The following is a 113,213-nucleotide window of genomic DNA, read 5'->3' as shown; positions in this document are numbered from 1 at the left end:
CTCCTGAATCCGTGTGCTGAAAAGAACACCTGCTGCTGGGTCTCTCTGAGCTGGTAGCCAAGACTCCACGGGCACGTACCTGAACCGACGTACCCGTGCCGCAGTAGCACGCTGAAGATCAAACAGACGAGGATCCGAAACTAGAGGACGGACCTCAGTCTCATCACGCTCCCGGAAGCGAGGTGGAGGGACAGGAGGAGCTGAAGCGGGAGCGGGAGCAGGGGAAGCAGTGGAAGCTAGCGTAGAGGAGGTAGTGGGTATGGCTGTGGAGGTGGATGGAGCAATAGGAGTGACGGGAGCAGGCAGAGTGGGTGGCGGAGTGGAAGCGGAGGTGTGAGAGGAGGAGCGAGACCGGGAGGTGAGACGACGAGCACGGAATGCAATCTGATCGGATGGAACATGCGGCTGATCTCCAAGTGCGGCCTGCGCAGCGGCTGCTGCAGCTGCTGCCGCTGCACGAGCCTCTCTGTCCGTACGCCGCTTCTTGCGGCCTTCTTGCTGCTCCAAATAGACAGTCTTGCCCTTCACCTGCCTGAAGGGGCGACGAGGATCCTCATCGTCGCCACCCCCTGGCGCCGACGCATTCTTCGTGCGCGGCATCCTGATCTGATGTCTGCAAATTAGAGAGAGTGACTAAGCACAGAGCAAAAGAGACCGATAGATTTAGCAAAGAATGAGATGTCTACCTGGAAGGCTCACACGAGAGGTGACGATCCAGGCAGGACGGGAGACGGCACACGGTCAAACAAGGTCACTGAAATGACAGAAGAGGTGAGCACGTATTAGTCACATAGTCATAAGCATATGAAATGTGAATAAATACATACACAGAGAGAGATATGGCACGAGACGGGACGTTCAAGAAGTCAAAAAGACGTGAAAACGACGTTTGACAGATAAATAGACACATAGCAGGTTTGGAATTCGAAATGAGGCACGAAATGATATGGAATTGAGCCAATACTTCACGAATAGGTTTATATAGGTGAATATGAGTGAAGTGTGTGCTTGGTTTGAATTTAGGCGAAGAAGAAGAGATTTGGTCACTCGGATCGGAAACGATCGCTCAAAACGGGAAATTTGGTGAAATTTAAGCCTGGGATCTCGGATTGGCGTGAAATTTGGCAAGTGGGTTACTGGAAGTGTTGTGAAGGTGCCTGAAAAATTTGGGTTCAATTGGAGCAAGTTTGACTGGTTTGGACATTTCACCGAGCACGTGGCGTGCGGAGTTCTAGGGTTTTGGTGAAAAGCGTATTTTGGGTAGGAAAACCCTCCCGAAGGAGCTAGGAACCTGCAAGGATGTTTAAGGCACACATAGGAACACAAATGGCCACAAGGTTTCACTGGATTTCACAGAGATTCAAGATTGGCGCAAGAGGAGAGAAAAAGGGGCTCCACTGCCTTTCAGTCAGAGAACAAGAGAGAAAGGGAGAGGAGAGTGGGGTGCAGCTCACCGAGAGAGGGAGAGGATGAGCGCAGGCACAGGGTTGCCGGAGAGTCGCCGCCGGTGAGGGGAGATCGCCGGGAGGGGAGAAATCGCCAAGAACAGAGAGCAGCTGGCGGCTGGCTGGGAAATAAAAGAAGCCTCTGGCTCGGTCGGGCTGGAGGCCTTTTTTTTTTAAAAACACGAGATGGGCGCACCGGACAGTCTACAGTGCCTGTCCGGTGCACACCGGACAGCGTACAGTTTCTGTCTGGTGAACCACCGGACAGCGCACAGGAAAATTGGATTTGAGCGCGCGGCTGCCGGTGCACCGGACATTGCACAGTGCAGTGTCCGGTGCACACCGGACTGTCCGGTGAGCCCAGACAGAGGAGAGTTTGGAAAATTTTGAATTTTTCTATCTAACTCCCAACCAAACCAAATCCCAACTTATAATCACACAAAATAACACTTGTTGGGACAGGTATTGGCACCCTCATATATTTTTCAAAATATTTCGCCATAGGCTAGATAATTTTTAGAGAAAATAGGCAAATGGTGAATTTTGCATTTTGGTTTGCACTAGGGGTTTTCATGAATGATTTGAGTTTTGAATACTCCCCCTAAGTGCAGTACCTCATGCATATTTCAAGAACCAATAATTGCATAAAAAGTAAGAATTTAAGTGCTAAAAGCTTAAAACTAAGACTTGTCAGGTTTGACCCGAGTTAAGCTTTTTCACTCGCTTTGTTGGCGGTTATCTCAACTAGGTTAGACAAGTCCTAGATGCAACACAAGGAATTTAAATATGCAATGCAAGTGACAACACCATTTGACATTTTACATAAAATTTCTGAGATCAAGAATATTTAGTTCATTTCTCAACATGCAAAAGCGGGTCTTATCAAGTGGCTTAGTGAAAATATCCGCTAATTGATCTTCCGACCTTACTCCTTCTAAAAAGATATCTCCTTTAGCAACATGATCTCTAAGGAAGTGATGACGGATATCAATATGCTTGGTGCGAGAGTGTTGTACAGGATTATTAGCAATTTTAACATCACTCTCATTATCACACAACAAAGGTACTTTTTCTAGAACTACGCCATAGTCTAGAAGAGTTTGTTTCATATATAAAATCTGTGTGCAACAAGCACCTGCGGCAATGTATTCCGCTTCGGCAGTTGACAAGGCAACACTATTTTGCTTTTTGGATGTCCATGAAACTAGTGATCTACCAAGCAGATGGCATCCCCCAGAAGTACTCTTCCTATCAATTTTGCACCCGGCATAATCCGAATCGGAATAGCCAATTAAATCAAAAGTAGCTCCTTTGGGATACCACAGACCAACGCTTGTGGTGTGCCTGAGATACCTAAGAATTCTCTTAACAGCGCGAAGGTGAGCTTTCTTAGGATTAGATTGAAATCTAGCACACATGCAGACACTAAATGTAATATCGGGCCTAGATGCTGTAAGGTATAATAAACTACCAATCATAGAACGGTAGAGAGTTTGATTAACCGGGTTACCTCCCTCATCTAAGTCGAGATGTCCATTTGTAGGCATGGGGGTCTTGATTGGTTTGCACTTCTCCATGTTGAATCTTTTCAACAAGTCTTTGGTATACTTCTCTTGAGAGAGAAAGTTACCATCTTTCATTTGCTTGACTTGAAAGCCGAGGAAGTATGTCAGCTCACCAATCATTGACATCTCGAACTCCTTCGACATCAACTCACCAAATTCCTTGCAATGATAGTCATTTGTCGAGCCAAAGATTATATCATCAACATATACTTGACAAATGAAAATATCACCGTTATGTTTCTTTGTGAAGAGAGTTGTGTCGACGGTCCCGATTTTGAAGCCCTTTTCGATGAGGAAGTCGCGAAGACGCTCATACCAAGCCCTTGGAGCTTGCTTTAGCCCATAAAGCGCCTTGGACAACCTGTAAGCATGGTTAGGATATCTAGGGTCTTCAAATCCAGGCGGTTGCTCAACATATACAAGTTCATTTATGAAGCCATTTAAAAATGCACTTTTTACATCCATTTGATAAAGTTTTATATCATAGCATGATGCATATGCAAGTAGGATACGAATGGCTTCCAGTCGAGCAACCGGTGCAAAGGTCTCTCCAAAATCCAAGCCTTCAACTTGAGAAAATCCCTTTGCGACAAGTCTTGCCTTGTTTCTTACAATCACACCTTGATCATCTTGTTTGTTTCTGAACACCCACTTTGTTCCAATGATTCTTGCATCTTGTGGGGGCTTCTGCAGGGTCCAAACTTCGTTACGGGTGAAGTTGTTAAGTTCTTCATGCATGGCATTCACCCAGTCTGGATCCTGTAGCGCCTCATCTATACAAGTAGGCTCAACACAAGAAACAAAAGAGTGATGTTCAATAAAATTAGCATGTCTATGTGATCGAGTAATAACCCCTTGTGAAGGACTCCCGATGATTTGGTTTTGAGGATGAGCTTGAAGTAGTGATGAGTTTCTCCTGTCAACCACTTGGGAAGAAGATCCTGGAGCATCAACATCTTCGGCTTGTACCCTTGCTTGTTCATGAAAGACAAATGTATCTTCATTTGCATGCCTCTCATCTTTTTCATCATCTTGTGGTACATTTGATGAAGAAGGCCTGTCAATGATTTGCACCTCTTCTTCATCTTCTTTTGGTTTGATAGCTCCAATAGGCATGTTCTTCATTGCTTCCCTAAGTGGCTCATCACCTACATCATCAAGATTTTCAAGTGCTCCTTGGGAGCCATTAGTCTCATCAAATTCCACATCATATGTTTCTTCTACCACGCCAGTGGCATGGTTGAATACTCGATATGCTTTGGACTTTAATGAATAACCCAAAAGAAAACCAATATCACAACGTCTTTGAAACTTCCCTAGGTGATGGCGTTTCTTGTAGATGTAGCATTTGCACCCAAATACCCGGAAGAAAGAGACGTCTGGCTTTTTCCCATTTAGCAGTTCATAAGGAGTCTTCGCAAGTAGCCGGTGAGGAAATAGCCTGTTTGATGCATAACAAGCAGTGTTGACAGCTTCGGCCCAAAACCTCTCCGGTGTGTTATACTCATCAATCATTGTTCTTGCAAGGGTGATCAAGGTCCTATTTTTTCCTTTCAACAACTCCATTTTGTTGAGGTGTATATGTGGCAGATACTTCATGCTTGATCCCAATTTCATCACAGTACTCATGAATGTTGGTGTTGTCAAATTCTTTGCCATTGTCACTTCTAATCTTCTTGATCTTGCAATCAAATTCATTTTGTGCTTTCTTGGCAAACTTCTTGAATATAGATGCAACTTCAGATTTGTCATGGAGAAAGAACACCCAAGTGTATCTTGAGAAGTCATCAACAATCACTAGACAGTAGAGGTTGCCACCGGCACTGACATAATTTGTAGGTCCAAATAAATCCATATGAAGTAGTTCCAGTGGCCTTGATGTTGACATGAAAGCTTTAGTGGGATGTGTATTAGCAACTTGCTTTCCAGCTTGACATGCACTGCATGGCTTGTCTTTTTCAAACACCACATCCTTTAATCCTCTAACCATATCTTTCTTCAATACCTTCTTGAGTGTGCTCATTCCAACATGTGCAAGCCTCCTATGCCAAAGCCATCCAAGAGAAGCTTTGGTGAAGAGGCAAGTTCTTAAGTCTGCATCTTCTGAAGTGAAATCCACTAAGTAGAGGTTGTTGTATCTAAATCCCTTGAATACCATTGATTCATCATCTATTTTTGTTACAATAACCTTTGATGGAGTGAATAAGCATTGAAGTCCAAGATCACAGAGTTGTCCCACTGATAATAAATTGAAGCTCAAGGGTGCAACTAAGAGAACATTTGATATTGATAAGTCATTTGAGATTGCCACCTTGCCAAGTCCTTGCACTTTTCCTTTTGAATTGTCTCCAAATGTGATTTTATCTTGATCATCAACATTCTCATCGAGTGAGGTGAACATCCGTGGGTTGCCTGTCATATGTTGTGTGCATCCACTATCAATAACCCAATGGCTCCCACCGGTCTTGTAGTTCACCTACATTCACAGACAATTCAAGCTTGAGTTTTGAGGGCCCTATATTGCATAGGACCAGTGACTCTCTCAATTAAGGACTTTGCCACCCAGATTTGTCTAGGTCTACTCTTATTTGGTGGACCTAGGAATGTAACCTTAATCTTTCCATTTGCAACCTTTCTTAGAACATAGTGAGCATTGAAAGCAAATGGTCTTGAGTGCTTAGGCAAGGGAGTTGGTGGTTTAGCTTTGCAGTTGTGGGCAAAATGACCTTCATTTCCACACTCAAAGCATTTGATAGGCTTGTGAGTCTGCTTTGGCTTGAATTGAGTGATAGCTTTCTTTTGCACAAAAGCATTGTATCCAATACCACTCTTGTTATTTTTCATAACAGTGTTCATAAGCAGCTCATTTTGGAGGTATTGACCCTTGTTGAACTTTTGCACACTTGTTGCAAGATGTTCATTTTCACTTTTTAGTTTCTTGACCTCATTCTTAAGCCTTTGGTTATCCACTGCCAACTCATTGTTGAAACCATTGTTCTCAATAGCAACTTTTCCTCTAGTAGTTGCATCAGTCAAGTAATTCTTCAATTTTTGGTTGTCTAAAGTCAGGACTTCAACTTTTTCAGTCAATTCAGCATGTAGACTAGTTTGCTCTTCTTGAATCAAATCATCACATGAGGTTGCTACATCAAGCTTAACAACAGGGTTAATAGCCTCATGTGTTTTGCAAGATAAAAGTTCATTTTCAACAAGAAGATTGTCATGATCAAATTTAATTTGAGTATAGTCTTCCTTGATCTTTACTAGTCTAGTTTGCAACTCCCTATTAGCTTCATTTAATTTGTCATATTTTTCCTTAGCATCTTTTAGGGAGTTTGTGAGCTCATTTACAGTTGATGACATAGTTTTATTTTCTTCTTTTATTTCATCACTAGCCTTTATAACTATGTCATACTTGGCATTTAAAGATTCATTTTCATTTTTTAACCTATCACATTTAGCTTTTGACTTTCTAATGATTTGAGTATATTCTTTAAGTAAGTCAGCTAACTCATCATATGAAGGTGAAGCAAATTCTTCATCACTATCACTATCACTATCATCATCAATATTAATATCATTTTGTACCTTTCGTTCACCCCTAGCCATGAGGCATAGGTGAGAAGTGGATGATGGCGATGGTGGTGGTGAAGAGAAGTCCCCGACGATGGCCGCAACTTTTTCATCATTCTCTTCTTCACTTGAAGAAGACCCACTTGATGATTCGATGTCGGTGAGCCAGTCGCCAACAATATATGCCTTTCCATTCTTCTTCTTGTGGAACCTCTTTTGCTTCCCATCCTTCCTCTTGAAGAATTTCTTTTCCTTCTTTTCATCATCGCTGTCATCTTCCTTCTTGCCCTTGAACTTGTTCTTCTTGGGCTTGTTGCATTGATGAGCAAGATGACCAAGCTCACCATAGTTGTAGCAGTCCATCTCAGAAATGGGCTTTCTTTTGTTGGAAAAGAACTTCTTCTTTCTTGAATCAAATTTGATGCCTTCTCTATTTAGCTTCTTCAACATCTTGGTGGTCTTCCTTACCATCAAGGCAATGTTTGCATCAAGGTCATCATCACTTGAGGATTCTTCCTCAACTTGTATTTTTGCTTTTCCTTTTCTTTCATGATTTGCTTTGAGAGCCAAATCCTTTCTTTTGGAAGATGATTCTTCTTTGTCGTTGATGTGCATGTACATTTCATGGGCATTGATCTTTCCCAAAATTTGTGTAGGTGTGGTAACTGAAAGATCCATTTGATGTAGCACAGTGACAATGTGTCCATATTTGTCTATTGGGAGGACACTGAGAATCTTCCTCACAACATCCGGTTGTGAGATTTGAGTAAGCCCCAATCCATTGACTTCCTCTACAAGAATATTAAGTCGTGAGTACATAGCATTTGCATTTTCATTAGTAAGCATTTCAAAGGAATTTAACTTTCGCATGGCTATGTGATATCTTTCCTCACGTTCACTTCTAGTTCCTTCATGTAGAGCACAAATGTCCATCCACAAATCATGAGCATTTTTATGATTCCTTACTCTATTGAACACATCTTTGCAAAGGCCTCTAAAAAGGGTGTTTTTGGCCTTAGCATTCCATTTCTCATAATTGAACTCATCACCTACAAGATTTGTGGGATCTCTAGGTTCGGGGAACCCTTGTGTGGCGGCTTTATAGACACCAATGTCTATAGCCTCTAAGTATGCTTCCATACGAATTTTCCAATAAGGAAAATCGTCACCATAAAAAACGGGAGGAGGTCCATCCCCACCGGACATCGTAACTCTAGCGGTTAAGCTAATCTATGAGCAACAAGGCTCCGATACCAATTGAAAGGATCACGATGCCCAAGAGGGGGGGTGAATTGGGCTTTTCTCAAAAACAACACTAATTAAAACCTAAGCAAGAGCTAAACAAGAGCCCAACTTCACCCCAACAACTAGCGCTAAGAATATAATACTAGAAATGTAACAAAGCTAAGATAATACTTCAAATACTTGCTAAACAAATACACAATGTAAAGTGCTTGAATTAAGTGCGGAATGTAAAGCAAAGTTTAGAAGACTCCTCCAATTTTTCCCGAGGTATCGAAGAGTCGGCACTCTCCACTAGTCCTCGTTGGAGCACCCGCGCAAGGGTATCGCTCCCCCTTGGTCCTCGCAAGAACCAAGTGCTCAATACGAGATGATCCTTTGCCACTCCGGCGCGGTGGATCCCTCGAGACCGCTTACAAACTTGAGTCGGGTCACCAACAAGATCTTCACGGTGATCACCGAGCTCCCAACGCCACCAAGCCGTCTAGGTGATGCCGATCACCAAGAGTAACAAGCCGTAGACTTTCGCTTGACCAAGAGAAGCCTAATGCAAGTGGTGTGTGCTCTAGGTGGCTCTCACTAGCGCTAATGAGGAACAAGCGTGGATTATGATTCTCTAATCTCCTCACTAGCCTTTTGGTGCTTGCAATGCTCTACCAATGTGCTGGAATAAATGTGGAGTGCAAGACATTGAATATGGTGGGTGGAGGGGGTATAAATAGCCCTCACCCACCAACTAGCCGTTACAGGCAATTCACTGCGCGATGGCGCACCGGACAGTCCGGTGCGCCACCGGTGCGCCAACGGTGCGCCAACGGTGCGCCACCGGTGCGCCAACGGTCACTTCCAACGGCTAGTTCTGACAGAGAGCCGTTGGGCTCATGGCGCACCGGACAGTGAACAGTCCACTGTCCGGTGCACACCGGACAGTCCGGTGCGGTGTCCGGTGTGCCACTAAAATTCAACTCTGAAAGCTGCGCTCTCGGGTTTCTGCGGAGGGGAGGGTCTCTGCCGTGGACCAGCCTGGCCCCACCTGGCAGAGGGTGCACCGGACAGTCCTGTGCACACCGGACAGTCCGGTGCTCCAAAGCCAGAAACTCTAACTCTTGTTTTTCAGCTGATTTTCAAATCGGTTTTCGCTCTAACTTGTGTGTGAGTTCTAGAGTGACACCTAGCACTGTATATGAGTGTGATTGTGCACCAACACTACACTAGAACTCTCTTGGTCAAACTACTCATTGACAACCCCTCTTTATAGTACGGCTAAAAGAGAATAAAAGACCTAACTAAATCGCGAGTGTCCACATCTCCTTGACACTCGGACTCCGTAGACCTTCACCTTTTGTTCCGTCGTTTTAGCCGTCGCTTCGAGTTCTTATCTCAGGGATTGTTTTCACCTTTGTAGTACTTCTACCTGTCATGCGACCTAACTTACCATTTGTCTCTGCAAAACACACGTTAGTCACATATAATATTACGTTGTCATTAATCACTAAAACCAACCAGGGGCCTAGATGCTTTCAGAAGCCAATGCCATCCTTTAATGCCAGGGCGTCTCCCATTATAGAGCATACTTCTAGCAAATTTAAACTTTTCATTTTCTAAGTTATGCTCGGCAATTTTAGCATCTGATATTGCTATATGATCATTTTGTTGTTTAATTAAAGCCATGTGATCATGAATAGCATTAACATCAATATCTCTACATCTAGTACAAATAGAAACGTGCTCAACATTAGATGTAGAGGGTTTGCAAGATTTTAATTCAACAACCTTAGCATGTAATATATCATTCTCACTTCTAAGGTTGGAAATATTAACATTGGAAACATCAAAATCCTTAGTCTTAGCAATCAAATTTTCATTTTCTACTCTAAGGCTAGCAAGAGAATCATTCAATTCCTTAATCTTAGTAAGCAAATCATCATTATCATTTCTAAGATTGGGAATTGAAGCATCACAAACATGAGAATCAACCTTAGCAATTAATCTAGCATTTTCATTTCTAAGGTTGTCTATAGTCTCATGGCAAGCGCTTAGCTCACTAGACAATTTTTCACATTTTTCAACTTGTTGAGCATAAGCATTTTTAACCTTAACATGCTTTTTATTTTCCTTGATTAGGAAGTCCTCTTGGGAGTCCAAGAGATCATCCTTCTCATGGATGGCACTAATTAATTCATTTAATTTTTCTTTTTGTTGCATGTTAAGATCGGCAAAAAGGGTACGCAAATTATTCTCCTCATCACTAGCATTATCATCACTAGAGGATTCATATTTAGTGGAGGATTTAGATTTAACCTTCTTCCTTTTGCCGTCCTTTGCCATGAGGCACTTGTGGCCGACGTTGGGGAAGAGGAGTCCCTTGGTGACGGCGACGTTGGCGGCATCCTCGTCGGAGGAGGACTCGGTGGAGCTCTCGTCGGAGTCCCACTCCCGGCAAACATGGGCATCGCCGCCCTTCTTCTCGTAGTACTTCTTCTTTTCTCTCCTCTTTCCCTTATTGTCGTCGCCCCTGTCACTGTCACTAGACATAGGACATTTTGCAATAAAATGACCGGGCTTACCACATTTGTAGCACACTTTCTTGGAGCGGGGTTTGTAGTCCTTCCCCCTCCGTTGCTTGAGGATTTGGCGAAAGCTTTTGATGATTAAAGCCATCTCCTCATTGTCGAGCTTGGAGGCGTCAATTGGTTGTCTACTCGATGTAGACTCCTCCTTCTCCTCCGTCGCCTTGAATGCCACAGGTTGTGCTTCGGACGTGGAGGGTTCATCAAGCTCGTTGATCTTCTTTGAGCCCTTGATCATACATTCAAAGCTCACAAAATTCCCGATTACTTCCTCGGGAGTCATTAGTGTGTATCTAGGATTACCACGAATTAATTGAACTTGAGTAGGGTTAAGGAAAATAAGTGATCTCAAAATAACCTTAACCACTTCGTGGTCATCCCATTTCTTGCTCCCGAGGTTGCGCACTTGGTTCACCAAAGTTTTGAGCTGGTTGTACATATCTTGTGGCTCCTCCCCTTGGCGAAGACGAAAACGATCGAGCTCCCCCTCGATCGTTTCCCGCTTGGTGATCTTGGTGAGTTCATCACTGAGAGCACCTAGAGGGGGGGGGTGAATAGGTGATCCTGTAAAAACTTAAACTTATAGCCACAAAACTTGATTAGGTGTTAGCACAGTTTATGCCAAGTGGCTAGAGAGGAGTCAAAACACAATAACCACAAGAATCCAATCACAGAGATGACACAGTGGTTATCCCATGGTTCGGCCAAGTACAAAACTTGCCTACTCCACGTTGTGGCGTCCCAACGGACGAGAGTTGCACTCAACTCCTCTCAAGTGATCCAATGATCAACTTGAATACCACGGTGTTCTTGCTTTTCTTTTCTCAATCCCGTTTGCGAGGAATCTCCACAACTTGGAGCCTCTCGCCCTTACAAAAGATGTTCACAGAGAATCACAGAGCAAGGGAGGGATTAGCAACTCACACACGACACAAAAATCACAGCGAATACGCACACACAAGACCCAGACTTGAGCTCAAAAGACTAGCACACTAGAACGGAGCTCAAATCACTAGAATGTCGAACAAGTGCGCGAGATTGATGTGTGAGTGATCAAGAGTGCTCAAGGAATGCTTGGTGTTCTCCTCCATGCGACAAGGGGTCCCTTTTATAGCCCCAAGGCAGCTAGGAGCCGTTGGGAACAAATCTGGAAGGCCATCTTTGCCTTCTGTCTCGTGGCGCACCGGACAGTCCGGTGCACACCGGACACTGTCCGGTGCCCGATTTGTTTCCTTAAATGGCGAAGCCGACCGTTGCCGACCGTTGCAGATCTGGCGCACCGGACAGTCCGGTGCACACCGGACAGTCCGGTGCTTCCTTCCGACCGTTGGCTCGGCCACGTGTCGCGCGCCGATCGCGCGGCCGACCGTTGGCCCGGCCGACCGTTGGCTCACCGGACAGTCCGGTGCACACCGGACAGTCCGGTGAATTTTAGCCGAAGTCGCCGGAGAAAAACCCGAGAGCGGCCTCTTCGGCCGAGGCAGCCTGGCGCACCGGACACTGTCCGGTGCACCACCGGACAGTCCGGTGCCCCAGACCGAAGCAGCCCCTTGGCTGTACACAGCCAAGTCTTCTCTTCTCTTCTTCTATCTGTTTCTAACACTTAGACAAATATATTAGTACACAAAACCAATGTACTAAGGCTTAGAAACATACCTTAACTTGTGATTTGCACTTTGATCATCCTTGGGCATATTTTCACATTTAAGCACTTGTGTTTGCACTCAATCACCAAAATACTTAGAAATGGCCCAAAGGCACATTTCCCTTTCAATCTCCCCCTTTTTGGTGATTTATGCCAACACAATATAAAGCAACTAGAACAAGTGCAAAATCACTTTAAATAAAAACTCAAATTGGTTTTATTCAATTTTGGCATATATGGATCATCCTTTGCCACCACTTGGTTTGTTTTTGCAAATCAAACTCAAATCTCTATCTCTAAGTCAAACACACATGTTGAAGTATAAAGAGAGTCATTCCAAAAGAGATTGATCAAAGATTTCAAAAACTCCCCCTATTTCCCATAATCAATACTTCTCCCCACAAGAAGCCAACTTTTGACAAGAGAGACAATAAAAGCTTTTGACACAACAAAAACTCTATTCTACTATTTTCAAAATCTCTCAAGTGAAGTGGTAGCTGATCCATTTATCGCTTTGGCCTTTATTTTCTCCCCCTTTGGCATCAAGCACCAAAACGGGATCAATCTTGGCCTTTTAACCTCATTGCCTCACCAAAGTCTTCAATTAAGAGCAAATGGCAATAAGATTTCATGAGATGAACTTGGAATTAGTTACCCTCTCATCGGAGTGCAGTGGAAGTCTTTCATGGTCCAAGTCCACCTTTTCCCTTTCAATCCTCCTTCGAGACTAAATTATCAAACTCAAGCACAAGGTTAGTCTCAAAGGGTCAAGTTGTAACACATCTCCCCCTAAACATGTGCATCACTTTGCAACGGACTTGTGAGGTCCAGGGAGTGTTTGTACAACTTGAGCACCATAATAAGCAACATAATGCAAAAAAGGAACATGATCAAAAGCATAACTACATGTATGCTACAATTCAATCCAGGTTCCGCGAATCTAAGACATTTAGCTCACTACGCAACCTGCAAAAGGTCTTCTCATCTAGAGGCTTAGTGAAGATATCGGCTAGCTGGTTCTCGGTGCTAACATGAAACACTTCGATATCTCCCTTTTGCTGGTGGTCTCTCAAAAAGTGATGTCGGATGTCTATGTGCTTTGTGCGGCTGTGTTCAACAGGATTTTCCGCCATGCGGATAGCACTCTCATTGTCACATAGGAGTGGGACTTTGCTCAGATTGTAGCCAAAGTCCCTGAGGGTTTGCCTCATCCAAAGTAGTTGCGCGCAACACTGTCCTGCGGCAACATACTCGGCCTCAGCGGTGGATAGGGCAACGGAGGTTTGTTTCTTAGAGTTCCATGACACCAGGGACCTTCCTAAGAATTGGCACGTCCCCGATGTACTCTTCCTATCGACCTTACATCCAGCATAGTCGGAGTCTGAGTATCCAACTAAGTCAAAGGTAGACCCCTTTGGATACCAGAGTCCGAAGCAAGGCGTAGCAACTAAATATCTAAGAATTCGCTTCACCGCCACTAAGTGACATTCCTTAGGATCGGATTGAAATCTAGCACACATGCATACGCTAAGCATAATATCCGGTCTACTAGCACATAAGTAAAGCAAAGAACCTATCATTGACCGGTATGCTTTTTGATCAACGGAATTACCTCCTTTGTTGAGGTCGGTGTGTCCGTCGGTCCCCATCGGAGTCTTTGCGGGCTTGGCGTCCTTCATCCCAAACCGCTTTAGCAGATCTTGCGTGTACTTCGTTTGGGAGATGAAGGTGCCGTCCTTGAGTTGCTTCACTTGGAACCCAAGGAAGTAGTTCAACTCGCCCATCATCGACATCTCGAATTTCTGCGTCATCACCCTGCTAAACTCTTCACAAGACTTTTGGTTAGTAGAACCAAATATTATGTCATCGACATAAATTTGGCACACAAACAAATCACCATCACATGTCTTTGTAAAAAGAGTTGGATCGGCCTTCCCAACCTTGAAAGCATTAGCAAGTAAAAAGTCTCTAAGGCATTCATACCATGCTCTTGGGGCTTGCTTAAGTCCATAGAGCGCCTTAGAGAGCTTACATACGTGGTCGGGGTACCGTTCATCCTCGAAGCCAGGGGGTTGCTCCACGTACACCTCCTCCTTGATTGGCCCGTTGAGGAAAGCGCTCTTCACATCCATTTGGTACAACCTGAAAGAATGGTGAGCGGCATATGCTAGCAAAATACGAATGGACTCTAGCCTAGCCACAGGAGCAAAGGTCTCCTCAAAGTCCAAACCTGCGACTTGGGCATAACCTTTTGCCACAAGTCGAGCCTTGTTCCTCGTCACCACCCCGTGCTCGTCCTGTTTGTTGCGGAACACCCACTTGGTTCCCACAACATTTTGCTTCGGACGAGGCACCAGTGTCCAAACTTCATTGCGCTTGAAGTTGTTTAACTCCTCTTGCATGGCCAACACCCAGTCTGGATCTAGCAAGGCCTCTTCTACCCTGAAAGGCTCAATAGAAGAGACAAAGGAGTAATGCTCACAAAAATTAACTAATCGAGATCGAGTAGTTACTCCCTTGCTAATGTCACCCAGAATTTGGTCGACGGGATGATCCCTTTGAATCATCGCTCGAACTTGGGTTGGAGGTGCCGGTTGCACTTCTTCCTCCATCACTTGATTATCTTGTGCTCCCCCTTGATCAAGCGCCTCCACTTGAGGTACCTGTTCGTCATCTTTGGTTGGGGGATGCACCATAGTTGAGGAAGAAGGTTGATCTCGTTCATCTTGTTCCTGTGGCCGTACTTCTCCAATCGCCATGGTCCGTATAGCGGCCGTCGGAACATCTTCTTCATCTACATCATCACAATCAACAACTTGCTCTCTTGGAGAGCCATTAGTCTCATCAAATACAACGTCGCTAGAGACTTCAACCAAACCCGATGATTTGTTGAAGACTCTATACGCCTTTGTATTTGAGTCATAACCTAACAAAAACCCTTCTACAGCTTTGGGAGCAAACTTAGAATTTCTACCTTTCTTCACTAGAATGTAGCACTTGCTCCCAAATACACGAAAGTAAGATACATTGGGTTTGTTACCGGTTAGAAGCTCATATGACGTCTTCTTGAGGAGGCGATGAAGGTAGACCCTGTTGATGGCATGGCAAGCAGTGTTCACGGCTTCCGTCCAAAAGCACTCGGGGGTCTTGAATTCTCCTAGCATCGTCCTCGCCATGTCAATGAGCGTCCTGTTCTTCCTCTCTACCACACCATTTTGCTGTGGTGTGTAGGGAGCGGAGAACTCGTGCTTGATCCCTTCTTCTTCAAGGAACTCCTCCACTTGAAGGTTCTTGAATTCGGACCCGTTGTCGCTCCTTATCTTCTTCACTTTGAGCTCAAACTCATTTTGAGCCTTCCTGAGGAAGCGCTTGAGGGTCCCTTGGGTTTCAGACTTATCCTGCAAAAAGAACACCCAAGTGAAGCGGGAAAAGTCATCAACAATAACTAGACCATACTTACTTCCCCCTATGCTTAGATAGGCGACGGGTCCGAAGAGGTCCATATGCAGCAGCTCCAAGGGTCTTGAAGTGGTCATCACATTCTTGCTGTGATGCGCTCCTCCCACCTGTTTCCCTGCTTGACAAGCTGCACAAGGTCTATCTTTTTCGAATTGAACATTGGTTAGACCTATCACGTGTTCTCCCTTTAGAAGCTTGTGAAGGTTCTTCATCCCCACATGTGCTAAGCGGCGATGCCACAGCCAGCCCATGCAAGTCTTAGCCATTAAGCATGCATCTAGACCGGCCTCTTCTTTTGCAAAATCAACTAAATAAAGTTTGCCGTCTAATACACCCTTAAAAGCTAGTGAACCATCACTTCTTCTAAAGACAGACACATCTATATTTGTAAACAGACAGTTATATCCCATATTGCACAATTGACTAACAGATAGTAAATTATATCCTAGTGACTCTACTAAAAACACATTAGAGATAGAGTGCTCATTAGAAATTGCAATTTTACCTAACCCTTTTACCTTGCCTTGATTCCCATCACCGAATATGATTGAATCTTGGGAATCCTTATTCTTGACGTAGGAGGTGAACATCTTCTTCTCCCCCGTCATATGGTTTGTGCATCCGCTATCAATAATCCAGCTTGAACCCCCGGATGCATAAACCTGCAAGGCAAATTTAGGCTTGGGTCTTAGGTACCCAACTCATGTTGGGTCCTACAAGGTTAGTGCAAATATCCTTAGGGACCCAAATGCAAGTTTTGTCTCCCTTGCATTTTGCCCCTAACTTCCTAGCAACAATTTTCTTATCCTTTCTACAAATAGCAAAGGAAGCATTTAAAGCATAATAAATTGTGGAAGGTTCATTCACTACTTTCCTAGGAGCATGAATAGCATTCTTTCTAGACACATGATGAATAGTATTTCTCTTAGGAACAACATTTCTCCTAGTAACATTTCTATCATACACATAAGAGGAACTAGGAGCAAACATGGCATGAGAGTCAAAATCATCAAAAGCATTATAACTCCTATAAGCATTTCCAGTTTGTCTCCTATCATAATACATAAAAGCATGGTTCTTTTGCACATTACTAGCCATAGGGGCCTTCCCTTTCTCCTTGGCGGGAATGGGAGCCTTATGGCTTGTTAAGTCCTTAGCTTCTCTCTTGAAGCCAAGTCCATCCTTAATTGAGGGGTGTCTACCAATTGTATAGGCATCCCTTGCAAATTTTAGCTTATCGAAATCATTTTTGCTAGTCTTAAGTTGAGCATTAAGACTAGCCAGTTCATCATTAAGCTTGGAAATTGAAACTAGGTGTTCACTACAAGCATTAATGTCAAAATCTTTACACCTAGTACAAATTTCAACATGTTCTACACAAGAATTGGATTTATTTGCTACTTCTAATTTAGCATTTAAATCATTGTTGACACCTTTCAAAGTAGAAATGGTTTCATGACAAGTAGATAGTTCAAAAGAAAGCATTTCATTTCTTTTAACTTCTAAAGCATAGGATTTTTGTGCCTCAACAAATTTATCATGCTCTTCATACAACAAATCCTCTTGCTTTTCTAAAAGTATATTCTTTTCATTCAAGGCATCAATTAACTCATTAATTTTGTCTATCTTAGATCTATCTAAGCCCTTGAACAAACATGAATAATCTACTTCATCCTCATCACTAGATTCTTCCTCACTTGAAGAAGCATAGGTAGAGTTGCGAGTACATACCTTCTTCTCCCTTGCCATAAGGCATGTGTGACGCTCGTTGGGGAAGAGGGTTGATTTGTTGAAGGCGGTGGCGGCGAGTCCCTCATTGTCGGAGTCGGACGAGGAGCAATCCGAGTCCCACTCTTTGCCTAGATGCGCCTCGCCCTTTGCCTTCTTATAATGCTTCTTCTTTTCCCTCTTGTTTCCCTTTTCCTGGTCACTTTCATTATCAGGACAGTTAGCAATAAAATGACCAAGCTTACCGCATTTGAAGCATGATCGCTTCCCCTTGGTCTTAGTCTTGCTTGGCTGTCCATTGCGACCCTTTAGCACCGTCTTGAAGCGCTTAATGATGAGAGCCATTTCTTCATCATTAAGCCCGGCCGCCTCAATTTGCACCACCTTGCTTGGTAGTGCCTCCTTGCTCCTCGATGCCTTGAGAGCAATGGGTTGAGGCTCGTGGATTGGACCGTTCAACGCGTCATCGACGTACCTTGCCTCCTTGATCATCATCCGCCCGCTTACAAATTTTCCAAGAATTTCTTCGGGCGACATTTTGGTGTACCTGGGATTCTCACGAATATTATTCACCAAATGAGGATCAAGAACAGTAAAGGACCTTAGCATTAGGCGGACGACGTCGTGGTCCGTCCATCGCGTGCTTCCATAGCTCCTTATCTTGTTGACAAGGGTCTTGAGCCGGTTGTATGTTTGAGTTGGCTCCTCGCCCCTTATCATCGCGAACCGTCCAAGCTCGCCCTCCACCAACTCCATTTTGGTGAGCAAGGTAGCGTCATTTCCCTCATGAGAGATCTTGAGGGTATCCCAGATTTGCTTGGCGTTATCCAAGCCACTCACTTTATTATATTCATCCCTGCACAATGAGGCTAGAAGAACAGTAGTAGCTTGTGCATTCTTATGGATTTGCTCATTAATGAATATAGGACTATCCGAACTATTAAAGTGCATTCCACTATCTACAATCTCCCATATGCTAGGATGGAGAGAGAATAGGTGACTACGCATTTTGTGGCTCCAAAATCCGTAGTCCTCCCCATCAAAGTGTGGGGGCTTGCCGAGTGGAATAGAAAGCAAATGTGAATTTGAACTTTGCGGAATACGAGAGTAGTCAAAAGAAAAGTTAGAATTAACCGGTTTCCTTTGTCTGTCGTGGTCGTCGTCCTTTTGGGAAGAAGAGGACTCATCGCTGTCGTAGTAGACGATCTCCTTGATGCGTCTTGTCTTCTTCTTCTTCCCATCTCTTCGCTTGTGGCCCGAGCCCGAGTCATTGGACTTGTCATCCCTTGGCTCGTTGACGAAGGACTCCTTCTCCTTGTCGTTGATCACAATTCCCTTCCCCTTAGGATCCATCTCTTCGGGCGGTTAGTCCCTTTCTTGAAGAGAACGGCTCTGATACCAATTGAGAGCACCTAGAGGGGGGGGTGAATAGGTGATCCTGTAAAAACTTAAACTTATAGCCACAAAACTTGATTAGGTGTTAGCACAGTTTATGCCAAGTGGCTAGAGAGGAGTCAAAACACAATAACCACAAGAATCCAATCACAGAGATGACACAGTGGTTATCCCGTGGTTCGGCCAAGTACAAAACTTGCCTACTCCACGTTGTGGCGTCCCAACGGACGAGAGTTGCACTCAACTCCTCTCAAGTGATCCAATGATCAACTTGAATACCACGGTGTTCTTGCTTTTCTTTTCTCAATCCCGTTTGCGAGGAATCTCCACAACTTGGAGCCTCTCGCCCTTACAAAAGATGTTCACAGAGAATCACAGAGCAAGGGAGGGATTAGCAACTCACACACGACACAAAAATCACAGCGAATACGCACACACAAGACCCAGACTTGAGCTCAAAAGACTAGCACACTAGAACGGAGCTCAAATCACTAGAATGTCGAACAAGTGCGCGAGATTGATGTGTGAGTGATCAAGAGTGCTCAAGGAATGCTTGGTGTTCTCCTCCATGCGCCAAGGGGTCCCTTTTATAGCCCCAAGGCAGCTAGGAGCCGTTGGGAACAAATCTGGAAGGCCATCTTTGCCTTCTGTCTCGTGGCGCACCGGACAGTCCGGTGCACACCGGACACTGTCCGGTGCCCGATTTGTTTCCTTAAATGGCGAAGCCGACCGTTGCCGACCGTTGCAGATCTGGCGCACCGGACAGTCCGGTGCACACCGGACAGTCCGGTGCTTCCTTCCGACCGTTGGCTCGGCCACGTGTCGCGCGCCGATCGCGCGGCCGACCGTTGGCCCGGCCGACCGTTGGCTCACCGGACAGTCCGGTGCACACCGGACAGTCCGGTGAATTTTAGCCGAAGTCGCCGGAGAAAAACCCGAGAGCGGCCTCTTCGGCCGAGGCAGCCTGGCGCACCGGACACTGTCCGGTGCACCACCGGACACTGTCCGGTGCACCACCGGACAGTCCGGTGCCCCAGACCGAAGCAGCCCCTTGGCTGTACACAGCCAAGTCTTCTCTTCTCTTCTTCTATCTGTTTCTAACACTTAGACAAATATATTAGTACACAAAACCAATGTACTAAGGCTTAGAAACATACCTTAACTTGTGATTTGCACTTTGATCATCCTTGGGCATATTTTCACATTTAAGCACTTGTGTTTGCACTCAATCACCAAAATACTTAGAAATGGCCCAAAGGCACATTTCCCTTTCAATCACCCTCGTGCGCGATCTTGAGAAGGTCCCAAATTTCCTTTGCATTCTTCAACCCTTGCACCTTGTTGTATTCCTCCTTGCTTAGAGAGGCGAGGAGTATGGTTGTAGCTTGGGAGTTGAAGTGCTCGATTTGGGCCACTTCGTCCGTATCATAATCCTCATCCCCTATGGATGGTACCTGTGCTCCAAACTCAACAACATTCCATATACTTTTGTGGAGTGAGGTTAGATGAAATTTCATTAAATCACTCCACCTAGCATAATCTTCGCCATCAAAAGTTGGCGGTTTGCCTAATGGAACGAAAAGTAATGGAGTATGTCTAGGTGTACGAGGATAGTGTAAGGGGATCTTACTAAACTTCTTGCGCTCTTGGCGCTTAGAAGTTACGGACGGCGCATCGGAGTCGGAGGTCGATGTTGATGAAGTGTCGGTCTCGTAGTAGACCACCTTCCTCATCCTCTTGTGCTTGTCACCTTTCCGATGCGACTTGTGCGAAGAAGATTTTTCCTTCTTCTCTTTGTGGTGTGAGGAAGAAGATCTTTTCTCCTTCCGTTTGGAGGAGTCCTTCTTCTTCTCCTTCCTCTTGGTGCGGGACTCTTCCGATGAAGTGCTCCCTTGGCTCGTAGTGGGCTTGTCGCCGGTCTCCATCTCCCTCTTGGTGTGATCTCCCGACATCACTTCGAGCGGTTAGGCTCTAATGAAGCACCGGGCTCTGATACCAATTGAAAGTCGCCTAGAGGGGGGGTGAATAGGGCGAAACTGAAATTCTCAAAAATAATCACAACTACAAGCCGGGTTAGCGTTAGAAATATAATAGAGTCCACGAGAGAGGGCGCAAAACAAATCGCAAGCGAATAATGAAGTGAGACACGCGGATTTGTTTTACCGAGGTTCGGTTCTCTCAAACCTACTCCCCGTTGAGGAGGCCACAAAGGCCGGGTCTCTTTCAACCCTTACCCTCTCTCAAACGGTCCCTCGGACCGAGTGAACTTTCTCTTCTCAATCACTTGGAACACAAAGTTCCCACAAGGACCACCACAAGATTGGTGTCTCTTGCCTCAATTACAAGTGAGTTTTGATCGCAAGAAAGAATCAAGAAAGAAGAAAGCAATCCAAGCGCAAGAGCTCGAAAGAACACAAGCAAATCTCTCTCTCTAATCACTAGGGCGTTGTGTGGAATTTGGAGAGGATTTGATCTCTTTGGTGTGTCTAGAATTGAATGCTAGAGCTCTTGTAAGTAGTTGGGAAGTGGAAAACTTGGATGCAATGAATGGTGGGTGGTTGGGGGTATTTATAGCCCCAACCACCAAACTAGCCGTTTGGAGAGGCTGTCTGTTCGATGGCGCACCGGACAGTCCGGTGCACACCGGACATGTCCGGTGCGACAGCCACGTCACCAAAGTTGTTGGGTTCCGACCGTTGGAGCTCTGACTTCTGGGCCCGCCTGGATGTCCGGTGGCGCACCGGACATGCACTGTAGATTGTCCGGTGCGCCAGTATGGGCGTGCCTGACCTCTACGCGCGCAGCGCGCGCATTTAATGCGTCGCAGGTAGCCGTTGGCGCCGAAATAGTCGTTGTCCCGCTGTTACACCGGACAGTCCGGTGTACACCGGACAGTCCGGTGAATTTTAGCGGAGCAGCTGAAATGAATTCCCGAGGCTGTCGAGTTCCGGAGGCCGCTCTTCCTTGGAGCACCGGACATGTCCGGTGTGCACCGGACAGTCCGGTGAATTATAGCGGAGTTGCCTCTGGAATTTCCCGAAGGTGACGAGTTTGGTAGTTGGAGTCCTCTGGTGCACCGGACATGTCCGGTGGCACACCGGACAGTCCGGTGCGCCAGACCAGAGATGCCTTCGGTTGTACCTTGCTCCTTTGTTTGAACCCAATACTTGGTCTTTTTATTGGCTAAGTGTGAACCTTTGGCACCTGTATAACTTATACACTAGAGCAAACTAGTTAGTCCAAATATTTGTGTTGGGCAATTCAACCACCAAAATTAATTAGGGACTAGGTGTAAGCCTAATTCCCTTTCACTTTCATTGCTGATATGCTCAGTGGCAAGACATGGTTTTTTTGTCTGCGTCATCGATACACAACCGACACTACCGAAAAACGGGTCTTTACCGAGTATTTTTTTCGGACACTCGGCAAATAGTTTCTTTACTGAGTCTTTTTTGACACTCGGCAAAAAACTTATTAGTCAATTGTTTTTTACACTTTTTTTACACTAGTCAAAGACAATTTTCAAATCACATTTTGGAGCAGTAAATTAATTTAAATGGAAAAGTAACTATAAAGTTGTATAACCTATCAAGATGTACATTTTTATATTGGTCATTTCTTCATATAATAAAGTAAAAATGAATCTATTCACAAAACTCCTGTAGAGATGTATAAGATTTGTGAATAATGTTAGAACCAGCAATGTTGAATGAGCAAATGATCAAACAACTAAAATATACTTTATAGATCTTGAGAAGTTATAGAGTTTTGTAGTTTCCAATAAAGTCATCATGTCAACAAAAACTATGTCTTGATTAAAAAAATTTAAAATTTGAATTTTTGAAACGACCTCGAATGGAAAAACCACCAAAATAATAGTTGTAGCTCTTGAAAAGTGATGAAACTTTGTAGTTCATAACCTTTTAATTTAAAATTATCTTGCCATACAAAACTATGTTTAAATTACAAATTTTGAATTTTTCAAACAACCTCAGATGCAAAAACCACCAAAACGAAAGTTGTAGTTCCAAAAAAAATTAACTTTATAGTTGATCTCCTTTTGATTTGAAATCATACTATAACAGGAAAATACATTTAAAGTTTTCAAATTTGAAATTCATTTTTGGCAAACAACCTTGGATGAAGAAACTGACAAAATAAAAGTTGTAGATCTCAAAAAGTTATACAACTTTGTAGTTGATAACGTTTTTATTTAAATTTATTTAGTGCCTCAAACAATCAATTTACTTTTGGTTTGTTATAATATGCGAGGAAGAAAAATATAATATAAACATAATTGGCATAGTGGTGTAGCGCTAGAGGTTGTTACATGAGTCGAACATGTTGTGTAGGTTCGAATCCTGTCGATTACGAAGCAATGAATTTACCCCAAAATGATAAAAAAATTTTGCAAAACAAAAAGATGGCGTTGGAATGTGGGTGCTTCCCTAATTAAAAAACATTTTACTTTTACAAGTTTTTTTTTTGATTTTTATTTTGTCGAGTGTTTTTGACACTTGACAAAGAATTCTTTGTCGATATTTTTTTACCGAGTGTTGTTTGGCGAGTATAACATTCGGCAAATGCTTTACCGAGTGAAAAATGTCTTTGTCGAGTGTTTGCGTAGCGACACTAGGCAAAAAAGGCGAGTCCGGTAGTACGAAGAGGTTTGTGGGTATCTTGGCAGGACTCTTGCATGCAAGTGTTGTGTTTACTGCTCCGAAGTCGATGTTCTATGAGTTTCCTATATATGCAATTCTTGCATTATTAATATATGAATATATATATATATATATGTTTTCATGTGTTTATCTTTCTATAGAATTGATCATGAAATGGGTCAATAGGAAGCAGTCGCGTTCCTGAGATTTTGGGGGCCAAAAATAGAGGCCTTTCTAATTCTTTTATATATAAATATTACCAATATAAATGCTTAAGATACATATAAAAATATTTATATCAAGCAATAAGTAAATAAAAAGATACATATTACAACATTACCTTAAAAGTTTCTTCTAACCTATTTAGGTAGGATCAAAATATGAACACATGGTAACCATAAACTCTTTGATACTTTATTGCTAAACTATTATGTCATAAACTGATAGTCTAACTAATAAATTTATATCTAGGATCAGGGCCCTATGGATCTGGGGGCCAGGACGGTGGCCCCTCTCCCCACTCCTAGGGCCATCGCTGATAGGAAGTGGAAGTAAGACCGTTTTCAGTAGTTCACCCAAAACACTGTATACTATATTATTCGTAGAGTAGAGTTTTTGAATATAGAGTGGGGATGGCTAAGCTAATGGAGATAGCCTAAAGTTTTTTCATACCTATATTTTCAGTAACGGACACCTTAGTATTGACCTTCTCTCTTTTGTTCTAGTAGAGATATGAAAGCTTAGTTTTCTTTTGCTCTTGAGGTGGCATATACTAAATTCTAAATTTGGTTCTACTTGAGATACTTGTTTCAGTAAATACACTGATTATTTTTAAAGCAACATACTAAATATTCATCTCGTTTAAATAGTCTATAGTTACTTACAGATACTGACAATGACATTTTTCTTTTTATATATAGTTACATCTTTGAAGATAAGGGAGTCGAGTCGTGCATGAAGTAGCTCTAGTCTTCATAAAGAATGTCTTCTTTGTTTATATTTGCCTAAGTGTCATTTTAATTAGTTTATGTATTGGAGGTCATGCACATCACATGTAGACGCTAGAGATCTTTACTATTTGGTCTGAAAAAAAACGCCAACAGATAGCTTGGTCAAGTATTATTTGCCTCTGATCAAAGGTAGAGGATAGACCACACAGCTTTCACGCTTTATTCCTATCATTTTGGTCCAAAAAAATATACATAGTGCATTGCCACTTCGTGAGCTGCTCACTGCGAAAAATCCGAGGTGCCGCATCGCGCAGCAGCCGATGACGTACTAATGTACGTATTACAAGCCGTCAAGCCGCCGGTCCCTAGCCTCCTGCTAAATGCTAATCTCTACTAACTATTAAGGGTTGATTGTAGACCGCCCCCGCCCCCTGAAATCACGCACCCGCCTCCGCCCGCCTTCGCGTGCCCGCACGCCGGAAACCGCGGAGGCTGCACCGCGCGAACCGCCAAACAAACGCAAGCACGCCGCAATCCCGCGACGGTCTATGCAGCTGCCGCGACCTCCGCGAACCCCCCACGCGGCAATCCCGTCGCAGCTGCTAAAGCTGCAACCTCCGCGAACGCCGCAATCCCGCCGCGGCCTCTGTAGCCGCCGCGACCTCCACGAACCGCCGCCGCGAACCGCCCCCGCAAACCTCCTCGAGCAACCCTCCGCGCTCGCGCAATCCCCATTTATGTTTAATCTGTACATGGATGACGACGACGTGTCTCCCGACGCCCGCGACGTCTACGTCGCCAACGCCACCGTATCCTCCTACTTCGCCGCCTCCGACGTCGCCTCCACCGACCGTCTCTTTGCGGAGGTCTCCACCGACGTCGCCGATGTCGTCACCTGGACCACCATGGTCGTCGGCCACGCCAGTTCCGGCGGCCTGGGCCGGGCGAGGCACTTCTTCGACGCCATGCCCGAGAGAAACGTCGTATCCTGGAACGCGATGCTGCGTGCGTACGCCTGCGCCGGGATGCTCACCGAGGCGCGGGACCTGTTCGACGCAATGCCTACCAGGAACGCCGCCACCTGGAGCTGCATGATCAGTGACCTCGTGCTGTCGGGACGCTGCTGGGAGGCGCTGCATGATCAGGGGCTCTTCGGTGACATGGTCCGCAGCAGCGGCATCGTGCTGAATGAGCCCGCGCTGGTGAGCGTGGTCTCGGCGTGCGCCCAGCTGTGGTCACTGGAACACGGCGCGTGGGTGCACAGGAGCTGCATGGGGCGATGAGTGTTGTCCTCGCCTCCGCTATCGTCAACATGTACGGGAAATGTGGGGGTATCCACAGTGCCATCAGGGTGTGTTGCTGCCATGCCCATGAGGAACATCTACTCCTGGAACGCGATGATTGCTGGGCTCGCGATGAATGGTGGCGAACGACAGGCCCTGTCGCTCTGGTCGTGTCATGGAGGCCTTGTATTTCGTCAAGAGCATGCTCGTGGAGCCACACCCTGGCTTATGGGGCGCACTAGCTAGCGCCTGCAAGATGCATGGCAAGGTTGAGCTTGGTGAGGAGGTTGCCAAGAAGCTCATTGAACTGGAGCCTCGCCATGGCAGCCGATACATCCTGCTGTCAAACTTGTATGGCTCTGTGAATAGATGGGATGACATGACCTCTGTGCGTAAGATCCTCAAAAGGAGCAAGGTGCCCAAAGGCACTGGCAATGCAGTGGTTGGGATGACATCGGCATCCTGTGTGTCGAATGGTTGAATGCACTCTCAATAGTGATATGTACAAATTTGGGACTACTTTTCATTGATAGGGGCATTAAGATTTTTGCAACGGTTGGAACCGCGGCCAATGAGAATTATGAGATCGATGAAGCCTAGAGGAGAATGGGGCTGACAAAAAAAACTTCTCAAATATAGATGTTTGGTTGATATGTCATCATATGCCACCTAATTGTTTGAACAAAACACAGTAATTGCATTTACTGGGAGTGCAAGAAACTAGCAAGAAGTGTAGACTGGTGCGTGAATACTGATCAAAGGGGGATGGAACTCGAGAACAATGAGTGGTGTAGTATGATCAGTTCAGAGTTAGGCAATTCAGTTAGTGCAAGGATATTTCAAATTGGGCCACACACGGTCCCGGCCCACGTGGTCGCACTGTCAAACTGATTTCCTTATGGTATCCTGATAAAAAGCGTGCTAATTTTTAGAAAATAAATGTTAACTGGTCTGATAGGTCCTAGGATGATTTTAGGTGAAAGGAACTAATCAAAACACCAAGAGAAATAAATACGTGGATGGCAGCTCTTGTTTTAATCTTGTAACAGTGTTTTTGCTAGACTCAACTATTTTTGATTAGGTGTGTTCCTTGGCAAAAAAACAAGCTTACCCTATGTTGCTTATTACTTAACTTATCTTCATACTTCGATCTTTGCAGGGTGGTGCAGTTTCACTAAAAGAAGCTACAGTTCCTGCCCCACGGTTGATCAGCTCCCAAGAACTCGAGTAATTTTTTCCTTACTTCTGAAAGCTTCCTTGTCCTACATCCATTAAAGTTCTATTTGATAATGTTTGTCACATGGATTCTGTATATTATAGTGAATAGATGGTGAGAGACTATATACAAGGCATGCAAATTAACAAGACTCATACATGCGTGGAACAGTATACTGATGAGGCACAAGGGAACACATGCTCAGGTATTAACATGTTTGGCTTCCGAGCAAACTTTCTCCAGACCCTCAAGAAAATATAAGATCTGATCAGATATGTGTTGATGCTCATCCTAGCGTACTCCCGTTGCAACGCACGGGCACACACCTAGTAAGTACAAGAAGGCTCCTCATGCGTTCCGATAAATACAAGCAGGTCGATAAACATGCTAATGCACACGCAGCGGCTGATCTTTAGTTGCTCGCTCCGAGAGGAACTTGGTTGGATCCATTAGCTTAGTTATTTATCTAATACGTAGATCACAATTAATACTAGTAAAACCATGTATCAACTAGTAAATTAGTTATTGTAGGGCATGCACAAGCTTGAGATGATGGTTCGGTTTTATATGTACAATACTATAGACCATAAATACAGTTAAGAGAATATGTATGAAGAATTGTGTAGAGACGGGCTAGCGTTGTTCCACAATGATAACATAATTATTACTATACGTGATTTTTACTGGAAGATGTATTTATATTGGTGGTTCATAATTATGATCACAGTTTTAAATTTATTTCTACCAATGATCTGAACCGTCAATTTTTTAAAAAAATACTAGCAGCCATAAAAAGATCAATTCTTCTATATGTGAATATTTAAATGAAATGGTAAACGTTAAAAAAAATACGGCGCGCGCCTTGCATTGAACGCTGGGTCATGACTGCAAATTAAAGACAAACGACTGTGCTCCTTGCTCCAATAAGCTTTGCAAGTACGTCACGGTAAAACCTTGAACACCCATCACAAAAGAACACTGTCTATCCAAAAGTTCCAAGTTCGCATAGGAACTCCCGCTATACCGGCCAACGAGATAGACCGTAAGCATGCGTGCTGTGTGAATGTCATGTGCCATGCTATGCATCGCGGTAACTTATTCTAATGCCGTCCATTCTTTCGTGGAAGTTAACAAAGAAATGCATGTAGATAGTTTTCATAATAGTTGTGGACCTTAAACTCATCTATGAACTATATATAATAATTATGCCGCTATTAACTACACTAATGTACTACTAGCGCATGTGCATGCAGTTCTTGTTGAGCCCGAAGTGATAGGCTAGTTACGCTCCGGCGGGCGTGAAAATTCGATGTCATCCCTAATCCCAAATTTACATCGTATCCTCCGGAATCGACCACAACCAAAGTAAAGTACACGTGGCACTGAAAGGTGAAACCGTCATGTTTTAACCTGTACTGTACTGTACTGGTGGTGGGAGAGGTGATATGCATGGAGGACTTCGTCAACTCGAGACAAACTCCTTTCCAATACCTCTGCTTCTGCACCGGCTAGAGATGTCAATGGGGAATTACCCACCGGGTTATAGCATCTCATACTCATCCTCATCATGTTTGATATATCCTCATACTCATCCTCATACCCATCATGGGTGCAAAACTCATCTCATACCCATCCCCATTCGGGTTTCGGGTCCCGATTGGGTCCCCATCCCCAATTAAGAGATAACTAGGTACTAACAGGTAGCACAAATAATCTAGATTTCAAATATCACCACATCAGCAAGCACTCATCCATGAACCATTATCCATTTATTCATCCATCAGAAAAGAAATAAGTACTTCGGGACCGATAGAAGAAATGGAGAAATGGAGTTTGCTCACCTTCCTTGGTCACCATCTGAGTCCGTTGCCGCCTGAGAATCCATGGTTGTCATCGTCGTCTGGGCAGGGCGTAGCATATGACTGGTTATTTTAGAGTTTTGTTTTTTGCTAGTCTGCTAGTTGTCTTGCCGTGTTGCCTTATTGGGCTAGGACATGGGGCCTGGTGCGTTGTCGTGCTGGGCTTGGTGGTCGGCTCGGTCTCAACTCATTCATACAAACACGACAGGTGTACACGTATGAAATACCATGGGTAATCGGGTTCGGATTATTGCTTCTCAAACCCATACCCGTTTACCCAATGGGTAGAGATTTTGTCCCATATCCATACTCATGGGTACAATTTTTGTCCCATACCCGTACCCTAATAGGGGAATTTCCCACGGGTTGGCAGGTATCGGGTCCCCATTGACATCTCTAGCACCGGCCGAGCCTGACCGGCGCGCCTAGTGTTAAACGACGGCGGCGCCCTATTTTACCTTGGATCACTCTCGTTTAACTATTTAATCATATATATCTCGCGCACTTCCTTGTACTGCCGAAGGACTACAAGTCAGGCAAATCTTGGTTGCAAGTACTAATACGTGCTCCAATTGGCCGCAACGGAATGTACAACGGATGGACCAACCAATCGTTCTAACCGAGAAGACCACGAAAGTGAATCTATTATAAAATACGGAGTATTTCACACTACTCTCATGCGTCGCCACGTCCACGCATGCATCTATCGGCTCGGGGGAGGAAACGCAACGCAGCTATAAATACGTCCAGCCGCCGAGAGCCTGAGCGCCAGGCACGGACGGTCCATCATTCTGACGGCGGCCGGCATGGACGACGCCACGTACAACGCCATCCTGCTGGCGCTCCTGGCCGTGTCCATCCTGACGCTGCTACGGCCGGGGGGCTCCCGGCGGCGGCCGCCGGGGCCGCGCACGCTGCCGGTGATCGGGAGCGTGCACCACGTGGTGAACACGCTGGTGCACCGCAGGCTGCGGGACCTGGCGGCGGTGCACGGGCCCATCATGATGCTCAAGATCGGGCCCATGCCGCTGGTGGTGGTCACGTCGCGGGAGCTGGCGCGCGAGGTGCTCAAGGTGCAGGACCCCAACTTCGCCAACCGGCCCCGGCTGCTGGTGGGCGGCATCTGCGGCTACGGCTGGGCCGACATCATCTTCGCGCCCACCACCGACTACTGGCGCAAGATCCGCAAGCTCTGCATCCAGGAGGTGCTCAGCCCCAAGCGCATCCTCTCCTTCCAGACCATCCGCGAGGAGGAGGTGCGCCTGCAGGTGGAGGCCATCCGGGCCGCCGCCGGCGCGCCGGTCAACCTCACCAGGATGCTGTACGACATCAGCAGCCGCACCATCTCCAGGTCCTCGTTCGGGGAGGTGCGCCCGGACATGCCCGTCTTCCAGGACGCCATCAAGCGCGTCATCGGCCTGTCCAGCGGCTTCAACGTGCCCGACCTGTTCCCCAGGCTCAGGGACGTGCTCGGCGAGCTCAGCGGGATGAAGCGCAAGCTCCGGGAGATACACCGGACCTTCGACGCCATACTCGTCGACATCATCGACAAGAGGCGCAGGGAGCGCGCCCAGATGCTGGCCGCCGGTAAGGAGGTCGTCGACGAGAACGTCGTCGACGTCATGCTCACGCTGCAGAAGAGCGACGACGCCTGGGGCTTCCCACTCACGGACAACACCATCAAAGCTGTCGTCTTGGTATCTATATATGACGAGTTATTTACAATCATTCATAGCACTCCCAACAACTCTACGCGGCCTTCGAATCTTTCAGAAATAAAACCCAGACAAATATATAGATGACTACTACATATATATCTACTGCATCTTCCTCCTTTCTTTATTCTTTATTATTACTTCTGCATCACTGCATGCAACACACCGTACGCACGTTCTGACGCCACAGCAGCCACCAAGTATCTAAAATATATATATACACACACAGGACATGTTCGCCGGCGGCACGGGCACGTCCGGCTCGTCGACGGAGTGGGCCATGTCGGAGATCGTGCGCAACCCGCGCGTGATGAAGAAGCTGCAGGAGGAGATCCGGCGCGCGTTCCGCGGGAAGGAGACCATCACCGAGACGGACCTCCGCAGAAGCGACCTCAGGTACCTGAAGCTCGTGATGAAGGAGGCGATCCGGCTGCACCCGGCGGCGCCGCTGCTGGTGCCGAGGGAGAGCATCGGCACGGCCGAGCTGGGCGGCTACGTGGTGCCTGGAGGCTCGCGGATCGTGGTCAACGCGTGGGCCATCTCGCGGGACCCGCGCTACTGGAAGGACCCCGAGGAGTTCAGGCCGGAGCGGTTCGCCGACGACGGCGCCGTCGACTTCTACGGCCTCCACTTCGAGTTCACGCCCTTCGGGGCCGGCCGCCGGATGTGCCCCGGATACAACTACGGGCTGGCGAGCATGGAGCTGGCGCTGCTGCAGCTCATGTACCACTTCGACTGGAGGCTTCCCCCCGGCGTGGACGAGCTCGACATGGAGGAGGCCATGGGCCTCGGCGTGCGGAGGAAGAACCCTCTCATGCTCTGTGCGACTCCCTACGTCCCTGAACCGGCGATGCCCGTGGGCTAGTTAATTAATAAAGAAAAAATATGACCTCGACGACTTTGGCATATGCATGCGTCCTTGGAACAAGATCAGTGTACACACCTTGCATGGAATGCATTCACGTACGTGTTTGGCGTTTATGTACATATATCTCGCCGTATCTAGGGCGAAACTGCATATAAGCCCCTTTCACTTTGGTTTACATATACACTAGCCAATAGCGCGCGCCAGCGCGCGCATTGAAATTATAGTGTGCTATAGGAAGATAATAGTGATTATTATGTAATATGGTTATTATAGGAAGATAATAGTGATCATTACGTAATATGGCCATCATAGAATGTATCAACGTACGTACAAACAACATGTCTTCAACAACGTTAAGTCTACGATGCATAGACAAAATATATTTGGATACTGTTTTCCAAATAAAGCATAAACATTTGTGTTAGACAAAAGTTGGTGCGCATAATGACTAAGATTAGAAACACCAGCCTCATCATTTTCTTTCCTTGGACAATAGATCCTACAGGAAAAAAAAACTTGGTCAATTCATGTAAAATGAATGTTTTTGTGTTGGAGAAAAAAATGAAGGTTACCAACAACAGTCACGTATTTTAAAAAAAAATAGCGAAGATCAGAATATGGGGGTGTTTGGTTTGCCCCTGCTAAAATTTAGCCCCTATCACATCGAATGTTTGAACCTCCGTTCGGGGTATTAAATGTAGTCGGATTATAAAACTAATTTCTCAGCCGAAGATTAAAAAGTGAGACGAATCTAGTACAGTTGGTTGGGTCTATATTTCATACTCCTATTTGAAAGTCAAACGCTTGATGTGACCCGAGCTAAACTTTAGTCCACATAACCAAACACCCCCTATATATATATATATATATATATATATATATATATATATATATATATATATATATATATATATATATATATATATCATGTTTTTCCTGTTAGAGATTGCTGAACCAGTGTATGGTTAGATGACTGATGAAGTAGGTGCTCTTCGAGTTGCTAGTATAACTATTTGCTTGATTCATTAGTGCATCATTTTTTGTTTAACGTAGAGTAACAATAATTAGCTGATGTTTAACGTAGAGTAACTATTCCGCGTTGGTCGCTCTCGAGAGCGTCGTCTCTTCCACTCCTGACACCGGCAAGGAAGAGTGTGGAGAGTTCTTTCACTTTTTTTAATCGAAGGCGGTGGTACAGATGTGGCCAAGTTTTTTTTATTGTAGCCTTGGCTTTTGGATGTGCGGTCACACATAGAAGCATCACTGTGCTTTAGAACGGGCACTGTGCTTTAGAACGGGAGTGGAGGCTAGATTGACACAGGACACGTGGACGGCTTTGATATTTTAAATAAACGGCGGTGATATTTGGAACGACGTGGATATATTGATTGGCCTCGAAGCCGCAGCGGCTTAATAAGAAGAAATCGCTATGAGGCTATATGGATTATTTTGCTGCAGTATTTCGGTATGTTTGGATTTCTGTTCTTGAAACGCTAATGCAACCGAGAGTACGACAGTTCGGGGCCAACCACGAGGTTCTTGTAGCACAAGCACAACAGGAAGGCCCCAATGTCCTCCTCCTAACAATCAGTAGCTAATAAGTTTTGGATTCTAAGAAAAAAAAATATTTGCTCCTCGCCGATCTTATGGAGTATCTGAAAATTGCGAGATGTTCTTTGTTTTCAGGATGACTCAGCTAGCAAGCAAGATGTGACGATGGTGACAGGGTTGGCGATAAAGTTGATAAGATGGCGATCATTGTACAAGGAATAAGATTGGAACGGGTGATAAGACAAATGTAGGAAAAGGTAAGGAAACCGCTTGCTTAGAGGGAGGGGGCGGATGGATAGCAGAGTAGCAGACTCCAAAGCTGCTGAAGGAAGGTCAAATGACACAGAGATGTTTGGGACTAGAATGCTGCTGAACTTAGGAGATGCTACAATATCTGATAGCATGGGCAAATTAATTCATAGAGAGGGGTGAAAATGCACCCTACAAAAAAAAAGGTCAAAACATTTGAGCTTCACCATTGTCGTCATATAACGACAAAAACCTTTCATTGTTTGACCAAGACAATATTAATGGGCACGCCTCCAATACGTCGACACGGGACTTTTTTGCTCGTAGGGTCAATAATCACCTCATCTGCTCACGATGTACTGAAGCCTAGCTTTAAATCCATTTTAGGTTGTCCTAATCGAGAACTCACTTGCTCACGAAAGGTATACCGAGCCTTATTCATTTAAGAGCATCTCCAAGAGCTCCACAGAAAATGACTCTTCAAAATAAGTTTTAAGAGACATCTAAATAATTAGTAAGGATATATTTTTATCCTTTCTCCAACATATCCTTTAAATTTTAAATGAGCAGATTGTTTCTGGTGAGCCCAAAAAACCAGTTTTAAGGGTTATGAAAAAGTTAGAAGCGCTTTAAGAGAACCTGGAGACACGTTTTTGTGTTTTTCTCAAAAAACTGGATTTAGAGAACCGTTGGAGACACGTTTTTGTGTTTTTCTCAAAAAACTGGATTTAGAGAACCGTTGGAGACATGTTTTTGTATTTTTTTTTTTGTTTTGACACGTTTTTTGTGTTTTTCTAAAAAAAACTGGATTTAGAGAACCGTTGGAGACATGTTTTTGTGTTTTTCTTAAAAAAACTGGATTTAAGGGAGACTGAGAGAGCCCTGATCTGATCAACTGGCGGCCCTGTTTTAAGCGCCCGTGTTCGAACCCAGGCAAATGCACGCTACATTATTATTGTTCGAGATACGAAGGTTGTAAGCCACTGTTACACTGTCGCCTCCACTCCATGACCGCCCACCAAGAAAGTTATGGAAGATGTAGATTAACCCAGAAACACTGCCAGGTCAAACGTCGAATGCTCTTGATAGCAGAAGAAAAGGACCTATGTATATTCATTCCACAGTTAGGTGCCAATCTACCAAAAAGTAGAACATCCACATCCTAGACAATCTTGTGGAAACAAATTATCTCCCTCGCGGCAAAACCGCCTCCATCTAATACCTAGCATGCCCCCTCATTTGCTGTCAGTAAAATCTGCGTCAATCACATCGCCTCCGTCACCTGGCTTCTCAGAAGTGCCCGCTGAACCAGCAGAAGAAGCATCAGCTGCACCAGGTCCTGCGCCTGGGGCACCCTGCTGGCTGTAGAGGGCCTGCCCGATCTGCATGACTTCCTGGTTCAACGCACTCATGGCGTCCTTCATCGTCTGCGTGGAGCCACCAGCAACAGCATCCTTGAGCTCTTGCAGCTTCGACTCGACTTTCCCCTTGACGTCACCTGGGACCTTGTCCCCTAGTTCCTTCAGTTGCTTCTCGGTCTGGTAGATGACCGACTCGGCTTGGTTCTTGGTGTCAATGGCGTCTCGCTTCTCCTTGTCCTCCTTTGCAAACTTCTCAGCTTCGCCAACCATCCTCTCCACCTAGACGGTTTTTGATTGATACAAAAAGTCGAATTCATCAGATCAGAAACGTACCTCGCTTAAAACATGACAGTACATCGCTTGCTAGAGACATACCTCGTCCTTTGGCAGAGTGCTAGCACCAGTAATTGTGATATCCTGCTTCTTCCCTGTACCCTTGTCCACAGCACTGACAGAGAGGATACCGTTAGCATCAATATCAAACTTGACTTCGATCTGTGGTACACCACGTGGGGCAGGAGGGATTCCATCAAGCCGGAAGCTACCAATAGACTTGTTGTCTCTCACAAACTCTCTTTCTCCTTGGAGAACATTGATCTCCACACTAGTCTGGCCATCAGCTGCTGTTGAGAAAACTTCCGACTTTGAGGTAGGCAAGGTTGTATTCCGTGGGATAATCTTGGTCATGACACCACCCAGTGTCTCCAAACCTAGGGACAAGGGGGTCACATCAAGAAGTACAATGTCGCTAACATCACCAGACAGAACTCCAGCCTGTAGTAAAAAAAAAAAACTTGTCACTCAGAAAAAACATTCCATAATGCAATGTAGGAGTAACTGCAAGCTACAACATTCATTAGGACCTTGCTAATCTCCCAAACATGTCACAAGGACAGTGCAATGTTCTCATTTCTATGGTTTGGACAATTTTTTGCAGGAATGCCACTCTCAAATAGTGTTGTGACATGTTTGTAGCATAGTTCCAGACATAAGTTAGTTTGCCAAACAAGAGTTCCTTGTGAACTGACCTGCACAGCTGCTCCAAGTGCAACAACCTCATCAGGGTTGACTGTCACATTGGGGTCCTTTCCTGTCATTTTCTTGACAAGCTCCTGAACAGCTGGTATTCTAGTTGAGCCACCAACAAGAATAACCTCATCAATATCTTTGAATTGCAACTTTGCATCTCTAAGGGCATTGTCCACAGGGGTCCTCAGCCTGAATGGCAATTTGACAAAAAGATATATATCAGCAACAAGTTCTATCTTCAATCCAATCGACCATATTTAACCAAATGCTAGTAGCTGTCAGAAGCATGCAAAATTATGTATGTCTAGTCTTTGATCTGACAATGCTATCATGGGCCATAATTATGTACCTGTCAAGGAGATCTGAGCATAGCTCTTCAAATTTAGCCCTGGTAAGAGTAGTCTCAATATGCTTGGGACCATCTGCAGTAGCTGTAATAAAAGGCAAGCTGAAAGAACAAATATAAAATTAGAACTGAACAAGCAAAAAAAACACACTTTAACGACGTTAATGCTGAGAAGAAAAGAACCTCATGTTTGTTTGGGTCAAAGATGACAGTTCCATCTTTGCCTTCTCAGCTGCTTCTGTCAATCGCTGCAGTGCTTGCTTATCTTTTAGCAAATCAATACCCTCATCATTCTTGAAGTTCCCAGCGAGCCAATCTACAATTCTCTGAAAGCATATATGGCATATAAAGACACACATTTTGCAGAAACTTTGAGTTATCACATCCACAACCACTTACTATAACACTTATGATTACAGTTCTACAGGAAATAGAACTACGAAATCAAGTTCGAAGTATACTAGCACAATCCCAGAACATGTAGTCTTGCTTACCTCTTTGACCCCACTAAATTTAACATATTCTACAAATAGTGGATTCTAAAAATCATAAAACGTGTATATAACCTCATTGAGAAGGAAGAGCATAAAATACTTGGTGCATAACTTGTACGTTGGCACATGGCATGGGTAAGTGCTGATGGTACTGTTAACTGTGAGCTCTGAGCTCCCAAAAGAACTAACACAGCTAACATACACAATACCAACAAACCAAGAACACAACTAACTGAAACGACTTGGCTTTAATTTGAAATGGCTTCTATTGTTTCTACAGTGTTTTGTCTCTATGAATTACAGCTCCATCAGTCCGAACAGCTGGCTTTAATCCGAAGCGAACAGGCTATGCACAATACCAACAAATCAAGAACACAGTGTCAACTATGCATCAGTGTAACTAAATTACTCAATCCAAAAACTACATTTGTTGTCTTGATCCTGTCAATCACAAATAGCTACTTTGTGTGTATGGTTGAAGAACATATAAAAAATGGATATTGCATACGTTGTTAGCTGTCCAGTTCTCTAAGGTTCATGTCATACATACGACATCTGAAGGTTCACCGTTCTCGTCATACATATGACATCTTATAACAGGTAGTCCATATTTTTTTAATGAGAAAACATCAAACAGTGCAAATACCCTATTGATGGATAGCCATAGACATGAGATTACACAACAAAGTAAGATTTTTTTGTGCCAAGAGATAGAGGAAGAGGAAGAAAAATGAAGAAACCTTTAGAATTGCAGTAAAAAGAACATGCATTTGCTGTTGAAAAAACATACCAATGACTAACCTTGTCAAAGTCATCACCACCAAGGTGAGTGTCACCTGATGTAGACAGCACCTCGAAAACACCATCACCGACTTCAAGAACTGAAATATCAAGGGAAATATATGATCCAAGAGGAACCAACAATTTCATTTAAAATATCTCTCAACAAGACAGGGGAATTACAAACACTTTAAAGTGTGGAACATGATAATGTGATCTAATTTTCATGATACTTGACACCTTCGAGTTTTAGGGTTTGCTAGGGATTTGCTTAGGATCTTATTTGAGATTCTTTGTCTATCAAGATTCAAGATTCTCATAGTACTATTCTTCATGTCCACAGGATTCGACCCCCACCATTTTCATAAAACTCAGCGTTCCCCATGTTCCAAATGCAACTAAACGGATACATATACGCATAATATAATAATATAAATTGGCTCCCAACTTGCTGGGTTTGCATATCATTCACTATTTCCCAGTATTTCATGTTGCTTCAAATGGCAGCTTCAGTCCCAAATCGCTTGCCGTTGCATTTTAAAATTTCAGTTTTCTATGGACCTATAAGCTGTATTTTAAGCAAGTCATGTGTAAATCATTCACTAGACAAAAGCAGGATATCCTGCCTTAACTTGCAGTCAAGATAGTTTTAGAACCATGATTTCAGACACATTACAACTATAGGTGCCAAAAAAGATTGTAACCCAAATCTTTCCAGACAAAAGGTTAGAGTATCTGTTAAACCTCCTATAGGGGTAAGCATTGCACCGAAAATCACGAGTATGTATTCACAGAAACACCAAACAGGACAGATACCTGAAACATCGAAGGTGCCACCTCCGAGGTCAAAAACCAGAATTGTTTCATTGTTCTTTTTCTCAAAACCATATGCTAGTGATGCGGCGGTAGGCTCATTTATAATACGCAGAACCTCCAGCCCAGCAATGCGGCCAGCATCTTTGGTTGCTGTCCTTTGTGAATCGTTGAAGTAAGCAGGGACTGTGATCACTGCCTTTGTGACCTTGTCATTCAAAAACTTTGATGCATCATCCACCAGCTTTCTCAGCACCTACAAGAATAAAATATACAGCAGCCTGTATCAGAAATAGTATGAACAATCATATCTGTTTCAATTCTTATTATCAACATAATACCAAAACAGCTATAGGTGACATGCAGAGCAAAACATATATGAATATTATGTCACAGAAACAGAAATGCACAATACCATGTGAGAGAACTGTGAGATTCAACACTTGCATGACGAAACAACCATCATGGTATTAACCATGCTTTGATGAATTTGAGGCACATACAGAAAAGCTTAATCAAAGTATTGGATTCCCGTCGAGCAATCAACATGAAGGGAACTAATGAACCATGACAACAATTTTGATAAACAATTTAATTTCCATGATAATTATGGCTAACAGATGGTCGTTGAACTAGCAGCGCCTATTTTCAAAAAGCAAATAATGCAGAAAATAATTCTAATATCATAAAAGTCAGCTAAGTTATAAGACAAATTATACACTGGTAGACACATAAGTGTGGCACAGTATAATAAATGCACCAAATCTGTTGAGATAATTGATTAACTGAGACACTGTCATAATCCATGAAACAGAGTAAAAAGTAACCAACAGAAGTACTGCAGATTACATTCGAAATTAATGTTAAACCTGTGCGGAGATCTCCTCAGCTGCGAACTGCTTGCCAATCGCCGGGCAATCGAGCTTGACGTTGCCGTTGTCGTCCCTGATGACGAGATACGAGACCTGCTTGGACTCCTCGTCGACCTCGTTCATCTTGCGGCCGATGAAGCGCTTGACGGAGAAGAAGGTGTTCTCCGGGTTGACCACGGCCTGGCGCTTGGCGATCTGGCCAACGAGGCGGTCGCCGGACTTGGTGTACGCCACCACCGAGGGCGTGGTCCGCGCCCCCTCTGCGTTGGTAACAATCGTGGGCTTGCCGCCCTCCATAGCGGCCACCGCGGAGTTGGTGGTGCCCAGGTCGATGCCTACCACCTTCTCGCACGCCACCCGCAGCGGGCGCCATCGGCGGCCGCGGGCGTAGACCGCGGCGGAGATGGAGGGTCGGCTCCGGCGGGGACCGTGGTGGGCCGCGAAGAATGGGGTCGAGGTGGGGAAGGTCGTGGTCGCCATGGGCCGACGGCGGTGCGGTGAGAGGTCGACTGACCAAGTAGGAAGGGAGAGGAATGAACAAGGGTGGATTGGAGTGTGTGGGCGATGGGATTTTCGTTTGGTTTTGGGGGCTGTTCAGGCTGGGAAATGGCGTGAGGTTGAGGAAGAGATAAGGGAGAGGAGGATTTTATATGGCTCGCTAGTGGGGAGCCCGTGAACGTGAAGCTGTGGCTGGAGCATCGCATCTCGAAGGTTGTATGAGGTTCTGGAAGCGGCGGGACGGGGGCGCTCGCAGGATGTTGAGGACAGAAGAATCAGAAACGGGCTGACTGGGTTGTCTGTTCCATACGAGTACAGGAGGGACTGGGTCCATATCTCTATACACAGTGACACAGACGTGATGTGCTCTATATACTCTGTCAAATTTGTGTCTTGACGATCAGAGCAGAGGGCTTGAGAACTGTAACCTTGTAGTGTCAGGAGCACTGTAGCAGTTCTCACCATTCAGTTTCATTTTAATTTATAGAAAAGTAACGGCATTCTGTTCATCTAAAATGATTATGTTCATACTCTACAACTCAGGGAAGATAGACCCAGACAATCAGCATTTGTCCACAAGCGAGCTCTGTTTTAGCCAAAGTATCCTGTCAGGGCATGTTCGGTTTCATCAAAATTCTCATATGGACTGAAAAAGATTGGATGAGTTTCAATCCATTCCAAGTCAAAATCTTTCATATTTTCTTTTCCAATCCATGATGTATAGGAACAACCGAACAAGGACTTACATGGTTCAAGATATTGTTCAGCAGCACCCATAAGAAAATTCAGTCACGAAACTAATGGACCGCCAAGCAGCTTCGGAGGTAAACATGAGGCCCCAACATAACCTCTCATAAAACAGTCAGTTTTCCCTACAGCAATTTCACACCAACACCTCTTAGAGAATCTATCACGGCCTTGACCTTGCCATGGTACTTCTGGTCTCTTGACATGGAGACAGATACTGCAGGGATACCCTTGAACAGCAAGCGCTCTCCAAGCAACTTCCCAATCTTTGCAGCCGCAGCAACATCCCGTGTCGACTCCATGCTTGGCCTCAGGAGTTTCTCCTGAGAGCTTGCAGAGCATGCGACCGTGGCTGTCGGTGTGTGGATGACCTGAGCGCTCACAAAACTGTTTGTGAAATGCATCTTCAAAATATACGGCTTGAGGAACTTGGTGATTGCAGGAGCCCTAGCTGGTGGAGGGATAACCATATTGCCTAATCAAGCTGACCTGAACAAGCCCAGAAATAAGACAAAATAATTAATCAATAACGCTGACATAGCATGCAAAAACTTAAACATGGACAAGGATAATCTTGTGAAATAGAAATCCAGGACCGGATGCAAATATCATATGGTGATATAGCATGAAGGGACTGAAAGGTGAAGAGATAATTGTATTATAGTGTAGTGTCTTCACAGGGTTACAAAGCCTAACCCCGATGGTCCTCTTGGGCTGAGCTCTATGCCCAAGTCAACCCAAATCACATAACAATCTAACACCCCGCGATCAAAACTCTAGCGATCAAAACTCTAGCTACGACAAATGTTGGGACTGGATCAAAACTCCAAAAACATAGAGCGTAGGCCCTTGGTGAAGATGTCGACGAGTTGAGTCGCCAAAACATGGACTCGAACATCCCTTATGGTGACACGCCCACGAATAAAGTGGAGATCATGCTTCGTGCCCTGGTGCTGGACAAGGTTGATAGAGAGGTAGACAAGGTACTCTTGGTCAGGGGACTATGGAGCTCCTTCAAGAGCTGGTGGAACCAGAACGCCTCAACCACACCATTCGCCAGCGCCCAACATTTCAGCCTCAGCGCTCGAGTGAGAGACCACATGTTGCCGCTTCGACAACCAAGAGACGTGATTGCTCCAAAGAACGCTGTAGCCAGAGGTGGCCCTACATGTGTTCGTGTTACGGCTGCGTTGTGGTGGAAGGGGTAGAGGTGAGGGTGCATGACCCCTACTGCGCAGGAGTAGCGATCGCCGACGAGTTGCCGTCGATCAATGGTGTCAAGCAGGAGGGAGACTAGACAGAGGAGGTAGGGAATAATAGATTGATTTCTGTTGGAGTGGGAAACCCTAACCCTAACTAGGTTGGGAGTGCATATATATAAGATGAGTAATTGGACCAAGCCCATTACACTGAGGGTATGCAAGTAATTACACAGGGACTAGCCCTGAAACCAAAACAATACTCTAACACCCCCCGCAGTCTCAACTCGACGGTAGCCCCTTGGTGAAGATATCGGCGAACTACAGCGTGGTGGGACGCTGAGAACCCGAACGTCACCAGCGATGAGCCGCTTGCGGACAAAGTGCAGGTCGATCTCCATGTGCTTCGTGCGCTGATGCTACACGGGATTGGTGGAGAGGTAGACCACGCTTGTAAGTAGAGGGACTCTAACTCTCATCAGAGGATGACACTATGAGTTGGGGCAATTTTCTGTTTATTTCCTCAAACACTACACAATGTCATACCTATCTAAGGGTTGGAGACCCATATTTATAGCCCTAGAGGCTGCACTACCACACCTTCTCACACACACTACACAACAGGATTGTCCTCTAGATGCTAAAGAGACTACAGAGGACAGTCAAAAGCGACTGTTGTCCTCTAGATGCTAAAGTGACTACAGAGGACAGTCAAAAAGCGACTGTTGTCCTCTAGATGCTAAAGAGACTACAAAGGACAGTCAAGCTGTCCTCTAGATGCTAAGGACTACAGAGGACAGTCAAAAGCGACTGCTGTCCTCTAGATGCTCAAGACTTATTCCATCATTCTCCCCCTAAGTCTTGGGCGTCGTCTTGTGAGAAAGTTGGGCCATCCCGGACCTGGAGCGAAGCTCAACAAACTTGATCTTCCCAAGGGGCTTGGTGAGCAGGTCTGCAAGCTGATCCTTGGTGTTGATGTAACGCGCCTTGATGCTCCCTTCTGCCAAGCAGTCTCGGATGAAGTGGTATCTCAGCCGAATGTGCTTGCTCCGTTCGGGGTTCTTGGCCAATGCCAGAGCGGACTGGCTGTCCACCCTGAGTTCCACCGCTCCAGTGTCTCTCCCGAGGAGATCACCGAGCAGTCGAGCCAGCCAGAGCGCCTGAGTCGAAGCAGTGGACGCCGCTATGTACTCGGCCTCGCAGCTGGACATGGCCACCACCTGCTGCTTGACCGACTGCCAGCTAATGAGGCACTTGCCGAGGAAGAAGAGGATCCCGCTTGTGCTCTTGCTAGTGTCGATGTCGCCGGCGTGGTCGCTGTCGCTGTACCCGACAAGGTGTGCCTCCCCAGGGCACCTCGGGTAGTAGAGACCGTGGTCGAGAGTCCCCGCAACATAGCGGATGATCCTCTTCACAGCCTGCTCATGCTCCGTCGTCGGTCGCTGCAAGAACCGACTAACATAGCCGACGGAGTATGCCAAGTCAGGTCGTGTGTGGACGAGGTAGCGAAGGCTCCCCACAAGACGTCGGTACTGAGTAGCATCCACCTCCTCCGTCGTGCTGTCGCGACTCAGCTTCAGCCTCTCCTCCATCGGAGTGAGAGCTGGGTTGCAGTCGGTGAGCCCAGCCAGCTCAACAATACGTTTGGCGTAGGCGGTCTGGCGAAGTGTGATCCCGGAGTCTCCCTGGTGCACCTCAATCCCCAGGTAGAAGGAGAGATGCCCCAGGTCACTCATTTGGAAGGTGGCCTTCATCTCTTCCTTGAACGCTGCCACCTCTGCATCCTTGACGCCGGTGATCACCAAGTCGTCGACGTAGACACCCACCAGCAGGGCATTTTCTCCATTGCCCCGCCGATAGATGGCCGCCTCGTGCGGGCTTGGCATGAAGCCCATCCTCTTGAGCGTGGAATCCAGCTTGGCATTCCACGCCCTTGGTGCCTGTCGCAAGCCGTAGAGGGCCTTGCGCAGGCGCAACACCTTGCCTTCCTTGCCAGGGATCGCAAAACCTGGCGGCTGGTGTACGTAGACCTCCTCCTTTAAGTCGCCGTTAAGAAACGCCGACTTGACATCCATGTGATGAACATGCCAGCCCACCAGGGCTGCCAGCGCGAGGAGTCGCACGGATTCCATCCGTGCTACAGGGGCGAAGGCATCGTCGAAGTCGATCCCCTCCTGCTGCAAGAAACCGCGTGCCACCAAGCGAGCCTTATGCTTGAGCTTGACGATGGCGCCGGCTTCATCCCTCTTCAGTTTGAACACCCATTTAAGGGTGATCGCGCGATGACCATGAGGGAGATCAGCGAGCTCCCAGGTGCGGTTCGTCTCAACCGCGTCCATCTCCGACTGCATCGCGGCACGCCAAGCCGCATGTTTCTCGGCCTCCGCGAAAGACCGAGGCTCACCATCGTCGCATGCAAGATGCAACTCTCCTGCCAGAATGCGAGATGCAGGGCCTGGCACCGACGGGTCGATGAGAAGGCCCTCCACCCTTCGATACCGCAACGGCTCGCCGTCGTAGCACGCGTCGACGCGCTCCTCGTCGTGGGACAGAGGGGTCACGAGCTCCACTGGGTCGTGCTCGACACGAGCTGGTGTCGGAGAGGACGTTCCCGGAGAGGGTACCGTCGGTGCTGGAGTACGTGGTGGCGAAGAGCTCGCTGTAGCCGGAGTCGTGGTTGGAGTGCGTGGTGGTGAAGAGCTCGTTGTAGCAGGAGCTGGAGAGTGTGGCGCTGGAGTCGGTGGAGACTTGGGGGCTGGGGTAGACCTGCTCGGAGAAGAGTTGCCTACTCCCCCCCCAGCTCCCTCAAAGTGGACGTACTCGATGGTGAAGTCGTACGTCGGAGTCGTGCCGTCGTCCACCGCCTTGTCCCACACCCAACCTCGCCCTTCGTCGAACACTACGTCGCGCACCGTGCGCACACGCTGTGTTCTTGGGTCAAGGATGCGGTAGGCCTTCGAGCCCTCCGCGTAGCCAATGAACACCCCCGGGGTGCTCCTATCGTCGAGCTTGCTGATGTGGCCAAGCTCCTTGGTGAACGCGAGGCAGCCGAAGACCCGTAGGTGAGAGACCACCGGCTTGCGCCCATGCCAAGCCTCGTACGGTGTCATCCCGTTGAGAGCCTTGGTGGGCGAGCGGTTGAGGATGTAAACCGCTGTCACCACCGCCTCTCCCCAGAAGACAGCTGGCATTCCTCTCTGCTTGAGGAGAGCCTGAGCCATCCCTACAACCGTCTGGTTGCGCCGCTCGACGACGCCGTTCTGCTGCGGGCTGTACGGCGCGGAGCAGTGGCGCTGAACGCCCTCATCCGCGCAGTACGACGCGAACTCAGCTGCCGTGAATTCGCCGCCGTTGTCGGTGCGCAGCACGCGCAGCTTGCGGCCGCACTCCGCCTCCGCAGCGACCTGCACACGCCTGATGGCGTTCGCAGCCTCTCCCTTGCTGACAAGGATCATCACCCACATGTAGCGGGAGAGATCGTCGACGAGCAGCAAGAAGTAGCGTCGTCCTCCTGGTGTGGCTGGTGTCACCGGGCCACACAAGTCCCCATGCACGAGCTCGAGCCTCTCCTTGGCTCGGAAGCTCGACTGCTGGGGGAAGGGGAGCCGTCTCTGCTTTGTCAACACGCAGACATCGCAGAATTGCTCCACATGGTCAAGGCACGGCAGGCCTCGTACCATCTCCTTGACGCTGAGCCGCTTCAGGGCTTCGAAGTTAAGGTGCCCGAAGCGCTCGTGCCACTGCCATGCCCCGTCGTCTCGACGAGCAGCAAGGCAGCAAGGTTGTGCCACCTTCACATTGAGGATGTAAAGCCGATTTGCACTCCTGCGTACCTTGGCAAGAAGGCGACGAGAGGGATCCCAGATCCTCATGACTCTGTGCTCGACCTCCACGCGTGAACCATTCTCATCCAGCTGTCCCAAGCTGATGATTTTCTCAACGCGGGGATGTAGTAGACTCCGGTGAGCAGCCTGTGCTCATCAGACGTGGCGGTGAAGACGACTGAGCCGGCGCCCTTGATCTCTACACCGGAGGCGTCCCCAAACTTGACGGAGCCTCGGACGCTAGAGTCAAGCTCGGTGAAGAACTCCCGTCGGCCGGTCATGTGATGAGTGGCGCCGGTGTCGAGGCACCATCCTTCGATCATGTCCTTGTTGGAGCCGTCGCCAAGGAAAGCGCGTGCTTTCGACTCATCAAGGTGGAGGAGTGCCGCTGCGGTCGGTGCCGCTGGAGATGGCTCGATGCTTGCATGTGCCAGGAGCAGGGCCTCCTCCTCCGCCTCCGCCTGTGCGACGTTGGCCTGGCCACGTCGTGGCTGCCGACAATCCCTGGCCCAGTGGCCAAGCTTGCCGCAGTTGTGGCAGCCGTCGTCTCGTGCCGGCTTCTTGTTGCCGACGGCGCCGCCTTGGGCACCTCCACGTGCACCACCCTCAGCATGTCCTCGCGCCCCGGCCTGGGCGCCTCCACGCGCCTTGCGCGGCTTGCCGCGTTTGCGGCCTCGTGTCGAGGAGGACTCCCCCTTCTTCTTGTCACCCTGGCAGGCCTCCCACTGCTCTCGAGTGAGATGTAGCTTCCCGCCGATAGTGATAGGCCCAGAGAGAGCCCGTGGTTCGTCGCCGTCGACCACCTTGAGGCGACCAATCGCCTCTTCGATCGTCATCGTGGAGAGGTCTAGCAGAGACTCGATCGAGCGAGCAATCTGCCTGTACTTCTCGGGGATGCAACGGAAGAGCTTCTCAACAGCTCTCTCCTCATTGTAGGTGTCGTCGTCGAACTGCACCATCTTCTGCAACAGAGTGTTGAGGAGGAGAGCAAAGTCATCAACATCCTCACCTGGCTTGAAGGCCAGGTTCTCCCACTCCTTGCGAAGTGCCTGCAGTGTGGTCTTGCGGGCACGATCGCTGCCGATGCGGGTCGCAGCGATGGCGTCCCAGGCCTCCTTGGCAGTCCGCTTCTGGGAAAGCGAAAACTGCATCTCGGGCGGGACTGCAGCAATGAGGGCATCCAGCGCCCGCCGATCCTCGTGGTAGTCGACGTCGTCGTAACGAACTGCTTCCCACATGTGGCGAACCTGGAGCCGTACCCTCATCACCGCGACCCACTCGACGTAGTTGGTCTTGGTGAGGGTAGGCCACCCACCGCCGGGACCGATGTCCCTGACAATGGCCTGGGCCATGCGGCGACCATGGTACCGATCCGGGGAGGGAGAACTGCGCCGCCTGTAGAGGCCGCGATCTCCGTCGACTCGGTCGCCGCCGCCGGGAGCACCGCCGGCGCGTCTACGCCCGTCTGGGCTGCCGCCGCGTGCGCCCCCGCCTGGAGCGCCGTCGGCGCGTCGGCGCCTATCCGGGCTGCCGCCACGCGCGCCCCCATGGGGATGCGCGGCTGCCCACTGTGCCGCCTGCTCTCGCGCTGCTTCCCTCGCCAGCCTGAGCTCTTCGTCGGTGTTGTCGTCGACAGAAGCAGAGTTGCCAACTCTACTGCCGCGCAGAACCTCGAGCTCTGTTGCCGCCGCACGTGCAGCATCCGCCGCCTCCGCTGCTTCTACTTCTGCTCTCGCCGCTGCCAGTTCCGCCGCCGCCAACCGTGTTGCCCTCGCCGTTGTCGCTGCAGCCGCTGCTGCTGCTCGCTCGCGTTCTTGTGCCGCGGCGACCTCGGCCTCCTGCTGGCGCCGCGCACTCGAAGTGGCCGAGCGTAGGGACATGGTGGGCTAGTGAGGGGTTGCTGCGTGTGGAAGAGGCTGTCTCAGACGAAAGGCTGCTCGTCTGAGCAGGGGAGGAAGGAACAGTTGGAGCTCTTGCTGCCGACTGAGTGTGGGGAGAGACGCGGGAAGGAGATGAGCACGAGATGTTTAGGCTGCAGGATAGTTTGGCTCTGATACCAATTGTAAGTAGAGGGACTCTAACTCTCATCAGAGGATGACACTATGAGTTGGGGCAATTTTCTGTTTATTTCCTCAAACACTACACAATGCCATACCTATCTAAGGGTTGGAGACCCATATTTATAGCCCTAGAGGCTGCACTACCACACCTTCTCACACACACTACACAACAGGATTGTCCTCTAGATGCTAAAGAGACTACAGAGGACAGTCAAAAGCGACTGTTGTCCTCTAGATGCTAAAGCGACTGCAGAGGACAGTCAAAAAGTGACTGCTGTCCTCTAGATGCTAAAGAGACTACAAAGGACAGTCAAGTTGTCCTCTAGATGCTAAGGACTACAGAGGACAGTCAAAAGCGACTGCTGTCCTCTAGATGCTCAAGACTTATTCCATCAACGCTGACGTTGTCGCAGTAGACGAGGCTGGCGCGCTGGAGGGGGTTGTGGAGCTCTTGGAGAAGTTGGCGTAGCCAGGAGGCCACTGCCATGCCGTTGGCCACAGCACGGTACTCAGCCTCTGCACTGGAGCGGGAGACGACGGGTTGCCGCTCGGCAGCCTAGGAGACGAGGTTGGCGCCCAAGAACACGGCATAACCGGAAGTGGACCGGCGCGTGTCGAGACAGCTAGCCCAGTATCGGTGTAGACCACGAGCTCCGACTGTGGGGAGGGTCAGAGTAGAAGGCCGTAGTCGAGGGAGCCGCAGAGGTAGCGCAAGATCCGCTTGAGAGCAGTGAGATGGGGCTCCCGCAGGTGTACATGTGCAGGCACATTGCTGGACGGCGTAGGCGATGTCGGGCCTGGAGAAGGTCAGGTACTAGAGGGCACCGGTCAGGCTCCAATAGGACGTCGCATCGACAACCGGGGGCCTGTCGTCCTTAGAGAGCTTCGCCTGAGTGTCGACAGACGTGGACTAGGGCTTGCAGTCGGACATGCCAGCCCGCTCCAGGATGTCGATGGCGTACTTTCGTTGGTGGAGGAAGAGACCCTAAGGCCAGCGCTCGGCGGTGATGCCGAGGAAGTGGTGAAGGGGCCCCAGATCCTTCATCGTGAACTCCCGCTAAAGGGCGACAATCGTGCGATGTACAAGGTCAGCGGTGGACGTCGTGAGCACAATGTCGTCGGCGTAGAGCAAGAGGTAGACGGTGTCGTCACCGCGCCGGTAGATGATGAGGGGTGTGTCCGACTTGACCTCGACGAAGCCGATGGAAGCAAAGTAGGAGGCGAATCGACTGTACCAGGCCCTCGTCGCCTGCTTGAGGCCGTACAAGGAGCGGTTCAGCCAATAGACCAGATCCGAGCGAGCGGCATCGATGAAGCCGGTGGGCTGGCTGTAGTAGACAGTCTCCGTCAGAGTGACGTGGAGGAAGGCATTCTTGACGTCGAGTTGATGGATCGCCCAGTCCCGATAGAGAGCGAGGGAGAGGACGGCTCGAACGGTGGCAAACTTGACGACGGGACTGATGGTCTCGTCGTAGTCCACTCCGGGGCGCTGGGTGAAGTCCCGAAGGACCCAACGGGCCTTGTAGCGGTCGAGGGAGCCATTTGAGGTCAGTTTGTGGCGAAAGAGCCACTTACCAGTGACCACGTTGGTGCTTGGTGGACGCAACACCAGGCCCTAGGTATGGTTGGCCAGGAGGGCCGCGTACTCCTCCATAGCACGACGCCAGTGGGGTCGGCGAGGGCATCATGAACGGAGGAGGGGACCGGGGAGGCGTTCGGAGGAGTGGCAGCCGTGTCGGCTGCCAGGATCAGCCGGTCGATAGGACGGAGAACACCAGCTACGCGGCGAGTCACCATCGGGTGGACGTGTCCAGGGTCGCGGTGGATGGCGACCGGGTGGTACACGGGAGGCCCGGTGCGGGTCGACGGGGCGTCGGGAGCCAATGGAGTGGCCCGCTCGCGGCGGTGGTAGATGAGAGTGGGGTCGGCAAAGCGAGTCGCTCTCGTCGATGGGGCCAGGTCAGTAGGAGCTGAGGGAGTGGCCCACTCGCGGCGGTGGCAGACGAGGGCAGGGTCGGCGAAGCAGGCTGCGCTCGTTGATGGAGCCGCCCATGGAGCAGGAGGGGTCGACAGAGCCGCGCGTGGCACAGGGGTGGTCGGCGGGGCCGCACGAGGCATGAGAGGAGGCGCGAGTGAAGGTGTAGAGGTCGCGTGTGGCGTGAGTAGAGGCGCGAGCGGAGGCATTGAAGCCTCGCGTGGCGCGGTTAACGGCGCAAGGCGGGGAGCCTGGGGTGGAGGGGGAACTGGATCAGACTCAAGGAGAGAGTCGAGATCGGTGGGTGGGGAGGAGCCAGCAAGGGGAAACATATCTTCGTCGAAAACAACGTGACGAGAGATGAGTATGCGGTGGGAGACGAGGTCAAGACAATGATACCACTTGTGGTTAGGGGAGTAACCGAGGAATAGGCAGCGAGTGGAGCGGGGAGATAGCTTGTGGGGAGCGGTGGCAGAAGTGTTGGGATAGCAGGCACAACTGAACACACTAAAGATCAAGATATCATCGAAGAAGACCAACACGAAACGACGCAAGAAGACTCGCAGGACCTCATTCATCAGCGCCTGGAATGTGGCCGGGGCGTTCGTCAGTCCGAACGGTATGACCAAGAATTTGTAGAGACCGTCATGTGTACGGAACGTCGCCTTGTGTATGTCGTTGGGAAAGATTCGGACTTGATGATAGCCTGAACAAAGATCAAACTTGGTGAAGAAGCGGGCTTTATGCAGCTCGTCCAAGAGTTCGTCAACAACGGGGATCGGGAACGTGTCGCTGACGGTCTGAGCATTGAGCACCCTGTAGTCGACGCAGAACCTACAGGAACCATCATTCTTCTTGACCAGCAACACCGAGGAAGAGAATGCCGACGTGCTGCGGCGAATTATCTCGTGGTCCAGCATGTTGTGGCATTGTCTTTCCAGCTCGTCCTTGTGTATGGCGGAGTAGCGATAGGGGCGGACGGCAACGGGGCCGATGCAGGCCAGCAGGTGGATGTGGTGGTCGCAAGTAGACGAGGTGGAGGTAGTTTGTGGGGCTCAGTGAAGAGGTCGTCGAATTCTGTCAGCAGGGCGTCGAGGAGGGAGTCTGATGCAGTTGTTAAGAGCAATGGTGGACCGCCACCGCAAAGGCCACGCTATCAGACCTTGTGGTCCCGGAGCCAAAACTGCATGGTGAGATGGCCAAAATCCCATAGGATTGGTCCCAGGGAGGCTAGCCACTAGGTGTCGAGGACGACATCATAGCCGGCGAGAGGAAATACAAAGAAATTTGCCTGGAACGGCTCACCGTGGATGGAGAACGCGGCATATTGGAAAGCGCCGAGGCACGGAACACATTCGCCATTTGCGACCGTGACCCATAAACCGCTCTGCTGCTGGAAGATTGTCTTCGTGCTGGTGGCCGATGTAGCTGACACGAAGTTGTGGGAGGAGCCCGAGTCGAGGAGAGCGTGCAGGGTCGCCGACCCCCAACGCAGTGGGACCTGCATGGTCTGGCTCGTCCGGTCCCTCGAGATGGCGTGCAACGAGATTGTTGGTGCTGGTTCGTTGCAGTCCAGAGTCGTGTCCTCGTCCCTGCTCTCGCTGTCGTTCGCCAATTCCATGACGAAGAGCTGTTTGCAGGACCTGTTGTGGCCCCGAACGCACTTCTCGTCGCAGTTCAAGCACAACCCTTGACGTCGACACTCATCCATCTCCTCCGGCGTGAGGTGTCGGGACTGTCGGCCTAGACCACTGACAAGACATGTGGAAGTGGAGGCGATCGCCAAATCCGAACGTGGAGGTGGTAGCAGGTCCAACTTCTGTGGCGTGGGAAGAAGGCCGTGATGGCTGGATGTGGATGCCTTTGCAACGACCAGCTCTCGGCATTCGTAAGCCCGAGCCAGACTCATGGAGATCTCCAGAGACATCGAGTTCTGCCGTTGGACATCGATGCTTAGGGGCTCATGGAGACCTTGAGTGAAAAGTTGCACTTGCTGGGACTCCGAGAGGGGACCGGCCCGAGCAAGAAGCTCCAGGAACCGCTCCCCGTATTGAAATGGAAATGTGCCCTTGGGCCATTTCTATAAATGTTTTGGTGATTAGATGCCCAACACATATTGGTTTGTTTGATATAAGCTAAGTGTCAAAGGGATGCAAATGAAAAAGCAAGGTATGATTCTAGCCTTAGTAAATTGTTTTTGGTACTAACATTATCCTACTAAGTGCTCGGAACCTTGTCAAATCGAGAGAAATCGGATTGGAGAAGTTTGGCTATGTCCAGCCAAACTTGCACCAGCCTGCGGTGCACCGGACTGTCCGGAGGCTAGCGCCCCGGCGAACAGACCGCTCTCGGGAAAACGATGAGGGCTCCACGGCTATAATTCACCAGACTATCTGGTGTGCACCGGACTGTCCGGTGTGCCAGCCGCGCGCCCAGCCAACAGTCGACCACGCGATAAGCGGGTGACATGTGGCCCAGCCAACGGTCAGAAGGTCGCACCGGACTGTCCGGTGTGCCACGTGGCCCGTGGCTGGCAACGGTCGGCTTCGCCAGAAAAGGAAGGAAATCGTGCACTGTTCGCTGTCTGGTGGTGCACCGGACTGTCCGGTGCACCCACGGACAAAAGGCAACCAGGGCCTTCCAAATGGAGCTCCAACGGCTCCTAGCTCGCTTGGGGCTATAAAAGGGACCCCTAGGCGCATGGAGCAGTACACGAAGCACCCATTGAACATTCTACAACGCCAAGACTTTGCAAACACACATTTGGTTCATCGTGATAGAAATTCGAGCACTTCTTTGAGTTGTAACTCTGTTGTGCTGTTTCTTGTGCTCGTTCTTGTCTTGTGTGCGTGATGTTGCTGCAACTCTCGATCTTGTGTGTGTTGCTATTCCCCCTTACTCTTGTGTTCATTTGAGATCATTTGTGTAAGGTGTGAGAGACTCCAAATTGTGGAGATTCCTCACAACGGGATATTGTTGAGATAAAGAGAACTGTGATATTCAAGTTGATCTTTGGATCACTTGAAAGGGGTTGAGTGCAACCCCCGTCCACTGGGACGCCACAACGTGGAGTAGGCATGTATTCTACTTGACCGAACCACGGGATAAAAATCGTTGTGTCACGTGTCGTTATTCCTGTGCGATTCTCTCTCTATCTCCATTCACTTCACTTGCATAATTGCTCTAAGTTTAATACTCATCTTGTGATGAGCAATTAAGTGAAGAAGTTTACTCCGCTAGTACTCATCACTCGAACTTGGCCTTAGCCTTCACTAATCCAATATTAGTCCAAATTTATTTTGTTGAGCTGTTTTTACAGGATCACTTATTCACCCCCTCTAAGTGCTCTCACATATTCCGCAACGCATCCTGTGCGGCGTAGGGACGCCAGTTCGCCAAAGGGGTTGGCGTGGAACGGTGCCCAAATCGGATGTTGAGCAGCTCCGCGAACCTGCGCCAAGGTGGAGTGCCCTCCGCTTGTTGGACCATGTACCACTCTGCGCTGAGCCGTCGAGGTTGGAGGATGCCATCCAGACCTTTTCTTCCTCCATGATATGCTGCTGGAATAAGTACGATTCGCATTTGTTGATGAACAACACCGGACCGGTCTTCCCGTCGAATGTGGGAAAATCCATCTTGTGGGGACGGCGTGGACGGTCATCATGGTCACTGTAGGGAGGGGGCGGAGGTGGTCGACCTCGATGATGGTCGGACATACGGGCCACCTCGCGGTTCTGCTGGTCCAGTCGATCAATAGATGCTTGTTGAGCAACCTACTGGTGTTCCAACTGCTGGAGGGTGGCTGCCATGGTTGGCAGCTGTTGGGTGATGGCGGCCAGGGCTTTGGAAATCTCATCGAGGTTGGTTGGATCGGTCATGGCTGTGGAAGTGGAAGAGGGATCGCCGACTCCAAATACCAAGATGTTACGGCTGCGTTGATGTGGAAGGGGTAGAGGTGAGGGCGCAGGACCTCTGCTGCGCAGGGAGTAGCGATCGACGGCGAGTTGTCGTCGATCAATGGTGTCAAGCAGGAAGGAGACTAGACAGAGGATGTAGGAATAATAGATTGATTTCATTGCCTGCTTTCTTGATTACAAAATCCTAAATATATAGGCCTAAGGCCAGCCGACTCTTCCCCCAATAATAGGAGATAAAAATATGCTAAGACTTATCCCCAAAAGGAGATCAGTTGCTAAGACTTATCCAAATGACATCTAGCTGCTACGACATATCCACTCTAACAAACTTAATCAAAACTTATTCTACTCCCCTGATTCTCCTCTAACTGCTTCCTAGATCTCCTCTGGTATTGACGGCCCTACGTAACACCAGGCAACCTGGCCAGTCATTGTAGACGACGAGATCGATCGGCGAAGAACATCAGAAGAAGATCGTAGTCAAGAGTGCCTCGAAGATACCAAAGCATCCACTTCATAGCAATAAAATATGGTTCCCACAGATCATGCATGTGGAGGCACACCCGCTGAACAACATAAGAGATGTCTGACCTTGTGAATATACAACATAAGAGATGTCTGACCTTGTGAATATGAGATACTGAAGGGCTCCCGCAAGGCTCAAATAGGCAGTAGGGTCACTAACGGGAGCACCAACACCTGAGGAAATATTTGCCTAAGCATCCACTAGAGTGGCACATAGCTTATAGTCCACCATGCCAGCGCGCTCAAGTATGTCCAAAGTATAATGTCACTGCTGAAGGAACAATGCATCGGGGCGGTGTTCAACTGCAATACCCAAGAAAAGGTGAAGCTAGCCTAGATTCTTCATAGCGAACTCTTGCTGCAATGCTAAAATAGTGTGTTGCAAAACGATCATACACTCATACTACAAGATGTGAGTACAATATCGTTAACATACATGAGGAGGTGCACAGTGTCATTGCTACTTCGATGAATGAACATGAGGTGTCCAACTTAGGCACTTAGCGTTGATAAAACCCAACGAGATCAAGGAAGTAAACTAGCTATACCAGAAAACATATCGCATGAGGAGGTGCACAGTGTCACTGCTACTTCGATGAATGAACTGAGTGGAAGCCTAAGCGACGAAGTGAAAAAGGGTAGTAAACATATCGGACTTCAAGCACGAAGGAAAATTTCATGAGTAATGGGAGCAATCATTATGAACCAGTGAACCACGGAGTAATACTAATATCTAAAACACTGACATGAGAGGTGCACAAATCACAGTGAATGAGACCAGAAATATCTGCAACCTGAAAGGAGGAGCTAGGGAAGAGAAGTCTAATATGATGACCTCTAGCTGACAAGCATGACACAGATGCTCATGAGTGCCCCTAATACAAGAGATGACTAAACTACGAGATAGTTTGGACAACATCAAGACTAGGACGATTGAGGCAACGATGCCAAGTGTTGGATGGAGCTATAGTGGCATGCCGCATCGACGAAGATGAAGTAGTGAAAGCAGGAATCCACATAGTGTACATGGGCCCAAAGCTATCAGATCGAGCAAGAAGACTCTAGGTGACAAGATCCTTCACGGACAAGCCAAAAAGGTCAAACTCCATAGAACAAGAATTGCCAGTTGTAAACTAACAAATAGTTAATACATTTTGGATGATGTTGGGGGCACGCCCGAGGAGACGCGTCAGCATGGTGGCTGCAATAGCAAGGCCCCTAGTAGAGGCTCGGGATACCATGAAAGGTGAAGAGAGAATTGTAATATACTATATTGTGAAGATAGGGTTACATAGCCTAATCCCTCTTGGACTATGCTCTAAGCCCAAGTCAGCCCAAGTCACATAATAGTCTAGCACAAACCACCAATACTCAATGGCTTGTGTTGCACACGACTCTCCGAAAAGCATATGATAATATACATCATACAGAAAACTTCATTGATGCACTTACTTTGTTTAGTATGTATTCTTGAACTTACTGCATTTACCATCTGTACCATGTAATTGCACTAATGCTACATGATACATATGCACAAAGCAATAATATGATTGCCATATGTATCAAATGCCATTCATGAGTCTAAGTCTACAAAAGAATAAATGTCCATATTTTAGCTTTATCATCTTATAACTCTCAATCAACCAATCAGGCCTTATCATAAACTATTTGAAGAAGTTGGCATACTTCAAAGATTGAGCCTCTGAAGAACTAATGACTCAGGTGAAAAACACTAGACATCAAAATTGACATAATTACAAACTCAAAAGGCATATTAGGATGGAAAGCCAAATCCATTCTATGTGGTTGCTAACAACAGAGTGCTTGTCTAGTTGTCTTCTCATGTGAGCCTTAGTACAATATTTTTAGCATGTAAGAACAAATTTACTTTCAGAAAGATTGATCTATGTGGGCATCTTAAATTTTAAATTGTACCTTCACTTACACAATAAAAGTAGTTTTTTGAAGGGCAGGACTGGTGTAGTGGTGAGAGCTATTTCACTGAGTCACCAGATCGTGGGTTTGAAGCGGCCTCTCCGCAATGTGGAGGAAAGGCTTGCCTCAGTTTATCACATTCACACAGGCCAGGACATAGTTATTAAGGCGTCGCTAAAGCGACACTTAAGCAGTAAGGCGAGCTTGACACGCAAGGCATCCCGTCGCCTTGCCAGCTAGAGTAAGGCGCGGAAACACAAGAGGGGGCGCGCAGGGCGTAGGCGACACGCAGGGCTCCGACCATCGTAGGAGGGAGAGCTGCGGTGGAGGGATCGAGGGAGAGAGAGGAGAGCTGCTGGGGGAGGGGGAGAGAGGAAGTCTGGTGCTGGCGGCTGCTGCCTGCTAGGTTGTTAGCGGCTATTGGTGAGTTTTAACTTAAAATGTGTTGGGCCGAGTTGGGATGGGCTGACTCATTGTGAGCTTCTTTCTTTTTCTTTTTTCCTGCTTCTAGGCTGAAATTGGGCCTACTAGGCCTTATAAAAGTGCTAGCTTGCTTATTAACTTTGAATTAATGATATATAAATAACATTTTATCTAAATTTTAATGTTTATAGATATAATTAAGGTGTTGCCTCGCCTTATGCTTTATCACCTAAAGATAAAAAAGGTGTCGGTCGCCTTAATACCTATGGGCTAGAAGCCTAGAACCCACTCATGTGGGAGCCCCTAGCATTGGGTGTACCTCTTTCTAGTGGCTAGAAGTATTGGAAATCACAGCCATAGAGAACGAGATTAAAATACAATTAATAAATAAAAAACATTTTCTTATATGCTTGTTCAAGCTAAATAATCATATTTCTCCGGTCACCACTCTCTATTCAACTATTTTCACAAGAGAGGGGGGAGCGAAGGCTTTTCAGGTCTTATAAACATAACAAAAGTTTAAGGGTAGATCCATACTTCTCACGAGAAATCCAATAGAACAAAACCTCAAGTTAACCTAGGAGGCTTGGACATATAGCATAGCCACTATGAGCGGTTCAAGTATTGACGTGAATCCAGGATTGAGCTAGAAACGAGAACCCTCCAAAAGATGACAATGAAACAAGCAAGTCCTTTTTTGTCAACAGAAAAACCTTAACAGAAGCAACACATGATCCACTAAATGTAGTTGCTAACAGTGGATATGGCTATCTTGTCATATGAGACTTGTAGATGTCACTTACAAAACCACAAGCAGGAAATGACAAGTTTACTTTAGGAAGATTGTATCAGGTGGGCACCTTTCTTTTGAATGCTACCTTTCTCTTCTTCCATTGCATAAACAGTTCCACATGGACATTGAATTGCTAATTTCTAATTCAAGATGATCCGACACATATAATGTGACATCAAGTTGTTTACAATAGCGCAAGCATGGCATGCACCACCTTCTGATTATTTCAAAAATAGAATGGATGGACAAGTATCACATGCACAAACAACTAAGGACCAACACATATTAGCACTTAATATCTAACATTTTTGCTTGGTATAATAACAAACTTGTGTTTCAAACTGCTTTTAGGAGACGCAGACTTCTAACAATATACATATCCTATACAAAATAAGTACTTGAACTTAACCGAAGCTAAGACACATTTCACTGTATTTCATATTCAACCATAAATATAAAAGGGTGGCACCACAGGGTTGGTTAGCACCGCCATAATAATTTCATCAGTTGATTCACATAAACCCACATGGCATTAGTATATGAATCATCATTTCATCAAATTTTCCCTACAGGTGGGCAGCTGAACTTTGATAATCGAAGCTGCAAAAGGAACTTTGACAGATTGGTTTTTTTTTGTTTTTTTACTAGACAGCTTACAGAAAAGGGCATTTTGTTGTTAAAAAAACAAGTAACAGCAGGTGTAGGTTAATATCCAGAAGGCCGGTCAGTATTATACTGAACATCGAGGTCATACTAGAACGTTTTTTTTAATTTGCTGGCAGGGGCGCAGGGCATTTGCCAAAAAAATATATTGAGGGGAGAAAAAGGAGCCAAAGTACAATAGAAAGAGAAGACGTAAAAACAAAAATAGGCCCAAATGAGGGATTTAGGCCTTCAAGACAAAAGAGGAAAAAAGGCCTATGGCAAAGGTAAATTTTCTCCTAGCCACTTGGCTCCCACATTAACCATAGTCTAACCTACTAAACTCCCCACTCCCGTCGAGACAGGCTCATCCCATCCCCATCTCCTGACTCCAACTATCGCCTCTCCCATACTCGCCCTTGCCCCCATCCATCGCGACGCCACCTGCTCACCTCACAGCCACCGCTTCCCTCTCCTTCCTCCCCTCTGAGGCTCCTCTTACACCCCTCCCGTCCGCGCAACACACTTGAGAGCCTATAAATTTGTGTATTTGATTTTTTGGGAGTTGAGACCGACACGGGCACGTCGTGGCTTAGGCTGATTTGGTGACTAAGGAACTAGAGCGAATCGATCCCCTCCAATCCCCTGGTCACCAAACCAGCCCTTAAGGAATACCCGTGCCATGGCTTGGCTCTACCTTAGACACGACGCGACGCGACAGACTAATCGTTCTTTTCATGTCCATGCCCTAACACGTCGTGGTCTAGCATGCCAGGCCGGGCCGGGTGGTCTAGCATGCCAGGCCGGGCCGGGTGGCATACTGGCATGTTTGGACATGTATAGAGGAGGGCTGCTTCCTGACAACATCTGCGTAGGTGAGTTTGGGGTGTTTAGTTCGTGCATATTAAATATTTGAATATCAATTATAAGTATTAAATATAGGCTTAATAAATTCGTCTTGTTTTTAGCCTTTATCTGTGTAATTAGTTTTATAATTAAACTATAGTTAACATCCATAATTATCATTTAAAATTCGATATGACAGAGACAAACTTTAGTTGGGTACTACCACATTCGAAGCTGGCTTACCCTGAACTGTGGAGTCTCTGGGACGAGTTCTATGTCGTCGCTGCACACCGGCGGCGGTCCACCGGGCGCTGGAGACGGCAGTCTCGATGAAACAATTACCGCGAAATCTGCAGTGCGCTCAACCAGATCTGGCTTTTTGGCAGCGGGAGGAGTGGCTGGAGAGGTGGGTGCATGGGGCTTGGGGGCTTGACGGCGTAGTATTCTGGGCGGATCGGCGATGAGCATCCGCGCCGCCATCTTGGATCCCTAGAACGACTTCTTGTTTCCACGGGAGCGGTGCTTCTTTCCACGGGGACAAACCCACGACGGGGGCATCGGGGGAAATCGCCTACCGCTGCGTTAAACCCAGCGCAGGAGAGAGAGAAATGGGGAGGGAGAAACAGTGTACCGGGTCAGTCGGCAGTCGCCGTGTCCGAGGTGCTTCGCGAGGGCGGTGGCTCGCAATCGCCCGTCGTCGCCACTGGCACTGGGAGTATAGGTGTACATTTGGGCCGGGCCTGATGGGCCGGCCCGAAGCACGGTAAAAAAAGCACGGTCTAGGCACGACACGGCACGAAATATTTTAGTGCCGGACCGGCACGGCCTGATATATCGGGCCGGGTTTGGGCCGAGGTCACGGCCCATGGGTGGGCACGAGCACGGCCCGTTTAAGGCAGGCACGAAATGCCACATATAGAGGCACGAAAAGGCTCATATATTTATTAAAATCACACTTCATTCCACACTTTCATGTACTTGATAAAGAACACAAAGCTATAGATAATGTTAGTTATATGTTTTTTAGCTTTGAATTAGAGTATGTGATGTAATTTTATTTTTGTTATGGACATTAGATAATAAATTGAACTTACGAACTTTATTTAGAGCTGATTATACTTTTTTTCTTTCTAACAAAATGTTTTGTAAACGAGGTAGTCATTGCATAGCTCTAGTAACTTAATACAAATATTAAGTTTGCTTTTGGTCAAATTTATTTGTCTTATCTTTTATTTGTTTTATTAAATTTGTTTTGAATTTCGGGCTCTGATGTGAATTTCGAGCCAAAAACTGTATTTCGGGCCAAAAATTGAATTTCGGGCCCTAATGTGAATTTCGGGCTTTTATAATTTCGGACCGCCCGAAATGAGCCCGGCACGTTTAAGCAATTACGGGCCAGGCCGTGGGCCGAGGGTTAGGCCCATGGGCCGGCCCGGCCCGAATTCAAATGGGCCGGGCCAGCCCGAAATTCAAACAATACGGGCCTTTTCGGGCTTGGGCCGGACCGGGCAGCCCGAATGTACACCTATAACTGGGAGGAGGAAACTATTTAGCGTGTTAGGACGCAAAAAAAAATTTGTTCGCCCTTTTATAGGAAATTTAGAAAACCACATGGCAGTCTCTACTCTACCGATTCGGAGTCGTACTCGTGCATGCCCTAAGGCTGTCCGCAGCGCCTGCTGCGCGACCCCCCCTCACCTTGCCTTGTAGCATGCATGGCGGTTACATGCGCCCGTCTGGCTGCAGCGGCTCCCTTACCAGGCGCTCTACGCGGAGGTACGCTTCTCTCTCTCCCTCGTTCTGGCGTGCGTGTGGTACTCTTCAAACACTATTCACGTGGGCTCACTTCTAATTGTTAGTAGATGAAAAATTTATAATAGATGAAAAGTATATATAAAAAATGATATTTTATAGTTGTAGTGGGGTATAGGATGAGTATTTAGGGGGAATCGCTGCGGGAGATAAAAAAAATAGGGGTGAAATATTGATGATGTGACTAAAAAAGTGATATAGGGAGAAAAATTTAGAGAAAACCGCTGCGGATAGCCTAAACCAACTCCAACAGACCTCCTAAAGAACTATGTATCTGTAAAATGCACGCTCAAACATATCCTTTGTCCAGCACGCTCTATATGTCGCCTACTTCCACTCCACTCCGTTGTCATCCGTGTTCTCTCTCCTCTACTTATCCCAACGATCGTGCTCCACCAGAGGTGGAGTAGATGCACAGTTTTCGCGGGAAGGAAACGGTCGGATAACAATCCACGAGAGAGAGCTTGAATACACGGAGTGATACGGATGCTGTTGGAAAGCACACACCATGAAAGGCATAATACGAATGTGCAGTCGGATGTTACTAGAGTTGGTCTATCTGCTGAGAGAAAACGGACGGCCACGAAAGTACGTGGACCGAGACCGATGAGTTTATTTTTTGCTATTTTGGACCTCAAGCGGCTTCTGTAAAGTAGACCTCACAGTTTGGCCTTTGATAAAATGGTCTTCTCCACCTTGTCCAAACTATACAATAGAATCTGTCCAACAATATTCATTTAGTTTTTCATTAACTCTTTCTATCACGTGAGAAGACTATTTTTGCCCCTTATCTATTTTACCTTGCTACGTCGCTGAGTCTGGCTCAAGTCATGTAGGTAAGTTGTAAAGCAGTGCACAAGATGAATGTAATGCAGATAACAAGAAAGAAGAGCTAGATATTTGGTTGTCCTAATTTTTCTTCAGGCGCATCCGTTTGTATAATGCAATTATCAGCAACCTAGTTGATGGTAGATGCCATTCAGGTACTGAAGAGCTTGCTGGCAGTTGCATTCTGCTTCCTATAGTGGGGAAGGGGAATGCTGCCGAACATGCTAGCTCCATTATGTTTGCCATGAAAAACAAATTGGTAAGTGTAGCTGCTTTGTTTTCGCCTTTTACAATTGTGGCAATGTTTTCTTCTTCTTTAATCTCATTTTTCTCGTGACAACAGGACATTACGTTAGGAGTTGCTATAGGGTCGTCAACACAGATACAACTACCCTGCAGACTCTCGAGATCAATGGTGCAAATACTATGCCAGAGTATGCTTTATACAGTTGTACCCAATGAAAATGGTTACTTATGTTGGATAACGTTCCTGACTGCGTTATGTTGTTTCCTGGACAGCGGTGTTCTGTTATTTCCTGGACATGCGGCTATAGGAGACTCCCGAGGAAAAACGAATGTGTTCTGATGTTTCCAAAACAGAACAGGGGCAAAAGCGGTAGAAAGAGATAAAAGAAATTATTAATTGTATTAAGTTGATTTATGTTGACTACAAATGCTATTATAAAGGTTGGGCAAGGTAGAGAAGACTGTTTTATCGAAGCCCAGTTTGTGAGGTCTATTTTATCGAAGCCGCTCGAAAGAAGGTTTATAATAGCAAAAAAACTCACGAGTTTTTTTTTGTGCTATACATCCCGAATCCGACGCTCCATCGAGTGTGTGCGGCGGCGGGAGGAGACGGAAGAGAACGATGCAGGCGGTGGCACGGGCGCGTGGGCTTGCGGCTGCGGCTGTGGCTGCGCGGCCGTCGGCGATGGAGGCAGGGCACCGCGGGCAGGTGCAGCAAGCCCGGGGCATTGTGGTGCAGGTGAGGGACGGGAACCTGGAGCGGGCGCTGGCGGTCATGGAGCGCAAGATGAGGTCCAGCGGCATGGAGCGCCTTATCCGAGCGCGCACCCACTACCACGTGAAAGACTCGGAGAAGCGCGTGCTCGCGCGTAAGGCGCTTATGCAGCGCGTCCGGTCCCAGGAGCTCGGCAAGAAGCTCCGCGAGATCCTCATCAAGAAAATCAGGTCAGGGCCACCATCCCATCTCCACCGCTACATGTACCTGTTAACGCACTGCTTCTGTGTGCCTGTGCTTGCCATTTTTCTTGCTGGCTGATTTGTTGATCAGATATTCAGTGGGTAGAGGTGACGAATTGGAGCGAGTTCTATTGTGATCGCCAAGTGCTCGACGAAATGTCTAGGGAAGTTCTATTTGCCACACCTAGTGGAACTGAGTTGGTTTGCGGGTTGAGTTGCGCTGAGGAGAATTTTGACTTCTGAGCACAGTTTTACCCTGGTCGACGGGGCTGAATTGGAAGGCTTGTGTGAGCTTACCCATACTTGAGATGGAATACTTTCATTTGCACCAAACTCATTCTTAGCTCACTTAGGCATCCACGAAACAGGTGCACTGTATGGTAGTACCAGGATGTTGAACATGCTACAAATTTAGGAGCCTTTTGGTAGATATTTTCATGGCATGTGGTGATCCAACTTATTAGGTTACACATGTTTGTGTCACTAATTTGATATTGTCTCTTTATCATATTTGTTGCAAAATTTGGCACTCAATCATTTGTATTAACTTTTGGTATTATATCTATCTGATTTAGGTGTAATTCTTTTAATTCCATTTTATTAGGTTATAGTCACTAAAATCCTAGCTTCATTAGCAAAGTTCTGGGTAATCTTTTTTTTTTGTGTCAAAAAATGCCTAATAAGTTCTGGGTGAATAGTAGAGTGACTCCACACATGCTGCCCTCAGATCAGGGATTTACAAATTTCATGTGTTCACCACAATCAGCAGTGGAGAAAATAGCTAACCTATGACCCCGAATGTATGGTCCAATAATGAATTTAATATTTTGGTGACTCTACTGAATGGAAGAGTCTAACTGGTTGGTTTAGCTCCTTATGAATATCAAAGTAATTCATAAGCCATACATTACTTGATCTGAATTAACTCCATACATGTCACATTTGTTAAGGGAGTTGTTCCCTTTTCAGAAAGTATTAGAGTTATCCCATGAGAAGTGTTATATTTCATCCGAAGTGTTATAATAATTGTAAAGACTTATCTACCTTTTCCTCACTGAATTTATCTAGTGAGTAGTGAACGTAGATGCTTGTTCTGTTCCTCAGTTTTGGACTGAGGCTGTTTCTACTGCCACTTACTTGACTAACATTTAGCCTTCCTCAGTTCTTCAGGGGGGATTCCTTTTGAGTGTCTTCGTAGCAAGGCGTCTGACTATTTAAGTCTTCGTTTGTTTGGTTGTTTCTGCTATATCCATCCTATAAGCACACTAAATTGACTGTCCAGTCTGTTGAGTGTGTTTTCTCGCATATAGTGTTGAGCAATAAGAGATATTGGGATCTAATTGCTCATCATATTAGTGTTGAGCAATAAGAAATATTGGGATATAATTGCTCATCGGACGAGGATCTCTCGAGATATTGTTTTTATGAGACTTGTCATTTTTATCCCCGTCCTTCTTTTGATGCTTCATCAGCATCTCACATCCTTGGTTGATCTCATTTTTTTGTTGTTTTTCTGAGACGCTCCGGCTGCTACTGTACCACAAAATATGGTCATTTGCCACTAATGGTTCGAGCTTTCAGACTCTGTGATCATGTGATATTTTTTTTGGTGTGTGTGTGTGTGTGTGTGGGTGGGTGGGGGGGGGGGGGGGGGGCTAAGCTACGCAACTTTAGAATTGTTTCTTTAGTCTAAGCTGCTAGAATTTTCTTGCTGAATTGACCAGATGCATATAGCTGACGAATCCGCTGAAAAGGCCCACACTGAAATGTAGAAGTGCCCCAGAGTTGCCCCTTTTGTTTATTTTATAATCAGGGAAATGGGCTAGTAATTTATAAGTGAACCTTCATTGCACAGAAGAATTATTGCATTAGTATTTATATATAGTGTGATACAATATCATTTTATCATAGCTCTCACTTGTGTGGGTTGTGAACTTGTGATCTCATATTTGATTAGTTATCATGGTTATTAGTTATGACCATGCCACATTCTGATCCATCATTTATGTGTCTGAGAATGTTGTGCAAATAGTCACTGTTGGTGGTATGCCAATGCAACACCAATCATTTGGAACTATGTTGCTGTTTAACTTTTGTTTGCTATTTTTGCTTCATCTGCAAACTAGTACGTTCTTATGCTGCACACAATTAGAAATATGCAGTTGATGTGTACCTTCGTTGTTCATTGGGAAATGGTTTGCTCTGTGCAGGGGCCAGTGAGGACATCAGCGCATTGGCCATTTACGGGCAGCATCTGTGTGGGTGCTCCCTTTTTGAGCGTGTGGAGAATAAACTCAACTGCGACCTTGAGCAAGAGAACTTTTGCTATATTGCATGAAGGACAGATTGAGAATAAAACTAGTTTTTGGCGAACGAACTATTGTATTTTATTGTACAATTTAGTATCTATATATGGATTTAACTGCTGTTTGTGCTGGACTTAGAGCCTTTTTGTTTGGGATTATAATATGTTCAGATTATATAATCTAACTTATATCAAGAGAACTTTTGCTATATTGCATGAAGGACAGATTGAGAATAAAACTATTTTCAAAATTATAACTAAAATATTGCCAATGTAAATTTAATGTTAAATTCAATTTATTTTATCACGTTAGAAATATTTTTAAATTCAAAGCTAAAATATTGATTTTAAAAATTTACGGTCAATTTATAACATGATTATATTCCAAGCAAGGTTTTAAAGTCGTCCGATTAGTCGTGATTAGTTGGCTTTATCGTCGAAGTAAGCACGATTAGAGGTTAGTTCAAAATAAGTTAGATTATATAATCTGAATAGATTATAATCTCAAACAAACACCCCTTTAGGCCTTGTTTGGATACTCTTGTATTCACCTTAATCTATATGTATTAAAGTGGATTGAAGTGTAAATTAATTTAAGTTACATTATTGTCGGCGTTTCGACCTCGGAGACCGTCTTCCGGAGTCGAGGTTGAGTCTGAGCCCTGGGGTCGGGCGAGGCGGAGCTTCCTATGGCGCCTGAGGCCGGACTTGGCGGCTGTCAGCCTCACCCTGACGGGTGGCATAGCAGTCGGAGCAGGGCAGGCGACGCTGTTTTCCTGTCAGGTCGGTCAGTGGAGCGGCGAAGTGACTGCGGTCACTTCGGCCCTGTCGACTGAGGAGCGTGCGTCAGGATAAGGTGTCAGATGATCCTTGCATTGAATGTTCCTGCGATACGGTCGGTTGGCGTGGCGATCTGGCCAAGGTTGCTTCTCCGCGAAGCCTGCCCGAGCTGGGCCTCGGGCGAGTCGAAGGTGCGCCCGTTGCTTGAGGAGACCCTCGGGCGAGACGTGAATCCTCCTGGGTCGGCTATCTTTGCCCGAGGCTGGGCTCGGGCGAGGCGAGATCGTGTCCCTTGAGTGGACGGAGTCTTGACCTGAATTGCGCACATCAAGCCTTTGCAGCTTTGTGCTGATGGGGGTTACCAGCTGAGATTAGGAGTCTTAGGGGTACCCCTAATTATGGTCCCCGACAGTAGCCCCCGAGCCTCGAAGGGAGTGTTGGTACTCGCTTGGAGGCTTTTGTCGCATTTTTTTGCAAGGGGACCAGCCTTTCTCGGTTGCATTTCGTTCCGGTGGGTGCGCGCGAGCGCACCCGTCGGGTGTAGCCCCCGAGGCCTCGGAGGAGTGGTTTGACTCCTCCGAGGTCTTAGCGCTTTTCGTGACGCCTCGGTCGGTCTGGTTGTTCCCTCATGCGAACTGGTCGTTGCCCGAGTGCATAGTCAGGTTCCGAGTTCTCGGGCTGGTATGTTGACGCTGTCAACGGTTTGGCCGGAGCCGGGTTTGCGAGAGCAGCCCCCGAGCCTCCGCACAGAGCGAGAGGACGGTCAAGGACTGACTCGGCTTTTATCATACGCCCCTTCGTCGCCTTTCCGCAAGGAGGAGGGGGGAAAGCGCCATGTTGCCCTTGGAGGGCGCCGAACATGGTGTCTCCAGTGAGTTGCTAACGGGTGATCCGAGTGGACGCCCGTGCCCCGTTCGATAAGGGTCGGCTAGTGGCCCAGAGGTGCGCTCCAAAAGTACCTGCAGGTGATTTGCCGGACCCGGTCCCGTTTGATAGGGTCCGAGGGCTCGATGCCTCCCTCTGATGGGATTCCGTTACAGAATCGCTCCTGCTGGTCTCGGAAATGTCCTAGGGTACCTCGGGAGCGTAGCCCGAACCTCGGCCATGTATCGGACGTACCCAGAGTCATCCCTCGCTCTGCGTGCTCTGAGGCGGCTGTCGAACCCTTCGGGGGCCAGCCTACGAACCCCTGATCAGTAGTGGGCGTGGAGCCCAAGTGGCCTGAGGCGGCTGTCGAACCCTTCCGAGGGGCCAGCCTTCGAACCTCTGACCAGTAGTGGGCGCGGAGCCCGATTGCTCTGAGGCAGCTGTCGAACCCTTCCGAGGGGCCAGCCTTCGAACCTCTGATCAGTAGGAGGGCTCGGAGCCCTCTTCCTTCGCGGAGAAGGATCCCTTTCGGAGTATCCCCTTTCCCGGTCCCTGTAGCAAGAGAGAGAAAGGGGAAGAGGAAAAGGATACGAAATTGAACGTCGTGGCGCACCTTTTTTGACGCGGTCATTATGGCGGAGGTGAAGCGTCGCCCGCTTTGCCTGCCAAAGGTGTCGCCTGCCCTGCCGCAGAGTTAACACGACGGGACGAGTGGTTGGCGGGGCAGCCGTTGTGCGTGCGCGAGCCATTCGAGGAACGGAACACGGGCGCGTCGTCTTCACGCCGTGGGAGAGGGCTCTCCTGCTGCTCCAGGAGGGGACGTGAGCCTGCAGTCGATTTGACTGCTGCTTCCGCCCGCCTGCCGCCGCCATTACTGTCGACCCACTTTTTGGCCTATCGACCATCGCGCCTTCTCCCGCGGTTGACTGACCCATGACCAATGTGCTCGGTTGGCACTGTTGGGCCATGCGCAGGGTTGCCTCGAGTCGCGGCACCGGTTCCGCAGTCGAGAAGGCCCGGTACTGGCGCAAGTGGCGGTGCAGTTTCTCGTACGTAGTAACCGGCGCGCCGGTTACATGACGTGTGGGCCTGGGCCTCCATGCTGGACGCGTCGAAGTCGAAAGGGTGCGCCCCTTGGTGCGGTTGCATGCCGCCTGCATGGCGGTCCGCCCTTTCACCCGCTGGTCTGGGCGAAAGTGGAGGAGTGCTTGTAACCGCTGGGCAGTTACGCGCTCCGCGCGCGGCGGTTTGGCTCCTTCTGTCCTGGGCCAGCTTGCATGACGTGTGGGACCCAACCCCCGTGTCGTAGGGGGAGGACCTTGGAGCGTGTTGGTGAAGACTCAGTCCGCGACGGCTGAGGACGCAAGTGGGGAGAGTCGCCTTTAAAAAGGGGGCGACCCCCTTGGATGGCAGCCATGTCTTCGCACTCCCCTCATGCATCGCGTCCTTCCACCTTCCGAGCCCCCGGATGGGGAGCGCCCGTGTTGCTTTCGTCTTGCTGTCGTTGGAGGAACGCAACTTCGCGGAAGTTGGTACCTTTCAGCCATCGCTCGGCTTCAAGGATTTTCATCAGGCAGCCCGGCTGCATCCCCTCGCCGATGGTCACCCAAGACGGTGACCACTAGTTTGATGGTGGGGAGAAGCAAGCCGGGCTGCAACCTCTGCCCCGCCCTCAGCTTCAAGGATCTTCATCATGCCTGGTTTGCTGGCTCAGCTGGCTTTGGCACGGCTTCCGGTGCCACCTCCCACCGCTGGGCGGAGTGCGACTATCTGCCCACCATACGGGTGGCTGTTGCGCTGCGCGCACCAGGGGACCGCCCAAGATGTCGCGCGCTACTAGGGCGACGTTCGTGTTCTTGGGCTGTCCTGCCCTTGCTCCGGCACGACGCCTTCGCGCGGAGGTCGGTGCTCGCCCGTCCGGGAGGACTTAAGTGGGGATCTGCCGGCGGGCAGGCGGCTGCTGTTGTCGGTGCTGAGGTGGTGGCGGCTGGAGAAGTCCTCGTCGCCGACGAGATCGCCGCTGCCATCCGCGCTCCGGGCCTCGGCTCTTTGGATTTGATAGCTTGTCCTCGCCCCTCGAGTGGGGACGTGGGCGAGGGCCTTATCGCAGCAGCGTCTGCCCTGAGGTCATCGCTGCTGCTGTTTGGTCGCCCGGAGTGGAGGTCGTTGTCGCTGCTGCCGGAGTGGGCGGCGGCGAGCCACCTGGGATTTTGTCGTCCTGCAGGCCCTCCAATGTGGGGGGTTGTTCGTACCTGCGGGAGTGGAACCGGAGTTTCGTTTGTAATGGCACCTTGAGTGCCGGTGTCTGTTCATTGTGGCTGTCGGGGTCTGAACATGTGTGTATTTGGGCGTAAAGTCGTGTTTCTTCCTCCTTTCGAGCACCAGAGTCGCCTGTCGGCTAGCTGGACCGCTTAACCAAGTGTGAGTTGTCTCGTGCGGAAGGTGACGAGTGAGGTATCCGTATCCCGGAGGCGTAGGAGTCCCTTGGCTCGGTCGGCCTTGCCGCCCAAGGCTTCTCTTGCCCAGTTAAAGAAACCCTCGGCCGCTCTGCGATGAGCCGGAGCCGGAGGCAGCGGTGTCAGCATGGACAGAGGCGGAGTTGGCTCGAAAAGAAGACTTCGTCGGCCCAGGAGCAGGTGACTTCCCAGGCCAAGGAGGCGTAGCAGCGGCGGCCGGAGCCTGGCCGGGTCGTCCACTGGCGGGACCAACCCTGGAGTCGGGCTGCTGAAAGGGAATTAGGCTTACACCTAGTTCCTAAATAATTTTGGTGGTTGAATTGCCCAACACAAACAATTGGACTAACTAGTTTTCTCTAGTGCATAAGTTATACAGGTGCTAAAGGTTCACTCTCAGCCAATAAAAAGATCAAGTTTTGGATTCAACCAAGGAGCAAAGGGCCAACCGAAGGCACCTCTGGTCTGGCGCACCGGACTGTCCGGTGTGCCACCGGACAGTGTCCGGTGCACCACCGGACATGTCCGGTGCACCAGAGGACTCCAACTCAAACTCGCCACCTTCGGGAATTTCCAGAGGCACTCGCGCTATAATTCACCGGACTGTCCGGTGCGCCAAGGAGGAGCAGCCTCAGGAACTCGCCAGCTTCGGGAAACTTCAACGGCTAGTCCGCTATAATTCACCGGACATGTCCGGTGCGCACCGGACTGTCCGGTGCAACTCCGGAGCAACGGCTATTCGGCGCCAACGGCTACCTGCGGCGCATTAAATGCGCGCGCAGTGCGCACAGAAGTCAGGCGTGCCCATACTGGCACACCGGACAAGGAACAGTGCATGTCCGGTGTGCGCCGGACATCCAGGCGGGCCCACAAGTCAGAAGCTCCAACGGTCAGAATCCAACGGCAGTGATGACGTGGCAGGAGCACCGGACATGTCCGGTGTGCACCGGACTGTCCGGTGCGCCATCGAACAGACAGCCTCCCAACGGCCACTTTTGGTGGTTGGGGCTATAAATACCCCAACCACCCCACCATTCATTGCATCCAAGTTTTCCACTTCCCAACTACTACAAGAGCTCTAGCATTCAATTCTAGACACACCAAAGAGATCAAATCCTCTCCAAAATCCACACAACGCCATAGTGACTAGAGAGAGTGATTTGCTTGTGTTCTTTCGAGCTCTTGCGCTTGGATTGCTTTCTTCTTTCTTGATTCTTTCATTGCGATCAAACTCACTTGTAATTGAGGCAAGAGACACCAAACTTGTGGTGGTCCTTGTGGGAACTTTGTGTTCCAAGTGATTGAGAAGAGAAAGCTCACTCGATCCGTGGGATCGTCTGAGAGAGGGAAGGGTTGAAAGAGACCCGGCCTTTGTGGCCTCCTCAACGGGGAGTAGGTTTGCAAGAACCGAACCTCGGTAAAACAAATCCGCGTGTCACACTCTTTATTTGCTTGCGATTTGTTTTCCACCCTCTCTCGCGGACTCGTTTCTTTATTACTAACGCTAACCCAGCTTGTGGTTGTGTTTATTTTTGTAAATTTCAGTTTCGCCCTATTCACCCCCCCTCTAGGCGACTATCAATTGGTATCAGAGCCCGGTGCTTCATTAGAGCCTAACCGCTCGAAGTGATGTCGGGAGATCACGCCAAGAAGGAGATGGAGACCGGCGAAAAGCCCACTACAAGCCACGGGAGCACTTCATCGAAAGAGTCCCGCACCAAGAGGAGGGAGAAGAAGAAGAGCTCCTCCAACAAAGGGAAGGAGAAGAAATCTTCTTCTCACCACAAAGAGAAGAAGGAAAAATCTTCTTCCCACAAGCCGCATCGGAGTGGGGACAAGCAAAAGAGGATGAGGAAAGTGGTCTACTACGAGACCGACACTTCATCAACATCAACCTCCGGCTCCGATGCGCCCTCCGTAACTTCTAAACGCCAAGAGCGTAAGAAGTTTAGTAAGATCCCCCTACACTATCCTCGCATTTCTAAACATGCACCTCTACTTTCCGTCCCATTAGGCAAACCACCAACTTTTGATGGTGAAGATTATGCTAGGTGGAGTGATTTAATGCGATTTCATCTAACCTCACTCCACAAAAGTATATGGGATGTTGTTGAGTTTGGTGCACAGGTACCATCCGTAGGGGATAAGGATTATGATGAGGATGAGGTGGCCCAAATCGAGCACTTCAACTCTCAAGCGACAACAATACTCCTCGCCTCCTTAAGTAGAGAGGAGTATAACAAAGTTCAAGGGTTGAAGAGCGCCAAGGAGGTTTGGGATGTGCTCAAAACCGCGCACGAGGGAGACGAGCTCACCAAGATCACCAAGCGGGAAACGATCGAGGGGGAGCTCGGTCGGTTCCGGCTTCGCAAAGGGGAGGAGCCACAACACATGTACAACCGACTCAAGACCTTGGTGAATCAAGTGCGCAACCTCGGGAGCGTAAAGTGGGATGACCATGAAGTGGTTAAGGTTATTCTAAGATCTCTTATTTTCCTTAACCCTACTCAAGTTCAATTAATTCGTGGTAATCCTAGATATACTAAAATGACCCCCGAGGAAGTTATCGGGCATTTTGTAAGTTTTGAGTGCATGATCGAAGGCTCGAGAAAGATCAACGTGCTTGATGATCCCTCCACATCCGAAGCTCAACCCGTCGCATTCAAGGCGACAGAGGACAAGAAGGAGGAATCTACACCAAGTCGACAACCAATAGACGCCTCCAAGCTCGACAATGAGGAAATGGCGCTCGTCATCAAGAGCGTCCGCCAAATCCTCAAGCAAAGGAGAGGGAAAGACTACAAGTCCCGCTCCAAGAAGGTTTGCTACAAGTGTGGTAAGCCCGGTCATTTTATTGCTAAATGTCCATTATCAAGTGATAGTGACAGGGGCGATGACAAGAAGGGGAGAAGAAAGGAGAAGAAAATGTACTACAAGAAGAGGGGCGGCGATGCCCATGTTTGTCGGGAGTGGGACTCCGACGAAAGCTCAAGCGACTCCTCCTCCGACGAGGACGCCGCCAACATCGCCGTCACCAAGGGACTCCTCTTCCCCAACGTCGGCCACAAGTGCCTTATGGCAAAGGACGGCAAAAAGAAGGTTAAATCTAAATCCTCCACTAAATATGAATCTTCTAGTGATGATAATGCTAGTGATGAGGAAGATAATTTGCGCACTCTTTTTGCCAACCTCAACATGCAACAAAAAGAGAAACTTAATGAATTGATTAGTGCCATTCATGAAAAGGATGATCTCTTGGATACCCAAGAGGACTTCCTAATCAAGGAAAATAAAAAGCATGTTAAGGTTAAAAATGCTTATGCTCTAGAAATTGAGAAATGTGAAAAATTATCTAGTGAGCTAAGCACTTGCCATGAGATGATTGACAACCTTAGACATGAAAATGCTAGTTTAATTGCTAAGGTTGATTCACATGTTTGTAATATTTCAATTCCCAATCCTAGAGATAATAATGATGAGTTGCTTACTAGGATTGAAGAATTAAACATTTCTCTTGCTAGCCTTAAAGTAGAAAATGAAAATTTGATTGCTAAGGCTAAAGATTTTGATGTTTGCAATGTTACTATTTCCAACCTTAGAACCAAGAATGACATGTTACAAGCTAAGGTTGTAGAATTAAATTCTTGCAAACCCTCTACATCTATCATTGAGCATGTATCTATTTGCACTAGATGTAGAGATGTTGATATTAATGCTATTCATGATCACATGTCTTTAATTAAACAACAAAATGATCATATAGCAAAATTAGATGCTAAAATTGTCGAGCATAACTTAGAAAATGAAAAGTTTAAATTTGCTAGAAGTATGCTCTATAATGGGAGACGCCTGGGCATCAAGGATGGCATTGGCTTCCAAAGGGGAGACAATGTCAAACTTAGTGCCCCTCCTAAAAAATTGTCAATTTTTGTTAAGGGCAAGGCTCCCATGCCTCAGGATAACGAGGGTTACATTTTATACCCTGCCGGTTATCCCGAGGACAAAATTAGGAGAATTCACTCTAGGAAGTCTCACTCTGGCCCCAATCATGCTTTTATGTATAAGGGTGAGACATCTAGTTCTAGGCAACCAACCCGTGCTAAGTTGCCTAAGAAAATTCCTATTGCATCAAATGATCATGACATTTCATTTAAAACTTTTGATGCATCATATGTTTTAACTAACAAATCCGGCAAAGTAGTTGCTAAATATGTTGGGGGCAAGCACAAGGGGTCAAAGACTTGTGTTTGGGTACCCAAAGTTCTTGTGTCTAATGCCAAAGGACCCAAAACCATTTGGGTACCTAAAGTCAAGAACTAAACTTGTTTTGTAGGTTTATGCATCCGGGGGCTCAAGTTGGATACTCGACAGCGGGTGCACAAACCATATGACAGGGGAGAAAAGGATGTTCTCCTCCTATGAGAAAAACAAAGATCCCCAACGAGCTATCACATTCGGGGATGGAAATTAAGGTTTGGTCAAAGGTTTGGGTAAAATTGCTATATCACCTGACCATTCTATTTCCAATGTTTTTCTTGTAGACTCTTTAGATTACAATTTGCTTTCTGTATCTCAATTATGCAAAATGGGCTACAACTGTCTTTTCACTGATGTAGGTGTCACTGTCTTTAGAAGAAGTGATGATTCAATAGCATTTAAGGGTGTGTTAGAGGGTCAGCTATACTTAGTAAATTTTGAAAGAGCTGAACTCGACACATGCTTAATTGCTAAGACTAACATGGGTTGGCTCTGGCACCGCCGACTAGCCCATGTTGGGATGAAGAATCTTCACAAGCTTCTAAAGGGAGAACACATTTTAGGATTAACAAATGTTCATTTTGAGAAAGACAGGATTTGTAGCGCATGCCAGGCAGGAAAGCAAGTTGGAGCCCATCATCCACATAAGAACATAATGACGACCGACAGGTCACTGGAGCTCCTACACATGGATCTATTCGGCCCGATTGCTTACATAAGCATCGGCGGGAGTAAGTACTGTCTAGTTATTGTGGATGATTATTCTCGCTTCACTTGGGTATTCTTTTTACAGGAAAAATCTCAAACCCAAGAGACCTTAAAGGGGTTCTTGAGACGGGCTCAAAATGAGTTCGGCTTAAGGATCAAGAAAATAAGAAGTGACAACGGGACGGAGTTCAAGAACTCTCAAATCGAAGGCTTTCTTGAGGAGGAGGGCATCAAGCATGAGTTCTCTTCTCCCTACACGCCACAACAAAATGGTGTAGTGGAGAGGAAGAATAGAACTCTATTGGACATGGCAAGGACCATGCTTGATGAGTACAAGACTTCGGATCGGTTTTGGGCCGAGGCGGTCAACACCGCTTGCTACGCCATCAACCGATTATATCTACACTGAATCCTCAAGAAGACATCATACGAACTCCTCACCGGTAAAAAGCCCAATATTTCATATTTTAGAGTTTTTGGTAGCAAATGCTTTATTCTTGTTAAAAGAGGTAGAAAATCTAAATTTGCTCCTAAAACTGTAGAAGGCTTTTTACTAGGATATGACTCAAACACAAGGGCATATAGAGTCTTTAACAAGTCCTCAGGACTTGTTGAAGTTTCTTGTGACGTTGTGTTTGATGAGACTAACGGCTCTCAAGTAGAGCAAGTTGATCTTGATGAAATAGGTGATGAAGAGGCTCCGTGCATCGCGCTAAGGAACATGTCCATTGGGGATGTGTGTCCTAAGGAATCCGAAGAGCCTCCAAAAGCACAAGATCAACCATCCTCCTCCATGCAAGCATCTCCACCAACTCAAAATGAGGAAGAGGCTCAAGTTGATGAAGAAGAAGATCAATCAAATGAGCCATCTCAAGATGTCGGCATAGATCAAGGGGGAGATGTAAATGATCAAGACAAGGAGGATGAAGAGCAAAGGCCGCCACACCCAAGAGTCCACCAAGCAATCCAACGAGATCACCCCGTCGACACCATCCTCGGCGATATTCATAAGGGGGTAACTACTAGATCTCGGGTTGCACATTTTTGTGAACATTACTCGTTTGTTTCCTCCATTGAGCCACACAGGGTAGAGGAAGCACTACAAGATTCGGATTGGGTGGTGGCGATGCAAGAGGAGCTCAACAACTTCACTAGGAATGAGGTATGGCATTTAGTTCCACGTCCTAATCAAAATGTTGTAGGAACCAAATGGGTCTTCCGCAACAAGCAAGATGAGCATGGTGTGGTGACAAGGAACAAAGCTCGACTTGTGGCCAAAGGATACTCTCAAGTCGAAGGTTTGGATTTCGGTGAAACCTATGCACCCGTAGCTAGGCTTGAATCAATTCGCATATTATTGGCCTATGCTACTTACCATGGCTTTAAGCTTTATCAAATGGACGTGAAAAGTGCCTTCCTCAATGGACCAATCAAGGAAGAGGTCTATGTTGAGCAACCTCCCGGCTTTGAAGATAGTGAGTATCCTAATCATGTCTATAAGCTCTCTAAGGCGCTTTATGGGCTCAAGCAAGCCCCAAGAGCATGGTATGAATGCCTTAGAGATTTCCTTATGGCAAATGGATTCAAAGTCGGAAAGGCCGATCCTACACTCTTTACTAAAACTCTTGAAAATGACTTGTTCGTATGCCAAATTTATGTTGATGATATTATATTTGGGTCTACTAACGAGTCTACATGTGAAGAGTTTAGTAGGATTATGACACAGAAATTCGAGATGTCTATGATGGGGGAGTTGAAGTATTTCTTAGGATTTCAAGTGAAGCAACTCCAAGAGGGCACCTTCCTAAGCCAAACGAAGTATACTCAAGATATTCTAAGCAAGTTTGGAATGAAGGATGCCAAACCCATCAAGACACCCATGGGAACTAATGGGCATCTCGACCTCGACACGGAAGGTAAGTCCGTGGATCAAAAGGTATACCGGTCGATGATAGGTTCTTTACTCTATTTATGTGCATCTCGACCGGACATTATGCTTTCCGTATGCATGTGTGCAAGATTCCAATCTGACCCTAAGGAATCCCACCTTACGGCCGTAAAACGAATCTTGAGATATTTGGCTTATACTCCTAAGTTTGGGCTTTGGTACCCTCGGGGATCCACATTTGATTTAATTGGTTATTCGGATGCCGATTGGGCGGGGTGCAAAATTAATAGGAAGAGCACATCGGGGACTTGCCAGTTCTTGGGAAGATCCTTGGTGTCTTGGGCTTCAAAGAAGCAAAATTCGGTCGCTCTTTCCACCGCCGAAGCCGAGTATATTGCCGCAGGCCATTGTTGCGCGCAATTGCTTTGGATGAGGCAAACCCTGCGGGACTACGGTTACAAATTAACCAAAGTCCCTTTGCTATGTGATAATGAGAGTGCAATCAAAATGGCCGACAATCCCGTCGAGCATAGCCGCACTAAGCACATAGCCATCCGGTATCATTTTCTTAGGGATCACCAACAAAAGGGAGATATCGAGATTTCTTACATTAACACTAAAGATCAATTAGGCGATATCTTTACCAAGACTCTTGATGAACAAACTTTTGCCAAACTTAGGCATGAGCTCAATATTCTTGATTCTAGGAACTTCTTTTGTTGACTTGCACACATAGCTCATTTATATATATCTTTGATCATATCTCTTTCATATGCTATGACTAATGTGTTTTCAAGTGAATTTCAAACCAAGTCATAGGTGTATTGAAAGGAAATTTGGAGTCTTCGGCGAAGACAAAGGCTTCCACTCCGTAACTCATCCCTCGCCGACGCTCCAAGTCACTCTCCATTCTTGGGGGAGAAAAAGAATGAGCATCAAAGAAAAGGACTTCGTCTTTGGGGGAGAGAGTAAGAGCCCAAAGCAAAAGGACCGGACTTCGTCTTTGGTATAATCTTAACTCATTTATTTATAACTAAAGGGGAAGATAGCACTTCAAGGGCTCTAATGATTCCGTTTTTGGCGATTCATGCCAAAGGGGGAGAGAATAAGAGCCCAAAGCAAAAGGACCGCACCACCACCAGAATAAGAGCCCAAAGCAAAAGGACCGCACCACCACCAATTTCAAAAACTTTGTGTTTCCAAGGATATTATCAATTGGTTTTCCTATTATGTTCAAAAGGGGGAGAAAGTAGTATTTCAAAAATGATATATCAAAACCCTCTTGAACACTAAGAGGAGGATCTCATTTAGGGGGAGTTTTGTTTAGTCAAAAGAGAAGTATTTGAATCAGGGGGAGAAAATTTCAAATCTTGAAAATGCTTTGCACAATCTTATTCATTTACCTTTGACTATTTGCAAAAGAACTTTGAAAATGATTTACAAAAGATCTTGCAAAAACAAAACATGTGGTGCAAGCGTGGTCCAAAATGCTTAAAAACAAAGAAACAATCCATGCATATCTTGTAAGTATTTATATTGGCTCAATTCCAAGCAACCTTTGCACTTACATTATGCAAACTAGTTCAATTATGTACTTCCACATTTGCTTTGGTTTGTGTTGGCATCAATCACCAAAAAGGGGGAGATTGAAAGGGAATTAGGCTTACACCTAGTTCCTAAATAATTTTGGTGGTTGAATTGCCCAACACAAACAATTGGACTAACTAGTTTGCTCTAGTGCATAAGTTATACAGGTGCTAAAGGTTCACGCTCAGCCAATAAAAAGATCAAGTTTTGGATTCAACCAAGGAGCAAAGGGCCAACCGAAGGCACCTCTGGTCTGGCGCACCGGACTGTCCGGTGTGCCACCGGACAGTGTCCGGTGCACCACCGGACATGTCCGGTGCACCAGAGGACTCCAACTCAAACTCGCCACCTTCGGGAATTTCCAGAGGCACTCGCGCTATAATTCACCGGACTGTCCGGTGTACACCGGACAGTGTCCGGTGCGCCAAGGAGGAGCAGCCTCAGGAACTCGCCAGCTTCGGGAAACTTCAACGGCTAGTCCGCTATAATTCACCGGACATGTCCGGTGCGCACCGGACTGTCCGGTGCAACTCCGGAGCAACGGCTATTCGGCGCCAATGGCTACCTGCGGCGCATTAAATGCGCGCGCAGTGCGCACAGAAGTCAGGCGTGCCCATACTGGCACACCGGACAAGGAACAGTGCATGTCCGGTGTGCACCGGACATCCAGGCGGGCCCACAAGTCAGAAGCTCCAACGGTCAGAATCCAACGGCAGTGATGACGTGGCAGGAGCACCGGACATGTCCGGTGTGCACCGGACTGTCCGGTGCGCCATCGAACAGACAGCCTCCCAACGGCCACTTTTGGTGGTTGGGGCTATAAATACCCCAACCACCCCACCATTCATTGCATCCAAGTTTTCCACTTCCCAACTACTACAAGAGCTCTAGCATTCAATTCTAGACACACCAAAGAGATCAAATCCTCTCCAAAATCCACACAACGCCATAGTGACTAGAGAGAGTGATTTGCTTGTGTTCTTTCGAGCTCTTGCGCTTGGATTGCTTTCTTCTTTCTTGATTCTTTCATTGCGATCAAACTCACTTGTAATTGAGGCAAGAGACACCAAACTTGTGGTGGTCCTTGTGGGAACTTTGTGTTCCAAGTGATTGAGAAGAGAAAGCTCACTCGATCCGTGGGATCGTCTGAGAGAGGGAAGGGTTGAAAGAGACCCGGCCTTTGTGGCCTCCTCAACGGGGAGTAGGTTTGCAAGAACCGAACCTCGGTAAAACAAATCCGCGTGTCACACTCTTTATTTGCTTGCGATTTGTTTTCCACCCTCTCTCGCGGACTCGTTTCTTTATTACTAACGCTAACCCGGCTTGTAGTTGTGTTTATTTTTGTAAATTTCAGTTTCGCCCTATTCACCCCCCTCTAGGCGACTATCAGCTGCCGAGGCCATGAGCCGGGCCGGTGTCCCCGGGGGACGGCTGGCTGAGGCTACGGAGCGACCGGTCCGGCCGTCTGCTTGGGTCGGGTTCCTGGAGGAGGCCCTGGCGGCGATGGCCCAGGCGCGGTGCTGACGTCTTCCTTCGAGGTGGAGATCCTCCGACCGTGTTGCCGTCCGAGGCCCGGTCGGATTCCGCCGAAGGTGGAGTCGACGCCGAGGGTGCTGCTGCCCCCTATTGATGTCTGAACCTGCAGGATCAGTTTATTTGTAGTATGCGTATGTTTTTTTGTGGCCGTCGAGGCCCAAACATACCGTTGTCGTGTTGTAAAGCTGCATTTCTTTTTCCCTTGTTTCGAGTATCAGGACTTGTTCGTCGGTAGCAGAATCGTTTATCCGAGCAAGAGTTACTTTTCATGGAAGGTGATGAGTGAGGTATCCGTATCCCGGAGGCGTAGGAGTCCCTCGGCTCGGTCGGCCTTGCCGCTTACGTGTACTCTTACTCGTCCGTAGGATTCTGTTATCGATATAGTCAAGAAGGCACGAAAAATCATTTCGGCAGAAAAGCTTTCGAACGTTAAGACTTGTTCGGCCAGCGGAATCGCTTATCCGAGCGTGAGTTACTTATCGCAGAAGGTGATGAGTGAGGTATCCGTATCCTGGAGGCGTAGGAGTCCCTCGGCTCGGTCGGCCTTGCCGCTTACGTGTACTCCGTCGTTTTCAGGATCCCACTATCGAAGTAGTCGAAAAGCACGAAAGATGTTCTGGCAGAAAGACTTTTTCCGAGGAAAATTTTGACGCAGAGGGGGTTCCCCCCTTCTAGCCCCCGAGGGAGGGTTGGGCTTTGCCGAGGCAAGGCTGACCCTTCCTTGATGGTTAGACTTTATTTGTGTATGTAAACGAGGTATATGAACGACTTGAAAACATCTTAAGGGTAGAAGCGGCGTAGCTGTCGGATGTTCCAAGCGTTGTTGTAGACCTCGCCTTGACTGTTGGTCAGCTTGTATGTTCCGGGCTTCAAAATCTTGGTGATGACGAATGGCCCTTCCCAGGGAGGCGTGAGCTTGTGGCGTCCTCGGGTGTCTTGTCGTAGCCGGAGCACCAAGTCCCCCACCTGGAGGTCTCGGGACCGAACCCCTCGGGCGTGGTAGCGTCGCAGGGACTGCTGATACCGTGTCGAGTGTAGTAAGGCCATGTCCCGAGCCTCTTCCAGCTGGTCCAGTGAGTCTTCTCGGTTGGTCCGGTTGCTTCAGTCGTCGTACACCCTCGTCCTCGGGGATCCGTATTCTAAGTCTGTGGGCAAGATAGCCTCGGCCCCATAGACTAGAAAGAACGGCGTGAAGCCCGTGGCTCGGCTTGGCGTCGTTCTCAGACTCCAGACCACCGAGGGGAGCTCCTTCATCCATCGCCTGCCGAATTTGTTGAGGTCGTTGTAGATCCGTGGCTTGAGTCCTTGCAGAATCATGTTGTTGGCACGCTCTACCTGCCCATTCGTCATGGGGTGAGCTACGACGGCCCAGTCCACCCGGATGTGGTGGTCCTCGCAGAAGTCCAGGAACTTTTTGCCAGTGAACTGGGTGCCGTTGTCGGTGATGATGGAGTTCGGTACCCCAAAGCGATGGATGATGTTGGTGAAGAACGCCACCGCCTGTTCGGACCTGGTGTTGTTTAGGGGTCTGACCTCGATCCACTTGGAGAATTTGTCGATGGCGACCAGCAGGTGAGTGTAGCCCCCGGGTGCCTTCTGCAAGGGACCGACGAGGTCCAGACCCCACACAGCAAACGACCAGGTGATGGGTATTGTTTGCAGAGCCTGAGCGGGCAGGTGGGTCTGCTTTGCGTAGAATTGACGCCCTTGGCAGGTGCGTACAATCCTAGTGGCATCGGCCACCGCGGTTGGCCAGTAGAAACCCTGTCGGAAGGCGTTTCTAACAAGGGCTCGAGGCGCTGCGTGGTGACCCAAAGCCCCCGAGTGTATTTCTTGTAATAGCTTTTGACCTTCGGCGATGGATATGCATCGCTGGAGGATGCCTGAGGGGCGGCGGTGGTAGAGCTCCTTTCCGTCACCCAGCAAGACGAACGACTTGGCGCGCCGCGCCAGTCACCGAGCTTCGGCTCTGTCGAGGGGTAGCTCTCCTCAGTAGAGATATTGCAGGTACGGGGTCTGCCAGTTTCGATTAGGCGTGACCCCATTCCGCTCTTCCTCGATGCGCAGTGCCTCACCCTCGGGGGCCGAGGGTGCCTCGGGCTGAGCCGAGGGCGCCTTAGGCAGGGCCGAGACCTTCTCGGGCTCGGGCGTGTCGTCGGTCTTGACTGAGGGTTGATGTAGGTCTCGGGAGAAGACGTCTGGAGGAACCGTTGTCCGCCCCAAGGCTATCTTAGCCAGCTCGTCCGCAGTCTCGTTGTATCGTCGAGCGACGTGGTTGAGCTCGAGCCCGTAGAACTTGTCCTCCAGGCGCCGAACCTCGTCGCAATAGGCTTCCATCTTCGGGTCGCGGCAGTGTGAGTTCTTCATGACTTGGTCGATGACAAGCTACGAGTCGCCACGAGCGTCGAGGCGCCGGACCCCTAGCTCGATGGCGATGCGCAACCCGTTAACCAAAGCCTTGTACTCGGCCACGTTGTTGGACGTCGGGAAATGGAGGCGCAACATGTAGCGGAGGTGCTTCCCGAGGGGCGAGATGAAGAGCAGGCCCGCGCCCGCTCCTGTTTTCATCAGCGACCCGTTGAAAAACATGGTCCAGAGTTCCGGTTGGATCGGAGCTGCTGGAAGCTGGGTGTCGACCCATTCATCCACAAAGTCCGCCAGGACTTGGGACTTGATGGCCTTCCGAGGGGCGAACGAGATTGTCTCGCCTATGATCTCCACCGCCCACTTTGCAATCCTACCCGAGGCCTCTCGGCACTGGATGATCTCCCCCAGGGGGAAGGATGACACCATAGTCACCGGATGAGACTTGAAGTAGTGTCGCAACTTTCGCCGCGTCAGAATTACCACGTACAGTAGCTTCTGAATTTGCGGGTAGCAGATTTTGGTCTCGGACAGTACCTCACTGATGAAGTAGACCGGCCTCTGGACGGGCAATGTGTGCCCCTCTTCTTGTCTCTCGACCATGATCGCGACGTTGACCACCTGAGTGGTAGCGGCGACGTAGATGAAGAGGGCTTCTCCGGCAGCGGGGGCACCAGGATGGGCGCGCTTGTAAGGAGCGCCTTTAAGTTCCTGAGGGCTTCCTCGGCCTCGGGGGTCCAAGTGAAGCGCTCGGTCTTCCTCAAGAGGCGGTACAGAGGTAGGCCTCTTTCGCCGAGGCGCGAGATGAAGCGGCTCAGAGCCGCAAGGCATCCCATGACCCTCTGTACTCCTCTCAAGTCCTTGATGGGGCCCGTGTTGGTGATGGTCGCGATTTTCTCCGGGTTGGCCTCGATGCCCCGCTCGGAGACGACGAACCCCAGGAGCATGCCTTGGGGGACTCCGAAGACACACTTCTCGGAATTGAGTTTTACGCCTTTCGCCTTGAGACACTTGAATGTCGTTTCAAGGTCGGAGAGGAGGTTAGAGGCTTTCCTCGTCTTGACTACGATGTCATCGACGTAAGCCTCGACCGTTCGACCAATGTGCTCTCCGAACACGTGGTTCATGCACCTTTGGTATGTCGCACCCGCATTCCTCAAACCGAATGGCATAGTAACGTAGCAGTACATGCCAAAGGGTGTGATGAAAGAAGTCGCGAGCTGGTCGGACTCTTTCATCCTGATTTGGTGATACCCTGAGTAGGCATCAAGGAATGACAGGGTTTCGCACCCAGCAGTGGAATCCACGATTTGATCGATGCGAGGCAGAGGGTAGGGAACCTTCGGACATGCTTTGTTTAGACCAGTGTAGTCTACACACATCCGCCATTTTCCGCCTTTCTTTCTCACAAGCACAGGGTTGGCTAGCCATTCGGGATGGAATACCTCTTTGATGAACCCTGCAGCCATCAGCTTGTGGATCTCCTCGCCTATGGCTCTGCGCTTTTCTTCGTCGAATCGGCGCAGATGCTGCTTCATGGGTCGGGCTCCAGCTCGGATATCCAGCGAGTGCTCGGCAACATCCCTCGGTATGTCAGGCATGTCCGAGGGACTCCACGCAAAAACCTCGACGTTCGCGCGGAGAAAGTCGACGAGCACTGCTTCCTGTTTGGGGTCGAGCTCGGAGCCGATACGGATCTGCTTGGAGGCGTCGTTGCTGGAGTCAAGAGGGACGGACTTAACCGCCTCTGCTGGCTCGAAGTTGCTGGCGTGGCGCTTCACATCTAGCGCCTCCTTGGAAAGGCTCTCCAGGTCGGCGATGAGGGCCTCGGATTCGGCGAGGGCCTCGGCGTACTCCACGCACTCCACGTCGCATTCGTACGCGTGTCGGTACGTGGAGCCGACGGTGATGACCCCGTTGGGGCCCGACATCTTGAGCTTGAGGTAGGTGTAGTCGGGGACGACCATGAACTTGGTGTAGCATGGTTTCCCAGCACTGCGTGGTAGGTTCCTCGGAACCCGACCACCTCGAACGTGAGGGTTTCCTTTCGGAAGTTGGAGGGAGTCCCGAAGCAGACGGGCAGATTGAGTTGCCCAAGGGGTTGGACACATTTCCCGGGGATGATCCCGTGAAAGGGCGCCGTGCCGGCCCGGATCGAGGACAGATCGATCTGCAGGAGCCCGAAGGTCTCGACGTGGATGATATTGAGGCTGCTGCCTCCGTCCATGAGGACCTTGGTAAGCCTGACGTTGCCGATGACGGGATCGACAACGAGCGGGTACTTTCCCGGGCTCGGCACGCGGTCGGGGTGGTCGCCTTGGTCGAAGGTGATGGGCTTGTCGGACCAGTCTAGGTAGACTGGCGCCGCCACCTTCACCGAGCAGACCTCCCGGCGCTCTTGCTTGCGGTGTCGAGCCGAGGCGTTCGCCACTCGCCCACCGTAGATCATAAAGCAGTCATGGACCTCGGGGAACTCTTCTGCCTTGTGGCCCTCCTTCTTGTCGTTGTCGTGGGCTCTGCCACCTTCCGCTGGTGGCCCGGCCTTGTGGAAGTAGCGCCGAAGCATGACGCACTCCTCAAGGGTGTGCTTGACGGGACCTTGATGATAGGGGCACGACTCCTTGAGCATCTTGTCAAACAGGTTGGTACCTCCAGGAGGCTTCCAAGGGTTCCTGTGCTCGGCGGCGGCGACAAGGTCTGCATCGGCGGCGTCGCGTTTCGCTTGCGACTTCTTCTTGCCCTTCTTATTTTTGCCGCGCTGAGCGGACGCCTCGGGGACGTCTTCCGGCTGGCGCCCCTGAGGCTGCTTGTCCTTTCGGAAGATGGCCTCGACCGCCTCCTGACCAGAGGCGAACTTGGTGGTGATGTCCATCAGCTCGCTCGCCCTGGTGGGAGTCTTGCGACCCAGCTTGCTCACCAGGTCGCAGCAAGTGGTGCCGGCGAGGAACGCGCCGATGACATCCGAGTCGGTGATGTTGGGCAGCTCGGTGCGCTGCTTCGAAAATCGCCGGATGTAGTCCCGCAGGGATTCTCCCGGCTGCTGGCGGCAGCTTCGGAGATCCCAGGAGTTCCCAGGGCGCACGTACGTGCCCTGGAAGTTGCCGGCGAAGGCTTTGACCAGGTCGTCCCAGTTGGAGAAATGCGCAGGGGGCAGATGCTCCAGCCAGGCTCGGGCGGCGTCAGAGAGGAACAGGGGGAGGTTGCGGATGATGAGGTTGTCATCGTCCATTCCACCCAGCTGGCAGGCCAGCCGGTAGTCCGTGAGCCACAGTTCCGGCCTTGTCTCCCCCGAGTAATTGGTGATGGTAGTCGGGGTTCGGAACCGGGTCGGGAACGGCACCCGTCGTATGGCCCGGCTGAAAGCTTGCGGACCGGGTGGTTCGGGCGAGGGGCTCTGATCCTCCCCGCTGTCGTAGCATCCCCCACGCCTGGGGTGGTAGCCTCGGCGCACCTTATCGTCGAGGTGGGCTCGACGGTCGCGGCGGCGGTGCTCGTTGCCGAGGCGACCCGAGGCCGCAGGCGCTGTGTCCCGCGTGCGCCCGGTGTGGACCGAGGCTTCCCGCATGAATCGGGGAGTCGCGACGCGATGCTCCAGGGGGTACCCTTGCCTTCGGGAGGCAGAGCTTTCGGCCCGTCGGACTGCGGCATCCTCCAGGAGATTCTTGAGCTCTCCCTCGATACGCCGCCCCTCGGTGGTGGATGGTTCCGGCATCGCTCGGAGTAGTATTGCTGCTGCAGCCAGGTTCTGGCCGACCCCACTGGAAGCTGGGGGCAGCCTTGCCCTGGCATCGTCGGCGATGCGGTGCTGGACATCCTGGGCCAGATGACGCGCTTCTCCGGTCGGCGCTCGGCCTGCCCCCTCCTGCCCGATATTCTGCCGGAGCTGCACAAGTTGTCCTGCTTCCTCATCGAGCCTGACCTGCATCTCGCGGATTTGCTCGAGCTGTGCGTCCTGACCCTCCGCAGGGACTGGGACCACAGCTAGCTCCCAAAGGATGTCAACGTGAGGCGCAGGCCTAGGGGGATCGCCGTCCTCCGGCATACCAAGATGGTTGCCTTCGTCGAGACCCCCTAGATCGACGTGGAAACATTCACGACTTGGGCCACAGTCCTCGTCGCCGAGGCTGTGGCTACTATCGGAGCAATCGGAGAGGCAGTAGTCACATGCGGTCATGAAGTCCCGCATGGCACTGGGGTCACCGAGCCCGGAGAAATCCCAACCAGAGTCGGGCTCATCATCTTCCTCGGAACTTGGGGGCCCGTAGGTCGAGACGGTCGTCAGTCGGTCCCAGGTTGACCACATATGATACCCCGGAAGGTTCGGATATGCCTTTATGATAGCATCCACCGAAGCGGGGTCGCTTGGTGGGTCGGAGCTGAATCTAAAAGGCACAGGATGAAAAACAGACGATACCTCTTGATCGACGAATGGTGACGAAGCCGCGTCGGGGACGAACTGCACCGTTATCTCGGGTACGAGGCTAACGCCCAGCAAGTCCTTCGCGAGCGTGCTGGCGTCGTCCGTCTGCTTGGGGTTGGCGTGTTGCGGGGAAATGACGCTCGTCTTCGTCTCAGACGCGAGGTCAACGCCCGACGTGTCCCCCGTTGGGGCGCCGACGCCATCGACTCGCTCGACAGCCGACGAGGTGCCGCCTCCTTCTGGGCCATGCCTGCCCCGCCTCCTCCTCCGTCGATGGGGAAGGTGACGGGACGGACCCGGATGTTGCTCTTCCGCCACGCGGGGAAGACGTCGTCGATTCCGCCGCCGGCGGGCGGGCTGACGGCCGCCATTGTCGTTGTCGCGCGACGGAGGAAGGAGTATCATGTCGTAGCTGCCGTCGAGGGACATGAACTCAAGACTCCCGAAACGAAGCAGCGTCCCGGGTTGGAGAGGTTGTTGTAGACTACCCATCTGGAGCTTGACGGGAACCTATTCGTCAACACGCAGCAGGACCCTACCTGGCGCGCCAACTGTCGGCGTTTCGACCCCGGGGGGTCCCTGGACCGATGAGTAAATTGTCGCTGCGTGTCCCAGCCTAGATGGGTCGGCGCGAGACGGAACACAAGGGGGAAAACAGTAAGGGGAAACCACGGCCTCGTGTTGTCCTGCGCCCAGGGCGGATGCGCTTGCAGTAGGGGGTTACAAGCGTTCGCGAGGGAGAGAGAGAGAGAGAGAGAGAGCGTGAGCCTTGTGCGTCGGCCCGTTCTCCCGTGCGGCCACCTTCTCGTACGAGGGCCCTGGACCTTCCTTTTATAGATGTAAGGAGAAAGCCCAGGTGTACAATGGGGGGTGTAGCAATGTGCTAACGTGTCTAGCAGAGGGAAGCCAGAGTCCTATGTACAGGCCGACGTGGCTGTCGGAGAGGTTTTGACGCCCTGTTCATGTGATGTCGTGGCCGTCGGAGGAGCGCTTGAGCCTTGTAGGAGCACAGCTTTCGGATCCTTGCTGACGTCTCCTTGCTTCCGTAAGGGGCTGAGAACCGTCGTCGTCATGGAACACGCGGGGTGCCATCATTACTTGTTTTACCGGGGCGAGCCAGATGGGACGCCGGTCTTGTTCCCCGTAGCCTGAGCTAGCTAGGGGTAGGGTAATGATGGCCCCTCCTGTGACGTGGTCAGTCCGAGCCCGAGGTCGGGCGAGGCGGAGACCATCTTCCGAAGTCGAGGCTGAGTCTGAGCCCTGGGGTCGGGCGAGGCGGAGTCCATCGTCCGAGGTCGAGGCTGAGTCCGAGCCCTGGGGTCGGGCGAGGCGAAGACCGTCTTCCAGAGTCGAGGTTGAGTCCGAGCCCTGGGGTCGGGCGAGGCGGAGACCGTCGTCCGGAGTCGAGGTTGAGTCCGAGCCCTGGGGTCGGGCGAGGCGGAGACCGTCGTCCGAGGTCGAGGTTGAGTCCGAGCCCTGGGGTCAGGCGAGGCGGAGACCGTCTTCCGGAGTCGAGGTTGAGTCCGAGCCCTGGGGTCGGGCGAGGCGGAGACCGTCGTCCGAAGTCAAGGTTGAGTCCGAGCCCTAGGGTCGGGCGAGGCGGAGACCGTCTTCTGGAGTCGAGGTTGAGTCCGAGCCCTAGGGTCGGGCGAGGCGAAGCTTCCTATGGCGCCTGAGGCCGGACTTGGCGGCTGTCAGCCTCACCCTGACGGGTGGCACAACAGTCGGAGCAGGGCAGGCGACGCTGTTTTCCTGTCAGGTCGGTCAGTGGAGCGGCGAAGTGACTGCGGTCACTTTGGCCCTGTCGACTGAGGAGCGCGCGTCAGGATAAGGTGTCAGACGATCCTTGCATTGAATGCTCCTGCAATACGGTCGGTTGGCGTGGCGATCTGGCCAAGGTTGCTTCTCCGTGAAGCCTGCCCGAGCTGGGCCTCGGGGGAGTCGAAGGTGTGCCCGTTGCTTGAGGAGACCCTCGGGCGAGACGTGAATCCTCCTGGGTCGGCTATCTTTGCCCGAGGCTGGGCTCGGGCGAGGCGAGATCGTGTCCCTTGAGTGGATGGAGCCTTGACCTGAATTGCACCCATCAGGCCTTTGCAGCTTTGTGCTGATGGGGGTTACCAACTGAGATTAGGAGTCTTGGGGGTACCCCTAATTATGGTCCCCGACAATTACAGTCCACCTCAATACAGGTTGATTGAGGTGAATATCCAAATAATGCCTTATATGTGTGCAATTGTGCAAATGTGGTCTATGTAATGACATGAAGAAAACGGAAATGAAAAATCTCGTTTACTGGAAAATATCGTTTACAATCGTTTACTGAAAAAGCTTGGAATCAAGGTTTTAAAGTCGGTTAGTCGACTCTAGTCGCCTGAGCACTGATAAGGTTGATAGTCGCCTAGAGGGGGGTGAATAGGGCGAAACTGAAATTTACAAATATAAACACAACTACAAGCCGGGGTTAGCGTTAGTAATAAAGAAACGAGTCCGCGAGAGAGGCGCAAAACAAATCCCAAGCGAATAAGCAAGTGAGACACGGAGATTTGTTTTACCGAGGTTCGGTTCTTGCAAACCTACTCCCCGTTGAGGAGGCCACAAAGGCCGGGTCTCTTTCAACCCTTCCCTCTCTCAAACGATCCACGGATCGAGTGAGCTTTCTCTTCTCAATCACTTGGAACACAAAGTTCCCACAAGGACCACCACAAGTTTGGTGTCTCTTGCCTCAATTACAAGTGAGTTTGATTGCAAAGAAAGGATCAAGAAAGAAGAAAGCAATCCAAGCGCAAGAGCTCGAAAGAACACAATGCAAATCACTCTCTCTAGTCGCTATGGCGTTGTGTGGAATTTGGAGAGGATTTGATCTCTTTGGTGTGTCTAGAATTGAATGCTAGAGCTCTTGTAGTAGTTGGGAAGTGGAAAACTTGGATGCAATGAATGGTGGGGTGGTTGGGGTATTTATAGCCCCAACCACCAAAAGTGGCCGTTGGGAGGCTGTCTGCTTGATGGCGCACCGGACAGTCCGGTGCACACCGGACAGTCCGGTGCCCCCTGCCACGTCATCACTGCCGTTGGATTTTGACCGTTGGAGCTTCTGACTTGTGGGCCCGCCTGGGTGTCCGGTGCACACCGGACATGCACTGTTCCTTGTCCGGTGTGCCGGAATGGGCGCGCCTGACATCTGCGCTCGCAGAGCGCGCATTAAATACGCGACAGAGAGCCGTTGGCGCAGAGATAGCCGTTGCTCCGGAGTCGCACCGGACAGTCCGGTGCACACCGGACAGTCCGGTGAATTATAGCGGACTAGCCGTTGGAGTTTCCCGAAGCTGGCGAGTTCCTGAGGCCGCTCCTCCTTGGCGCACCGGACACTGTCCGGTGTACACCGGACAGTCCGGTGAATTATAGCGGAGTCGCCTCTGGAAATTCCCGAAGGTGGCGAGTTTGAGCTGGAGTCCTCTGGTGCACCGGACACTGTCCGGTGTACACCGGACAGTCCGGTGCTCTCAGACCAGAGGGCCTTCGGTTCCCACTATGCTCCTTTGTTGAATCCAAAACTTGGTCTTTTTATTGGCTGAGTGTGAACCTTTTACACCTGTGTAATCTATAAACTTGGGCAAACTTAGTTAGTCCAATTGTTTGTGTTGGGCAATTCAACCACCAAAATTAATTAGGGACCAGGTGTAAGCCTAATTCCCTTTCAATCTCCCCCTTTTTGGTGATTGATGCCAACACAAACCAAAGCAAAAATAGAAGTGCATAATCGAACTAGTTTGCATAATGTAAGTGTAAAGGTTGCTTGGAGTTGAGCCAATATAAATACTTACAAGATATGCATGGATTGTTTCTTTCTTATATAACATTTTGGACCATGTTTGCACCACATGTTTTGTTTTTGCAAACTCTTTTGTAAATCTTTTTCAAAGTTCTTTTGCAAGTAGTCAAAGGTAGTGAATAAGAGTTTTGCAAAGCATTTTCAAGATTTGAAATTTTCTCCCCCTGTTTCAAATGCTTTTCCTTTGACTAAACAAAACTCCCCCTAAATGAGATCCTCCTCTTAGTGTTCAAGAGGGTTTTGATATATAATTTTGAAATACTACTTTCTCCCCCTTTCGAACACAATAGGATACTAATTGAAAATATTCAACACTTAAGTTTTTGAATTTGGTGGTAGTGCGGTCCTTTTGCTTTGGGCTCATTTCTCCCCCTTTTTGGCATAAATCGCCAAAAACGGAATCATTAGAGCCCTCGAAGTGCTTTCTTCCCCTTTGGTCATAAATAAATGAGTTAAGATTATACCAAAGACGAAGTCCGGTCCTTTTGCTTTGGGCTCTTACTTTCTCCCCCAAAGACAAAGTCCTTTTGCTTTTGAATTCTCCCCCTAAAGATGGAGAGATGCTTGGAGTGACGGTGAAGTATGAGTTACAGAGTGGAAGCCTTTGTCTTCGCCGAAGACTCCAATTCCCTTTCAATATACCTTTTGATCCACGGACTTACCTCCCGTGTCGAGGTCGAGATGCCCATTAGTTCCCATGGGTGTCTTGATGGGCTTGGCATCCTTCATTCCAAACTTGCTTAGAATATCTTGAGTGTACTTGGTTTGGCTTAAGAAGGTGCCCTCTTGGAGTTGCTTGACTTGGAATCCTAGAAAATACTTCAACTCCCCCATCATAGACATCTCGAATTTCTGTGTTATGATCCTACTAAACTCTTCACAAGTAGATTCATTAGTAGACCCAAATATAATATCATCAACATAAATTTGGCATACAAACAAATCATTCTTAAGAGTTTTAGTAAAGAGTGTAGGATCGGCCTTTCCGACTTTGAATCCATTTGCAATAAGAAAATCTCTAAGGTATCCATACCATGCTCTTGGGGCTTGCTTGAGCCCATAAAGCGCCTTAGAGAGCTTATAGACATGGTTAGGATACTTACTGTCTTCAAAGCCGGGAGGTTGCTCAACATAGACTTCTTCCTTGATTGGTCCATTGAGGAAGGCACTTTTCACGTCCATTTGATAAAGCTTAAAGCCATGGTAAGTAGCATAGGCCAATAATATGCGAATTGACTCAAGCCTAGCTACGGGTGCATAGGTTTCACCGAAATCCAAACCTTCGACTTGGGAGTATCCCTTGGCCACAAGTCGAGCTTTGTTCCTTGTCACCACACCATGCTCATCTTGCTTGTTGCGGAAGACCCATTTGGTTCCTACAACATTTTGATTAGGACGTGGAACTAAATGCCATACCTCATTCCTAGTGAAGTTGTTGAGCTCCTCTTGCATCGCCACCACCCAATCCGAATCTTGAAGTGCTTCCTCTACCTTGTGTGGCTCAATAGAGGAAACAAACGAGTAATGTTCACAAAAATGTGCAACACGAGATCGAGTAGTTACCCCCTTATGAATATCGCCGAGGATGGTGTCGACGGGGTGATCTCGTTGAATTGCTTGGTGGACTCTTGGGTGTGGCGGCCTTGGTTCTTGCTCATCCTCCTTTTCTTGATCATTTACATCTCCCCCTTGATCTATGCCGTCATCTTGAGGTGGCTCATTTGATTGATCTTCTTCTTCATCAACTTGAGCTTCATCCTCATTTTGGGTTGGTGGAGATGCTAGCGTGGAGGAGGATGGTTGATCTTGTGTTCTTGGAGGCTCTTCGGATTCCTTAGGACACACATCCCCAATGGACATGTTCCTTAGCGCTATGCATGGAGCCTCTTCTTCACCTATCTCATCAAGATCAACTTGCTCTACTTGAGAGCCGTTAGTCTCATCAAACACAACGTCACAAGAAACTTCAACTAGTCCCGAGGACTTGTTAAAGACTCTATATGCCCTTGTGTTTGAATCATATCCTAGTAAAAAGCCTTCTACAGTCTTAGGAGCAAATTTAGATTTTCTACTTCTTTTAACAAGTATAAAGCATTTGCTACCAAAGACTCTAAAATATGAAATGTTGGGCTTTTTACCGGTTAGGAGTTCATATGATGTCTTCTTGAGGATTCGGTGTAGATACAACCGGTTGATGGCGTAGCACGCGGTGTTGACCGCCTCCGCCCAAAAACGATCCGAAGTCTTGTATTCATCAAGCATGGTTCTTGCCATGTCCAATAGAGTTCGATTCTTCCTCTCTACTACACCATTTTGTTGTGGCGTGTAGGGAGAAGAGAACTCATGCTTGATGCCCTCCTCCTCAAGGAAGCCTTCAATTTGAGAATTCTTGAACTCCGTCCCGTTGTCGCTTCTTATTTTCTTGATCCTTAAGCCGAACTCATTTTGAGCCCGTCTCAAGAATCCCTTTAAGGTCTCTTGGGTTTGAGATTTTTCCTGTAAAAAGAATACCCAAGTGAAGCGAGAATAATCATCCACAATAACTAGACAGTACTTACTCCCGCCGATGCTTATGTAAGCAATCGGGCCGAATAGGTCCATGTGGAGTAGCTCAAGTGGCCTGTCAGTCGTCATGATGTTCTTGTGTGGATGATGAGCACCAACTTGCTTCCCTGCTTGGCATGCGCTACAAATCCTGTCTTTCTCAAAATGAACATTTGTTAATCCTAAAATGTGTTCTCCCTTTAGAAGCTTGTGAAGATTCTTCATCCCAACATGGGCTAGTCGGCGGTGCCAGAGCCAACCCATGTTAGTCTTAGCAATTAAGCATGTGTCGAGTTCAGCTCTATCAAAATCTACTAAGTATAGCTGACCCTCTAACACACCCTTAAATGCTATTGAATCATCACTTCTTCTAAAGACAGTGACACCTACATCAGTGAAAAGACAGTTGTAGCCCATTTGACATAATTGTGAAACGGAAAGCAAATTGTAATCTAAAGAGTCTACAAGAAAAACATTGGAAATAGAATGGTCAGGGGATATAGCAATTTTACCCAAACCTTTGACCAAACCTTGATTTCCATCCCCGAATGTGATAGCTCTTTGGGGATCTTGGTTTTTCTCATAGGAGGAGAACATCTTCTTCTCCCCTGTCATGTGGTTTGTGCACCCGCTGTCGATGATCCAACTTGAGCCCCCGGATGCATAAACCTACAAAACAAGTTTAGTTCTTGACTTTAGGTACCCAAATGGTTTTGGGTCCTTTGGCATTAGACACAAGAACTTTGGGTACCCAAACACAAGTCTTTGACCCCTTGTGCTTGCCCCCAACATATTTGGCAACTACTTTGCCGGATTTGTTAGTTAAAACATAGGATGCATCAAAAGTCTTAAAAGAAATGTCATGCTCATTTGATGCACTAGGAGTTTTCTTTCTAGGCAACTTAGCACGGGTTGGTTGCCTAGAGCTAGATGTCTTACCCTTATACATAAAAGCATGATTAGGGCCAGAGTGAGACTTCCTAGAATGAATTCTCCTAATTTTGCTCTCAGGATAATCGGCAGGGTATAAAATGTAACCCTCGTTATCTTGAGGCATGGGAGCCTTGCCCTTGACAAAATTTGACTATCTTTTAGGAGGGGCACTAAGTTTGACATCGTCTCCCCTTTGGAAGCCAATGTCATCCTTGATGCCCGGGCGTCTCCCATTATAAAGCATGCTACGAGCAAATTTAAATTTCTCATTTTCTAAGTTGTGCTCGGCAATTTTAGCATCTAGTTTTGCTATATGATCATTTTGTTGTTTAATTAAAGTCATATGATCATGAATAGCATTAACATCTACATCTTTACATCTAGTACAAATAGATACATGCTCAACAATAGATGTAGAGGGTTTGCAAGATTTTAATTCTACAACCTTAGCATGTAACATGTCATTCTTAGTTCTAAGGTCGGAAATTGTAGTATTGCAAACATCAAAATCTTTAGCCTTAGCAAGCAATTTTTCATTTTCAATTCTAAGGCTAGCTAGGGAAGCATTCAACTCATCAATCCTAGCAAGTAAATCAACATTATTATCTCTAGGATTTGAAGTTGAAACATTGCAACCATGAGAATCAACCTTAGCATTTAAACTAGCATTTTCATTCCTAAGGTTGTCAATCATCTCACGGCAAGTGCTTAGCTCACTAGATAATTTTTCACATTTTTCAATTTCAAGAGCATAAGCCTTTTTAACCTTAACATGCTTCTTATTTTCCTTAATAAGAAGGTCCTCTTGGGAATCCAAAAGGTCATCCTTTTCATGAATAGCACTAACCAATTCATTTAATTTTTCCTTTTGAGCTATGTTAAGGTTGGCAAAAAGGGAACGCAAATTATCTTCCTCATCACTAACATTATCATCACTAGAAGACTCATATTTAGTGGAGGAGTTAGATTTAACCTTCTTCCGTTTGCCGTCCTTTGCCATGAGGCACTTGTGGCCGACGTTGGGGAAGAGAAGTCCCTTGGTGACGGCGATGTTGGCGGCGTCCTCGTCGTCGGAGGAGTCGCTTGAGCTTTCGTCGGAATCCCACTCCCGACAAACATGGGCATCGCCGCCCTTCTTCTTGTAGTATCTTTTCTTCTCCTTTCTTCTCCCCTTCTTGTCGTCGCCTCGGTCACTGTCACTTGAAATAGGACAATTAGCAATGAAATGACCGGGCTTACCACACTTGTAGCACACTTTCTTGGAGCGGGACTTGTAGTCTTTCCCCCTCCTTTGTTTGAGGATTTGGCGAAAGCTCTTGATGACGAGCGCCATCTCCTCATTGTCGAGCTTGGAGGCGTCTATTGGTTGTCGACTTGGTGTAGCCTCCTCCTTCTTTTCCTCCGTCGCCTTGAATGCGACGGGTTGAGCTTCGGATGTGGTGGGTTCGTCAAGCTCGTTGATCTTTCTTGAGCCTTCGATCATGCACTCAAAACTTACAAAATGCCCGATAACTTCCTCGGGGGTCATTTTAGTATATCTAGAATTACCACGAATTAATTGAACTTGAGTAGGGTTAAGGAAAATAAGTGATCTTAGAATAACCTTAACCACCTCGTGGTCGTCCCACTTTATGCTCCCGAGGTTGCGCACTTGGTTCACCAAGGTCTTGAGCCGGTTGTACATATGTTGTGGCTCTTCCCCTTTGCGAAGCCGGAACCGACCGAGCTCCCCCTCGATCGTTTCCCGCTTGGTGATCTTTGTGAGCTCATCTCCCTCGTGCGCGGTTTTGAGCACATCCCAAACTTCCTTGGCGCTCTTCAACCCTTGCACTTTGTTATACTCCTCTCTACTTAAAGAGGCGAGGAGTATCGTTGTCGCTTGAGAGTTGAAGTGCTCGATTTGGGCCACCTCATCCTCATCATAGTCCTTATCCCCTACCGACGGTACCTGTGCACCAAACTCAACAACATCCCATATACTTTTGTGGAGTGAGGTTAGATGAAATCGCATTAAATCACTCCACCTAGCATAATCTTCACCATCAAAAGTTGGTGGTTTGCCTAATGGGACGGAAAGTAAAGGTGCATGTTTAGAAATGCGAGGGTAGTGTAGGGGGATCTTACTAAACTTCTTACGCTCTTGGCGTTTAGAAGTTACGGAGGGCGCGTCGGAGCCGGAGGTCGATGTTGATGAAGTGTCGGTCTCGTAGTAGACCACTTTCCTCATCCTCTTTTGCTTGCCCCCACTCCGATGCGGCTTGTGGGAAGAAGATTTTTCCTTCTTCTCTTTGTGGTGAGAAGAAGATTTCTTCTCCTTCCCTTTGTTGGAGGAGATCTTTTTCTTCTCCCTCCTCTTGGTGCGGGACTCTTCCGATGAAGTGCTCCCTTGGCTTGTAGTGGGCTTTTCGCCGGTCTCTATCTCCTTCTTGGCGTGATCTCCCGACATCACTTCGAGCGGTTAGGCTCTAATGAAGCACCGGCCTCTGATACCAATTGATAGTCGCCTAGAGGGGGGGTGAATAGGGCGAAACTGAAATTTACAAATATAAACACAACTACAAGCTGGGGTTAGCGTTAGTAATAAAGAAACGAGTCCGCGAGAGAGGCGCAAAACAAATCCCAAGCGAATAAGCAAGTGAGACACGGGGATTTGTTTTACCGAGGTTCGGTTCTTGCAAACCTACTCCCCGTTGAGGAGGCCACAAAGGCCGGGTCTCTTTCAACCCTTCCCTCTCTCAAACGATCCACGGATCGAGTGAGCTTTCTCTTCTCAATCACTTGGAACACAAAGTTCCCACAAGGACCACCACAAGTTTGGTGTCTCTTGCCTCAATTACAAGTGAGTTTGATTGCAAAGAAAGGATCAAGAAAGAAGAAAGCAATCCAAGCGCAAGAGCTCGAAAGAACACAATGCAAATCACTCTCTCTAGTCGCTATGGCGTTGTGTGGAATTTGGAGAGGATTTGATCTCTTTGGTGTGTCTAGAATTGAATGCTAGAGCTCTTGTAGTAGTTGGGAAGTGGAAAACTTGGATGCAATGAATGGTGGGGTGGTTGGGGTATTTATAGCCCCAACCACCAAAAGTGGCCGTTGGGAGGCTGTCTGCTTGATGGCGCACCGGACAGTCCGGTGCCCCCTGCCACGTCATCACTGCCGTTGGATTTTGACCGTTGGAGCTTCTGACTTGTGGGCCCGCCTGGGTGTCCGGTGCACACCGGACATGCACTGTTCCTTGTCCGGTGTGCCGGAATGGGCGCGCCTGACATCTGCGCTCGCAGAGCGCGCATTAAATGCGCGGCAGAGAGCCGTTGGCGCGGAGATAGCCGTTGCTCCGGAGTCGCACCGGACAGTCCGGTGAATTATAGCGGACTAGCCGTTGGAGTTTCCCGAAGCTGGCGAGTTCCTGAGGCCGCTCCTCCTTGGCGCACCGGACACTGTCCGGTGTACACCGGACAGTCCGGTGAATTATAGCGGAGTCGCCTCTGGAAATTCCCGAAGGTGGCGAGTTTGAGCTGGAGTCCTCTGGTGCACCGGACACTGTCCGGTGTACACCGGACAGTCCGGTGCTCTCAGACCAGAGGGCCTTCGGTTCCCACTATGCTCCTTTGTTGAATCCAAAACTTGGTCTTTTTATTGGCTGAGTGTGAACCTTTTACACCTGTGTAATCTATAAACTTGGGCAAACTTAGTTAGTCCAATTGTTTGTGTTGGGCAATTCAACCACCAAAATTAATTAGGGACCAGGTGTAAGCCTAATTCCCTTTCAAAGGTGACTAATCGTGATTAGTCATCAATTTGGTCGATTAGTCTAGCCTAGTCGACTCCTAGTCGTCCACCTATAACAGGACCATATGTATACATATATATCTTTACTACTATTAAGGCTGTAAGGGGTAGGCTGCCTCCCTGGTTCTGCCTTCGGTGAATCTGCACCGTCCGCTCGCTTCTTCATGAATCTACACCGTCCGCACGCTCACGCCCACGTTCGTCCCCCCGCCCCGCGTGAGCCGCCACCTGAGAGCACCTAGAGGGGGGGGGGGTGAATAGGTGATCCTGTAAAAGTTCAAAACTTAAGCCACAAAAACTTGTTAAGGGTTAGCACAAGTATGGCCAAGTGGCTAGAGAGAACTCAAAACACGATAACCACAAGAAAGCAATCACAGAGTTGACACGGTGGTTATCCCGTGGTTCGGCCAAGTACAAAACTTGCCTACTCCACGTTGTGGCGTCCCAACGGACGAGAGTTGCACTCAACTCCTCTCAAGTGATCCAATGATCAACTTGAATACCACGGTGTTTTTCTTTCCTTTGACCTTTTCCCGTTTGCGAGGAATCTCCACAACTTGGAGTCTCTCGCCCTTACAGTTGAGTTCACAAAGAAATACGGAGTAAGGTGGGAATGAGCAACGCACACAAGACTCGAAAATCAGAGCAACAACACGCACACAAGTCGCAACAAGAGCTCGCAACGCAACACAAAGAGTTCACAACTCCACAAGAGCTCTATATGCTATCACAATGAAACGAATGCGTGAGATTGGTGTCTTGGTGCTTAGAAGAGTTGTAGGAATGCTTGGTGTACTCCTCCATGCGCCTAGGGGTCCCTTTTATAGCCCCAAGGCAGCTAGGAGCCGTTGAGAGCACATCTGGAAGGCTATCCTTGCCTTCTGTCGTCGGGCGCACCGGACAGTCCGGTGCACACCGGACACTGTCCGGTGCCCGATTTGTTTCCTTAAATGGCGAAGCCGACCGTTGCCGACCGTTGCAGATCTGGCGCACCGGACAGTCCGGTGCACACCGGACAGTCCGGTGCTTCCTTCCGACCGTTGGCTTGGCCACGTGTCGCGCGCCGATCGCGCGGCCGACCGTTGGCCCGGCCGACCGTTGGCTCACCGGACAGTCCGGTGCACACCGGACAGTCCGGTGAATTTTAGCCGAAGTCGCCGGAGAAAAACCCGAGAGCGGCCTCTTCGGCCGAGGCAGCCTGGCGCACCGGACACTGTCCGGTGCACCACCGGACAGTCCGGTGCCTCAGACCGAAGCAGCCCCTTGGCTGTACACAGCCAAGTCTTCTCTTCTCTTCTTCTATCTGTTTCTAACACTTAGACAGATATATTAGTACATAAAACCAATGTACTAAGGCTTAGAAACATACCTTAACTTGTGATTTGCACTTTGATCATCCTTAGGCATATTTTCACATTTAAGCACTTGTGTTTGCACTCAATCACCAAAATACTTAGAAATGGCCCAAAGGCACATTTCCCTTTCAATCTCCCCCTTTTTGGTGATTTATGCCAACACAACATAAAGCGACTAGAACAAGTGCAAAATCACTTCAAATAAAAACTCAAATTGGTTTTGATTCAATTTTGGCATATATGGATCATCCTTTGCCACCACTTGGTTTGTTTTTGCAAATCAAACTCAAATCTCTATCTCTAAGTCAAACACACATGTTGAAGCATAAAGAGAGTCATTCCAAAATAGATTGATCAAAGATTTCAAAAACTCCCCCTATTTCCCATACTCAATACTTCTCCCCACAAGAAGCCAACTTTTGACAATAGAGACAATAAGAGACAATAAAAGCTTTTGACAAAACAAAAACTCTATCCTACTATTTTCAAAATCTCTCAAGTGGTAGCTGATCCATTTATCGCTTTGGCCTTTATTTTCTCCCCCTTTGGCATCAAGCACCAAAACGGGATCAATCTTGGCCTTTTAACCCCATTGCCTCACCAAAGTCTTCAATTAAGAGCAAATGACAATAAGATTTCATGAGATGAACTTGGAATTAGTTACCCTCTCATCGGAGTGCAGTGGAAGTCTTTCATGGTCCAAGTCCATCTTTTCCCTTTCAATCCTCCTTCAAGACTAAGTCAAGCAAACTCAAGCAAATGGTTAGTCTCAAAGGGTCAAGTTGTAACACATCTCCCCCTAAACATGTGCATCACTTTGCAACGGACTTGTGAGGTCCAGGGAGTGTTGGTACAACTTGAGCACCACAATAAGCAACAAAATGCAGAATGAACCTGATCAAATGCATAAGCACATGTATGCTACAATTCAATCCAAGTTCCGCGAATCTAAGACATTTAGCTCACTACGCAGCCTGCAAAAGGTCTTCTCATCTAGAGGCTTAGTGAAGATATCGGCTAGCTGATTCTCGGTGCTAACATGAAACACTTCGATATCTCCCTTTTGCTGGTGGTCTCTCAAAAAGTGATGCCGGATGTCTATGTGCTTTGTGCGGCTGTGTTCAACAGGATTTTCCGCCATGCGGATAGCACTCTCATTGTCACATAGGAGTGGGACTTTGCTCAGATTGTAGCCAAAGTCCCTGAGGGTTTGCCTCATCCAAAGTAGTTGCGCGCAACACTGTCCTGCGGCAACATACTCGGCCTCAGCGGTGGATAGGGCAACGGATGTTTGTTTCTTAGAGTTCCATGACACCAGGGACCTTCCTAAGAATTGGCACGTCCCCGATGTACTCTTCCTATCGACCTTACATCCAGCATAGTCGGAGTCTGAGTATCCAACTAAGTCAAAGGTAGACCCCTTTGGATACCAGAGCCCGAAGCAAGGCGTAGCAACCAAATATCTAAGAATTCGCTTCACCGCCACTAAGTGACACTCCTTAGGATCGGATTGAAATCTAGCACACATGCATACGCTAAGCATGATATCCGGTCTACTAGCACATAAGTAAAGCAAAGAACCTATCATTGACCGGTATGCTTTTTGATCAACGGACTTACCTCCTTTGTTGAGGTCTGTGTGTCCGTCGGTCCCCATCGGAGTCTTTGCGGGCTTGGCGTCCTTCATCCCAAACCGCTTTAGCAGATCTTGCGTGTACTTCGTTTGGGAGATGAAGGTGCCGTCCTTGAGTTACTTCACTTGGAACCCAAGGAAGTAGTTCAACTCGCCCATCATCGACATCTCGAATTTCTGCGTCATCACCCTGCTAAACTCTTCACAAGACTTTTGGTTAGTAGAACCAAATATTATGTCATCGACATAAATTTGGCACACAAACAAATCACCATCACAAGTCTTAGTAAAAAGAGTTGGATCGGCTTTCCCAACCTTGAAAGCATTAGCAATTAAGAAATCTTTAAGGCATTCATACCATGCTCTTGGAGCTTGCTTAAGTCCATAGAGCGCCTTAGAGAGCTTACACACATGGTCGGGGTACCGTTCATCCTCGAAGCCAGGGGGTTGCTCCACGTACACCTCCTCCTTGATTGGCCCGTTGAGGAAAGCGCTCTTCACATCCATTTGGTACAACCTGAAAGAATGGTGAGCGGCATATGCTAGCAAGATAGGAATGGACTCTAGCCTAGCCACAGGAGCGAAAGTCTCCTCAAAGTCAAAACCTGCGACTTGGGCATAACCTTTTGCCACAAGTCGAGCCTTGTTCCTCGTCACCACCCCGTGCTCGTCCTGTTTGTTGCGGAACACCCACTTGGTTCCCACAACATTTTGCTTCGGACGAGGCACCAGTGTCCAAACTTCATTGCGCTTGAAGTTGTTTAACTCCTCTTGCATGGCCAACACCCAGTCTGGATCTAGCAAGGCCTCTTCTACCCTGAAAGGCTCAATAGAAGAGACAAAGGAGTAGTGCTCACAAAAATTAACTAATCGAGATCGAGTAGTTACTCCCTTGCTAATGTCACCCAGAATTTGGTCGACGGGATGATCCCTTTGAATCATCGCTCGAACTTGGGTTGGAGGTGCCGGTTGCACTTCTTCCTCCATCACATGATTATCTTGTGCTCCTCCTTGATCACATGCCTCCTTTTGATGAACCTGTTCACCGTCTTGAGTCGGGGAATGCACCATAATTGAGGAAGAGGGTTGATCTTGCTCATCTTGTTCCTGTGGCCGCACTTCTCCAATCGCCATGGTTCGTATAGCGGCTGTCGGAACATCTTCTTCATCTACATCATCACAATCAACAACTTGCTCTCTTGGAGAGCCATTAGTCTCATCAAATACAACGTCGCTAGAGACTTCAACCAAACCCGATGATTTGTTGAAGACTCTATACGCCTTTGTATTTGAGTCATAACCTAATAAAAACCCTTCTACAGCTTTGGGAGCAAACTTAGAATTTCTACCCTTCTTTACTAGAATGTAGCATTTACTCCCAAATACACGAAAGTACGATACATTGGGTTTGTTACCGGTTAGTAGCTCATACGACGTCTTCTTGAGGAGGCGATGAAGGTAGACCCTGTTGATGGCGTGGCAAGCAGTGTTAACGGCTTCCGTCCAAAAGCACTCGGGGGTCTTGAACTCTCCTAGCATCGTCCTCGCCATGTCGATGAGCGTCCTGTTCTTCCTCTCTACCACACCATTTTGCTGTGGTGTGTAGGGAGCGGAGAACTCGTGCTTGATCCCTTCATCTTCAAGGAACTCCTCCACTTGAAGGTTCTTGAACTCGGACCCGTTGTCGCTCCTTATCTTCTTCACCTTGAGCTCAAACTCATTTTGAGCTCTCCTGAGAAAGCGCTTGAGGGTCCCTTGGGTTTCGGACTTATCCTGCAAAAAGAACACCCAAGTGAAGCGGGAAAAGTCATCAACAATAACTAAACCATACTTACTCCCTCCTATGCTCAGATAGGCGACAGGTCCGAAGAGGTCCATATGCAGCAGCTCCAGGGGTCTTGAAGTGGTCATCACGTTCTTGCTGTGATGTGCTCCTCCCACTTGTTTACCTGCTTGACAAGCTGCACAAGGTCTATCTTTTTCGAAATGCACGTTAGTCAATCCTATCACGTGTTCTCCCTTTAGAAGCTTGTGAAGGTTCTTCATCCCCACATGTGCTAAGCGGCGATGCCACAGCCAGCCCATGCAAGTCTTAGCCATTAAGCATGCATCTAGACCGGCCTCTTCTTTTGCAAAATCAACTAAATAAAGTTTGCCGTCTAATACACCCTTAAAAGCTAGTGAGCCATCACTTCTTCTAAAGACAGACACATCTACATTTGTAAATAGACAGTTATACCCCATATGACATAATTGACTAACAGATAGCAAATTATATCCAAGACTCTCTACTAAAAATACATTAGAGATAGAATGCTCATTAGAAATCGCAATTTTACCTAACCCTTTTACCTTGCCTTGATTCCCATCACCGAATATAATTGAATCTTGGGAATCCTTATTTTTGACGTAGGAGGTGAACATCTTCTTCTCCCCCGTCATATGGTTTGTGCATCCGCTGTCGATAATCCAGCTTGAACCCCCGGATGCATAAACCTGCAAGGCAAATTTAGGCTTGGGTTTTAGGTACCCAACTCATGTTGGGTCCTACAAGGTTAGCACAAATATCCTTAGGGACCCAAATGCAAGTTTTGTCTCCCTTGCATTTTGCCCCTAACTTCCTAGCAACAATTTTCTTATCCTTTCTACAAATAGCAAAAGGAAGCATTTAAAGCATAATAAATTGTGGAAGGTTCATTCACTACTTTCCTAGGAGCATGAATAACATTCCTTCTAGGCACATGATGAATAGCATTTCTTTTAGGAACAACATTTCTCCTAGTAACATTTCTATCATACATATAAGAGGAACTAGGAGCAAACATGGCATGAGAATCATAAACATATGAATCAAAAGCATCATGACTTACATTTCTAGTTTGTCTTCTATCATGATACAAAAATGCATGGTTCCTTTTAGCACTAGTAGCCATAGGGGCCTTCCCTTTCTCCTTGGCGGGAATGGGAGCCTTATGGCTTGTTAAGTTCTTGGCTTCCCTCTTGAAGCCAAGTCCATCCTTAATTGAGGGGTGTCTACCAATTGTGTAGGCATCCCTTGCAAATTTTAGCTTATTAAAATCACTTTTGCTAGTCTTAAGTTGAGCATTAAGACTAGCCAGTTCGTCATTAAGCTTGGAAATTGAAACTAGGTGTTCACTACAAGCATCAATGTCAAAATCTTTACACCTAGTACAAATTTCAACATGTTCTACACAAGAATTGGATTTATTTGCTACTTCTAATTTAGCATTTAAATCATTGTTGACACCTTTCAAAGTAGAAATGGTTTCATGACAAGTAGATAGTTCAAAAGAGAGCATTTCATTTCTTTTAACTTCTAAAGCATAGGATTTTTGTGCCTCAACAAATTTATCATGCTCTTCATACAACAAATCCTCTTGCTTTTCTAAGAGTATATTCTTTTCATTCAAGGCATCAATTAATTCATTAATTTTGTCTATCTTAGATCTATCTAAGCCCTTGAACAAACATGAATAATCTACTTCATCCTCATCACTAGATTCGTCCTCACTTGAAGAAGCATAGGTAGAGTTGCGAGTACATACCTTCTTCTCCCTTGCCATAAGGCATGTGTGGCGCTCGTTGGGGAAGAGGGTTGATTTGTTGAAAGCGGTGGCGGCGAGTCCTTCATTGTCGGAGTCGGAAGAGGAGCAATCCGAGTCCCATTCCTTGCCTAGATGCGCTTCGCCCTTTGCCTTCTTGTAGTGCTTCTTTTTCTCCCTTTTGTTCCCCTTTTCCTGGTCACTTTCATTATTAGGACAGTTAGCAATAAAATGACCAAGCTTACCGCATTTGAAGCATGATCGCTTCCCCTTGGTCTTAGTCTTGCTCGGCTGTCCATTGCGACCCTTTAGCACCGTCTTGAAGCGCTTAATGATGAGAGCCATTTCTTCATCATTAAGCCCGACCGCCTCAATTTGCGCCACCTTGCTTGGTAGTGCCTCCTTGCTCCTCGATGCCTTGAGAGCAATGGGTTGAGGCTCGTGGATTGGACCGTTCAACGCGTCATCGACGTACCTTGCCTCCTTGATCATCATCCGCCCGCTTACAAATTTTCCAAGAATTTCTTCGGGCGACATTTTGGTGTACCTGGGATTCTCACGAATATTATTCACCAAATGAGGATCAAGAACAGTAAAGGACCTTAGCATTAGGCGGACGACGTCGTGGTCCGTCCATCGCGTGCTTCCATAGCTCCTTATCTTGTTGACAAGGGTCTTGAGCCGGTTGTAAGTTTGAGTTGGCTCTTCTCCCCTTATCATGGCGAATCGTCCAAGCTCGCCCTCCACCAACTCCATCTTGGTGAGCATGGTGATGTCGTTCCCCTCGTGAGAGATCTTGAGGGTGTCCCATATCTGCTTGGCATTGTCCAAGCCGCTCACCTTATTGTACTCTTCCCTGCACAAAGATGCTAAGAGAACAGTAGTAGCTTGTGCATTTTTATGAATTTGTTCATTGATAAACATAGGGCTATCCGAGCTATCAAATTTCATTCCATTCTCTACAATCTCCCATATGCTTGGATGGAGAGAGAATAAATGACTACGCATTTTGTGACTCCAAAATCCGTAGTCCTCCCCATCAAAATGTGGAGGTTTACCAAGAGGAATGGAAAGTAAATGCGAATTCGAACTATGTGGAATACGAGAATAATCAAATGAGAAGTTCGAATTAACCGTCTTCCTGTAGTCGTTGTCGTCGTCCTTTTGGGAAGAAGAGGACTCATCGCTGTCGTAGTAGACGATCTCCTTGATGCGTCTTGTCTTCTTCTTCTTCCCATCTTTTCGCTTGTGGCCCGAGCCCGAGTTGTTGGACTTGTCATCCCTTGGCTCGTTGACGAAGGACTCCTTCTCCTTGTCGTTGATCACAATTCCCTTCCCCTTAGGATCCATCTCTTCGGGCGGTAAGTCCCTTTGTGAAGAGAACGGCTCTGATACCAATTGAGAGCACCTAGAGGGGGGGTGAATAGGTGATCCTGTAAAAGTTCAAAACTTAAGCCACAAAAACTTGTTAAGGGTTAGCACAAGTATGGCCAAGTGGCTAGAGAGAACTCAAAACATGATAACCACAAGAAAGCAATCACAGAGTTGACACGGTGGTTATCCCGTGGTTCGGCCAAGTACAAAACTTGCCTACTCCACGTTGTGGCGTCCCAACGGACGAGAGTTGCACTCAACTCCTCTCAAGTGATCCAATGATCAACTTGAATACCACGGTGTTTTTCTTTCCTTTGACCTTTTCCCGTTTGCGAGGAATCTCCACAACTTGGAGTCTCTCGCCCTTACAGTTGAGTTCACAAAGAAATACGGAGTAAGGTGGGAATGAGCAACGCACACAAGACTCGAAAATCAGAGCAACAACACGCACACAAGTCGCAACAAGAGCTCGCAACGCAACACAAAGAGTTCACAACTCCACAAGAGCTCTATATGCTATCACAATGAAACGAATGCGTGAGATTGGTGTCTTGGTGCTTAGAAGAGTTGTAGGAATGCTTGGTGTACTCCTCCATGCGCCTAGGGGTCCCTTTTATAGCCCCAAGGCAGCTAGGAGCCGTTGAGAGCACATCTGGAAGGCTATCCTTGCCTTCTGTCGTCGGGCGCACCGGACAGTCCGGTGCACACCGGACACTGTCCGGTGCCCGATTTGTTTCCTTAAATGGCGAAGCCGACCGTTGCCGACCGTTGCAGATCTGGCGCACCGGACAGTCCGGTGCACACCGGACAGTCCGGTGCTTCCTTCCGACCGTTGGCTTGGCCACGTGTCGCGCGCCGATCGCGCGGCCGACCGTTGGCTCACCGGACAGTCCGGTGCACACCGGACAGTCCGGTGAATTTTAGCCGAAGTCGCCGGAGAAAAACCCGAGAGCGGCCTCTTCGGCCGAGGCAGCCTGGCGCACCGGACACTGTCCGGTGCACCACCGGACACTGTCCGGTGCACCACCGGACAGTCCGGTGCCTCAGACCGAAGCAGCCCCTTGGCTGTACACAGCCAAGTCTTCTCTTCTCTTCTTCTATCTGTTTCTAACACTTAGACAGATATATTAGTACATAAAACCAATGTACTAAGGCTTAGAAACATACCTTAACTTGTGATTTGCACTTTGATCATCCTTAGGCATATTTTCACATTTAAGCACTTGTGTTTGCACTCAATCACCAAAATACTTAGAAATGGCCCAAAGGCACATTTCCCTTTCACCACCGCCCCACCTCCCCCCTCCACGCGAGCCGCTAACGGCCCCTCACCACTTGCGTCTCCCCCCGTCGTTCCTCCGTCCGCAGCCTCCCGGGCGCACCACTCAAGGGCTCGTCTGCATGCCTTCTTTGACACCATGGTGCTCAGATCTCCTCTCCACCACCGACGACGACCACCACCATGGCAGCCGCCTTCCTTGTGCACCTCTACCTCCGCAGTTGTGGCCTCCCTCCGGTGCCTCCTCACAGCCCCCTCCACCGGCCTCATCCTCTCGTCCCCATCTGACTCCTCTGCCTCTCTCCCAGTCCTCTTGCCTTCTCCGTCCCCCGTAAGCCCCACTTCCCCACTCTCGCCTCTCCGTATATCCTACGCGCGCGTGCTTAAGCCCTCTGGCTACTGTTTGTCCTATTCTCAATCAGGAGGGGATGATGCTTCTAAGGTTTAAAGCGTCTCGATTGACTTGTAGGGCTTTTGTTAAGGGTTGAGGCTGGGAGTATGAGATGGAGTTCCATGGTAATGAACACCATCTATGTTGTGCAATTAGAAGTATTTGTGTTTGTTATTTGGTAGGGATTAGGGAAGACCCTGGGGATAGTACGCTTCAGTTGAGTTCTGCAGATAAACTGCCAATTGCTTATTGGATTTACAAATTGTTATCATAGGAAATGGTGATGAAACTGCTATGGTGAAATGAATAGAAGTCATGTCCTACTATTGGCTAGGATTGGTCTAATCGATGGGTGCAACCAACCAAAATTCAGTTGCTATATCATGTAAAAATAAAACGAAATGAACACATATTCTGGTGGTGGTATGTTGATGGGTACTGTATACCATTTACCCTCTTTTGGTTTTATCTCCCATACTGCAATGGATATCAAGCATGTGCACACAGTCATATTGAAAGATAAAAAAATTAAAACAACACTTAGTCGTTATGATCCTAATCCTGTAGCTGGAACTGAAATATGCATGCAAATGCCTCTTCCGGAGAATTGCTGTTTAATTCTGTTCTTGATGTAGGATTGGTGCTCCAAGGTATCAAATGATGTCATTAGAGACTGATCTGAACACACTCCCTATGATTCCAAACATCCCAGAGAAGGTTTTTTCAAGTGATGCTAAGAGTACTGAAGGTTATCTCTATTAACCCTTGATAATTACAATCTGATCAGCATAAGAGGAATACTGGCTTGTAGTTGACTTTCTCTGCGAACTGTTCGGCACTGATGAATTACTGTAGGTATTGTGTGTGACAGTTCACTTTTTATTGTCACCTTTATGACTCTGTTCATACTCTTATGACAGTGGTCATATCAACCAGAACTTATCAAGGAAGTGTGAAACATTAGCTGTGTCAGGTTTGGCAGAATATGGTGATGAAATAGATGTGATTGCCCCACCTGATATCATGAAGCAGATTTTAAAAATTCCATACTCCAAGGCACAAGTATCTATTGTTGTAAACCGTATATGAGATACACTCATTCTAAACACAGGGTATGTAGCTGGTTGCATAATCATCATCATGCTGAGTATAGTTAATACACATGAATGTTTAATCGTGTATTCGTGTTGTAGGCCTGATGTTGATGAAGGTGAAAAGATATTCAGAAGACAAGGTAACCAGCCTAAAGGATCTGATCCATCAATATTTCTGAACTTCGCAATGCACTCTGTGCGAGCAGAAGCTTGTGATTGTCCCCCAAGTCATCAACCTTCACAGAAGAAGCAAACAACATCTGCAGTATTGCGTGGATCCTTTGGCTGTGACAAGGGTGATATATCTAGAAGCTCTAAGAATTTTTGTCTTGTGCAGGTCCTGCAATTAATAAATGATTTGAACCAAAGTGTTCGAGATACTGTTCTCTTATATTGAGGTTAGTTAATTCCATATTTGATACTCTATAGGCCTACTTTAGTTGACATCTTGCTTTTTTCCACACCCATAATGACTGGTGTGATCTCTATTTCCATTGATCTTGTGTATTACAGCCATGCTCCTACTTAGAGTCATTGTTCTCCAGTATCTTGCTTGTGTCAATTGTCTTTCTTTCGCATTACCCTGTCGGTCACAGGGTTCTCGCTTAGCACAAGGAATCTGAATAATTGCTTACACTTACCCCATGGTCATGGACTGATGGTAGACATGAGCGTCGGCGTATGGTGGGCATTATGAGCTTCGTACCTGAGGAAGCAGGGCGGACATTGAGGTCGATGGCTTCATAGGGTTTGCCCCCTAGCGTCGTGCCATGGTGAGTGTCTGTCTTTTCAACCCATGATGTGTTTCTGCTAAAATGTAATTGGTGGTAGTGTATAGCTTAAACTAGTTTCCTTGTCCTTATGTCTCATCCCATTCGTATTTGTGCTTGCGTGTAGTGAATTCATGCAGGGAGCAGGTCGGTGAATAGCAATTCCTTGGCTTTTCTTCTAACTGGTAATCTATTTATATATCTATTACTGATATTGTTGAGTTGGTAAAGATTATTCTTTGTGTTTCGTCTTGGGCAATTCTTGTTTTGTTCAAGGTACTGAACTCACACTAGATGTCTCCCACTGCAAAGAATTGTTCAAAAAATTCGAATGATTATGTTTTGGTACACAAATTATCCGATACAATATTAGTGCACAACAATTACATGAAAACAAATAATATCTCACAACAAGTGGAGATATTCTAAGCCCATATGTCGCAATGCACGGGTACTGTATGAAAAATTATAGGCTCAACCTATTTGGACAAGGCACACTTTCTGTTTCAGACCTCAACTCTTATTGCTGGGTTGGCTTATTTCCTTACACAGGATCTCCATGCTAAGGTTAAAGAACAATAGTAGGACATTGGACAACTGAGAATACTTCCTTCTGACTATTCTGTCAAGGTGACCGTGCACACCAAAAATCTTTTTCCTATTGTTCTTTCCTTCAATCTTTATTATTTCACTCGTTTGTCTTTTAATAGGAGGCCCAATTAATTAATGAGAAACATGTCCTGGAAAAATGCATTGCATATATTCACATGGTAAACATTTTATTTATGACACGTCAACTACTACCTTGGAGTGCATGTGATTCTGGTTTTACTGTTTCTCTTAATTTTCTTTCTTTCTTTTTTCTCTAGACTGACATTTGATCAGCAGCAACAAGATCCGGTTGATGATGCATCAAAAGCTTTGTATTACAGATAGGATATTATTGAAGAAAACATCCGTCTTACATATGCATCGTAGGTAACGTTTTCCTACCAGAATCTATTGTATCATGTCTTATAAATTCGGCCTCATTTGCTTGCATTTACACCCTAAGATGCACTTGTGACCAATCCATTTCTCATTGAATTTGCCTTCTTATACCTTTATTTAGTTTTCATAGTAAGCTGCTTTCATTTTTGTTTTACTAAAATAGACCTTATATAACTGAATTCTTTCATTCATTAACCATAATAGAATTTAAAATGCATATTGCATACGAAGAAATTGTGTTGTCAATTGTCATAATGTTAATAGATTATGCAAGTATCAAATGTTTTAATCCTTTGAATGCTATATAAATCTGAAATTGCAGTTTTTCTAATGTTAAATAATCTAGAGATCAATCACATCATTGTAAAGCGAAAAATGTTTCTATAGAGTATTTTATGATAACCTATGCGTGCCACTTATACACAAGATACTTGTACAACACTATTGGTCTAGAATTTTATTTCTCAAATGATGCTGCAGATTTTGCTTTGCGATATGGCTTTCCTCTTGTGAAGATTCTTCATTCCAACATGTGCTAGTCGGCGATGCCACAACCAGCCCATGTTAGTCTTAGCAATTAAGCAAGTGTCGAGTTCAGCTCTATCAAAGTCTACTAAGTATAGCTGACCCTCTAACATTCCCTTAAATGCTATTGAATCATCACTTCTTCTAAAGACAGTAACACCTACATCCGTAAAAAGATAGTTGTAGCCCATTTTACACAATTGCGAAACTGAAAGCAAGTTATAATCTAAAGAATCTACAAGAAAAACATTTGAAATGGAATGGTCAGGTGATATAGCAATTTTACCCAATCCTTTAACCAAACCTTGATTCCCATCCCCGAATGTGATAGCTCGTTGGGGGTCTTGGTTTTTCTCGTAGGAGGAGAACATCTTCTTCTCCCCTGTCATGTGGTTTATGCACCCGCCATCGATGATCCAACTTGAGCCCCCGGATGCATAAACCTACAAAACAAATTGAGTTCTTGATTTTAGGTACCCAAACGGTTTTGGGTCCTTTGACATTAGATACAAGAACTTTAGGTACCCAAACACAAGTCTTTGACCCCTTGTGCTTGCCCCCAACATACTTGGCAACTACTTTGCCGGATTTGTTAGTTAAAACATAGGATGCATCAAAAGTTTTAAATGAAATGTTAGAATCATTTGATGCAATAGGAGTTTTCTTCTTAGGCAATTTTGCACGGGTTGATTGCCTAGAGCTAGATGTCTCACCCTTATATATAAAAGCATGATTAGGGCCAGAGTGAGACTTCCTAGAGTGAATTCTCCTAATTTTGTGCTCGAGATAACCGGCAGGGTACAAAATGTAACCCTCGTTATCCTGAGGCATGGGAGCCTTGCCCTTAACAAAGTTAGACAATCTTTTAGGAGGGGCATTAAGTTTGACATTGTCTCCCTTTTGGAAGCCAATGCCATCCTTGATGCCAGGGCGTCTCCCACTATAGAGCATGCTTCTAGCAAATTTAATTTTTTCATTTTCTAAGTAATGCTCATTAATTTTGGCATTAAGTTGAGCTATGTGATCATTTTGTTTCTTAATTAAAGCTATGTGATCATGAATAGCATCAACATTAATGTCTCTACATCTAGTGCAAATGGAAACATGCTCAACGGTAGATGTAGAGGGTTTGCAAGATTTTAGTTCAACAATCTTAGCATGTAAAATGTCATTTTCATTTCTAAGATTGGAAATGGTAACATTGCAAACATCTAAGTCCTTAGCCTTAGCAATTAATTTTTCATTCTCATTTCTAAGGCTAGCAAGAGAGACATTCAATTCTTCAATCTTAGCAAGTAAACTAACATTATCATCTCTAAGATTGGGAATTGAAACATCACGAACATTTGAATCAACCTTAGCAATTATTTTAGCATTTTCATTTCTAAGGTTGGCAATAATATCATGGCAAGTGCTTAGCTCACTAGATGGTTTTTCACATTTCTCTACTTCTAGAGCGTAAGCATTCTTAACCTTAACATGCTTCTTGTTTTCTTTAATTAGGAAGTCCTCTTGAGAGTCCAAGAGTTCATCCTTCTCATGAATAGCACTAATTAATTCATTTAATTTTTCTTTTTGTTGCATGTTTAGGTTGGCAAAAAGGGTGCACAAATTATCCTCCTCATCACTAGAGGTTTCATATTTAGTGGAGGATTTTGATTTTACATTCTTCCTTTTGCCGTCTTTTGCCATGAGGCACTTGTGGCCGACGTTGGGGAAGAGGAGCCCTTTGGTGACGGCGATGTTGGCGGCGTCCTCGTCGGAGGAGCTCTCGTCGGAGTTCCACTCGCGGCACACATGGGCATCGCCGCCCTTCTTCTTGTAGTATCTCTTCTTTTCTCTCCTCTTTCCCTTCTTGTCGTTGCCCTTGTCACTGTCACTTGATATTGGACATTTTGCAATAATGTGACCGGGCTTACCACACTTGTAGCACACTTTCTTGGAGCGGGACTTGTAGTCCTTCCCTCTCCTTTGCTTGAGGATTTGGCGGAAGCTCTTGATGATGAGCGTCATTTCCTCGTTGTCGAGCTTGGAGGCGTCGATGGGGAGTCTACTTGATGTAGACTCTTCCTTCTTCTCCTCCGTCGCCTTGAATGCGACCGGTTGTGCTTCGGGCGTGGAGGGGCCATCTTGCTCGATGATTTTCTTTAAGCCTTTGATCATTAATTCAAAGCTCACAAATTTTTCTATTACTTCCTCGGGAGACATTAGTGTATATCTAGGATCACCACGTATTAATTGTACTTGCGTAGGATTAAGAAAAACGAGTGATCTAAGAATAACCTTGACCATTTCATGGTCATCCCATTTTTTGCTCCCGAGGTTGCGCACTTGGTTCACCAAGGTCTTGAGCCGGTTGTACATCTCTTGTGGCTCCTCCCCTTGGCGAAGCCAGAAGCGACCAAGCTCCCCCTCGATCGTCTCCCGCTTGGTGATCTTGGTCACCTCGTCTCCTTCGTGCGCGGTCTTGAGTACGTCCCAAATCTCCTTGGCACTCTTCAATCCTTGCACCTTGTTATACTCCTCTCGACTTAGAGAGTGAGGAGTATAGTGGTGGCTTGGGAGTTGAAGTGCACGATTTGGCCACCTCGTCCTCATCATAATCTTCATCCCCTACGGATGGTACCTGTACACCAAACTCAACAACATCCCATATACTTTTGTGGAGTGAGGTTAGGTGATATCTCATCATATCACTCCACCTAGAATAATCTTCACCGTCAAATGTCGGTGGGTTGCCTAGTGGGACGGAAAGTAATGGAGTATGCTTAGGAATGCAAGGATAGTGTAGGGGGGTCTTACTATACTTCTTGCGCTCTTAGCGCTTAGAAGTGACGGATGCGGCGTCGGATCCGGATGTAGAGGGCGAGGAAGAATCAGTCTCGTAGTAGACCACTTTCTTCATTTTCTTCTTCTTCTTGTCACTCTTGTGCGATCGAATGCGTGAAGGGGATCCATCCTTCTTTTTGTTGGCGGACTCCCTTGATGGAGCCTTCCCGTGGCTTGTAGCAGACTTCTCACCGCCGATCACCATCTTCTTGGTGTGATCTCCCGACATCACTTCGAGCGGTTAAGCTCTAATGAAGCACCGGGCTCCGATACTAATTGAAAGTCGCCTAGAGGGGGGTGAATAGGGCGAATCTGAAATTTATAAACTTAAGCACAACTACAAGCTGGGTTAGCGTTAGAATTATGAACGAGTCTAAGAGATAGGGTGAAAAACAAATCGCAAGCAAATAAAAAGTGAGACACAAGGATTTGTTTTACTGAGGTTCGGTTCTTGCAAACCTACTCCCCGTTGAGGTGGTCACGAAGACCGGGTCTCTTTCAACCCTTTCCCTCTCTCAAACGGTCACTTAGACCGAGTGAGCTTCTCTTCTCAATCAAACGGGACACAAAGTCCCCGTAAGGACCACGACACAATTGGTGTCTCTTGCCTCGGTTACAATTGAGTTGATCACAAGAAAGAATGAGAAAAAGAAGCAATCCAAACGCAAGAGCTCAAATGAACACAAGTCACTCTCTCACTACTCACTATTTGATTTGGAATGATCTATGGACTTGGGAGAGGATTTGATCTCTTTGGTGTGTCTTGTATTGAATGCTATAGCTCTTGTAAGGTGTGGGAAGTTGGAAAACTTGGATGCAATGAATGGTGGGTGGTTGGGGGTATTTATAGCCCCAACCACCAAACTAGTCGTTTGGTGAAGGCTGTTGTCGCATGGCACATCGGACAGTCCGGTGCGCCACCGGACACTGTCCGGTGCGCCTGCCACGTCACCTGGTCGTTGGATTCCGACCGTTGGAGCTTCTGTCTTCTGGGCCACCGGACAGTCCGGTGGTGCACCGGACAGGCACTGTTTAGTGTCCGGTGCGCCATCAGGCTCTGCTATGACTCTGGCGCGCACTGTAGCGCATTTAATGCCTTCTGCAGACGACCGTTGGCGCGAAGTAGCCGTTGCTCCGCTGGCACACCGGACAGTCCGGTGCGCCACCGGACACTGTCCGGTGCTACACCGGACAGTCCGGTGAATTATAGCGGAGTGGCTCACAGAATTCCCGAAGGTGAACAGTTCGGAGTTGGAG

General features: G+C 47.9%; 4 protein-coding genes, 1 non-coding gene and 1 pseudogene across 7 annotated transcripts; 3 read left to right on the top strand and 3 right to left on the bottom strand.

Annotated features, from left to right (window-relative positions):
* The first annotated feature begins 25,123 nt into the window (after positions 1-25,123).
* Positions 25,124-26,171, top strand: LOC103643841 (pentatricopeptide repeat-containing protein At5g08305-like; annotated as a pseudogene).
* A 3,226-nt stretch (positions 26,172-29,397) lies between these two features.
* LOC103643840 (premnaspirodiene oxygenase) lies at positions 29,398-31,287 on the top strand. The gene is made up of 2 exons (XM_008667005.2): positions 29,398-30,288; positions 30,536-31,287. Exons 1-2 carry the CDS (start codon positions 29,398-29,400, stop codon positions 31,169-31,171), a joined length of 1,527 nt encoding a protein of 508 aa, XP_008665227.1. The 3' UTR covers positions 31,172-31,287.
* Positions 31,288-34,061: 2,774 nt separating this feature from the next.
* On the bottom strand, positions 34,062-39,050 carry LOC100280354 (uncharacterized). Its single transcript, NM_001153280.1, has 8 exons — positions 38,667-39,050; positions 37,801-38,053; positions 37,006-37,085; positions 35,894-36,036; positions 35,714-35,812; positions 35,364-35,553; positions 34,711-35,109; positions 34,062-34,614 (listed from the first exon to the last, which is right to left on the bottom strand). The coding sequence occupies exons 1-8, from the start codon at positions 38,964-38,966 to the stop codon at positions 34,210-34,212; spliced, it is 1,869 nt and encodes a 622-aa protein (NP_001146752.1). The 5' UTR covers positions 38,967-39,050; the 3' UTR covers positions 34,062-34,209.
* Positions 39,051-39,823: 773 nt separating this feature from the next.
* LOC100285345 (Ribosomal L18p/L5e family protein) lies at positions 39,824-58,736 on the bottom strand. 3 transcript variants are annotated; one of them, XM_020553185.3, is made up of 3 exons: positions 58,297-58,413; positions 53,513-53,717; positions 39,824-40,403 (listed from the first exon to the last, which is right to left on the bottom strand). In XM_020553185.3, the coding sequence occupies exon 3, from the start codon at positions 40,382-40,384 to the stop codon at positions 40,040-40,042; it is 345 nt and encodes a 114-aa protein (XP_020408774.1). In that variant the 5' UTR covers positions 40,385-40,403; positions 53,513-53,717; positions 58,297-58,413; the 3' UTR covers positions 39,824-40,039. The 3 variants fall into 3 exon arrangements, with proteins under 3 accessions (XP_020408774.1, NP_001335994.1, NP_001151709.2); NM_001349065.1 differs by lacking the exons at positions 53,513-53,717; positions 58,297-58,413 and adding an exon at positions 58,685-58,736 and having other exon boundaries at positions 39,833-40,403; NM_001158237.2 differs by lacking the exon at positions 53,513-53,717 and having other exon boundaries at positions 39,836-40,403; positions 58,297-58,623.
* Positions 56,536-56,652, bottom strand: LOC111590754 (small nucleolar RNA snoR104). Its single transcript, XR_004855791.1, has one exon. It is a non-coding gene; the product is annotated as a small nucleolar RNA snoR104 (small nucleolar RNA).
* Positions 58,737-61,512: 2,776 nt separating the features above from the next.
* LOC100191958 (30S ribosomal protein S21-like) lies at positions 61,513-64,394 on the top strand. Its single transcript, NM_001137382.1, has 2 exons — positions 61,513-61,884; positions 64,107-64,394. The coding sequence occupies exons 1-2, from the start codon at positions 61,562-61,564 to the stop codon at positions 64,114-64,116; spliced, it is 333 nt and encodes a 110-aa protein (NP_001130854.1). The 5' UTR covers positions 61,513-61,561; the 3' UTR covers positions 64,117-64,394.
* The last annotated feature ends 48,819 nt before the right edge of the window (positions 64,395-113,213 follow it).

Source organism: Zea mays, chromosome 1, assembly GCF_902167145.1.
Source record: "Zea mays cultivar B73 chromosome 1, Zm-B73-REFERENCE-NAM-5.0, whole genome shotgun sequence".
Classification (NCBI taxonomy): Eukaryota; Viridiplantae; Streptophyta; class Magnoliopsida; order Poales; family Poaceae; genus Zea; species Zea mays.
Note: the sequence above shows the minus strand (reverse complement) of the source record. Positions and strands in the feature narration are given on the sequence as shown.

Bases quoted from the DNA above. Each gene is read 5' to 3' on its own strand.
- LOC103643840 (XM_008667005.2), top strand. From the start codon at position 29,398: ATGGACGACGCCACGTACAACGCCATCCTGCTGGCGCTCCTGGCCGTG. The intron at 30,289-30,535 runs GTATCTATATAT...ATACACACACAG, and splicing joins CCATCAAAGCTGTCGTCTTG to GACATGTTCGCCGGCGGCAC.
- LOC100280354 (NM_001153280.1), bottom strand. From the start codon at position 38,966: ATGGAGGGCGGCAAGCCCACGATTGTTACCAACGCAGAGGGGGCGCGG. The intron at 38,054-38,666 runs GTTTAACATTAA...TTATTCTTGTAG, and splicing joins CTGAGGAGATCTCCGCACAG to GTGCTGAGAAAGCTGGTGGA. The intron at 35,813-35,893 runs GTTCTTTTCTTC...TTGTTCTTTCAG, and splicing joins TTGACCCAAACAAACATGAG to CTTGCCTTTTATTACAGCTA.
- LOC100285345 (NM_001349065.1), bottom strand. From the start codon at position 40,384: ATGGTTATCCCTCCACCAGCTAGGGCTCCTGCAATCACCAAGTTCCTC.
- LOC100191958 (NM_001137382.1), top strand. From the start codon at position 61,562: ATGCAGGCGGTGGCACGGGCGCGTGGGCTTGCGGCTGCGGCTGTGGCT.